At 39.7% G+C, this 133,548-nt stretch overlaps 2 protein-coding genes and 1 long non-coding RNA gene across 8 annotated transcripts; 1 reads left to right on the forward strand and 2 right to left on the reverse strand.

The window, feature by feature from the left end:
* The first annotated feature begins 7,155 nt into the window (after positions 1–7,155).
* RPRD1A (regulation of nuclear pre-mRNA domain containing 1A) lies at positions 7,156–85,094 on the forward strand. Of its 2 annotated transcripts, XM_033177953.1 has the most exons (8): positions 7,156–7,496; positions 41,541–41,670; positions 44,262–44,368; positions 44,453–44,550; positions 48,048–48,174; positions 48,282–48,457; positions 81,616–81,814; positions 84,321–85,094. In XM_033177953.1, exons 1-7 carry the CDS (start codon positions 7,346–7,348, stop codon positions 81,763–81,765), a joined length of 939 nt encoding a protein of 312 aa, XP_033033844.1. In that variant the 5' UTR covers positions 7,156–7,345; the 3' UTR covers positions 81,766–81,814; positions 84,321–85,094. The 2 variants fall into 2 exon arrangements, with proteins under 2 accessions (XP_033033844.1, XP_033033843.1); XM_033177952.1 differs by having other exon boundaries at positions 81,616–85,090.
* Positions 64,303–75,261, reverse strand: LOC117063976. The gene is made up of 3 exons (XR_004429199.1): positions 75,144–75,261; positions 73,785–73,847; positions 64,303–64,375 (listed from the first exon to the last, which is right to left on the reverse strand). It is a non-coding gene; the product is annotated as an uncharacterized LOC117063976 (long non-coding RNA).
* A 13,126-nt stretch (positions 85,095–98,220) lies between the features above and the next one.
* CUNH18orf21 (chromosome unknown C18orf21 homolog) lies at positions 98,221–105,221 on the reverse strand. 5 transcript variants are annotated; one of them, XM_033177955.1, is made up of 6 exons: positions 105,072–105,221; positions 104,651–104,759; positions 104,549–104,571; positions 102,242–102,441; positions 99,913–100,103; positions 98,221–98,656 (listed from the first exon to the last, which is right to left on the reverse strand). In XM_033177955.1, exons 2-6 carry the CDS (start codon positions 104,725–104,727, stop codon positions 98,491–98,493), a joined length of 657 nt encoding a protein of 218 aa, XP_033033846.1. In that variant the 5' UTR covers positions 104,728–104,759; positions 105,072–105,221; the 3' UTR covers positions 98,221–98,490. The 5 variants fall into 5 exon arrangements, with proteins under 5 accessions (XP_033033846.1, XP_033033848.1, XP_033033847.1 ...); XM_033177957.1 differs by lacking the exon at positions 105,072–105,221 and adding an exon at positions 104,958–104,976; XM_033177956.1 differs by lacking the exon at positions 105,072–105,221 and adding an exon at positions 104,955–104,973.
* Between the last annotated feature and the right edge of the window lie 28,327 nt (positions 105,222–133,548).

Here is a 133,548-nt window from a genome sequence, read left to right on the forward strand (position 1 = left end):
GCAACGCAGAGAGACTCTGTTTCTACAAAAAGTTTAAAAGTTAGCCTGATGCACTGGCATGTGCCTGTAGTCCCAGCTGCTCTGAAGGCTGAGGTGGCCGGATTGCTTGAGCCCAGGAGGTCGAGGCTGTAGTGAACTATGATCGTGCCACTGCATTCCAGCCAGGGTGACAGAGCAAGACCCTATCTTAAAAATACCAAACAAAAAACAAAAACCAAACCCACCAGCCAAAGATCATAAGAACCGTATAACTTTAAACAAAGTTTATTTAGTTTGCTGCAGCAAACAAGAATGAGAACACACCAGAAACAAGAATGAGAAACTATGGCATGTGTTATTAAGAAGGAATTGGGAAGGCTTATTTTAAGATTTGAGCTTGTGTGATTCTAAGGATACTTTAGAGGTGCAGAGTCAGTTCTGGATTAGGTGCTGTGAGGAGCAGGAGCAACTAGGTGATTGGGTAGATTTTTGATCATTTTTTATGTAGGAGGTCAGAGGGTTGAGATGGGGGTAGAGATGTCACTGGCTAAGAAGGTGCAATTATTCATGTTAGTTATCAGAAGGCGATACTAGCAATTTTCATGGCTGCAGGGTAGCCTTGGCTCTGTTTTGCTCTGCTACAGTCATAGAATGGACTTGCCTAATTATTGTTTATATCCTGTGAGAACAGTTTATGTTTCACTGCCAAGACTGCAGTCTAGCTGTCAGTAACCACAGTTATCTTCTTACTTTCTCCGTATCCCATTTTGATGTAGCTGAAGTTAACCTGCAGGAATGTTATTCTGTGAAATTCAGACTCATTGTCAAGATTCTATTGATCAGAAGATTGCAGAGAGAACATCATCTTTTGTTCAACTAAAGGCAGTACTTCATACTCCTGTTGTAGGAAGATGGGCTGTTGAGTTATCTGACGTGACAATGGCTCTAAAGCAGTATTTACACATATGGGAGTATCAGCTAGAGTCAGCTAGAATACCTAACCTCCTAATTTGTTTGTTTATTTCCTGGAACTTTTTAGGAATATTAAATATTCCAGAGAAGTCTGTAGAGATGTAAGTGTATGATTTTTTTTTTTAAGATAGCACATATTCCATCTCACGAGATCAATATTATATAAATACTCTGGAATTTATGTTGTTTAAATTGGTAACAGTGCTTGTTAAAGTCCTTTCCTTTAAGGTTATTATCTGATCTCCTCCAGAACCTAAAATCTCCTGGTCTAAGATCATGTGGAAGGCCAGGTGTGGTGGCTCACACCTGTAATCCCAGCACTTTGAGAGGCTAAAGTAGACAGATCACTTGAGGTCAGGAGTTCCAGACCAGCCTGACTAACATGGTTAAAAATACAAACATTAGCTGGACATGGCAGTGCACATCTGTAATCCCAGCTACTTGGGAGGCTGAGGCAGGAGAATTGCAGGAACCCAGGGGGTGGAGGTTGCAGTGAGCCAAGATTGCACCATTGCACTCCAGCCTGGCGACAGAGTCAGATGATGTTTCAAAAAAAAAAAAATGTACTTTTTTCTTAGATGGCTGGTGGGATAGTGGCAGCTCATATCTATTGGTGATGAGACTAAACAATTTCCCCTAATTATACTATGATTATATTTAACAGTCTTATTGGAATAGATATTGAGAGTATTAACATATTATAGATAGTAAGTATTTTTTAAACTCCAAAGCCTTTAATTTTTCGTTTTTTCTTTTTCTTTCTTTTTTTTTTTTTGAGACAGGGTCTCACTGTGTCACCTAGGCTGGAGAGCAGTGGTGCGATGACAGCTCACTGCAGCCTGGACCTCCTGGGCTCAAGAGATCCTCCCACCTCAGCCTCCCAAGTAGCTGGGACCACAGGTACGCACCACCATGCCCGGCTAACTTTTGTGCTTTTTGTACAGACAGGATTTTGCCATGCTGCCCAGGTTGGTCTTGAACACCTGGCCTCAAGCAATACACGTGCCTTGGCCTCCCAAAGTGCTGGAATTTCAGTCATGAACCACTGCGCCTAGACTTAAAGCCTTTAATTTAGTTCGTAAAATATATTATGCTGGGAGCAGTGACTCACACCTGTAATCCCAACACTTTGGGAGGCTGAGGTGGGAGGATTGCTTGAGTCCAGGAGTTCAAAGTACTAAGATTGCAGGTGTCAGCCACCATGCCTGGGCTTAAATTTTTTTTTTTTTTGTAGAGATGGAGTCTTACTATGTTGTCCAGGACAGTCTTGAACTCCTGACCTCAAGAGTTCATTCCTGCCTCAGCCTCCCACATTGTCGGGACTACAAGCATGAGCCACTGTGCCAGCTAGCATAATATTTTTGAGGTTCATCTGTCTTGTATCATGCATTATGATATCATATCTTTTTACGGCTAAATAATATATCACACTGGTTTTGTTTGTTTTTGTTTTTGTTTTTTTGAGATGGTGTCTCACTCTGTCACCCAGGCTGGAGTGCACTGGCGCATTCTCGGCTCACTGCAACCTCCGCTTCCCGGGTGCAAACAATTCTTCTGCCTCAATCTCCTGAGTAGCTGGCATTACAGGTGCCCACCACCACGCCCGGAGACTTTTTTTGTATTTTAAGTACAGACGGGATTTCACCATGTTGTCCAGGCTGGTTTCGAACTCCTGACTTCAAGTGATCCGCTTGCCTCAGCCTCCCAAAGTGCTAGGATTACAGGCATGAGCCACTGTGCCTAGACCACACTGTTTTGATGTATTTTTTTTTGAGACGAAGTCTCGCTCTGTTGCCCAGGCTGCAGTGCAGTGGCGTGATCTTGACTCACTGCAACATCTACCTCACGGGTTCAAGCGATTCTCCTGCCTCAGCCTCCCGAGCAGCTGGGACTACAGGTGCACGCCACCACGCCCAGCTAATTTTTGTATATTTAGTAAAGACAGGGTTTCACCATGTTGACCAGGCTAGTCTCGAACTCCTGACTTCGTGATCTGCCACCTCAGCCTCCCAAAGTGCTGGGATTACAGGTGTGAGCCACCATGCCCGGCCTGATATATGTTTTGATATAACTGTAGCTTTGAAGTAATTTTTGAAATAAGAAACTGTGAATCCTCCAACTTTGTTTTTCTTTTTCAAGATTGTTTTGATTATTCAGGGCTCCTTTCAATTCCATATGAATTTTAAGGTCAGGTTTTCCATGTATGCATAAAAGGCCATTGGTATTTTAACATGAATTACATTGACTCTGAAGATTGCTTGGGGTATTATTACCATCTTAGGAATATTAAATCCTCCAATCCATGAACACAGGATATCTTTCTATTTATTTAGATCTTTGATTTATTTCACCAATATTTTGTAGTTTTCAGTATACAAGTCTTACACTTCCTTGGTTAAATTTATTTCACAGTATTTCAGCCTTTTTTGATGTTATTGTAGATAAGATTTTTTTCTTAATGTCATTTTCAAATTATTTATTATCAGTGTATATAAATACAACTCATTTTTGTGTGTTGATCTTACATCCCACAACTTTGCTGAATTTGTTTATTATCTCTAATTTTTGTGGGTGGATTCTTTAAGATCTATATCTAAGATCATATCTTCTGTGAATGGAGACCATTTTACCTCCTGCTTTCCAATTTAGAGACAAGATATAAAAACAAGTCATAAGTATCTAAAGGTATAAATAGTCAATATTTTGAAAATATAACTATAAGTAACAACATCAATAAATGTAGATCTAACAGCCTAGTGCCAAAAGCCATAGTACATTCATACATAGAATGTTCTGGGAGCCTGGAGCAGGGACAGTCAAATCAGACTGTGGACCAAGGAAGACAGAAGAGTTGGTGCTATGACTGAATCATGGAGTGTAAAATCTAGCTGGAGAGAGAGAATACAGATATTAAATTGTAAATAACATAGACTAGTAGTGTAAGTGCTAAATAAGGCATTCAAGTAATTCAAAAACACAAGGAAGGAATCTAACATTGGACTGGGTGAAAACAAAAGAAAGCTGAAATTTAAGACAGAATTTAAGCTGAAATTTTAGGTAGAATTGAGACACAGAGGAAGACAGAGATAGAGAATGAGAATAGTGGAAATCTCAGATGAAGATACTGGGAGATGGGAAGTAGTCTTTGGTGGCTACAGGGCTCATGGAAAGGAATAGCATTGAAGACACTTTTGAGGTCTCAGAGGATAGATAGGTTTGGCCAGCCTCAATAGCTCATGTTCCCAGCACTTTGGGAGGCAGGGGCAGGAGGATGGCTTGAGCCTGAGAATTCAAGACCAGGATGGGCAACATGGCGAGACCCCATCTCTACAAACAAAATTTAAAAATAAGGTGGGCATGATGGTACGCCTGTAGTCCTAGCTACTTGGTAGGCTGAGGTGGGGGGATCACCTGAGCCTGGGAGGTTGAGGCTGCGGTGAGCTGTGATGATGCCACTGCACTCCAGCCTGGGCAACAGAGTGAGATCTTGTCTCCTTTGGAAAAAAAAAAAAAAAAAAGGTTAAACTTGAACTAAATTAAAATTAAAAACTAGGCTAAATAGATTGGATAAACAAAAAGATGTACAATGGAGAAAAAAATGTAAAGATAGGAATAGATATTGGAGTGAAAGGAGGTGAAGGAAGAGCGAACTTCACCTCTACAACAATATCTCTGAACCTCAGGCACAAATATACATATTCAGTTCCTACTTGTTGGAAGTTCTTTTTCTTTTCTTTCTTTCTTTTTTTTTTTTTTTTGAGATGTAGTCTCACACTGTTGCCCAGGCTGGAATGCAATGGTGCGATTTTGGCTCACTGCAACTTCTGCCTCCTGGATTCAAACGATTCTACTGCCTCAGCCTCCTGAGTAGCTGGGATTACAGGCGCCCACCACCACGCCCAGCTAATTTTTGTATTTTTTTTTTTTGTTTTTTTTTGAGACGGAGTCTTGCTCTGTCGCCCAGGCTGGAGTGCAGTGGCCGGATCTCAGCTCACTACAAGCTCCGCCTCCCGGGTTTACGCCATTCTCCTGCCTCAACCTCCCGAGTAGCTGGGACTACAGGCGCCCGCCACCTCGCCCGGCTAGTTTTTTGTATTTTTTAGTAGAGATGGGGTTTCACCGTGTTAGCCAGGATGGTCTCGATCTCCTGACCTCGTGATCCGCCCGTCTCGGCCTCCCAAAGTGCTGGGATTACAGGCTTGAGCCACCGCGCCCGGCCAAATTTTTGTATTTTTAGTAGAGACGGGGTTTCACCATGTTGGCCAGGCTGGTCTCGAACTCCTGACTTCGTGATCCACACCTCCCCCCACTGCCTTGGCCTCCCAAAGTGCTGGGATTACAGGTGTGAACCACTGCACCCTGCCCTTCTTTTTCTTTTTTTGAGACAGGGTCTTGCTCTGTTGCTCAGGCTGGAGTGGAGTGACACGATCATAACTCACTGCAACCTCTGCCTCTCAGGTTCAGGTGATCCTCCAACCTCAGCTTCCTGGGACCATAGGCGCATGCCACCATACCCAGCTAATTTTTAAATTTTTAGTAAATACAGGGTCTCACTCTGTTGCCCAGGTTGGTGTCTAACTCCTGGGCTCAAGCGATCCTCCTTGGCCTCCCAGAGTGCTGGGATTATAGACATGAACCATGCATCTGGCCACAAAGTTCTTGAATGGTGCTTCTCCAAAGATAGTTTAGGAATTCCTATTGTTTCTTATGTATCTTTCTGGAAGTTTCTTGTATTAATATTTAGGGCCAGACACAGAGGCTGACAACTGTATTCCCAGCACTTTGGGAGGCTGACACAGAGGAGGAGTGCTTGAGCCCAGGAGGTTGAGACTGCCATGAACGTGACTGAAACACATACTCCAGCCTGGGCAACAGAGTAAGACCCGGTCTCAAAAAAAAATTTAGGATGTGACAGTGTTTGCATTAGATTAATAATGAGATTTCTGTAATTAATTTTTAACTATGTAAGTAATATATTCACATATTCTTTTTGTAAAAATGAAAACAATATGGACACAATTTAAGGGCTCCAATTCTTATCCTCTCCCTGAGACCAATATTCATGTGGTGTGTATTCCTCTAAACCTTTGCCATGCGTTTACGTACTTGTGAACCCATATGAACTATATATCTTTAAACAAGAAGTGGTATACTATACTTTTGCTTCTGTAATTAAAAAAAAAATCCAGCTGGGCACGGTGGCTCACACTTGTAATCCTAGCATTTTGGGAGGCCAAGGTGGGAGGAATGGTTGAACCCAGGAATTCGAGGCTGCAGTAAGCTGTGATCGTGGCACTGAACTCCAGCCTGGGTGAGAGTGAGGCCCTCTCTCAAAAAAGATCCCACAAAAACCCACTCAAACCCCTCCAAATCCACCATATCTTGGATTAATCCTTATTTTAAACTGCTGCATGTATTATGGAATATACATGTACCTGTGTAGATTGCAACAGTGAATGTTTCAATTTTTCAGTTACTGTGTTGGACTGAACACCTAGAATAAGCCTCCTGGTGCAAACACGCTGGTGTTTTTTTCCAGCATTGACAGCAATTAGTGAAATTGCTAGGAAAGTGTATTTTTATAGTTTTTAAATTTTTATCCATTTTTCATTTTTGTGGGTGCATAGTAGGTGTACATACTTATGGAGTACATGAGATATTTTGGTACAGGCAATGCCTAATAATCATATTATGCAAAGTTGGGTATTCATCCCTTTAAGCATTTATCCTTTGTTACAAACAATCCAATTATACTTTTAGTTATTTTAAAATGTACAATTAAATTATTATTGACTCTAGTCCCCCTGTTATGCTATCAAATACTAGGTCCTATTTATATTTAGTCCTTCTATTAGTCCTTCTATCTAGCCCTCCCCCACTACCCTTACCAGCCTCTGGTAACCATCCTATACTCTATCTAGGAAGGTGTATTTTTAAATGTCATGCAAATAGTCTTTAAAGTGCCTGCCCTAATTTATCCCAATTTACACGCCTATATAGAGATCTGTAATCACTGCTTCTTTGACAGAGTTTCCCTTAGGGAGGGTTCAGGCCTGGCAAACTCCCACCATGCCTCTGAGACTAACCCAGGCGTCACGCCCCTGCCCACCTCCCCTGAACTTGTTTCGGCTCCGCCCCTTCCGCCTGGTGGTTCCGCTTTTAGGCCGCGCGTTTTCCCAGGGCTTGCAGCGGGAGGGGCGGGGCGTGGGTCCGTGTGACGTCACTGCCGGGCGGACGCCATCTTGCTGGTTTGCGGCCGGACTTGGATGAAGCGGCGGCCGTGGTGAGAGCGTGGGGAAGGGTGGGGTGAGGGGGCGAGGCCGCGGCTAGGGCGGCGAAACTCTCCTCCCCTCGGCCCCACCGCGTGGGACGGCGTGAACGTGGTGTCGGAGGGATGTCAGCCTTCTCTGAGGCGGCGCTGGAGAAGAAGCTGTCGGAGTTGAGCAACTCACAGCAGAGCGTGCAGACCTTGTCCCTGTGGCTCATTCACCACCGTAAACACTCGCGGCCCATCGTCACCGTGTGGGAGCGGGAGCTGCGGAAAGGTGAGTCCCCCGCACCTGTCGGCCGCCCCCCACCACCCGGCCGGCCTCCAGGCATTCCCGGTAACCCTGCTTCTCCAGCGCCCCCGGCTTCCTGGCGTCGGGATGCCAGCCCGAGGTGGTCTGCGGGCTTGGAGGAGCTGCGTGCACCACGCTTCTGCAAAGTCTGGGCTTAGATATTTATTGAATAAAGGAATGAATAATTTTAAAAACTCCAGTTAGCTTAACAAAGAAACAGTAGCAGGGGGTCGGGACTCCACAGCCAATTAGGGCCAGAAATTCAGGTGATCAGGTATTTTTTTTCATTCTGTGAATGATAATGGAGGATAAGGGAGGGAAAAGGTAGGGGAGTGGAAAGAAAAAGATTGATGTGGGTTTGGGAGTTACTTCTGTCATTTCTATAACGCAACAACTTATTCTCGTGAAATTAATAGAGAAATAGTTTTAGAAGTCTAATGTAAGAAGAGGGGTGATGCAGTAGAAAAGACTCTGAATTTGCAGATTTTAGAGGATCTCAATTGGGCAAGTTTCTTACAACTTCTGGGTTGCAGATGCCTTACCTGAAAAGGAGAGATTTGGAGTAAGTGACCTGAAGTCCTTTCCTGTTCAATGATTATATGCCCTAATGCAGTGTCTTTGTTTTCCGAAACATTTGATAGTGTTCCTGTAAATGAAGTAAACTTTTTTGAGATATTTGTCACTAAAGCATTCAGAATCAGTTCACGTATGCAGGGCAACTTGAGCAACTTTATCTGTAAAAAATTAATTATGCTAGTGCGACTGAAAATGAAAAATTTCATTTACTTAGTCTGAGCTTGTACTTTAATTCTTAATTCATGGGGTAGAGTGGACACTCTTCATTGTTGTTGCAAACATCCTGATGGATATGATGGTTGTTTATCAAGTGTTAAAGGTTTTAACAAACCGTTGTTAATCGAAATAGACGCTTGCTTACTGAACCTTGTGAAAGCTATATGATGTATTTACATAACAGACAAAATGTGAACCAAAATGTTGGCTGTATAGAATGGAGACAGTCTGTCTTTGTATATTGTTTGTGGTTATGAAAACGTCACCCATTCTTTAGAATAAATTGATTTACAGCCTTGTTTTTCAGTTTATGTGTAATAGGTATATGTGTATTGGCCCTGAATGAGGAATTCATCTTCTGTGAGTGGACAGAAAGGTTTGAGAAACACTGACATAAAGGTCTGGAATGTAGCTTTGAACTTTGAAAAGTCAGGAATTAGCTTTGCTTTTACATTTTACTAGAGTTCAGAATCAGTAACAGGTTTATCTTGTTTTTTCTTTTTGCAAAGAGCATTTAGAAACACATGTAATCAATATAGGGTTGGTACCTAGACTGTCTTAAGAACTATTACAAATCAGTAGAAAAATGGCAATACTGTTTATAGGCATTTCACATGAGGAACCTGAAAGGTCAATAAATGATACTTAATCTTACAAGTCAGAAAAAGTAAGCCAGTGAGGTACCACTTTATGGTCATCACTTTGGCAAAAAGTATGGCAGTATGGTTAATTGTTGCAGACGAAGAGAAACAGAAACTCTTACACCACTCGGCGGTAATGTAAAAACATGTAACTATTTTGTAGATCAGCTTAGTTGATGAAGTTGGAGGTATATATTAAATATATCCTTTGACCTAACAGTTTTCTTTCTAGGAATATATTCTAGAAATAAGTATTGTGCTCAAGGATTATGTTTACTGCAGCTTCATAACAAAATTGAAAGCAGGTGAGACCATGTCTTTACAAAAAAATAAGAAAACAAACAAAAAACCATTCCATTAGCTTGAGAATGGGCAAATAAACTGTGATATTGATAAAATGTAGTACTATCCAAAAGTTCTCACGAGTGAACTAGAGCTGCTTGAAACAACATGACTGAACTGAAAAACAACAAACAAAATCTTGAGCTAAGAAAACAAGGTACAGACGAATAATGCTATAGGGTAAAGTTTAAAAACATGCAAAACAGTACTCCTTTTGTTTATAGATACCTATATTAGAATATGCATAGTAGTGATTAACACCATTTTCCAAGATAGTGGTTGCCATAGAAGAAAGCTAGCTAATATTTAATGTATTTAAGAAAATGTTGGTGCAAGTGTGGGAAAATTGTAAGATACGCTTTTAGCAAGGTTTGTGATATTTCCGTATGTTTAAGTGTTTCATAAGTAGAAAAAGTTAAAGCATATAAAAAGCTGCTTTAGGAGGAGGGTGGTAGTGATGATAGTGGTGATAGTAATGGTGATGCTGATGAACATACCGCTGCTGCTGCAATCCTCATATTAGCCTGGCCTACTCTGCCAAGGGTTTCCTTTTCTTGACAGATGACTGCTTTTGTAGGGTGTAGCCTTTGTGTCCTTCCCCTTCCTTGCAGTTTTACTCATCAACTTCAGGATTCTCATCTCCGGTAGTTTAATGATAATGACAATCACTTACTGAGTACCAGACGTTCTTTTAGTTATTTTCCCATATCTTGAATCACATTATCTCTGCAGAATAATTATAGAAGAAATCAATCAATCTTGAAAATATATTAACAAACTAAGGAAAATTAGTTGAACATTTTGTGTTAAGCCAGGCATTCTTTAGTTTCTCAAAGTGTGTAAAGACAAAAATGTGAGAGTGGGAGAAGCTGCTGTTCAAAATATAACAATGAGCTGGATACCGTGGCTCACGCCTGTAATTGCAGCACTTTAGGAGGCTGAGGGAGGTGGATTGCCAGAGCTCAGGAGTTTGAGACCAGCCTGGCCAACACGGCAAAACCCTGTCTCTACAAAAAATACCAAAATTAGCTGGGCGGGCCTAAGCTACTCAGGAAGCTGAGGTTGGAGGATCACTTGAGCCCAAGAGGTTCAGGCTGCAGTGAGCCAAATGTGCCACTGCCCTCCAACCTGGGCGACAGAGCAAGGCCCTGTCTCAGAAAATAAACAAAAAAATTAAGAATGAATGGTTAAATTATATATGTTAGATATGGTAGCCATTCAGTTATGAAGGTTTCCCTTCTTTTTCTACCTTCCTTATCTTTGTCTCCTTTAATGAAAGAGTTTCTGTTTGGAGGGATAAACCTCAAGACCTTTATGAAGACCAAAATTACATATAATTTTCCTGATAAATGCAGTAAAGTGTAACCAAAAATGTAAGTGACCGTTTTGTTACTTCTTCATTAAGATGTAATTCACATACCACACCATTCATCCATTCAAGGTATACTATTCAGTGATTTTTAATGTTTATAGAGTTGTAAAGCTGTCACCAGTTTTAGAACATTTTTGTTACCCAGAAAGAAACTCCATGCCATTTAGCTGTTGTCCCCAGTTCCCCATCTCTCCCAACCCTAGGCAACTGCTAATTTACTTTACCTTTATAGATTGGACTATTTTTACCATTTCATATAAATAGAATTATATAGTATGTGGTCTTTTGCATGTTTTCCATCCAGGCTATAACATGGATGAGCCTGGAAAACATGCTAACTAAAAGAAGCCAGTTGCAAAAGACCGCATACTGTCCTTCAGTCCTTTTTATGGCAGAATAATATTCTGTTGTATGAATTTAGCCATTCATCAGTTGATAGACGTTTGAGTTATTTCCACTTTTTGGCTATTATAAATAATGCTGCTGTGAGCACTCCTGTACAAGGTTTTTTTTTGTTTTGGTTTGTTTTGTTTTTGTGGATATGTTTTCATCTTGGATATTTACTGAGGAGTGGAATTTCTGGGTCATATGGGAATCCTATGTTCAACCTTTTGAGGATCTACCAGGCTATTTTCCACAGTGGGTACATGTTTTTAAAATACATTCCTACCAGCAGTGTATGAGGGTCCAATTTCTCTACATCCTTGCTAATATTTGTTATCTGTCTTTTTGATTACAGCTGTCCTAATAGGTATGAAGTGGTATCTCATTATGATTTTGATATGCATTTCCCAGATGACTAATTATGCTGAGCCTATTTTCATGTACTTACTGGCCATTTGGATGTTGTCTGGAGAAATATTTATTCTGCCTATTTTAAAATTTGTCTTTTTATTACTGAGTTGTAAATGTTCCCAATGTTCCCAATGTATACTAGGTACAAGTATTGTATTATATTCATACCACAAATATTTTCTTCCATTCAGTGGGTTGTCTTTTTACTTTCATAATAGTGTCCTTTAAACTGTTTTAAACTGTAAATGTCTCAGTCAATACTAGGCTAAATTATAAAACTTAATATACATTATTTATATTCGTTTCTGTAGAAATATTGACCATGAACATACCTGAACTTAGAAACCAACACTAACATTTGGGCTCTTTTCTACACACACTCACTGAAAGATCTCTATAAGAGCTGTAGAAAACAAGATAGATCGATAGATAGATAGGGGGAAATTGTTTGTAGTTGAAGGTCACTGCCCTCCCTTGTCTGGTGATTGTATCCTTTGTACCAGCCTCTTTTATGTTATATTGGTGTCTTAACAAAACTATAAGTGCCTCAACCCCTTAAAGTATGTTAATTCACCCTGTATTTATTGATTGTGTATTACAGTGGTAAAGAAAAGAAAAGTTTATTTCTGCCCTCAGAATTTATAGTTTCGTGGTAAGGGCAACCAATAAACAAAACATTTTTGATATAAATTTTGTGTTTAGTTCTTTGAAGGAGGAAATCTTTAGTTAGAGGGAAATCATCTCTGCAAGGTGATGTTTAATAGAAGACCTGTTTGAAGAAGTTGGGGGAGTTTGGGCCTGCAGCCACTGGGAATATGTGAAAGTGCTGAGGTGATAAATAGCTTTGGATGCAAAGAGCCAAACCTGGAAATGGTCGGCCTTTGAATGCCTATTAACTGTGTTTCCTAATTTTTTTTTTTTTTTAAATGAGACAGTGTCTCACTATGTTGCCGAGGCTGCTCTTGAACTTGGGCTCAGGTGATCTTCATGCCTCAGCCTCCCAAGTAGCTGGGACTACAGATGCACACTACCATGCTGGGTTTATTTTTTTCTAGGGTTGGCAACAATTAAAATAATACATTATTTGAGGTTTAGATTTTCCTCCTGTTTGTAATCATTTGTTGAAATGAGCACGTTTTCATCAGTAAGCTATGTTAGATATCTTTCAGGGAACTAATTACCATTCATATTGTATTATAGGTTGGGGAGTTACATATTGGTTGTGAAGTAGATAGTAGGCTCCTTCACGTTGTTTTCCTATTTCAATTTTTAGCTTCCATAGCCCCAGCATACTGCGTTGGATGAAAGATCTTAAATATTTGTTGAATTAACATTCGTATTCACTAATACAGCTTTAAATTTGTAAGATGTGCTAAAATAAGTACTGTATATTCTTGCCTGTTCTTACTAATTTGGTTTTAGAAAAATGGAGAAGTTAAAGAACATTTTTCATTTGCTTTAAAAATATATAGCAATATAAATCCTAAAAATGAGGAGATTCTGTTTTAAATTGACAATTCAGTGACTTTTATATTGTCTGATACTGTTACTCGTTTCTCTTTCAGAGTTAGAATTGAAAAAGTAGACAATGCTTGCACCTTCTAAGTTCTTATATTTAAGAGGATTAATGTTGTCAAACTGACCTTGATGACTCCCATGTAGTGCATGTCTGGGCTCGGCAACAGAGTGAGACCCTGTCACAAAAAATACAAGAAATTTCCTCTGTTTTCTTTATTCAAGAAATACTTACTGATCTCCTTACTCTCTTAGTGAACGAGGATGATTGAGCACATAAAAAGACGTATAACTGTCTTCATGAAGCTTACATATCAGCCAGGCAAGTGGACTCTGCTAAACTAGTAACTGCACAGTAATACAAAGGAGAAATGTAATTGGGAACCTATCCTAGTTTATGGAATCAGGGAATGGTCCTTTGATTTAAGATTTGAAGTATATGTAGAATTTACTAGGAGCTGTACCAAGAATATAGACATAGGTTTTAGCTGTTGTAATCATTCAAATGTGGTCTTATGTAGAACAGCATTATTTGACTTTTCAAATAGAACATTTCCATTCATGAGTCCTTTCTGGAGGTAGACAGGATAACACACATTTAGATAAACTTTAATTTTTAAATTTTTTTTGAGACAGGGTCTTACTCTGTCACCCAGGTGTAGTGGCATGATCTCGACTCACAGCAACCTCTGCCTCCTGGGCTTCAGTGATCCTTCCACTTCAGCCCCCTGAGTACTGGGACTCTAGGTGCATACCACCATGCCTGGCTAATAATTGTTTTTGCATTTTTTGTAGAGACCATGTTTGCCGTATTGCCCAGGCTGATCTGAAACTCCTGGGCTCAAGTGATCCTCCTGTTTTGGCCTCCCAAAGTGCTGGGATTATAGGCATGAGCCATGGAGCCTGGGTTAGATAAACTTTTAGTGTTTTGTATCTGAAAATAAGTGTCTTAAGGTGTGTGTGTGTGTGTGTGCTATATGTTGTTGTTTTTGAGAGACAGGGTTTGGCTCTGTTGCCCAGGCTGGAGTGTGGTGGTAGATCAGGGCCCACTGCAGCCCCAACGTCCTAGGCTCAATCAATCCTCCTGAGTAGCTAGGCCCACAGGTGCATGCCACCATGGCTGGCTGATTTTTTCTTTTTTTCTTTTTTTTGGATAGAAACAGGGTCTTGCCGTGTTGCTGAGGCTGGTCTTGAACTCCTGGGCTCAGATGATCCTCCTGTCTTGGCCCCACAACATGCTGGGATTATAGGTGTCAGCATTGCGCCTCACCTTTCTTATTTTTTGTTTGTAAAAATATATAAAGAGGATTATACAGAAAAAAGAAAAATGAAAGGATTATAATGATGAATTATTTATTTAGTCACCTTGCTGTCATCTGAGCTTTGTGGTCATTTTGGTTCTCTTGCATAACTCATGGCTGTTCTAAGGTGCCTATTCATCTTGTTCTCCTTTTTATAGCTTTTCTTACTCCTTTTTATCTGTAATAACTGATAATTTTTTTTTTAACAAAATGGTTTACCATGCTTATGTTGAATGCTTGGATTTTCCAGGTGTGTTTTTAAAAATATTTAGTAGGTAATATGTACATAAAATGAAATTTAAAAGGCAAAAAAGTCTGGATGTGGTGGCTGACACCTGTAATCCCAGCACTTTGGGAGGCTGAGGTGGGCAGATCACTTGAGATCAGGAGTTCAAGACCAGCCTAGCCAATATGGTGAAACCCTGTCTCTACTAAAAATACCAAATTTAGCTGGGTGTGGTGGTGGGCACCTGTAATCCCAGCTACTTGGGAGGCTGAGGCAGGAGAATCACTTGAACCTGGGAGGGGGAGGTTGCAGTGAGCCGAGATTGTGCCACTGCATTCTAGCCTGGGAGACAAAGCTAGACTCCCACCTAAAAAAAAAACAAAAAAACGACCAAAAGCCTGTAAAGAATGATATATGGGTTCTTTCCATTCCTATTCCCTCCTTAACCATTTCTCTACCCAGAATCAGTCTGTTAATAGTTTAATGGCATTGCTTTGTTTTAAAAAATGATTGCATTGTATTTCATTTTATGGATATGTCAAAATTTACATAATTGTTACTCTGTTGATGAACGTTTAGGATGTCTGTTTTTTCTATTAAAATGTATATGTCGTTAGTAAATATACTAGTATTTTCTTAATGGTTTTAGGTGATGATTTAAGAGACCTTGATAGAAGGGCTCGGCATTAGTGTATCACACCATTTTGTGAAAAGTTCATTACCTTAAGTTTTTCTATGTATTGGTGTGTATTCTCACTCTCATTCTGTTGCATTGCTCTGTCTACTCGTGTAGCACTGTTATATACTCTTTATTATGTTTTCATGGCTGATAGGACATGTACCCTCTCAGACACGCTTTTTTCCCTTCAGCAATTACTCTTCCCTGTTGCAGAGTTTTCTTGTGTATTCTTGTTTTGTTTTTTTTATATAAACTCTAGAATCAACTTGTTATTTACAAGAACAAATTTTTTGGTATTTCTGGAATTATCACTTTAATTTGTTACGGTATCTAAAAGAGAATGTACATCTTTATGATGGCAAATGTCAGGCTGAGAACTGTGCAATCTTATTTTAAATGTGTATTTAATTGTTTAAGTGATTTTCAAACTCGTTCAGATGTCACTTCTTGATGCTTTGTAAAAAAAACTCTGTAAAGAGTATCATGAAATGCACATTTAAGTTTAAAATAATTGTCTAACTTTGTGCTAAATAAATGTATCTTACTTGATTCTTGTACAGGCTAATAGAAGGAAGTATTGAAGAATTAAGTCGCATTATGAAAAAAGACTTAAAACTGAAAACATCAATTAGTTTTTCTCTAAGTTGGGAAAATGGTTTGTATTGGTTGATTTTTGTGATGGCACACTTTGGTCCAGTTAAAGGAACATCATTTTGCTTCAGAATATGGTTTAAAAATACCTTAGACATTTAATCTAGCAAATCATTTTTGTCAAGGACCGTATTTTTGCCAAACTATCAAAAAATTCACTTTTCTTAGTTGAATATCATGAGGTATTATCTTGAACAGCATTTGTGATGGTTAATTTTCTTTGTCAACTTGACTGGGCAACAGGATGCCCAGACATTCAGCCAGCCATTTCTGGATATGTGTGTGTAGGTGTTTTCTGGATGAGATGAACATTTGAATCAGACAGAAAAGCAGATGCCCTCCCTAATGTAAGTAGGACTTACCCAGCCAGTTGAAGACATAAATAGAATGAAAAGGTTGATTTTTCCATGAATAAGAGAGAACTTCTGCTGACTGCCTTTGAGCCTGAACTTTTTTTTTTTTTTCCTTTTTTCTTTTTTTCTCCTGCCTTTGGACTCAAACTGAAGTATTGGCTGCTCTTCCAGGTCTCCAGTTTGCTAGCCTTCAGACTGGAATTACACCATTGGTAGTCCTGGTTCTTAGGCCTTTGGACTTGGACTGGAACTATTCCATTGGCTCCTCTGGATCTTCAGGCTGTCCTGCAGTCTGAACTGCAGATCTTGGGACTTGTCAACCTCCAGATTCCCATGGCTGATTCCTTATAATCAGTCAGTATTTCTCTCTCTGTCCTATTGATTCTATTTCTTTGGAGATCCCCAAGTAAAAGTAATTTGAGCACTTCATCTAGATTTACTAATATTTTATTTATTTACTTATTTATTTATTTTGAGGTGGAGTCTCGCTCTGTTGCCCAGGCTGGAGTGCAGTGGTGTGACCTTTGCTCACCGCAACCTCCGCCTCCTTGTTCAAGTGATTCTCCTGCCCCAGCTTCCCGCGTAGCTGGGATTACAGGCACCCACCACCACATCTGGTTAATTTTTTTCTATTTTTAGTAGAGACGGGGTTCATCATGTTGGCCAGGTTGGTCTTGAACTCCTGACCTCAAGTGATCTGCCTGTCTTGGCCTCCTAACGTGCTGGGGTTACAGGCATGAGCCACCATGCCCGGCCATAGATTCACTAGCATTTAATTGGTAAATCAATTAGTACGGGTTTATAATTTGATACTTTAGATGGTGTTTTTAGTTTCTGTCATAAATATGCTGATGATTCGATGATCTTTTTCTGTAGCCCCAGTCTCAGCATCACTGAATGGCATTTCCTACACATCCCAAACGCATTGTGCACATAAACCCTTTTTTGTCATCTTCCCCCATTCCCATTCCTCTTTCCTATTGCTCCGCCTTTCCTATTTCAGTGAAGGGCATTACTAATCTTCTAGTTGCCTATGCTCAGAACTTCAAGATTGTTTCAACCTCTTTCTTCATAGTTTTCTCGCCTTCAGCTTTTTAAATTATTTTTGGCAGTATCTCCCTTGCCTTTCCTTTTTCACCCCACTGCCTAGGTTCTCATATTTACTAGTATTCTTGCTGTAGCCTCCCAGCGGATCTCCTTGTATCTAATCTCATTCACCTACTAGCTGTCCTCCTTACTCATGTTAACATAGAATTACTATTATGACCCAGTAGTTTCACTCCTAGGTATATGTTTATGAGACTTGGAAACAGATATTCAAACAAATACTTTATAAGAATTCTCATAATAGGACTGTTCATAGTGACCAAACGATTGAAACAACCTGCATGTTCATTAGCAGGTGAATGGATAAACAAATATGGTATATCCACATGCTGGAATATTATATTCAGCTATAAAAAGGAATGAAATACTGATACATTCTACAGTGTTGAGCAACCTCAGAAACGTGCAAAGCAAAAGAAGTCAGACACAGAAAGTCACATATTGTGTAATTTCATAATATACGGAATATCTAGAATAGATAAGTCCATAATACTCCTGGAGGCTAGAGTGAACAGAGGAATGGCGAATAACTATTTAGTGGGTGTGGGCTTGTCTTTGGAGGTGCTGAAAGTATTTTGGAACTAGATGGAGGTAATGGTTGCACAATCTTACAAATGCAGTAAAAAAGCCTGAATTGTATGCTTTAATGTGGTTAAATTTATGGTATGTGAGATTCACTTCAGTTTTATAAATGATGTAAGTGTCTTGTACTTTAATGTGTCTGTGTGCTTTTATGTACTTTTTCTTTTTTCTATTTCTCCTCTATCCCCTAGTCTCCAGACTCTCATGACAACTCCTCTCTTCAGGTTTTTATAGTCTCTCCTGGGAAGAATTAATTGTTCACCCACCCATCATCCCTAGTTCTGTTTTTTGAGATGGGTTCTTTGAAACATTTTTTGAATTAAACTTTAAAACTTTAAATTTATAATTTATAATTCAAATTTATAATTTCAGTTAACATCTTAAATTTGAATTGAGGTTGGGCATTGGGCGTGGTGGCTCACACCTGTAATCCCAGGTGGCTCACACCTGTGATCTGCCCGCCTCATGATCTGCCAAGGTGGGCAGATCACGAGGTCAGGAACTTGAGACCAGCCTGGCCAACATGGTGAGACCCCATCTCTACTAAAGATACAAAAAATTAGCCAAGTGTGGTGGTGCATGCCTGTAATCCCAGCTACTCAGGAGGCTGAGGAAGGGGAATCACTTGAGCCCAGGAGGTGGAGGTTGCACTGAGCCGAGATCATGCCATTGCACTCCGGCCTGGGTGACAGGGCAAGATTCTGTCTCAAAAAAAAAAATTTTTTTTTAAATTGATACCAACTTATCTTCAATAGGATACAAAAACTCTGTTCCTCTATAGCCCTGTCCTCCTTTTATGTTATCACAAATTACATCTTTATATGTTGTATACCATTTGATAAACTTATGTTTTATGCATTTGATTTTTAAATCACATAGGAAACAAAAAGAGAAGTGACAGACTAAAAATACAATATTGGCTTTTATATTTACTTAGGGAGTTACCTTTACTGATGCTCATTATTTCTTATGGCTTCTAGTTACTATCTAGTATCCTTTAATTTCATCCTGAAGTACTCTCTTTAGGATTTCTTGTAGGTCAGGTTTAATAGTAGCAAACTCTGTCAGCTTTTGTTTAGCTTGAAATGCCTTAATTTATCCTTTAGTTTTGAAGGATTTTTTTGCTAAGTATAAAAATTTGGTTGACAGTTGTTTTTTTTTTTTTTTCCTGTTAGGATGTTAAATACATTGTCTTACTGTTTTCTGGTCTCGTGGTTTCTGATGAGAAATTGGCTTTTAATCTTGCTGCTTTCAAGATTCTCGTTGTCTTTGTTTTTGACAGTTTGATTATAATGTGTCTTAGTGTGGGTTTCTTTCAGTTTATCTTGCTTGAAGTTTGTTAAGCTTTTTGGATTTGTAGATTCATGTCTTTCTTCAAGTTTTGGAGTTTTCGGCCATTAGTTTATCATGTATCATTTCTTCATCCTTTTCTCTTGCTTTTCTTTTTGTAACTTCATAATGCATTTGTTAATTGGCAGATCCATTAGACTGTGTTCATTTCTCTTCATTCTTTTTCTTTCTGCTCCCCAGAATCAATAATTTTAATTGTCTTCAAATTCACTAATTTTTCCTACTCGTGACATTTTCCATGGTGTCATGTACTTTTAACTGTTGTTATTATAGCATTTATCTATAATAGTGTGTTGAGTTTATTACTGGAGGACTGAACTTATTTCTTTATTCCCTCAGAACCTAGCATACAATAGACACAATAACTGTGTGTTGAATGAGTTACTGAATGAATGTTGAAAAGTGTAGAATCTGAGGGTTTTAGAATTGGAAGAGGTATTAGAGAATATTTGGTTGTTTCTTTTAGAACTAGTGTATGATTTAGGAACTTCTGATATCTTGAGTCAAATAATGAACCCTGAGTTATATTTTCTTGGTTGAGAAAGACCTGAAAAATTTCCAGCCTTTTTAGTCTATTACATTGTTCCACCCTGTTCATACTTAACCCCTTTTAGAGCTGTGGTCCTTAAAATGTGGTCAACAGACCACTGTGAATCACCAAGACCCTTTTAGGGGGTTATATGGGTCCAAAAGGTCAAAATGATTTTCCTGATACTACTTAGGCTTGTTTGTCCTTACTTGCTATATTGACACGTCTTGATGATACCAAAGCAAAGGGGGTGAAAACCAGTAGCACCTAATCATTAGTTAAGGCAAACTGTACTAGTAATCATTGCACAGTTTTCCATTAAGCAGCGTAGGTCTGACCTTTGTGGGTCCATGTATACATGAATTTTCTTCCTGAGGCAGCAAGACACCAACTCCTTAAGTTTTGGGGGGGGTCTCAAAAATTATATGCAGGTTTTTGATTGTGTGATGGATTGGTGCCTGTAACACCTGTGTTATTTAAAAGTCAACTTTTTTTTTAATGCCACACACAGTTAAAAAAAAAAAAATCAGTTGTATCTAATGTGCACATTAAAGGCAGTAAAAAAAAAAAAAAAAAAAATTCTGGTGTGGTAGTTCACACCTGTAATCCCAACACTTTTGGAAGCTGAGGTGGGTGAATTGCTTGAGCCCAGGAGTTTGAGATCAACCTGGGCAACATGGTGAACCCCGTCTCTACAAAAAAAAAAAAAAAAACAAAAATTAGCTGGGTTTGGTAGTGTGTGCTACTGTAGTCTCAGCTATTCCCTAATGACTAATGATGGTGAGCATAGTTTCGTGTACTTACTGATTTTCTGTATATCTTTTTTGGATAAATGTCTGTTCAAGCAGTTTGCCTGTTTTGAATTGTTTTTTGTTGAATTGTAGGAGTTATATGTGTGTGTGTGTGTGTGTGTGTATATGTGTGTGTATATATATATTCTGGCTATTAATCTCTTAGAAGTTCAACGATTTGCAAGCCATATATGAGACGCATCTTCATGATACAAAAGCAAAGGTGGGTGAAAACCAGTAGCACCTAATCATTAATTAAGGCAAACTGTAGTAGTAATCTTTGCACAGTTTTCTATTGAACAGCATACTCTGAGGTTGGAGGATCCCCGACTCAGGAGGTTGAGGCTGTGGTGACCATGGCTGTGTCACACTGCACTCCAGCCTGGGTGACAGAGTGAGACCCTGTTTTTTTTTTTTTTTTTTATATGTATACACACATATATATGTATGTATCTATAACATATATAAATGTATATATAACGAAATTTACAATTTCAACCTTTTTTAGTTCGGTGGCATTAAGTACATTCAGTTGTTGTGTAGCACTCATCATTATCTCCAGATCTTTTTTCCATTTCCCCTAACTGAAACTTTGTATCCATTAAACATTAACTCCCCATTTTCTTCTTCCCCAGCAACCCTTTTATTTTCTGTCTCTGTGCACATCAAAAGCACAAGCAGATACCACTTCATATCCATTAGAATGGCTATTATCAAAAAGCAGAAAATAACAAATGTTAGTGAGGATGTCAAAACAAGTAAGAACCCTGGCACACTGCTGGCCAGAATATAAAATGGTGCAGCTGCTATAGAAAACTATATGACAGTTTCTAAAAAATTTAAATATACAATTACCATGATTCAGCAATTCTACCTGAGTATAAACTCCTAAAGAATAAAGGAGGGACTCAAACAGATATGTGCACACCCATAATTCCAGTGTTCCACAGCAGCATTATTAACAACAGCCGAAAGGTGAAAGCAACCCAAGTGTCCAACAACAGATAAATGAATAAACATAATGTAATATATACTTAAAAAGAAAGGGTATTCTGACACATGCTACAACATGGATGTACCTCAAAAACATTATGCTAAGTGAATTAAACCAGTCACAAAAGAACAAATTGTATGATTCCACTTATATGAGACAACTAGAGCAGTCAAATTCATAGGTCTGACCTTTGTGGGTCCATGTATACATTAATTTTCTTCCTGAGGCAGCAAGACTCCCTGAGTTTTGGGGGGGGTCAAAAATTATATGCAGGTTTTTGATTGTGTGATGGGTTGGTGCCTATAACACCTGTGCTATTCAAAAGTCAACTGTATTTTTAACGCCACACACTCACAGTTAAAAAAAAGTCAGTTTTACCTAATGTGCACATTAAAAGCAGTAAAAATGACCAATTTTGTTGAATCTTGATCCTTGAGTACATTTTTGTGTGTGTGCATTTTTTCATTGTGGTAAAAATAATACGCGGCAGGGTCTGGTGGCTCACGCCTGTAATCCCAGCACTTTGGGAGGCCAAGGTGGGTGGATCACCTGAGGTCAGGAGTTTGAGACCAGCCTAGCCAACATGGCAGAACCCCATCTCTACTAAAAATACAAAAGTTAGCCGGCAGCGGTGGTGCATGCCTCTAATCACAGCTACTCAGGAGGTTGAGGAGGAGAACCGCTTGAACCTGGGAGGCAGAGGTTGCAGTGAGCCGAGTTCATGCCACTGCACTCCAGCCTGCACAATTCAGCTCTTGCTGAACACATTTATTTGCTGTAAAAATTTTTTTTCCATAAATTCCTTGGCGTTTGCTTTGTAGATAATCATGTCATCTGCAAATAGGGACAGTTTTATTTCTTTTTTAATTTTTTGTCTTTTATTTCCTTTTCTTGCCCTATTGTACTTGCTATAATATCCAGCATCATGTGTAATAAGACTGATGAGAGTAAACAGTTATTGCCTTGTTCCTGATCAACATTCAGTCTTTATCCATTGTGATGGAATGTTAGCTGTAGGTTTTTTTTTCTCTTCTTTTTTTTTAGGTGCTTTTTATCAAATTGAGGAAATTCTCTATTCTTGATTTCTGAGGGATTTTATCATGAATAGTTGTTGAATTTTGTCAGAAGCCTCTTCTGCATTAATTGGTTTGACCATGCAGTTTTTCTTTTTAGCCTGTTAATATGGTGCATCACATTGATGTTCTTTTTTTTTTTTTTTTTTTGAGGCGGAGTCTCGCTCCGTCGCCCGGACTGGAGTGCAGTGGCCGGATCTCAGCTCACTGCAAGCTCCGCCTCCCGGGTTTACGCCATTCTCCTGCCTCAGCCTCCCCAGTAGCTGGGACTACAGGCGCCCGCCGCCTCGCCCGGCTAGTTTTTTTGTATTTCTAGTAGAGACGGGGTTTCACTGTGTTAGCCAGGATGGTCTCGATCTCCTGACCTCGTGATCCGCCCGTCTCGGCCTCCCAAAGTGCTGGGATTACAGGCTTGAGCCACCGCGCCCGGCCCACATTGATGTTCTAATCTTGAACTAGCTTTGCATTCCTGGAATAAATTACACTTATCTGTGTTGTATAATTCTTATTTATATGTTGCTGAATTTTATTTACTAATATTTTGTTAAGAATGTTTACATCTGGCTGGGTGCAGTGGCTCATGCCTGTAATCCCAGCACTTTGGGAGGCTGAGATGGGTGGATCACCTGAGGTCGGGAGTCCGAGACCAGCCTGACCAACATGGAGAAGCCCCGTCTCTACTAAAAATATAGAATTAGCCAGGTGTAGTGGTGCATGCCTGTAGTCCTAGCTACTTGGGAGGCTGAGGCAGGAGAATTGCTTGAACCTGGGTGGCTGAGGCAGTGGTGAGGCCAGATCACATCAATGTGCTCCAGCTTGGGCAACAAGAGTGAAACTCTGTTATTAAAAAATAAAAAAGGAATGGGTACATCTGTATTAACGAAGACTGTTGGTTTGTAGTTTTCATTTTTTTGGGTTCTGTGTCTGGTTTTGATGTCAGAGTGCCATAGCACTAACTTCATAAAATGAATTGAGATGTGTTCCCTCTTCTATTTTCTTTCTTTCTTTTTTTTTTTTTGAGGCGGAGTCTTGCCCTGTCGCCCGGACTGGAGTGCAGTGGCCAGATCTCAGCTCACTGCAAGCTCCGCCTCCCGGGTTTATGCCATTCTCCTGCCTCAGCCTCCCAAGTAGCTGGGACTACAGGCGCCCACCACCTCGCCCGGCTAGTGTTTGTATTTTTGGTAGAGACGGGGTTTCACCGTGTTAACCAGGATGGTCTCGATCTCCAGACCTCGTGATCTGCCTGTCTGGGCCTCCCAAAGTGCTAGGATTACAGGCTTGAGCCACCGCGCCTAGCCTCTTCTATTTTCTAGAAGAGATTGTGTAGAATTTTAAAGATTCTTTAAACATTTGGTATAATTTTCTGGTGGAAACCGTCTGGATCTGGAGATTTTTTGGGGGGGCGGATTTTAAGATTGAGAACTCAATTTCCTTAATTGTTATAAGGCTATTCAAATCTGTTTCATACTGAGTGAGTTGTGGTAGCTTGTATTATTTGAGGAAGTGGTCCATTTTATCTAAGTTGTCAAAGTTATATGCCTAGAGTTATTCATAGTATTTCCTTTTTATCCTTTGGATGCCTGTAGAGTCTGTAGTGATATCCTGTTTTATTCCTGATATTGATAATTCGTGTCTTCCCTCCTGTTTCTTTGTCATTCTGGCTGGAGACTTTTCAGTTGTATTGATCTTTTCAAATAACCAGTGCTTTGCTTCATTGATTTAATTTTTTTCTGCATTTTTATGTTTTTATTTTCATTGATCTCTGTTCTAGCCTTTATTATTTCATTCCTTTTACTTGCTTGGGTTAATTTTGTTCTTTTTCTAGGTTCTTGAAGTGGGAACTTATTACAGATTATTGATTTGAGACTATACCTTTAGTGTTCAGAATTTCTCTCAGCACTGCTTCAGCTATGCCCCACAGATTTTTGATATGTTGTATTTTCAACATATTTTATTTATTTATTTATTTTTTGAGACGGACTCTCGCTCTGTCGCCCAGGCTGGAGTGTAGTGGCCGGATCTCAGCTCACTGCCAGCTCCGCCTCCCGGGTTTACGCCATTCTCCTGCCTCAGCCTCCCGAGTAGCTGGGACTACAGGTGCCTGCCACCTCGCCTGGCTAGGTTTTTGTATTTTTTAGTAGAGACAGGGTTTCACCGTGTTCGCCAGGATGGTCTCGATCTCCTGACCTCGTGATCCGCCCGTCTCAGCCTCCCAAAGTGCTGGGATTTCAGGCTTGAGCCACCGCGCCCGGCCTCAACATATTTTATATGCTAGTTAATAAAGGATTTTTATGATGGCTGCTTGCTTTATTTATTTATTTCGAGACAGAGTCTTGCTCTCTTGCCCAGGCTGGAGTATGGTGGTGTGATTGTAGCTCACTGTAAACCTCCAACCTCTGGGCTCAAGCCTCCTAAGTAGCTGGGACTACAGGTATGAGCCACCATGCCAAATTTTTTAATTTTTATTTTTGTAGAGATGGGGGTCTCATTGTGTTGCCCAGCCTTGGTGGCTGCTTTAAAGTCTTTGTAAGATCATTTAAACCTCTCTACTTTGTGTTGGGATCTGTTGCTGTTTTTCCCCATTCTGTTTCAGATCTTCCTGATTCTTGATATGGGGTGATTTTTTTTTTAATGGATATAATGGATTTTGGGATGTTATGAGACTTTAGGTTGTTGTTGTTGGTTGTTGTTGTTGTTTTTGAGATGGGCTCTCACTCTGTCACCCAGGCTGAAGTGCGGTGGCACCTCACTTCATGACCTCCCAGGCTCAGCAATCCTCCCACCTTCTGAATCCTCCCACCTCAGCTTCCTGAATACCTGGGATTACAGGCATACGTCACCATGCCTGGCTGATTTTTCTGTGTTTCTTGTGAAGATGGGGTTTCGCCATGTTGCCCCGGCCTGGCCTTGAACTCCTGAACTCAAGCAGTCCACCCACCCCGGCCTCCTATAGTGTTGAGATTACAGTCATGTGCCACAGTGCTTAGCCAAGATGATAGATCTTATTTAATCTTAATTTAACTGGGTTTCACTGACACTGCCCCATCAGGAGGAGGAGGTACTGTGGTACTGTTGTGTGCGAGTAGAAGTTCTGGCTTTCCAGTAGGTCTCCACTGACACCGTGGGGAGGGGAGAAGGAGTATATGTTCCCATTACTGCCATACCATGGTGAAAGTCCTGTTGTTCCCCTAGGCCTCCTGTGATACAGCCCAGTGGGGAGTGTTTCCTTATTGCTGAGTGGGGTTGGAAGTCCAGGTTCCCTACTTTGCCTTCTCTGACACTACTCTGGTGGGAATGTTGGGATCCACATTACAGTACTGTGAGGGTGGAAGTCTAGGCTTACCATTTTCTTTGCTAGTATTATGGGTATGGCAGAAGTTTTTTTCTATGGTGTTTGGCTGGAGCAGAACTGTTTTTGTGCTGTTATTATAGGCATGAGGCACCATGCCTTGCCTGTTTTCTTTTTTTATCATTTTTAGCTCATGGATTTTTATATGTTTGTATTTCAGACTATTGTTATTATTTTTGATGCTCTTTTGTCAGTGGCAGCCTCTTGGAAGTTTGCTTGTGTCCTTTGGATACAATTGCAGTTTTTAAAATCACTTTTATCCTTTCTAGCATGACAAGATGTCCTTGGTACATTTTGTGCATTTCCTGCTTTTATTTGCCAGAGGACGTGAGACTTGACCTGCTTTTATTTAGTTATTTTATTTATTTATGTATTTTTTTTTTTTTTGAGATGGAGTCTTGCTCTGCCACCCAGGCTGGAGTGCAGTGGCCGGATCTCAGCTCACTGCAAGCTCCTCCTCCCGGGTTTACGCCATTCTCCTGCCTCAGCCTCCCGAGTAGCTGGGACTACAGGCGCCCGCCTCGTCGCCCGGCTAGTTTTTTGTATTTTTTAAGTAGAGACAGGGTTTCACCGTATTAGCCAGGATGGTCTCGATCTCCTGACCTCGTGATCCGCCCGTCTCGGCCTCCCAAAGTGCTGGGATTACAGGCTTGAGCCACCGTGCCCGGCCAGTTATTTTATTTTTTATATTTTTTGATGCTGCAGTCTTGCTTTGTGTCCAGGCTGGAGTGCAGTGGTGTGATCTTGGCTCACTGTAACTTCCACCTCCTGGGTTCAAGTGATTCTTGTGCCTCAGCCTCCTGAGTAACTGGGATTACAGGCGTGCACCACCATGCCTGGCTTAATTTTTGTATTTTTAGTAGAGATGGGGTTTCACCATGTTGGCCAGACTGGTCTTGAACTCCTGTCCTCTGGTGATCCACCCGCCTCAGCCTCCCAAAATGCTGGGATTACAGATGTGAGCTTTCGTGTCCGGCTTTGATCTGGTTTTATTAATGAAATGTTTTTTAGGGACACAGTATGGGGCTTGAGAATGCTGATTGATTTCATTGTAATTTACATTTAATTACAGTTTCCCTTTGAACAATATGGGTTTGAACTGCCCAGGTCTATTTCTATGTTAATTTTTTTCAGTAAAAGTTACATGAGTGTGTTTGCCTTCCCTTCCACCTCCTTCAGCGCCTTCTGCCTCCGATGCTCCTGAGACAGCAAAACCAACCGCTCCTCTTCTCCCTCTTCCTCCTTAGCCTATTCAACGTTAAAATGACGAAGAGAAAACCTTTTTGATGAAAACACCTCCACTTAATAATAAATGTTTTCTTTCTGTGATTTTCTTAACATTTTCTTTTCTCTGGCTTACTTTATTGTCAGAATACAGTATATAGTTTAACATACAAAATACGTGTCATTTATGTTATCAGTAAGGCTTCTGCTCAGTGATAGTCTATTTGTAGTTAAGTTTTTTGGGAGTCAGAAGTTATACATGGGTTTTTTACTGCACAGGGGGTTGACCCCCTTTACTCCCCATTGTTGAAGGGTAGCTGTACTTTAATAATTGTTTTGTGTCCAGAATTGGTGGGTTCTTGGTCTCACTGACTTCAAGAATGAAGCCACGGACCCTCGTGGTGAGTTACAGTTCTTAAAGACGATGTATCTGGAGTTTACTCCTTCAGACATTCAGATGTGTCTGGAGCTTCTTCCTTCTGGTGGGTTCATGGTCTGCTGCAGATCTTCGCAGTGAGTGTTACAGCTCATAAAGGCAGCGTGGACCCAGAGAGTGAGCAGCAGCAAGATTTATTGCAAAGAGCGAAAGAACAAAGCTTCCACAGTATGGAAGGGGACCTGAGCAGGTTGCCACTGCAGGCTTGGGCAGCCTGCTTTTATTCCCTTATCTGGCCCCACCCACATCCTGCTGATTGGTCAATTATTACAGAGAGCTGATTGGTCTGTTTTACAGAGCGCTGAATGGTCCATTTTGACAGCATGCTGATTGGTGCATTTACAATCCTTGAGCTAGACACAGAGTGCTAGATGGAAAAGTTCTCCAGGTCCCCACTAGGTTAGCTAGACACAGAGTTAGCTAGATACAGAGTACCAATTGGTGTATTTACAAACCTTGAGCTAGATGCAGAGTCCTGATTGGTGTATTTACAAACCCTGAGCTAGACACAGAGTGCTGATTGATGCGTTTACAATCCTTGAGCTAGACACAGAGTGCTAGACAGAAAAGTTCTCGAAGTCCCCACTAGGTTAGCTAGACACAGAGTTAGCTAGATGCAGAGTACCAATTGGTGTATTTAGGAACCTTGAGCTAGATACAGAGTACTGATTGGTGTATTTACAAATCTTGAGCTAGACACAGAGTGCTGATTGGTGTATTTACGATTCTCTAGATAGACATCAAAGTTCTCCAAGTTCCCATCCGACTCAGGAACCCAGCTGGCTTCACCTAGTGGATCCTGCACTGGGCTGCAGGCGGAGCTGCCCGCCAGTCCCAAGCCGCACCTGCACTCCTCAGCCCTTGGGCTGTCGATGGGACTGGGCGACATGGAGCAGGGGCCAGCGCCTGTTGGGGAGGCTCAGGCTGCGTGGCGGCGCACCACAGGGTGGGAGCTCAGACATGGCAGGCTGCAGGTCCCAAGCCCTGCCCTGCGGGGAAGCAGCTAAGGCCCTGTGAGAATTTGAGTGCAGCACTGGCGGGGCAGCACTGCTGGGGGACCCGGCGCAATCTCCGCAGCTGCTGGCCCGGGTGCTAAGCCCCTCACTGCCCTGGGCTGGCGGCGCCAGCCGACCAGGCCGCTCGTGTGCGGGACCCACCGAGCCTGCGCCCGTGGGAACTCGAACTGGCCCTCGAGCGCCAGAGCGCAGCCCCAGTTCCCGCCAGCGCCTCTCGCTCCACACTTCCCCGCAAGCAGAGGGAGGCAGCTCTGGCCTCAGCCAGCCCAGAGAGGGGCTCCCACGGTGCTGTGGCAGGCTGAAGGGCTCCTCAAGTGCTGCCAGAGTGGACGCTGAGGCTGAGGAGGTGCTGAGAGTGAGGGCTTCTAGCACATGTCACCTCTCATCGTTGGTAAAATGAGGATAACTTACCTTGTAGGGTTGTTTTGAAGATTAAATGAGATACATAAACTTTTAGAACAATGCTCAGGTCATAAAAATTGTAGTCAGTATTATTTCTTTCAATTTATTTGTAAAAAAGCAAAAAAGTTTTAGTCTCAATTTCATTCTATAAGTGTAATGTGAATAAATGGGTATGGTATGTATTCCAGAATTGTTCCACTTGACAGTGTATTTTATAGTGGTCTAATGGTCCAGGATGAAGTTTATTTGTCTCAGGATTTTTATAATTCATTTGTTGCATATACTGAAACCAAGGTTTTAAAAATTATTTTGTTTACGAAAATTTCTTAGCAATTTGAATTTCCTTTGGCCTTTTAGAATGGAAAAGATGTTCCTTTGCTTGGACCTAGGTATTTTGTTCTCCTTAACCAAGCATTGAAACAGGAGAAGCCATGGATAAACGCACCTACACAACAAAGTCGGTTGGTGGAGTACCAGGCAAGCACTATGCTGAAGCCTTTTTCAGCATGTAGGCTCAGAGTAATCATTTAATATATAATTTATATGTTTCTCTTTTATAACTTAATTCTTTGTTGGTAACTCCGCCTCTTCCCCCCCAGATTCTTCTTGGTCTTTCCCAAAGATATAGTTATTGTTTACTGTGTTTGTGTGTGTGTGTAACTTAATGCTATGTCTTTGATATTTTTCCATATCAGTACATCAACCTCTATTTCATTTTTGAACAGCTGCAGAATATTGTGTGGATTGTATGAATGTTTATTCAGTTCTTTCTTGATGCTGTCATGAATATCCGTAACGATTTCTTTGTGCATTTATGAGAAATATATCCATAGGATAAATTCTTAGAAGTACAATTTGCAAGGTCAAGAAGCTATGTGCAATTATGTTTTCTGAATTCTGATAGATATTACCAAGTTGTTTTTCTGAGAGGTTGTACTAATTTATGATTTAACCACCAGTGTCTGAAGGTATCTAAATTTGGTCATCTCACTCATACTTTTGTCAGTTTTAGTTCGTGTCAGATTTTAGTCTTGGTCACTTTAGTAGGTTGAAAATGGTAGTTGGTTTTAATTATTTAACATTTCTGTTTCTTTTTACTTTCTGTGCACGTCTTGACTGTTTTTCTATAAGTTATTTGTGAGAACTGTAGAGTGAAGGAAGGAAAATGAAAATAGTTGAACCCAATACGTTAAAAAAGTACAAATGAGAGTGCTAAGAAAGTTTGTCTTTCATAATCTGAATTAAAAATTGTTGCGGTTTCTGACAACAGTGTAATTTTACATGTGTTCCTGTCTCCTGTGCTGGCTGAGGTTAATGATCAGAAACTAAGTTACTGGGACAAGTAATTAAAGCCAAGGTCTAGGCCCAAATGTATTCAGTAAACATTGATCAAGTTAGGAGCTAGCTGTTGGGTTTGATTTTGGTAGATTTGACAGTCATTGTTCTCAGTGGAACTTAGTTTAGTTGGGAAGCACTACATGAAATAAAAATAATTATAGTTAGGGTAGATGTGCCATAGGAATAGTGTGGAGTGCTATGAAAGCATCTCAGGGCTACCTAACCTGTGTGGTCTTATTGGTCAGGGAAAACTGGAGGAACCCATTTAACTGAGGTCTGAAGTATGGTAGGAGTTGGGGAAGTTGGAGGATAGTGTTGGATGTGAAGAGTAGTGTAGATGGTAGAGACCTCTTTGTTTAAGGCCTTTGGTGCATATTAAGGATTTTTAAAAATTTATCTGGAGAACAGTAGAAAATCTTCAAAGGCTTGTAAGCAAGAATTGACAGGATCAGTCCCTACTGTGTAATTTGAAATGTGAACCTGAACTCTTCCAAGGAATAGGCTGCCAAATCTGAGACCTCCTGGCAGTAGTACAGGAGTACATCACCTCTACCCACTTTTCACCCACCTCTGCTGTGGAGAAGCAGCCAGCTGTGTCTGACTGAACTCTTTGTCCTGTCTGGGACAGATAGAATCCATTGAAGAATCATCTATTGATTATATGCTGTGACAAAGATGTTGACTGACTATAGCAGTTTTTGGCTTACAACCACCTATCCATCCATAGGAACATGACTTCCCCACAGTGCCACAGGCAGAAGGAAAAGTCTTGAAGTTGTTTTGGAAACAGGTTCAGAGAAACACTCTCAGGATACAAGTCTACACAGCACAGACCTTTCTTTTTTTGCCTCAGAAAATGCTGATTTCCACAAACGTGTGTTTTTAATTTGTTGCACTGTATTTTTTTTTTTTTATTATACTTTAAGTTCTAGGGTACATGTGCATAACGTGCAGGTTTGTTACATATGTATACTTATGCCATGTTGGTGTGCTGCACCCATCAACTCGTCAGCACCCATCAATTCATCATTTATATCATGTATAACTCCTGAATGCAATCCCTCCCTCCTCCCCCCTGCCCCCTCCCCCCTCCCCATGATAGGCCCCAGTGTGTGATGTTCCCCTTCCTGAGTCCAAGTGATCTCATTGTTCAGTTCCCACCTATGAGTGAGAACATGCGGTGTTTGGTTTTCTCTTCTTGTGATAGTTTGCTAAGAATGATGGTTTCCAGCTGCATCCATGTCCCTACAAAGGACGCAAACTCATCCTTTTTGATGGCTGCATAGTATTCCATGGTGTATATATGCCACATTTTCTTAATCCAGTCTGTCACAGATGGACATTTGGGTTGATTCCAAGTCTTTGCTATTGTGAATAGTGCCGCAATAAACATACGTGTGCATGTGTCTTTGTAGTAGAGTAATTTATAATCCTTTGGGTATATACCCAGTAGTGGGATGGCTGGGTCATATGGTACATCTAGTTCTAGATCCTTGAGGAATCGCCATACTGTTTTCCATAATGGTTGAACTAGTTTACAATCCCACCAACAGTGTAAAAGTGTTCCTGTTTCTCCACATCCTCTCCAACACCTGTTGTTTCCTGACTTCTTAATGATTGCCATTCTAACTGGTGTGAGATGGTATCTCATTGTGGTTTTGATTTGCATTTCTCTGATGGCGAGTGATGATGAGCATTTTTTCATGTGTCTGTTGGCTGTATGGATGTCTTCTTTTGAGAAATGTCTGTTCATATCCTTTGCCCACTTTTTGATGAGGTTGTTTGTTTTTTTCTTGTATATTTGTTTGAGTTCTTTGTAGATTCTGGATATTAGCCCTTTGTCAGATGAGTAGGTTGCAAAAATTTTCTCCCATTCTGTAGGTTGCCTGTTCACTCTGATGGTAGTTTCTTTTGCTGTGCAAAAGCTCTTTAGTTTAATTAGATCCCATTTGTCAATTTTGGCTTTTGCTGCCGTTGCTTTTGGTGTTTTAGACATGAAGTCCTTGCCCATGCCTATGTCCTGAATGGTACTACCTAGGTTTTCTTCTAGGGTTTTTATGGTATTAGGTCTAACATTTAAGTCTCTAATCCATCTTGAATTAATTTTCGTATAAGGGGTAAGGAAAGGATCCAGTTTCAGCTTTCTACTTCTGGCTAGCCAATTTTCCCAGCACCATTTATTAAATAGGGAATCCTTTCCCCATTTCTTGTTTCTCTCAGGTTTGTCAAAGATCAGATGGCTGTAGATGTGTGGTATTATTTCTGAGGACTCTGTTCTGTTCCATTGGTCTATATCTCTGTTGTGGTACCAGTACCATGCTGTTTTGGTTACTGTAGCCTTGTAGTATAGTTTGAAGTCAGGTAGCGTGACGCCTCCAGCTTTGTCCTTTTGACTTAGGATTGTCTTGGCAATGCGGGCTCTTTTTTGGTTCCATATGAACTTTAAAGCAGTTTTTTCCAATTCTGTGAAGAAAGTCATTGGTAGCTTGATGGGGATGGCATTGAATCTATAAATAACCTTGGGCAGTATGGCCATTTTCACGATATTGATTCTTCCAATCCATGAGCATGGTATGTTCTTCCATTTGTTTGTGTCCTCTTTGATTTCACTGAGCAGTGGTTTGTAGTTCTCCTTGAAGAGGTCCTTTACATCTCTTGTAAGCTGGATTCCTAGGTATTTTATTCTCTTTGAAGCAATTGTGAATGGAAGTTCATTCCTGATTTGGCTCTCTGCTTGTCTGTTACTGGTGTATAAGAATGCTTGTGATTTTTGCACATTAATTTTGTAACCTGAGACTTTGCTGAAGGTGCTTATCAGCTTAAGGAGATTTTGGGCTGAGACAATGGGGTTTTCTAAATATACAATCATGTCATCTGCAAACAGGGATACTTTGACTTCTTCTTTTCCTAACTGGATACCCTTGATTTCTTTCTCTTGCCTGATTGGCCTAGCCAGAACTTCCAACACTATGTTGAATAGGAGTGGTGAGAGAGGGCATCCCTGTCTTGTGCCAGTTTTCAAAGGGAATTTTTCCAGTTTTTGCCCATTCAGTATGATATTAGCTGTGGGTTTGTCATAAATGGCTCTTATTATTTTGAGGTACGTTCCATCAATACTGAATTTATTGAGCGTTTTTAGCATAAAGGGCTGTTGAATTTTGTCAAAAGCCTTTTCTGCATCTATTGAGATAATCATGTGGTTCTTGTCTTTGGTTCTGTTATATGCTGGATTACGTTTATTGATTTGCGAATGTTGAACCAGCCTTGCATCCCAGGGATGAAGCCCACTTGATCATGGTGGATAAGCTTTTTGATGTGTTGCACTGTATTTTTAAAATGAATATTTAGGTATAAAATTATCTCAGGGTTAAGGAACTGAATTAGATCCATCTCCATGCTTTTCTGAACTAAAAGAAACAGGATTTAGTTGGGAGAGAGTATAGTAAGTTGGAGATAGCCCTGCTGTGGGAAGAGTGATTACTGTAGTAGGACTTAAAAGAGCATGAGGATACCAAGGAATTCGGAGAAAAGGGTTCTATAAGATGGAAGAGAAGTGTAGGGCCTTTTAAAAGCCATACATAATAGCAAATGCTACATAATTAACTCCTTGGTGTCAGGAGAGGTACGTGGGGATTATTAATGAAAAAAATTATTATTTAAAAAAATTTTTATAAATGGAGCTGGTATAGGTGATAATTGAGAAAACTTGAAGATTATCCAGAAAGTTAGGAACAGGTTATTTTTGATTAATTGTTCTAGTAGTTTTGAGACTATGCAGAAAACCTTTCTTCAATTCGCATTTGAATTTCACTCAACTTCAAGAATACTTAATGTAGTAGTGTTCTGCATTAAACCCTTATGTGGAATTCTTTTTTTCCACCTGAAATTGAGCAGTGTTTCTGGTTCATTCTGAAAGACAGTTACTCTAAAGAACTATTTAACTCTAAAAGGTGTAGTATATATTATCTTGTTAATTGCTTCCTTTTAGAATGGAGGTGCAACAAATGAGAAATTCCTATTGGAGATTTTGTCAAACAGGAATTTACTGTAAGTTAATAAAAACACTTTTCTTCTGTGTAAGTGCCACTTCCCTAAAAAGCTTAGAAATTTTTAGGGGTCATTAGATGTGGGAAAGGAGGTACTACATAGAAAAATGAAAGACAAAATTCCTGTTATCACAACTCTAGTTTTGAATTCTTTCTTCTTTCCTTGCCTATTGCAGTATTCTTAGTGTTCGGTGTTACCTACTTCTAGTTTTCCTAATGTACCTCAGGGTCTCCTGTTCGCCCCTGCTCCCAAATTAAAATTTCAATACTTCTCTTTTTGTTTGCAAAATGAAGCTGAAACACTTGTTAGCTTGGTATTTAGTTTAAGTCTTCCCTTCTTTCCAGCTTTACACTTCATTATTCCCTCATATATAATGTACAGTGCATTCATTAGGTCATGAGCAGAGCTTCTTTCTGCCAAGGATGTTCTTTTCACTAATGCTTCATCACACATTTACACATAAGGCTTAAGTAGGCTTTTACCAACCTGACTGTTGAGTCGTCTTTTATTCCTAGTAGCTAATGCAGTGTCTGTGAATGGTAGATACCAAGTAATTATTTGTTGACTGTATGAGTGGCATGAGACCTTAATCATTTATAATTATCTTTTAGTTAAATGCATTTATAGTTCCACCCAACTCAAACTTAGAGAAGATAATTAAACTATAGTTAAAATTTGAGGATTTAATATGTATATACTATATAAGCAGGATATATAGAAACTTTTTCTAGTCTGTAGTCATTCATTTTACCAGGGATATAAATGAGGATGTTCAGTAATTGTTAATAAATCTTTAGTAGATTTTTTTTTTTCAAAATGACTTTTCTCCTGATTTCCTTGTACAAGACCTGCAGTAATGCTCCTTCCTCCCATTGATATGTATGTGTGTGTATATGTACATGTGCATATTTTTGTGTGTGTGTATATGTGCATGCGTGTGTATATGTGTGTGTGTGTTTCCTTATTCAATTTCCTGCTGCTGCTTTCCATATAGAAGGTTTCCCTCGGAACGATGGTTCTTATGTTTATAGATAACAGGATTTTAGCTGTTTATTGTATTTATCAGCATTGCCATCTACTGTAGTTTTAAATTCAGTCTTCATAAACCATGGATGATTAATTATATTATGATATCGTGCAGCATATAAAAATGAATATACATAAGGTATGTACAATGTAAGAAAATAGGTAACACTTCTCCTACCACTTTCTACCATTATGAACAACTAAAACTATAAACTGATTATGAATTAGTGGAACTAGAGATGATGTTTTAATCCTTTCACTAAGTCTGCTTCATATTGTTTAATAGTGCATACTCTGATTTCTTTTTGAAGCTTGGTAATTGATCTTTTAGTTGAATTGTTTGTGGTGTGTTTTATAACTGTCTCCTGGTTATGTGATTAACTGAACTTTTTTTTACCATGCCCCTTCTGGGGGATGTGCTCAACTTTTTAGGTAATTGTATTAGTCTCTTCACACATTGCTATATACAACTATCTGAGACTGGGTAATTTATGAAGAAAAGAAATTTAATTGACTCACAGTTTTGCATGACTGGGGAGGCCTCAGGAAACTTACAGTCATGGCACCCACGCTGCCTGTTACTCAGTTCCAAAGTGACTTCTGCATTTTCAGGTATCTTTACAGCAGTACCCCACTACCTGGTACCAGTTTACTGTGTTAGTCTGTTCTCATGCTGCTATGAAGAAATACCTGAGACAGGCTCCTCCCCTGACATGTGGGGATTACAGTTTGACATGAGATTTGAGTGGGGACACAGCCAAACCATATCATTCCACCCCGGCCCCTCCCAAGTCTCATGTCCTTCTCACATTTCAAAACCAATCCTGCTTTCCCACCAGTCCCCCAAAGTCTTAACTCATTCCAGCATTAACTCAAAAGTCCAAGTCTAAAGTCTCACCTGAGATAAGGCAAGTCCCTTATACCTATGAGCCTGTGAAATAAAAAACAAATTAGTTACTTCCAAGGTACAATGGGGGTATCATAGGTGTTGGGTAAATGCTCCTGTTCCAAAAGGGAGAAATTGTCCAAAACAAGGAGTGTATAGGCCCCGCGCAAGTCCGAAACCCAGCAGGGCAGCCATTAAACCTTAAAGCTCCAAAATCACCTTTGACTCCTTGTCTCACATCCAGGGCACGCTGATGCAAGTAGGGGTGGGCTCCCACTGCCTTGGGCAGCTCCTGCACGGGCTGATGTTGACTGCCTGTGGCTTTTCCAGGCACGAATGCAAGCTGTCGGTGGATCTACCATTCTGGGATCTGGAAGACAGTAGTCCTCTTCTTGAACTCTGCTAGGCAGTGCCCTATGGGGACCCCATGTGGGAACTCTAATCCCATATTTCCCCTACACACTGCCCTAGTAGAGGTTCTCCATGAGGGCTCCACCCCTGCGACAGACTTGCCTGGACATCCAAGTGTTTCCATATATCCTCTGAAATCTAGGTGGAGGTTCCCAAACCTCAGTTATTGCCTTTTGTGCATCCATAGGCCCAACACCATCTTGGAACCCACCAAGGCTTGGGGCTTGCACCCTCTGAAATAATGGCCCAAGCTGTACCCTGGCCCCTTTTAGCCACGGCTAGAACTCGCGCAGCTGGGATGCAAGACACCAAATCCTGAGATTGCCCAAAGCAACAAGTCCCTGGGCCTGGCTCAGGAAGCCATTTTTTCCTCCTTGGCCTCTGGGCCTGTGATTGGAGAGCTGCCATGAAGGTCTCTGACATGCCCTGGAGACATTTTCCCCAATGTCTTAGGGGTAAACATTTGGCCCCTTGTTGCTTGCAAATTTCTGCAGCCTGCCTGAATTTCTCTTCAGAGAATGGATTTTTTTTTCTATTGCATCCTCAGGCTGCCAATTTTCCCAACTTGTATGTTCCACTTGCCTTTTAAACATAAGTTCCATTTCCAAACCATATCTTTGTGAATGCCTAAAACTGAATGCTTTTAAGAGCGTCCAAGTCACTTGAATACTTTGCTGCCTAGAAATTTCTTCCACCAGATACCCTAAATCATCTCTTTCAACTTCAAAGTTCCACAGATCTCTAGGACAGGGGCAAAATGTCACCAGTCTTGTTGCTAAAGTGTAGTTAGAGTCACCTTTATTTCAGTTTCCAACAGGTTCCTCATCTCCATCTGAGACCACTTCAGCCTGGACTTCATTGTCTACTTCACTATCAGCGTTTTGGTCAAAGCCATTCAGCACGTCTGTAGGAAGTTCCAAACTCTCCCACATCTTCCTGTAGTCTTCAGAGCCCTCCAGACTGTTCCAATCTCTGCCTGTTACGCAGTTCCAAAGTGACTTCCACATTTTCAGGTATCTTTACAGCAGTACCCCACTACCTGGTACCAGTTTACTGTATTAGTCTGTTCTCATGCTGCTATGAAGAAATACCTGAGACTGGATAATTTATAAAGGAAGTAGATTTAATTGACTCACAGTTCTTCAGGGCTGGGGAGGCCTCAGGAAACTTATAATCATGGCAGAAGAGGAAGCAAACATGTCCTTCTTCACATGGCGGCAGCAGGAAGTACAGAGTGAAGTGGGGGAAAGCCCTTTATAAAACCATCAGATCTCATGAGAACTCACTAACATGAGAAAAACATGGAGGTTGCTGCCCCCATTATTCAATTATCTCCTACCTGGTTCCTCCTATGACACATGGGATTATGGGAACCATAATTCAAGATGAGATTTGGGTGAGGACACAGCCAAACCATATCACAAGTATATATTATTTATGATTGTTTCTGTATTGCTGTGATATATTCATGGGGAGAAGAAATAAAGGAAGAAAAAGAACTAACATTTTAGCGATGTGACCTATCATCTGCCAATTTGTATGAAACTTGCAAACTCCTGATTGAACAGGAAAGGTTAATTTTAGTCTGTACTTAGAGTGGTACCTGGTACATGGCAAACATTAAAATAATAAATGCTATTTAAATTGAATGGAAGGTTTGGAAAACAGGTGTTTTTGGAAGGAACCCCATGAGCAACGGAAATATAGGAATTAACTAGGTCAGACCTGTCATTTAGTCTTATATTCTTTGTTGCCAACAGTGACATTTCTTTGCGGAATTATGAAATGATTTGTTTTCCCTTTCTGTTAGCTTTCTGTTTTTCTTTTAATAACAATTTATGGCTCTGTTATTTTTAAAAATACCAAATTCATTTGAAATTTTTTTTGTGTGATTTTTCTTGCATTGCTTGTTGTGATTACCACCATTAACTATTTGTTGTATGTATAGGGACACATAATTTTAAATGGAAGTAAATTTCATTCCCTGAAAATTTAGGAAAGGGCATAAGTTGTGATGATTGCTGGGTATTTTTCATATTTTTGCTTGGTTCTACAAGGATAAAAGCAAAAATAGTATCTTAGTATTTGGACCCCATGCTCAATCACCTAATATAGAATTTGTCCTTTGGAAAACAATGGTAAATATATTTTTAAATCTTGTAAATTTTTATTTTAGTGTATATTGTGAAAGCAATTCTGAATTCTTTGAGAAATTAACCATGAATTTAAAAAACATTCCAGGGCCAGGCACAGTGGCTCACACCAGTAATCCCAGCACTTTGGGAGGCTTAGATAGGAGGGTCACTTGAGCCCAGGAGTTCAAGACCAGCCTGGGCAACAAAATGAGACCTTATCTCTACAAAAAGTTAAAAAAAATTAGCCAGGCATGGTGGCGTGCCCCTGTGGTTCCAGCTACTTGGTAAGCTGAGGCAGGAGAATTGCTTGAGCCCAGGAGGTCGGGGCTGCAGTGAGCCTTTAGTCTGGGAGACAGCGAGACCTTGTCTCAAAAAAAAAAAAAAAAAAAAAAATGAAATTTTTTGTTTTTGTAGTAATAAATATTATTTACCATCTTCATTTTTTCAGTGTACAGTCCAGTAGTATTAAGTACATTGTTGTGTAGCCAGTTTCCAGAACTGTTCATTTTGCAAAGCTGAAACTCTGTACCCATTAATAATTTCCCATTCTCCTCCCATTCCCACAGCCTTTGGCAACTACCCTTCTACTCTCTTTTTCTATGAATTTGACTACCTCCAATAAGTAGAATCATACAGTCGTTTGTCTTTTTTCGTGACTCGATTATTTCACCTGACATGGTGTCCTCAAGATTCATCCATGTTGTAACAGCTGTCAACATTTCCTTCTTTCATAAGGCTGAATAATACTTTATTGAATATATAATTCACGTTTTGTTTGTTCATTGTTCAGTGCTCTTACCTATTGGCTATTGTGAATAATGCTGCTAACGTTGTAAACTATTTTTGAGTTGCTACTTTTTGTTTCGCATTGTTTTATCTTTTTCTTCTTTTGAGTTGCTACTTTTGAGTCTCAAAAGGTTAACATGTCCATTTAATTATGACAGGAAGCATGGTCTAGTTGTTAAGAGGGATTTGCTTGGCTGTTGGACTTTTTGGATTCCAATCCTGGCTGATCTCTTCCTCATTATTTCCCTGGGGGCAAATAACGTTTTTGACTTTGTTCTACTGCCAAATAGAGACGTATTGTTAGGATTAAGTGAGATAATATATATAAAGTGCTTGGAATAGTGTGTAGCACATAGTAAAAGCGCAGTGAAAGGATTCCATCTGTTCAGGTACCCATTCGAAAGTATTGCAGGCAACCTCCCAATTAGATAATACAAATTTGAGTTTCTAAACTCATTTGACACTGGGAAGGCAAAAACCTGGATTGAATAATACCAACCTATTTTGTGGGTGAGATTGAGAGGGCAGGGATGGGTAAAAAAGAGACAGGACTAAATGTTAGGAAAGGGTCCTGATATCTTAACCAGTTGCACACTGTGGTTTATCTAACCAGACAAGGAACCTGAAAACCAGAAGTTGGTCTCTGTTATTGCCATCTCTTCTTATCTTTATTCCATGCCAGCAACTTTCAAAAGCAGGAAGAGTGGTAGATAGCAGTTTAAACAGACAAACCAGGTTATACAGTGGCATGGGACAAGTTTGTAAAGTTTGATCAGTTGTGACTTAGTATGTGAGAAGGTTGGGCTTCTGGTTGTCCCTCAAGAATGATGTGAACTCAGAGGTGACTTTTTAATATGTCGAATGCTTAAATTTGTAAATTGAATTCTTAACATCTAGAAGACCACATGTAGCCTGATCAGAATTTTTGTCTTAAATCCAGTAAGATCGCCCACAGTAGGATACTGCATAATTGGTCCTGACTGTAAGTTTCCTGCAGCATTGTATTATGGATGCCACAAGGTATAATGCTTCTGAATATGACTGTACTACATTGAGTGATTCAAGTTTAATTCTAGTAAAATATAATAATAGTATAAAAGATTATGTTCAACACTGTTTTCCTTATGTATAGTCTTGTTTGAGTCATATTCAGTACTACTATGCTATTTAACATTGTAACCAGTAAAAATGTACTCTGGCCCACAACTGTTGAAATGTTGTCTACTTCCTTAGAGAAATGATGACACCCACAGAGCATAGTGAGTAGGGGAATATTTTTGTCACAGTGAATTCAGTTTAAAATTTATGGCCATGTATTCTAAAGACAGAAACATCTAAACTTTTCCCATTTATTCTCCCTAGCAGTTAATCTGTTACCTTCGCAAATATTTATTGCATGAACAAAAAATATATAATTGATTGAAGGGATGTCTCTTTCAACCTGTTTTACATTTCATGCTCTTCTGTTGTTTTACAATAGCTTAACGATTTTGAATTAACATGTCTATTAAAACAATCCTAAATTCAATGTAGGATTTAGGGTGCCATCTTAATAACATGACCAATCACCATCTTGTTTTAAATGACTGTATTTCATATAGTTTGTAATGGTTTTACTAAAATTTAGTAACAGGATAGATAAAATTTAGGTGACAGGATAGAGTCACCGAGATGCATTTTTACATAGACATTAGTCGTTCTGGTGAGTTTAGCAGCAGTGACTCTGGTTAGTTTGGTAGTAAAATGAGAGACTAGGGTTGAAATGATACATAAGGTTAGTAGGGTTATTTTAGTTCTCAAAGTGCTTAATTCAGATATTGAGAAAGTTTGTCCAAGTAAAGATGTTTTAAGTAGATTTTTAACTTTTTCTTATTTTTCAGCCAAACCAAACAGGAAGCTTACTTTTCTCTACCTAGCCAATGATGTCATACAGAACAGCAAGAGGAAGGGACCAGAGTTTACAAAAGATTTTGCACCAGTTATAGTGGAGGCTTTTAAGCATGTTTCAAGGTATGATCATTGTTTTGGGTATTAGATAATCTGTTTTAAATGTACCATATATCCTTTCGCTAAAATTTGCCTTAAGCTATTAAAATAAAAAATGGGGAATATAGTTCTTTGATGCTTTTATTTGAAAAGACTTCCCTCTACATGGCATTTATAAATGTATTACATGCCTTCTGTGAAGGAAAAATATTTTTTGAACTGTTGCTAAGGTGGGCCTTTGCAGTACTTGAATTACAGCTTTCCTTTAAGAGACCAGAACCAACTCCTATATTGGAATGAACTTCATTAAAATGAACTTCATTAAAAATGAATGAAGGTATATAATTAAAAATTAAAAAGCTATCGGTCTTGTAACGAATATTTCCATATACACTTGGTACTGTTTCTATTTTTTGTTGTTGTTTTTTTTGAGACAGAGTCTCACTCTGTCACCCAGGCTGGAGTACAGTGGTGTGATTTCGGCTCACTGTAGCCTCTGCTGCCTGGATTTAAGTGATTTTCTTACCTCAGCCTCCCGAGTAGCTGGAATTACAGGTGGCCTGCCACTGTGCCCAGCTAATTTTTGTGTTTTTAGTAGAGACAAGGTTTCACCATCTTGGCCAGGCTGGTCTTGAACTCCTGACCTCGTGATCCACCTGCCTCAGCCTCCCAAAGTGCTGGGATTACAGGCGTGAGCCACCATGCCCGGCCTGTTTCTATTATTTACTTGCCTTCTGGGTAATTTTGTACATTGCATGTATTTGGTTATTCTCCACACTTTAATGATTTATAGTTTTATGCTCCAGTCCAGGTTGTTTTTGTTCCAAACCTGTGTGCCCAATTACCTTTTGACATTTTTAGTTGTATGCGTCTTCAGACATCTCAGACTCGCTGTGTCTGATACAGAACTCATTATGTCCTTGCTTCCCACCATACGTGCCCCTCCCGTAGGTTTTATACTCTGTGAATGGCAACTCGATTTATCCAGATGCCTGTGCAAGAAATTGTGTTATCTTTAAACTCTTCTTTCTCCTTCACTTCCCATATCTCATATAGTACACCTTGACTCAGTTCTTTGGATTTCTTTCCCTTTTAGTTAGCATAATGTCATTTTGGTATAATTGCAATAGTCTTTAGTATTGTTTAATTTCTTTAGAAAACTAAACAGAGTTGCAGAGCCGGTCATAATACTTCCTTGCTTTTGAGTGGTTCCCATTTGTTTTAGAGATGAAGTCTAAAGTCCTGAGCAAGACTTAAGATGTTCCTTCGTGGCACTGCCTATGTCCCCAGACTCCTGTCTCACATTTATTCCACACAATCTGTAGTCTACAGTTTAAGCTAAATTAACCTTAATTTTTAGTTCTTTCTGCCTTAAGGCTTATATATATGTTGCCCCTCCCTAGAATTCAATAAAATATTTATTGGCTGCCTACTATATGCAAAACCCTGAGTAGTAGTGACCAAGCCAAAGTTTGGTCTACTGGAACCTGCATTTCAGTGGATGACAAAGGTAATAAGTAGATAGATGAGTGAATGCATAATGTCAGATGACAAATGCTAGCAAGAGATACAAAGCAGGGAAGGAACTAGATGGTATGAGGGTGCTCAGTTATGTGATGAGATAAAGAACAACAATTTGGAGAAGGTGGCATTTGAACAAAGACCAAAGGAAGGGATGAAATGAGCCATTTGACTAGGCAGAAAGGATTCTAGGCAGAGAGAATATGTGGCCAAAAAAAATGAGATAGATGTGTGCTGGACATGTTTGTGGACCTTAGCAAGGAAATTTGTATGGTATTAGGGAGTGTGTACTGAGGGATTGCCAGAAAGCAGAACATATGTGGGCCTTGTGGCCCAGAGTAAGGATTTTGGTTTTATTTTTGTTATGATTGGTAGCTCTTGGAGGATTGAGAGCTGTATAACCCGATTTACATTAGGATGCTTTGTACAGAATAGAGTAAAAGAGTAGAGGCTGGGAGATGTGAGAAGACTACAGAATTCTAAGCAAGACATAATAGTGTTTCAGTCTACAGTGATAGCAGTGAAGGAGGTAGGAAACAGTTGGGAGTAGTTTGTTTTTCATTTCCCCATATGTCTAGTCTTAAGATCTCAAATTCAGTATCATTTCCTTAAATACTCTTCCGGATATCTCTTAAACTGGGCCAGGTCGGTCTTAAGCACTTTGTTCTTTTTTATGATACTTATAAAGTAACAGCTGCCGTAAGCTGCATTTGTATCTCCATGTCAAAGATAGTAACTGGATCAATAAATATTTGTTGAGTAAATTAAAAAATTATCTATTAAAAATCTTCCTTGGCCCCATGTCTAGCCCCCATTAGGATAGGAAAATCCCTAGTAGCCAGTACTAAAACTTTTACAGTTTAAACTTTTTTTGGTTGTTTAATAATATGTTTATAAAATGTTTACTAGAACTAGCAAGCAGTGTGTCTTGATCACTTCAGTTTTGAACTGCTGGCCACATAGTGATGCTAAGTAGATATTTGGACAGTTTTTTCCAGGGAATGAATGTCTGATTAAAGTTACCATTATCTTTTTAATAGCACTATATATTTTTACTGTTAACATTTTTCTTTTTTTTTTTTGTTTTTTTTTAGTGAAACTGATGAAAGTTGTAAGAAGCACCTTGGAAGAGTGTTATCTATTTGGGAAGAAAGGTCTGTTTATGAAAATGATGTGTTGGAACAACTTAAACAAGCTCTGTGTAAGTGTAGAATCCTGATCTCTTATCTCGATCTCTTCATTAAAATGTATTCTTCATTAAAGCTTAAATGTTCTTTCATTTCAGATGGCGATAAGAAGCCTAGGAAGCGAACTTACGAACAGATAAAGGTGGATGAAAATGAAAACTGTTCCTCTCTGGGATCTCCAAGTGAACCACCACAGGTAGAAGTTTTACCCTGTTAAAAGAGTTACAAACTTCTACTTCGTGTTGCCACCAAGCTTTATTAATTTTGTTTCACTTCTGTAAATAGATTTCTATTATACTTTTGGGTATAAGAAAGAAGCCACATGAATATCTCTTATTTCCTCATTAACAAATTAATGTAGTATGTAGTATGTTGTATATTGTATAGAAATCATATTTTGCATAGAAAGAGGATTTTTAATTGCCAAGCATGGTTAGATATGGTGAGATTTCAGCTGTTTAAACAGATTCTTTTAAAAATAAAACATGCCTATTTTGTTATATGATTTTTTTTTTTTTTTTTTTTTGAGATGGAGTTTCACTGTGTCCCCCAGGCTGGAGTGCAGTGGCACTATCTTGGCTCACTGCAACCTTTGCCTGCCGGGTTCAAGTGATTCTCCTGCCTCAGCCTTCCAAATAGCTGGGATTACAGGCATGGGCCACCAAGCCCAGCAGATTTTTGTATTTTTAATAGAGTTAGGGTTTCACCATGTTGGCCAGGCTGGTCTTGAACTCCTGGCCTCAAGTGATCCTCCTGCCTTGGCCTCCCAAAGTGCTGGGATTATAGGCATGAGCCACTGTGCCTGGCCCATATATGATTTATATACACTAAAATTTTCATTATTGGACATAAACACTGCCCCTTTAAGTATTTTTGTTTTTAAATGTAAAAAGTAGTGTTAGAGTGGCCGAGTGCGGTGGCTCACACCTGTAATCCCAGCACTTTGGGAGGCCGAGGCGGGTGGATCACAAGGTCAGGAGATCGAGACCATCCTGGCTAATGCCATGAAACCCAGTCTCTACTAAAAAATACAAAAAATTAGCGGGAGGTGGTGGCGGGTGCCTGTAATCCCAGCTACTCGGGAGACTGAGGCAGGAGAATGGCGTTAACCCAGGAGGCAGAGCTTGCAGTGAGCCAAGATTGCGCCTCTGCACTCCAGCCTGGGTGACAGAGTGAGACTCTGTCTCAAAAAAAAAAAAAAAAAAAAAAAAGGTAGTGTTGGAGTGATACATATGTGTTCATACATTTCTGTATAACTATATAGAACTATGTAGTTCTGTGGAAAAATAAGATAAGTTAGAATCATTATCTTAGTACTCTGTGTCCTCCCACATTGGTACAGTATGGTATTCCTTAATCATCAGATTAATTCCAGAAAGACTTTTTTTTTAAAGTGGGCATTGAGTCTTTAAGCTTCCTCCTATGTTTCAAACATGTAGGGGAGACAAAGTGTAAAATGAGAAAATGAAGACATAACCATACTCTTAAAACAAGGTGAATATATTTTCATGGTCTAGAAATTGTATACCTAACTTCATAAGTGAGACAAAATCTGGCTCCTGCTGAGCCCTGGTCCAGAAGCAGACATGGGGTTGCCAGAAATTAGTATCCTCTAGGGTCACAGGAACTCACAGTGCTCTGTGGGAGTGAGAGGACTGAACCTAAATTCACTGAATAAAATCAGAGGCTTGGAGGAGCTCTTTCCCCCATAAAGGGAGCTTGAAAGAAAATACAATCAGTTACTACCTGTAACTGTGGATTTATATTAGTCTCAGTACTGGAGAAGCAGAAGGAATGAGACCAAGGCCAGGACCTGAGTCAGCCTACCTGTTTGTTCAGTGATAGGAATACTGAAGCCCACTGGCTACTATGGACAAGAGCTTGAATAGAAAAGTGATAAAAACGTAACATTTGGAACAACCAAACGCTAAGATTTATGTCTTCCTATTTGGTAATAACTCATGACAGAAAATCATTTTTGGCTAAGAGCCTCGTGATTCCATGAACAGTGTTTTACCTGAGTTCTAGATAAAGGATCTGGCCTCCTTCCATTCTCCCTGATGAAAGAGTAACCACAGTTGCGTGTCTTAGGAATGTTTTTAAGTAATCATTTGCCTCTTCTCTAATACTTGAATAAAATGCTATTGCTCTTTGTTTTATAATGACCGTTTTTTAGATTAGTTGTGCTGCTTAATTATCAGTGGTTCAGCTTTGTGGTCTTCATTTTTTGTGTGTGTTATTCTTTATAAGAATGGCTAAAATCTCTTTGTAGGATCCGGTTAAACTCATTTCATTCTCCTCTAGTAGAAAGTACTAGGCTTAGTGTTGTTTCATACAACTTTGCTTTCTTATCGGATCCTTGATCAGGCATTGGGAACTTAGAATGTACTTATGTAGGACTGTGAAGGCGTGGTGACATCAGATTGTAATTAAAGCTTCAATGCATTGCCAAGACAGTAAAGCCAGATTTCTTCTTAGAACTCTAGGCAATTAGAATTTTCTAAGAATGATTTAAAAAATAGTAGTTAGTTGGGACAACATGAGAAACATGCTTTCTGGTAATTGTTGTTACTCTTAAGCACACCTGAATTGTAGAGGGGATATATCTTACAATGAAATTATTTTTTAAAATACTGAAATTTTAAACGCTTCGAATGAGTGAGCACACGTAGGATAGTATATTTCTTATTAGTTTCATTCATTCCTGCCACATTTGATCATTTGTCATGTGCTACCATTTTTTTCAAGGGAATAGTTTAAAAATCTTTATATATACACAGAATTACTAATATCATATCTTTTTTAAAGCATATGTGTAATTTCCTAGTGTTTCTGAATCTAGTCTTAGAAATTAAAAGAAGAAAGAAAGATGAAAAAGATGGGCTGGAGAGTGGAGACTAGTAAAATAAAATTCAATTGTTATTCTTTGGAGTAACTTTATAGACATTATGAATTGTGAAATCACCAGCAAAGAGTTGCTCTTCCCTCCTAATTATAGCTTGTATGAAAACAGTGGAATTAAAATATTTTAATGATAAAATAATTGCAGTACTGGTTAAGCAGTATGTAAATACTAGTCATCAGATTATGGAATTTTGAAATATTTTAATGATCTTATTAACAAGCCATTGGATAGTTGAAGATACCATATTTGAACATATTCCAGAGCTTCATTTCTCTTGGGCTTTAATTACAGCATTTAGAAATGAAATGTGGGAGACTCTTCTGTGTTGTAGTAGATGATTTGTAACCCTCTTTCCCTAATATCCAATTTAATACTAAAAAAAAGCTCGTGTACAATGATAATGTAATGAATATATCATACATAAAACTTGTATTCTCTAGGTTGAAGTTAAAGTCTACCTTCTCTTTTACCACTGATGTATTTGCCATATAAATCAGTTGCTTACCTCATTTTAGTACTCAGATAATTATTTTTACACTCTGTCTCTACCACTGGAGTAAGCTGTCTTCAAGGTCTAGGGCCTTGTCTTGTTTATATTTTCAACACCTAACATAGTATAGCTTCCTTTTTTCTTAATATATAAAAGAAATTGATTGTCTTCAAAAGCAGTTTATATTAGAAGCTTTGTGCTAGTAAATAGCCCATAGGGATGAAAGAATATGAAATTGAAGTCTTTTGCACTTGTTTAAGCTTAATTTGTTTTGGTTCTGAAGTTGTGTACTTTTTAGACTCTAGATCTCGTTAGAGCATTACAAGATCTAGAAAATGCAGCCTCAGGTGATGCAGCAGTTCATCAGAGGATAGCTTCTTTACCTGTTGAAGTTCAAGAAGTATCTCTATTAGATAAAATAACAGGTAAGAAAATAAAATGTGATGCAGAACTTTTTTGGGAGTTGGATGAGAGAACAGCATATGTCATTGTTTTTGTTGTATAATATTTTATTATCCTGTGCTTTTCTTAGATAAAGAATCTGGAGAAAGGCTTTCCAAAATGGTAGAGGATGCGTGTATGTTGCTGGCAGATTACAATGGCAGATTGGCAGCAGAAATAGATGATAGGAAGCAACTCACTCGAATGTTAGCAGATTTTCTTCGTTGTCAAAAGGAAGCCCTTGCAGAGAAAGAGCATAAATTGGAAGTGCGTAACCTTTTTCTTCTTTAGTGCTTATTTATTTAATTTACTTTTTGTTAGGAATTTTAAAATATTTTAATCTATATGCACATTTTGCATTTTTTAACATAGACCTTTTTAGGCAGTAGCCTAGGTAAGCTTCTCCTTGTATTAATGGTTTTTCTTCTACTTGAACCAAATTAACCTTGCAAGTAAACTTAGAAATTTTTAATTAGCAAAATTGGTTGCATTTAAAAATTATTCTTGTGAAATTCCATGCAACTGTAATTTGTCTTATCAATTTAACCCTTATCTATCACAGAAATAATAGGAAAATAGCAGGTGGCAGTAACTTGTAGTAGGATTTATTTAGTTTTTGTTTTGAGAAGATGTAGTCTTTTAGGTACACCATTAAGTCTTTAAATTACTCCCTTAATTCCACCCACCGATTCTAATGCTTACGTGTTCCCAGCCCCACTCCCGGCTCACACCTTTAGGTAGAAATTCATTGCGCCTGTAAATTGAGTAATAATTAGTACTGCTGATGAGAAATCTGGGAGTGCAGGAGATAATAAAAAAAAATACTCATATTTCCTTTGATTAGAGTAGCAATTGTTAGGGATACATGAGCCAGATTTGGTTTTATGTAAAAAAATCTTTCAGTTGCTGAGTTATTGTTTAACTTGTATTGTTGTGGCAATTTCTTACTGTAATAATATGTAGGAGAATTTCTTATTTGAATCCCTTTATTTACAGAAAGCTCACTGTAAATCTGTAGGAATGTTATGGTACTACCCCATTAAATTATTTTTATTCGTGTTTAGTTATTGATTCAGCAGTCTCTAATTGTGCCAAAAATGGTGCTTAGATTAGATTGCCATTGCTACCTATGAGAGCTGCTACTTAATTATTCCCACCTCAAATTCCCGGCTCTCAAGTTAGCACTACTCCTTTTCAGTTTACTCCTTCTCTGCTCATGTAAATACCCTCAGATGATAATTGTTGGCGGGCACTATGCTCTACCTTTGAAGATGTTGCCCACTTCTATGTGGAAAGGAAAAGATGGTTTTGATAATTAACTTGCCAGTATTTCACCTTGTGATGAAACCTCAATCTTAAACATAGTGTTACTTGTTTTATTGTCCACAGAATTAAGGGTAAGTAATGTCATACAATTTTTGTCTTTAGTGTTTTAGTACGGTTTCTTTAACTTCTATTGAGCTTCTGTTGCAGATATTGGACATGGGCGTATCTTCTAACGATGTCATCACCATTAGTGTATTCTTCCTGCTAAAAATAAATATCAAACCCCAAAGCCTGTATTGTCTCATGTTTTTGAAAATTGAAGAGAAGACTGTAACTTTATTCTTCTTTATACTTTCTCACTTATGATGATGGTCTTTTGTCACTGTTTACAAAAATAGAACTTACATTTGAAGTGTAACTGTAGAAAATAGATGAGATGTCACTCCCCGTAATCCCCTCTTTTCCCAGTGCCTTGCAGCCACATTTCATAGTTCGTAGTCATAGATTATGAGGCTGATAATAACAGTCATAGATAATGAGGCTGATGATAATAATAATGTTAACATTCATGTGTCAGGTACTTTTCTCGGCACTTCACATAATCCACTCATTTAATCTTATACAGCAGGATGTATTATCCACATTTGATAGATACAGAACTGAGGCACAGGGAGATTAACTTGCCTAAGGTCACAAAGAGCTAGTGAGTTGTTTGGAACCCAGAGAATCTGCCTCCAGAGCCAGTGCACTTCATCAAAAAGACACATTTGCTTCCTGTTTTTACTTAAATTTAAGATTACAGCAAATGCTAAAGCCCTATTTTTCCAACTTTTTCTGCTCCCTCTCTCCTCAGAGGTAATTACTGTCTTGAAATAAAGCCTTCTAGGAACTTTTGTTGTTGTTGTTCTGCATAACTGGATTTTATATTATAAAGAAGAAATCAATTATGTTCAGCTGTTTTTTTTTAACAAGTAAAGAAATACTCTTTACAAGTAGAGAAATAAACTTGAAAGTTATTCCACAGAACTCTTTGTAAATTATCACTTAGAACTGTGTTATTCCTTTGTAGAAGATGTGGAAATGATTTGAGATATTTAGACTTTTTTGTACCAAGTAGGTGGCATCACTTTGAAGTTGAGACTGAGAGGCGAAGATTTATATTTTCTGAATCAGCTGTGATACCATCAAATAATTTTCATCCACTATGTAACTTTGAACATTAACTGTGATTGACCAGATACTGATGTATCATTAGTTGCAGCTTTTTTGAAAATGGAATATAAATTTAAAGTATCAATTCAGGAATTGGCCATTTCATATTTCTTAAGGAAGCCATTATTAAAGCATGTGTAATGAATGAAAACCTGAAGTGGTCTAAAATTTATGTTTTAAGAAATCATTAATCATTATTTTTAAAACTTCTGACTATAGTTGGTTACAAACAGAAGCAGATAACTGTTGGGCCAGGTGTGGTGGTTCACACCTGTAATCTCATCACTTTGGGAAGCTGAGCTGGGTGAATCACTTGAGGTCAGGAGTTCAAGACCAGCATGGCCAACATGAGGTGGAGGTTGCAGTGTGAGCTGAGATCACATCACTGCCTTCCAGACTGGGCGACAGAGCGAGACTCCGTCACACACACACGCACACATACAGCAGATAACTGTTAAAATAGACTATTAATAAATTTAGTTTACATTTATTTATTTTAGGGATTGCTATAGGAATCATGTTGCCATTCTGAAGTTGAAAGTATTGTATAAACTTGTTCGGTTAGCTTATTGTCTTGGAAGGCATACATGAATAGGAGAATTAAAATGACATTTTGATTTTGACATTGTTTCCTAGTACATACAAAAGTTATGTTTACACTTTACTGTTGTCTAAGTGTGCATTAGCATTACGCATAAAAATGTGTATTTCTTAGTTAAAAATATTTCATTGCTAAAAATTAATCATCTGAGCCTTCTGTTAGTCATCCTCTTTGCTAGTGGAGGGTCTTGCCTCGATATTGATGGCTGTTGACTGATTAGGGTGGTGATTGCTGAAGGATGGGGTGGCTGTGGCAATTTATTAACACAGTGATAAAGTTTGCTGTATCAATTGACTTCTTTCTTGGAAGATTTCTCTGTAGGATGCAGTAAATTTGATAGCATTTTGCCTACAGTGGAACTTCTTTCAAAATTAGAATCAATTTTCTCAAGACCTGCTACTGCTTTATCTAGTAAATCCTTGTTGTCATTTCACCTCCACTAGGAGTAGATTCTGTCTCAGGAAACCACTTTTTTTGCTCATCCATAAGGAGCAACTCCTCATCAACAAGTTTTATGAGATTGGAGCAATTCAGTCACATCTTCAGGCTCCACTTCTGTTTCTCATTCTCTTGCTATTTGCAGGAGATCCACAGTTATTTCTACCACTGAAGTCTTGAACCCCACAAAGTCAGTCATGAGAATTGGAATAAACTTCTTCCAAACTCCTGTTAATGTTGGTATTTTATCTCCTCCCATGAATCATGAATATTCTTAATGCCATCTAGAATCATGAATCATTTTCTGAAAGTTTTCAGTTTACTTTGCCCATATTCATCACAGAAGTCACTATGGCAGCTATATGGCCTTATGAAATATATTTCTTAAATAGTGAGACTTGAATGTCGAAATTACTCTTTGATCTATAAGTGGCAGAACACGTGTTAGCAGGATGAACACTAGTCACATTGTGCGTCTTCATCAGAGCTCTTGGGTGACCAGGTACGTTGTCAATGAATAGTAATTCATTACTGTTGTTATTTTGGAGACAGGCTCTTGTTCTGTTGCCCAGGCTGGAGTGGTCATGCAATCACAGCTCACCATAACCTTGAACTCATGAGTACAAGTTACCTTCCTGCTTCAGTCTCCCAAGTAGCTAGGACTGCAGGTGTGTGCCACCATGCCTGGCTAATTTGTAAATGTTTTGTAAAGAAGGGTTCCCGCTGTGTTGCCCAGGCTAGTCTTGAACTCTTGGGTCAAGCAGCCCTCCCACCTTGGCCTCCCAAAGTGCTGTGACTACAGGTGGGAATCACTACATCTGGCCAATAGTAATATTTTACAGGTCTCAACAGTGGGCTTAAAATATTCAGTAAACTATACTGTAAATAGATATATTGTCATCCATACTTGTTTCATTTATAGAGCATAGGCAGAGTAAATTTAGCATAATTAATTCTTAAGGACCTTAGAATTTTCAGAATGGTAAATGAACATTGGCCTCTACTTAAAAGTCATCAGCTACTTTAGCTCCTAATGGGGGTCAGCTTGTTTGTTGAAGCTTTGAAGCCAGGCATTTATTTTTCTCTAGCTGTGAAAGTCCCAGATGGCATCTTCTTCTAGTACCAGGCTCTTTTTCTACAGGAAAATCTGTTGTTTAGTGTAGCCACCGTCATCAACGACCTTAGCTAGAGCCTCTAGGTAACTTGATGCAGTTTTTATATCCACTTGCTGCTTCACTTTGTACTTTGAAGTTATGGAGACAGCTTCTTTCCATAAACCCCATAAACCCTCTGCTAATTTCAAGCTTGGCTTCTGTAGTTTCTTTACCTCTCTCAGGCCTCATAGAATTGAGAGTTCGGGCCTTGCTCTGGATTAGGCTTTGGTTTAAGGGAATGTGGCTGGTTTGATCTTCTATCCAGACTACTAAAACTTTCTACCAGTAAGGCTGTTTCGCTTTCTTATTTGTGTGTACACTAGAGTAGCCCCCCACTTTTTTTTGAGATATTGTGTCACTCTTGTCCAGGCTTGAGCGCAGTGGCTTGATCACGGCTCACTGCAACTTCAACCTCCTGGGCTCTAGCAATCGTACTTCAGCCTCCTGAGTAGCTGGAAATAGAGGCATGTGACACCATGCCTGGCTAATTTTTAATTTTTTTGTAGAGACAGGGTCTCACTATGTTGCCCAGGCTGGTCTTGACCTTCTGGACTTAAACAGTCCTCCTGCCTTGGCCTCCCAAAGTGTTAAGATTACAGACATGAGCCAGCACACCTGGCCTGGAGTGGCGATTTTAGTTTCCTTCGAGAACTTTGCCTTTGCATTTACAACTTGGCTAATTGGTGCAAGTGGCCTAACTTTTGGCCTGTTTTGGCTTTTGACATGCCTTCCTCACTAAGCTTAATCACTTCTAGCTTTTGGTTTAAAGTGAGATACCTGTAGGATTCTTAATTGACCCAATTCCAATATTGTGTCTCAGCAAATAGGGAGGGAGAGAGACAGGGACAGCCAGTCACTGGAGCAGTGAGAACACAGACAATGTGTGTGGATTAAGTTTGCTGTCTTAAATCACTCATCACAGATTACCATAATGCATAAGAAGAGTGAAGCAGTTTGAAATAGCACAAGAAATACCAAAATTTGACAGACACTTAAGTGAGCACATGCTGTTGGGAAAATGGTACCTGTAGACTTGTTTGGTGCCGGGTTGCCACAAACTCAGCTTATAAGAAAACACAATATCTTGAAAGTGCATTAAAATGAAGCATGATAAAACAAGGTATGCCTGTATTTGATTTAAATTTAGAATTTGGTAAGATGCAGCTCTGTGGATGTTTCAAAGAAGCATGTGACTAGTTTCTTGATTTATATTTTTGAGGTCTAAATATTGTCTAAAATATTTTAGGTTCAACTCAGTTTTTTCAGGAATCGAGTCTTTTAGTTGTTAATGATACAAGTAATCTATTTCCATCATAGGGAAAAAGTTTCTTAAGCAAAAGACTTAGCCCTGTTTAGGGACTCTGTATTTTCTGTCCTTTTGTTTTCATGTAATACATTATATACATCTTACATGTCATTGTTTTTCTTTTAATATATGGATGTATCACAATTTATTTAACTGTTCTCGTTACTTTTTTTTTTTTTTAATAGACAAGATCTCACTTTGTCATCCACACTGGAGTACAGTGGCAAGATCGGTTCACTGTAACCTCACACTCCTCCTGCCTCAGCCTCCCAAGTAGCTAGGACTACAAGTGTACATCACCACGCCTGGCCAATTTTTTATTTTATTTTTTGCAGAGAGAAGGTTTTGCTATGTTGCTCAGACTGTCTATTTTTATTGCTTTTATATTCTTAACAATTTCAGGGAACATCTCTTTAGTTAACTTTTCACTCATATATGTCGATACCATTAATTCTTCTGATAAATTTCTAAAGATGAAATGGCTGATTCATGTTAAAGACTTGATCCTTGTTACCAGTCTTATTGCCGTCTTTTATGATTTCTGAGTATTATCTGTATGTCTTCTGCCCAAGGCCATTCATTTTCTCCAGAGGGAAACACCTCAGATTTACTGGTTAGATAACATAGGACATCTGTCTTTAGAACAGTGCTTTACCTCTTAGCACTGTGATTTGGGTCCCTAAATGCACACACTGTTTTGCTGAGTTTCTTATCTTCCATCTTTTAGTCTATGGGATAGGATTTTACCAGATTTGTGTAAAGAGTTTTAGTTGATCCTCGTTGTCAACCTTAAGACTCATCGTTACATATTAAGAAGCCTGGTACTTCAAAGTCCGGAACCTATCCACAATCCTCGGGATGAATTGCATTACTTTTGGTCATTATTTCCTGTTGCAGTTGTCCTCATCTTCCAACATGTTCGTTCTTCCTTTCCCTTTCCCTTTCCTTCTTTCAAATGGAGTCTCACTCTGTCACCTAGGCTGGAGTGTAGTGGCATGATCTCAGCCCACTGCAACCTCTGCCTCCTGGGTTCAAGCGATTCTCCTGATTCAGCCTCCTGAGTAGCTGGGATTACGGGTGCGTGCCATCACGGCTGTCTAATTTTTGTGTTTTTAGCAGAGACAGGGTTTCACCATGTTGGCCAGGCTTGTCTCAAACTCCTGACCTCAGTTGATCTGCCCACCTCAGCCTCCCAGAGTGCTGAGATTACAGGCGTGAGCCACCACACCTGGCCTTCCAGCAGGTTCTTGACATCTGTGTGCTGTGGTCCACTTTCCTCTGCTTATGGATTTCTGCCTGTGTAAATTGCTTTATTATTTTAGTGACTTATTGGGAGGGAGCAGATAAACATGAGTTTGCTCTGTCATATAAATGGAACTTTTTATGTCTTAAGTAATTATTAAGAATTAACTGTAATGTATGTATTTCATAACTGCTGCCAAACGACCCCCGTCTAAGTGGTTGTCATGTATTACCTAGCTTAAAAGATGATCTTCCTGCTCCCTCTCACAACTTCCTACATCATTGCAACCATATGGATCTTCTAAGAAATAAGATCCCATCACACCCCTCTTTAAAAACTCATCAGTGGTTCCCCAATACACTTTTGGATCTTATTTTGAACTCATATCAGACACCGTTTAACCTCATCTTGTATCATCTCCTTGGCGTGCATTTTGTTTTTCAGGCGTATCAAGCGTGTTCTAAAACCGGAGTTCTTGCTTTGCTGATTGTTAACAGAGAGAGACTGGAATGCTCTTGCCTTCTGCTATTTCCTTAGCTGGCTCCTTTTCCACTCAGGTTTACATTCCTATGTCAGGTCTTCAGAGAGTCCTACATCCTTTTCTTTTGGTCCCACCTACTACCCATTCCTCTGGCCTCCTCTTCCCAACTGTATTACATTGTCATTTTGGTTTTTGTTTTTTTTTCCATATTATTTATTTCTATTAATACTTTATATACTTAGTTCATGTGCACCTGCCACTAGGATGTTAGTTTCATGAGATAACCTTGTTTTGTTTTTCATGTTTGTTGCCATACCCTCAATGCCTAGAGTAGTTTCTGTCGCTTGGTAGGCACTCAGGTGTTTGTGTTAAGTAAATGAATGCCATTAGAAATGTAACTTGCAGGAGATATATATTTTAAATTGGTAACTTATTTGTAACTAAATCAGGAAAGAATGATACTTTAATAAATAAAAATGATTGAAAGACCCTTGAGGATTTTGACTAAAATTATATCCAGCATAATTGATTACATCATTTTAGCAGAGTTTTTAATACTTAAAAAGTCTTAAGTGGGCTGTGTGTTCAAGGCATGCAGTCTGTAGAGCTGCAGTTGAGCATTTTGAACAAAGGAGTAAATGATCATTTTGAAATTGTAGAATTATTTTACCAGCTTGTGTTTTTTTCCCTTCTGTAGGAGAATAACGCTAACAATATGTGAGAATAACATGAATAAGAAATGAATGGTAGTAATCCATAGCATTGTATAAGTACTGAATTTGTAAAGAGTAAAAGTGCCATCTAGTGGAAGAGGTGGAGCTACAGATGAAACCAGAGTCCTTAAGCCAGTGTTCATTCTTTTACATGAAAGTCTGTAACAGAGAGGAATTTACACTCTATTGCCCTTTGTGCCTGTTCACTCTTTCATGGAATGGAAATGTAATACTAATACTAATAACTGTCAAGAGAGGCGTTCATGGAACTCTGATGGTTAAAACAATGATGCATATTGGCAGTTACGCTTTCGTGAGACAAAGGAAGTCCTGAATAAACTGGTAACAAAGACTACATTTTGTTGTTACTGTATCAGTTCTTAGAAGTTAGATGAGACTGAAAAGTAGTTTGGAGCCACATTGTGGAGTGCGCTTGAATGTCAGGCCCAGTAGAGGTTGATAACAGGCCAAAGGGAAGAAAGGAGTGGTGGTGTTGGCAGTGTCTGAAAATGGTTGTAGTTGCTGAGTGGATTAGATTGGAGAGAGATTTGCAGTAGGCAGACCAGATGAAACTTAATTAGAAAAATCTATGTTCTGAGCAGTAAAAGCCTGAACTATAGTGGGTGGTAGCTGTGAAGTGTGTGTGTGTTTTGAGACAAGGTCTCACTCTGTTACCTAGGTTGGAGCACAGTGGCACAATCATGATTCACTGCACCCTTGACCTCACAGGCCTCGGGATCAGCCTCCCGCGAGTAGCTGGGACTACAGGCGAATGCCACAACGCTCGACTAATTTGTGTGCTTTTTGTAGAGACAGTGTTTCACCATGTTACGCAGGCTGGTCTCATACTGCTGGGCTCAGGTGATCCACCTGCCTTCACCTCCCAAAGTGCTGGGATTACAGGTGTGAGCCACCACATCTAACTTTTTTTTTTTTTTTAACTGCAAAAGTAGTACATGCTTATCATAGTTGAAAAACCATTGATAAGCACGTGCAGATACCATCTGAAATTTTTATCACCCATTAAATAACCTTTGACGAGATTTAGAAGGATAGAATCAGACTGTACATGCCATTTTATATGGTGTCTTTTTGCACATTTACTATAAACATTTTCTGATTATAAATTTCATTTAATGGCTAAGTTATATTGTTCTATAGAAGTAGTATTTGTTTAGCCAGCTAACTGTTTAGTGTTTATATTTCTTCCAGTTCCTTGCTCTTGAAGAACGTTGCTTTAAATCACCTTTTGGCATTTATGTTACTTCCAGTTTGATACTGGAAACATTTCTCTGAATCACCCTTCAGCTAAGTTTTGGCTTATCTGTGATAGTCTTCTCATAAATTCCTAGAAGTGAAAGAAAAGAAAAAGAAAAAGCAATAAGGAGATATGGTTTTCATGCTTGAGTTAGTGACAGTTTAAGAAAACAGCCTGGTCATGATGGCTCATGCCTGTAATCCCAGCACTTTGGGAAGCCGAGGCGGGCAGATCACCTGAGGTCAGGAATTCAAGACCAGCCTGACCAACATGGAGAAACTCCATCTCTACTAAAAATAAAAAATTAGCTGGGCGTGGTGGCGCATGCCTGTAATCCCAGCTTCTCGGGAGGCTGAGGCCGGAGAATCGCTTGAACTCAGGAGGCGGAGGTTGCAGTGAGCCAAGATTGCGCCATTGCACTCCAGCCTGGGCAATGAGCGGAACTCCGTTTCAAAACAAAAAAGAAAAAAAGTGATATTCTTTGTAATGACATGAGGTTGTGGAAATGGGAACTCTTAACACATTGTTGATGTAAATTCATTTGGTCCACTCTGTGGAGGACAGTTTGGTAATAAGTATCAGAAGCATTTATTTTACATAGTTTTTTTTCTCTTTGCCTTTTATCAGATTACTTAAATATATGTAGTGATTTAAAGTAACTAGTAGACCAAAATCGGGGTTCAGTCAAAGGGATGGTATAGTTTTGTTTTACTGTTTTAAAAAACTTCAGGTAAAATACACATAAAATCTGCCATATTAAGCTTTTTAAAGTATATATAGGTCACTCGTGTTAATTATATTCACATGATTTTGCACCTTATTTCTAGAACTCTTCATATTGCAGAACTGAAACTCTGTATCTACCCATTCAACAACAATTTCTCATTTCCCCCTTCACCCAGCCACCAATTTTTCTTTCAGTCTCTATGAATTTGACTACTCTAGATACCTTATATAAGGGAAAGCATACAGTATTCTTTTTGTGACAGGCTTATTTCCTTAGCATAATGCCCTCTAGGTTCATCCGATTTGTAGTACACGTCAGAATCCTTCCTTTTTAATAATAATAATCCGTTGAATGTATGCGCTGCATGTTTTCATTTGACCATGGATGTATACTTGGGTTGCTTCCACCTCTTGGCTATTGTGAATAATGCTACTATGAATGTTGGTGTGCAAATAATATCTTTGAGGCTGGGCATCGTGGCTCATGCCTGTAATCCCAATACTTTGTGGGTGGATTATTTTATGTCAGGAGTTTGAGACCAGCCTGGCCAACATAGTGAAACCCTGCTTCTACTAAAAACACAAAAATTAGCCGGGCATGGTGGCTGGCGCCTGTAGTCCCAGCTATTTGAGAGGCTGAGGCAGGAGAATCACTTGAACCCGGGAGGTGGAGGTTGCAGTGAGCCGAGATCACGCCACTGCACTCTAGCCTGGGCGACAGAGTGAGACTCTGTCTCAAAATATATATATATATATATATATAATATATATGTCTTTGAGACCCTGCATTCAACTTGGGGGCATAGACTGAGAAGTTGAATTTGTTAGATTATACATTAATTCTATTTTCAGATTTTCTTGAGAACTGACATACTGGTTTCCATAGTGCTACAACATTTTGCATTCCCACCAACAGTGCACAAGGGTTCCCCAACATATGCTGTTTTCTGTTTTTGTTGATAGTAGCTCTCCTAATGTGTATTAGGTAGTATCTCATTGTGGTTTTGATTTGCATTTCCCTAATAATTGATGATGTTGAACATCTTTTTCATATGCTCATGGCCTGTTTAGCTTTGGGGAAATGTCTGTTCAAGTCCTTTTCCTAGTTTAAAATCAGGTTTTCGGCCGGGCGCGGTGGCTCAAGCCTGTAATCCCAGCACTTTGGGAGGCCGAGACGGGTGGATCACGAGGTCAGGAGATTGAGACTATCCTGGCTAACACGGTGAAACCCCGTCTCTACTAAAAAATACAAAAAACTAGCTGGGCAAGGTGCCGGGCGCCTGTAGTCCCAGCTACTTGGGAGGCTGAGGCAGGAGAAGGGCGTAAACCCGGGAGGCAGAGCATGCAGTGAGCTGAGATCTGGCCACTGCACTCCAGCCTGGGTGACAGAGCAAGACTCCGTCTCAAAAAAAAAAAAAATAAAATAAAATAAAATAAAATCAGGTTTTCTGTTGTAAGTGATGGTATCATTTTAGGTTGATGATATTTGTTATAGTCAGGAACTAGAAAGAATTTGGAGACCATCTAACTGACTTTGTATTGGATATGATTCTAGAATCTTTCCTGAAAGATGAGGACTTTGTATTGGATATGATTCTAGAATCTTTCCTGAAAGATGAGATAGTTTAGCCAGCTTCTGCCTGGAAGTTTCTGGTGTAAAGGGAACATACTGTTTTGAGAGTAGTCTGTTCTATCTTCTGGACAGTTGCTAGAAATTTATAAGCTTTTTTATTTTAAATATTTATGATACATGCTGGCAGTAATAGAAATTTATAAGCTTTTTAAAGAAATTAGCAAAAAAAATTTGTCCAAATACATATATTCTTTTATATATGTACGTGTATGTAGGTGTGTGTGTATTTATATACTCACACTTTGGAGAAAATGTGGAGTACCAGAAATCACAGGAAGATAATGAAAACCACAAATACTGAAAATGTATGACTTGAAACAATAGCCCTTTATCATTTTCTCTCAGACTCCTTCCTTATGGTTTTTTATGGACTTACTTTGTTTATAGGATTCTAGATAGATCATTTTGTTGTTGTTTAAGAAATTTTATTTTTGAAACGTTTTCCTCTTTCAAATTTTATTTTGAAACGTTTCACATTTTATTTTGAAACGTTTTCATTATCATTATTCATGCATTATTTCTCACTTAAAATTTTACTTGATTCATGTGTCAGAAATGTAAAAAAACTTTCTTTTTTTTACTTGAAAAGATATTCCAGAAAAAAGAAAAGAGAAATTACATTTTAAAATTTTAAAATAAGGGATAAAAATAAAGACATCATGACGAGCAACAAAAATGGCCCAGGTCTTTGCATGTCTGAGAGTGCTGTCCTTCCTGTTCACCCGTGGACAATAGCTTGACTGAATATCTTTTTGTCTTTTGGCCTAGATATTGTATTTTTTTCCTTTATCCTACACTGACTAGCACATATCTTGGATATTGGTCTTTCATTAATTTTGCATGATAGCTGATGTGCCCTTATATTAGGAAGACCCAAGTTGTCTTTTATTTTTGCTTCTCAGTTTATAGTTTTTTTCTTAAATCTTATAGGTATATTGAATGTTCTGACTCTTCATGCTGCTCATCTTTTGTTTTGCCTCACTTTTCTCATTTTCCTTCAGTATTTCCTATGGTTTTGTTGTTGCTATTTTTTGTTATACTAATGCTTCCTTACTGCATGAGAACTCTGCTTGTCTAATGTTGAGAGTGTAGATTGTTTTGTCAGATTTTTGTGGTCTCTGTTGAAGAAAGGGATTTATCATTGTGTTTACTTGGCTAGTTCACAGATCTACAACTCAAGTTCAGAACGAATCAGGAGTCGTAGATGTTAGTGCCAGAGTTTGCTGAGTTAGCCCAGATCTGACTGGGACCTTGCCTCTATTTTTGCCAGCACACCAGCCCTGCCATCCAATTATTCCAGTATTGTACTCCCTGAATCCTCCCTGTATCTCTGGAAACTACAGCAGTTACCAGCTGTCCTTGTTAAAATGATTTGGAGTAATGACTAAAATATTCACACCTCCAGAGCTTGGCAGAGACTGTAGGAATGTTCGGACCTATTTAATGTAAATGCAAAATACTGTTTAATTAGCCTACTAATAAACATTAATGAATTTTTACATTTTTAATTATTATTTGAATAGAGACTATTTAAACAAACTTCAGCAAATGCAGTAGTTCCCTGCTTATCTGTAGGTCCTGTGTTCCAAGACCCATAGTGAATGCCTGAAACTTGTGATGATACTGAACCTTATACACTGTATATAGTCATGTGTCACTTAACGATGGGATACATTCTGAGAAATGTATAGTTAGGCGTTTTGTCATTGTGTGAACATTGTAGCATGCACTTAACCCAAACCTAGACGGTGTACCTACTACGCACTGAGGCTTTATGGTATAGCCTATTGCTTCTCGGCTACAAACCTATATAGCATGTTACTGTAGTGAATACTGTAGGCAGTTGTAATACACTGGTAAGTATTTGTGTATCTGATAATACCTTCTGGTATACCTCTTGAAGGACCCGAGGCCATTTTACAGTTAACTTTTTTTTAATAGAATATAATCTAACAATAAAAAGTGTAGTAAATACATAAACCAGTAACAAAGTCATTTATTTTTATTATCAAATATTATATACTGTACATAATTTTACTGTACTTTTATACAACTGGTAGCATGGCTGTCACCACAAACACATGAGCAATGCATTGTGCTATGATGCTAGGATGGCTACACTAGGCAATAGGAATGGTCACTAGGTGATAGGAATTTTGCAGCTCCATTATAGTCTTATGGGACCACTGTTGTATATGCAGTCCATTGTTGGCCAAAATGTAATGCAGTGTATGACTGTACAGTTGTTTCTATGCAGTCACATTGTATGGGGACAGTAACGTACACAGCACGCTGGATTAAGGGATGATTTTTGTCCTGGGTGGAATGGACAAAAAGATGTAATTATGTAAAATGTAATTATGCTACTCAGAACAGCATGCAATTTAAAACTTAGGAACTGTTTATTTCTAGAACTTTTCATATAATATTTTTGGACCAAGACTGACCGTAGGTAACTGAAATGATGGAAGGTGAAATTGTAGACAAAGGTGGACTCTTACAAAATCTTTACTGTGGCATAAATAGTTTATGACATTTATTTTTGCTACATATAAGCTATTATTTTACTTACAGACTCTGAGCTTTTTTGTTTGTGGAAGGTACACATTTTTGGCAGTGTGGCATTGGCATTTTTTGCTTATGTTAATTTTGGGACTATCTCAAAACTCTCTTTTTTAACATCTGCCATTGTTAATCTTGGAGATATTCATCAGATTCTTATGTAGTTTTAAAAATATATGTGTGTTTTTTATCTTGCTGAACCAGTGTTTTAGCTTGTTGAGTTTTTTAAAAACTTGACTTTTGTGATTTCTTATTTTGGCTCTATTGGCTTGGTTTCTTCTGCTGATTTCTTAAGGATGTATTTTAATTACAGAAAAAAATAAAAATATTTTTACATGTTGAAGATACAAGGCCAGAAAAGAGGCCAGTGGTTATTAACTTTTCCTGGCTGACTTTGGTCTTAAATTAGTTAACATTTGGAGGGGCAGATTAGCTTTGTAGTAAAGAGTGGGGACTTGAGCAGGATTGCCTAAGTTTCAGTTCTGCTTCACCACTTACTATCTCAGTGACATTCGACAACACATTTGGCCTCTGTTTCCTTGTCTGTAAAATAGGGGCAATAATTGTACCGACTTTATCTGGTTATTATGGGATTTAAGTGAGTTAGGTGCTTAAAACCACCACACAAAATACCTCAGAGGTTTTAGCCCCCAACAACAACAACAACAACAACAACAACAAAACCTGGAGATTTTCTACCTAGCATATCTCTAGCATTTAACCAATGAAATTAGGTAGTTTTATGGGGATACTCTTGAGTTTTCAGATGTCTGTAGTATTTTTATATCTGTAGCTCAGTGGTCCTCCCAAAGAGGAAGTGTTTGTTTTGCTAGTTAAGTCTTAGTATCTCAGTGATTGCAACTGGGTTCCCAAGTTCTTTTAAACAATATGTTCAATCATTTTTTTGAGATTTTGGCTTATCTGAGTCAAGCCTACTTGTCTGCTGTTTATGAAGTCTATCGCCTTTCAACTGGAGGTAATAAAGTATTTGCTGTTTACCCTTTTGGCAGTTTTTCATGATTTCTTGGAAGTAGTTGTTTCAGAAATCAAGTTGGTGCAAAGTGTTTTCTTCTCCCCACATTCCCCAACCTGCCAGTATTCTCAAATATGATTGATGAAATTAGGACACTTGGATTCAATTAAAGAGGTGTTTTGCCCCATTTCCTTGCCTGATTTAGATTTTCACTCTCTTTTGTAGAGAAAAACAAAAGACATTTACGTCCTACCGTTAACTTCTATTTTAAGGTATTAGACTGAGTTTCAACTTTTGTTTTTTTGAGATAGGGTCTCATTCTGTTTGTTGCCCAGGCTAGAGTGCAATGGCATGATCATAGCTCACTGAAATCTTCAACTCCTGGGCTCAAGCAGTCCTCCCACCTCAGCTTCCCAAGAAGCTAGAACTACAGGCACACACTACCACACCTGACTGATCTTCTATTTTTTAGTTTTTATTTTTTTGTAGAGACAAGGTCTTGCTGTGTTGCCCAGGCTTGTCTTGAACTCCTGGGCTCAAGCGATCCACCCGCATTGACCTCACAAAAGTGCTGGGATTACAGACGTGTGCCACCAGGTCTGTCTGTAGCTTTTCTTTCCTAGAATTCATGGAAAAGAGAATATATGTTAGAATATGATAAAGAATTACATAAAACAGTATATTCCGTCCTTATATTAAAATAACTATAAAATGTATATATCATACCATATTATATAGTATACAAAATTCATATATTACAAAGATGTATGTAAGTATATACTAAGTTACATGTCTGTTGACTGTGAAGATAGATATAATGAAGGGAGAGAAATGGAGATGAGAATGAAATGGGAGAGGGACAGATGAAATGCAGGGGTTGAGAGGGTACACTGTGGCGTTACAGAGCTGCACTGTTCCTAGGCAGCCACCAGCCACATGTGCTGTTTAATCAAAATTACATAAGAATTAAAATCCAGTTTCTCAGTCGCAGTAGGCACATTTCAAGTGCTCACTAGCCACATATGGCTATTAGCTACCATGTTGGGTAATGCAGATAAAGAACATTTCCATTGTCACAGTTCTATTCATAATGGTTGATAAAGATTGCCAAAAATACAAGTATTGATGAAGTAAATAGATACATAGGAAATGAAGAAATTATAATATATATGTAATATCTCTGTTCTAATAAGAGAAATGCTGTGGGTGCCCCAGAAGAGACAGTATTCATAGAAGATAGAACAGTGACAGGATTGAATTAAAGATTTCACATCCTAGCATGTACTGTTGTAAAGGTGGAAGCATTTACACAGATGTTCCATGCCAGAAGTGAGACACCTGGAAGCAGGAATTTGGAACATCACACAGTGACTCCATTGCAATGGAAACGATCAGGCAGGTAAACCCCTCAATATCCTTTCTTGGGCCAGGTAGCAATGGTGAGGAGTCTGCCTGTGTTGGAGCTTGGAACAGAGGAAAAGGGCAGTGTCTTCTCCAGGCTGATGAGGGCCAGGAGTGATTGAGATAATCGATATGGAAAACCAGTTGCTGGGATAATCCATGTTGAATCTTTTCCACCCTTCTGACAGCCCAAGTAGGTTATTCATACAGTCTGTACTTTAAAGATGGTTGAACCACTAAGCATTTTTGGAAAGACAATACGTAAGAGAAAAAGCACAAAGGGAAGAACTGGAAATAGTTAATACAAAAAAAAAAAAAAAAATTACGTGAAATAACTGCTGAAAATGCCTGAACATCTGGAGTTTCCTCTCCCTACTCCCATACCCAGTTAGTGTCCATCAGAAAACAGGGTGTCCTTACAGCCGTGTGATGAGAGTATCTTCACTTCTGATCAGCAAAGGAATGTTTGGGAATTCTAGGCAGGTAAGCAAGGAAACAACATAAGTAACAGAGTCAAAGCCATAATGACTGTGAAATGAGAGGAGATGAATGAGAGTGGAACAAGTGAGAGATTTTGTGAGATTTTGGAAAAAGTTGTGCTGATGTGGTTTAAACTTGATGTAGTAAGTGGTGCTCTACCATCGCACATAATGCATTCCTAAAAATATATATGAAAATAAGTCATACAAAATTCCAGCATCAAATGTGTATAAAAATATACAGAATTTCAGTATATCAAAATTGATATACCATGAGGGGCAGTTATTTTTTTCCTAGAGAGATTTTTAAAGTTATATATATATATATATTTTTGAGACAGGGTCTTCCTGTGTCGCCCAGGCTATAGTGTGATGGCACAATCATGGCTCACTGCAGCCTTGACATCCTAGGTTCAAGTGATCCTCATTACTCAGCCTCCTGAGTAACTGGGGCTACAGATGCATGCTACCATGCCTGGCTAATTTTTGTATTTTCTGTAGAGAGGAGATCTCGTTGTATTTCCCAGGCTGGTCTTGAACTCCTGGGCACAAGTGATCCTCTCACCTCGGCATCCCAAAGTGCTAGGGTTACAGGTAGGAGCCATGCACCCAGTCTAATTATAATTTTTTAAATTACAGTTACTGATGTTTTTTAAGCACCCAAGGAATAGTTTAAAATTAGTAAAATCATAGGAAAAATTATTAAATGCAGACAATGCCTTTTAAAAATGGAGCCTCTCCCAGCTAAACAGAAATAAGTAACTTTAGTAGTTAAGTGGAACTGGTCCTCAAGTTGGGAAGTTTAGGTTACTTTTTGTTTTGGTTTACTTTTTTCTGGAGACAGTCTTTCTATGTTTCCCAGGCTGGTCTCAAACTCTTGGACAAAAAGCAGTTGTGTCTATTTATTTACTTAGAGTTGGAGTCTCTCTCTGTCACCCAGGCTGGAGTGCAGTGGCGCCATCTCGGCTCACTGCAACCTCCGCCTCCCGGGTTCAAGCGATTCTCTACAGGCACACGCTGCCACACCCAGCTCATACTTTATTTTTGGTAGAGACGGGGTTTTGCCATGTTGTCCAGGCTGTTTTTGATCTCTTGACCTCGTGATCCGCCCACCTTAGCTTCCCAAAATGCTGGGATTTCAGGCATGAGCCACTGTGCCCTGCCAGAATTTAGTTTTTAGTAGATCAATCTGGAAATTATGTTGATTTTGATGGTGATCTCATTTTTATTAACTTACCTTAAATCTGTCAAGCAAAAATGTGTAACAGTTACATTCTTTTGCTTTTTCATGAGATGTAAAGAAGCAGTGTCCTCTGAATCCCTGCATTTCCTTTGCATTTGGATCTCTAGAATCTTTTGATGCTAAATTCCAATTCAGAATCAGAACATTATCTTCTTTTCCTTTAGTATTGAACATAATGTGAGCTACCTGAATATTTGCCACTCAGCATGTCCGATATCCTTGTTTCTTGTCACAAGTATCACCCACATTGCAGACCCCGTTGTACAAAACTGAAATGCTGACTAACATTATCATGGGATAGTTCTGACCTGCTTATTAGTTGATATGTGAAAGCCTGAATTTTGCTTCAAAAAAGCCATTCAGGATTAACAGTGTATTGTGTAATAAAGTGGACTTTGTGTGAAAGTTGGAGATCTCTTGTAGATAATTCAGAACTACTGGAAGTTTCACAGTACACTTGTAAATGATGAAAGTGTTAAGAGTTTCCTTTGACAGTAAAACACAGGATGGCAAGGGGACAAAATCTGAAAGTAGAGAAAAAAGGACAGAAGGAAAACTGGGAAGAGGAAAGAAGACAGGAACACATAATACAGCTTTATTCATGCCTGCCAGAATGTTGTGTCCCCATGCAGAAGCAGGTGTCATATAGGCCAGATGACCCTTTTCCCTCAACTCTCTGTCTTAGAATGTATCATCTGTGGGAAGGAGGGGAGCATCTAGGTGTCTACTGCTAGGGAGCTAGGAGTTCTAAGATTGTCAGGTTCTAGGATTGTTAGGTTGGGCTTAGCCTGCTAGATTTTATTCTGTCTGTATTCCGGCATTTTTACCCCTTTCTGGCTAATCATCCAGCACCATTTCCCTCCATTTGAGGATTTATAGGAATAATTGGGCTGGGATGAGGGGGCTCCCTTTTTATCAGGTGATGCTGCCCTTGAAGCCTCCAATAGCTTATTAGTTTCAAGATTCTCAGAATTCTTAAGCCTCTCAAATCTCCAATACTACATAAAACATTTCTGTACACTGCGGGGGTGAAAAATTGCCACTGTCTATACTTAACTGAAACCTTGCTATGGCCAGGCATGGTGACTCACGCCTGTAATGCCAACACTTTGGGAGGCCAAAGTGGGAGGATAGCTTGAGCCCAGGAGTTTGAGACCAGCCCTGGCAACATAGCGAGACCCTGTCGCTACATAACATTTTTTAAAAATTAGCCAGGCGTGGCGGCACATGCCTGTAATCCCAGCTACTTGGGAGGCTGAGGTGGGAGGATTTCTTGAGCCTGGGAAGTCAGGGGTGCAGTGAGCCATGGTGATGCCACTGCACTCCAGATTGTCTGACCTGTGTCCAAAAAATAAAACCCTGCCATGACACTTAAACTCCCTTGTATGTGAGATAATACTCTAAAATTTAATCATAACGTAATACTTACTTAGCATTAGCTCTGTGCCAAGACACTGTTCTAAGTACTTTTTCTATTTTCATTAATACTGTGATTGTCATAGGTAGATTCTAATCTTATCTATTTTATAAATGAAAACAGTGAGGCACAGAGGTATTAACATACTGTCTTTAAGGAAAATTTGAAAAAATACATTGAAACCATTTAAACATCTCTGGTCACATTTTGATATATTTTCTTTAGTCTTTTTTTAACAAAAGAAATCATGATTAAAAATGTCATTGTAAACCTAGTTGTAAAAACAACAACAGCAGCAACAACAAAAACACAGTTGTAGCCATGCTGTGTGTACAAAATTAATTCCTGCTTGGCTGTCTATCTTGGTTAGTCTCCAGTGAGTGACGATACATGAAGTAAAATCATGAACTAGGAATTGAGAGTTATGGGTTCTAGAAGTGACTCTATGAACTTGAATAAATTGTATACTATCAAGGCATTCTTCATTTTCATGCTATGGATTTCAAACTTAATGATTTATAAGACCTAGCTCTAAAATTCAGTGCCTTTAACTTTTTCCGTATTTCTGTCTCATAGTTGAATACTTCTGAGTACTTTAATTCAACTTATGAAAGAGACATACAGAGTTTAAAATTTTCTTTCCTTGCCTCTTTTTCCTAAGAATTTTCCCTTCATGAAAGCAATACATAATCATTAGAGAAAATTTGGAAAATACTGAAAAATAGAAAAACCGCCCACAAATTTACAGCAGTCACTGAAAACCATTATTAAAATTTTCATGTATTTTGTTTCACTGTTTTCTTTTTTTTGTTTTAAATAGTTGCAAATGTGTGGTTGTATTTTTTTAAAAGTCTTTGTGAAAGTGAGTTTCTTCAACAACGTAGGTAGCCAGATTTATATTGTCTTTTATTTTTTAAATTTATTTTATTTATTTTCTTTTTTTGAGTTGAGTTAGCGTCTCCATCTGTTGCCCAGGCTGAAGTGTAGTGGCAGGGTTTTGGCTCACTGCAACCTCTGCCTCCCAGGTTCAAGTGATTTTCCTGCCTCAGCCTCCTCAGTAGCTGGGATTATAGGTGCACACCACCACACCCAGCTAATTTCTGTATTTTTAGTAGAGACAGGGTTTCCCCATATTAGCCAGACTGGTATCTCTTGTTTCTTTCATTTCAAATAAGAGTGGAACTTTTTTAAGGTCTGTTTATCCACATGGGGATAAATAAGTTATTCTTGTTGGATTTATTGAAAGAACTAGGCCTACATAACAAATCAGGCAGTGGGTTACTGAAAAGAATATTGAGTCTGGGCGCCAGCTCATACCTGTAATCCCAGCACTTTGGGAAGCCGAGGTGGGAGGATTGCTTGAAACCGGGAGTTCAAAACCAGCCTGGGCAACATAGCAAGACCTTGTCTCTACAAGAAATAAAAAAATTAGTTGGGTATGGTGGTGCGCACCTGTAGTCCTAGCTACTCAGGAGGCAGAGGCAGGAGGATCATTTGAGCGCAGGAGGCAGAGGTTGTTGGAAGCTGATACTGTACCACTGCATTTCAGCCAGGGTGACAGAGTGAGACCCCATCTTGGAAAAAAGAAAGTAAGATTGGAAGTCTGTTAGTGTGGCATTGTAATTTATTGTTGGAATGCTATCATTGGTGACAATACCTTCTAAATGTATTTAAGCCCTCCTAGCTTTTGAAGTAAGATTCATGTTAGAGCTAGAATTTGTCTGAGTATGGTGGCTCATGCCTGTAATCCCAGCACTTTGGGTGGCTCACTTGAGCCCAGGAGTTCAAGACCAGCCTACGCAACATGGTGAAACCCAGTCTCTACCAAAAAAAAAAAAAAAATCTGTGTCTGTCTGTCTCCCTCTCCCCCCTCCAAGTTTGGTGGTGTGCACCTGTAGTCATAGCTACTTGAGAGGCCAAGGTGGGAGGATCACTGGAGCTCACGAGGTCGAGACTGTAGTGAGCTGTGATTGTGCTGCTGCACTCCAGCCTGGGCAACAGAGTGAGATCTTTTCTAAAAAAACCAAACAAAAACAAAAAACAAAAAAAAACTTTAGACTTTGATATTTTGATATCATTGCACTGAAGAAGTTTAAAAGACAAACCTCTTAAAGCAGTTATATCAAAGAGCAGAATATGGAAGTTTTAACTTTTTAAGTTGCCAACAGCTTTGAAAAATGCACATATGCACACGAATTTACTTAGAACTTCTGCTTCTGAAACTCATCCATCAGTAGCTAACTCATTTAAACCGTGGTTAAGGTACATTTCTGTCGAGTAATGTTCTTGACAGGTTAGACCATTCGTCTATAACCAGTGCAAATTGAATGGAGATCACTGTGAAACACTGCATTTCTTTCTTTATACCTTTCTTTGCCTAAACATTTCTAGTATAAATTCCCTTATTTTGATTTTCCAAAGTTAATTGCATCAGTATTGTCTGGACCTGGCTTGGCATCACTTAATGGGAGAAAGCACTGAACAAGTATAGCTATTAGCATGGTGATGCAGTTTATTTAGTGTTAAGCTACACTAATAAACTAAGTGATCAGAATGTGGAAGATAGGTTCTGTTTCATCAGATGCTGGTTAAACCACAGCGGGGTTTCTGTCTTCAACTCTGGATTCCATATTACCAAAATGAATTGACTTGCTACAGTGTATCCAGAGGCAGAGACAAGAACAAAGGGAAATGGAACTAACGTTCCTTGGAAAATGGTTGAGGGAACTGGGGAGATCAGAGCTGGGGAGGGGTATAAATTATGTGAATACCTATCTTCAGAACCTTTGAAAGCTATCAGAAAAGAGGATTTGGTTTACTTCTGAGAGCAGAACTAGGACAAGTGGATGTATTACAGGTGACAAGCAAGACCACTCTGCCATTTAAAACTTCCTAATGTATAAGGGCTATTTAATAAAGTAGTCAGTTTTAGTCTCTGGCATCTACCTCTATAGCAGATCTTATGCACAGTCTAACTCCTAGCTAGATTAATAACACTATTGACCTATTTACCTCACTGTTACCTGATGTTCAGGTTTCAATAAAAAATTACAAGGCCTGCTGAAAGTCAAGAAACAGTCTGAAGAGAGAAAACAAGTATCAGAACCAGACTTACATATGGCACAAATTTTGAAATGATCAGACCAACAATTTAAAATAATTGAAATGTAAAGGGGTGTAACAGAAAAAGTAGATACAATGCAAGAACAGATGGGTAATATAAGCATAGAGGTGAAAATGCCTAGAAAAAATCCAAAGCAAATGCTAGGGGGAAAAAATTACCAACACTTTGGGAAGGTTAGGTGGGAGGACCACTTGAGCCCAAGAGGTGAAGGCTGCAATGTGCTGTGATTGTGCCTCTGCACTTCAGCCTGGGTGACAGAGTGAGACTGTGGAAAAAAAAAAAATAAAGTGTCTTTGATGGGCAGTTCAGCAGACTGGACACTGCCAAGGAAGGAAGTGGTGAACTTGAAGACTAGGTCTATAGAAACTTCCCAGACTGAAATGCAAAGTGAAAACAGAATGGAAAAGAAGTCCCCACAAATAAACAGAATAGCCAAGAATTGTGGGACCATTTGGAAAGGTATAGTGTACATGGGCTTGGAATACTAGAAAGCAAGAGAATGAAGCTGAATAAATATTTGAAGTAAAAATAGCCAAGAATTTTAAAAATTAGTGACAGACACCCAATCACTGATCCAGGAAACTCAGAGCTCTAACACCAAGCAGGATACCAAAATGCCTACAATCTCTACTTAGGCATGCCATATTCAAAGTGCAGCAAACCACAGTAAAACCTTGACAGAAGTAAAGTAAAAACCTTGAAAGAAGCCAGAGGGGGAATCACCTTACCTTACCTGTAGCATAGCAAAGATACATTATGGCCTTCTCAGCAGAACCATGCAAGCAAGAAGATAGATGGTAAGTGTTGAAAGAAAAAACTCACCAACTTAGAATTATATACCCAATGAAATATATTCTTCAAAAGTGAAAGACAAACTAGTGAGTTTGCTGTTGCTGGAGGTGGTCAAAAAGAGGTTGAATAACAAGGACGAGAAATGCTGGGTTCAGTGTTTGCCTAACTGTATTCGATACATAAGCTGTTAGCTCTCTAAGATGGTAGTAAGTGTTCAGCAGAAATGTATTTCAGTGATTTTGAGGAATGTTGCAAACCGGATTATACTCTTGGAACTTCACTCTGCTCAGATACTGAGGATCTGAGCAGGCCTGTAGCAAAGAACCCTATTTTTGCTTACAAACATAAGCCCAGAATCTCTGACTTTTGGCCTACTTGTTAAAACCTTATGGAATGATGTTTCATGGAACACCCAATTTGGGAAACACCAGATTAGATGACATTTATGACCCTGAGAAATGGGATTCTTTATTAACTGGATAATATATGTACTAAGTGAGTGAGGCTAAAACGTTACTTAGAAAACAAAGCTAACAGTATTAACTTCCTCATTTGAATATGAGTACATGTAGAAAGACTGATTATGGAGGGTCATTTCTTTAAATTCTTTCTGCTTGATTTGAAATTTCTTAACAGAAATAACCAAAGTTAAATGCTGCTTATCAGCTCCTGGCTTACTCTTTCCGCTCCATCTTTCCACCCTCAAGGTCAAAACATTATTAGGAGGTTCAGCTTTCCTGATACTGGGCACCTTTTCTGGTTGAACTAGCCCCTTGCTGCCTTTTCTCTAGTGTCTTTATGTTGCTGCTATTACTCTTGTTTAAGAAAATTTATCGTGGGGCCCATATGCTGTTATTCATGGGAAAATGACAACTCTGCTTCACTGCTAGGAATGTCAGAGATGTTTTAAGGACAGAAGTAGACTACCTGATACGAGTCACAGTGTTTCCTTGTTGGATTTTGAGTTTTAGGAACATAACTAGTTCTCCTGTCACTGTGCTGATCCCTTAGTTGAGCTTTCGTTTGGATAACATCTTCAGAATACCCACCCCCAAAATAATTCCAGGATACGAGAGAGAGGTTAGCATAATGGTTAAGCATGAGGACTCTGAAGACAGATTATCTTAAGTTGGAGCCCCCTTTGGCCCCTGTCTGTTGACTTTGGGTGAAGTTTCTTAATCAGTGGTTAAATGTGATTTAGTTTCATCATCTGTAATACATGGTTAGTAATAATCTCTATCTGTGAAGGTTAAATGGAGCACTTTGAACAATGTTTGGCATGTAGTAAGATGAAAAGTGTAGTAGCTATTTGGTTAGGGTCACAGTGTGGTATATGAAATCTTGGAATATATAAAGTTTGTTTGTAACATCTACCCTAATAATTTAACATTACCGGTTTTTCAAAACCCAGCTGGCAGTCAGGCATTGGATTCCTTGCCGAAAACCTGATAAATATCTTTTTCCACATGCTTGTTAACAATCTGGAAGATTAATGAAACTTTGCAGTAGTAGATTTCTTAAGAGAATGAAATGAACTAAAGGAAGTGAGACAGTTCGTTACGTGATACTTACACTAAAGTAAAACTTCTGCAGTCAAGGGGAAAAAAATGCTCCATCTGAGATGTATAGGATAACCTGTGAAAAGAAATGAGAAAGGATTTGATACATTGGATTTTACAATTTTAAAATTGTCAATTCCAGGATTAGAGACCAAGCTAAATTTGAGCATTTGTTTCCCAGAAGGTAAGGGCAAGCCACTGAGATCTTTATCTCCTTTGGACTCTGTCCCCTGGGGATGGTAACAGACTTGACTCGTCTGCAGTTTCAGAAACTCCCTGGCCTCATGGAATTTCTTGGCCTTATTAAAAAAGAAAATGGATGTGTGCGTGTTATATCTTGATTAATACTTCAGTTAGTTTTTCCCTCTAATCTGGAAAAGAGGCCCAATTCCAGGACATGCTAAACGAAGTAAAAGTAAATGGTGATGGCTCCTAAAAATGAGAACTGAAGCTTCTTAATAGTTCTATTGAAGGCAGTGGCTTAAGAAAGACTTGTATGTTAACTTCTTTTTTTTTTTTTTTTTTTTTGAGACGGAGTCTCGCTCTGTCGCCCGGGCTGGAGTGCAGTGGCCAGATCTCAGCTCACTGCAAGCTCCGCCTCCCGGGTTTACGCCATTCTCCTGCCTCAGCCTCCTGAGTAGCTGGGACTACAGGCGCCCGCCACCTCGCCCGGCTAGTTTTTTGTATTTTTTAGTAGAGATGGGGTTTCACAGTGTTAGCCAGGATGGTCTCGATCTCCTGACCTCGTGATCCGCCCATCTTGGCCTCCCAAAGTGCTGAGATTACAGGCTTGAGCCACCGCGCCCAGCCATGTTAACTTCTTAAAAGAGGCAAAGGACATTATACTACAGATAAATGAGGTCACCAGAGAAAACAAACTTTGTACCTTTTTTCTCTACAAATTCTGCTGTTTTTATCAAGAAATGGGTAGGAAGCCATAGGTCTGCAATACAGTAAGTATGGTGCTTAGAATTGACCAAAGCGTTTAATTGACCACTAAAAATACCCGTATGGATGTAGTTGAAATTCTCTCTTTTTTTTTTTTGGTTACAATTATGTAGGAAAGATAAAAGCAGAATTATTAGCAGCATCTGCAAGAAAAAGGCAGCAATGTAAATATTTTAATTTCAGAAATAATATATATTTAAAGCAACTAGAAGTTTAGAACAGCTATCTGGGTCAGTCCTAAAATGAACAAGAATTACAAATTTCAGGAAATGTATTCGCTTAGATGTTCTTAACTGCAAGGTGATTCTGATATCTCAGAATGATAACCACAATTATATAGAATTTCTTTGAAAATTTCCACATCAGTTTGGCCACACAGCACTGTAAAATAGTACCCTTATATTATAAAGGAGACATCTGAGACTTAGATAATCTTCGGGAGTCCTTACCCAGGGTTACATAGATAGTAGATTGAGGAAACAGTACTCCATCCAGATCTTCTGACTTTATGGAGTGTTGACTGGGGCATACTGTTAATACTCAGTCCCCTGCTGGATACTGCAAGTAATGTCGATACATAGAAAGTGTGTTTTCTCCTAATTATGGATATGAAATTAGAAAACAATCCAGTAGTAATTCAGAAATAACTCATGTAGTAGCATATCTTAGGAAGTTAGCTTGAGGCCAGAGTCAGAAGAGATTCTGTGGCAGTGTTTAGTTTTAATGTAGGTCTTGAAAAATACATAAAATTTGGATCCTAAATATATACTTAGTATTAACTGTAAAGAAATCTGTAATGGTGGTTCAGATTTCAAGAAGCTGTAGCCCACTTGCAGTGCACACAAGGCAAATCACACCTCCTAGTTCACTAGTGTTGAAGTATAGCAGTGTAAAGAAGGCTTCTGCCCTTGGAAAGACAAGACAGAGGCTTACATGTATTAACAACCAAACAGTGCAGAGATAGTTTCAGCTAGGAGCCTAGAGTAAGGATGGTAAGAACAGTGGAAAAGTTTTAGGCAAAGTGAAAATTTGCCTGGCTTATGACAGGTGGACAAAATTTTGAAGAGTGGAGGGGCTTGGATATGATCAGTGGAATTGAGCCTTGGTATGAAGCTGGAACTGCAGAAACTGACATGAGGGTTGCTCATGACTGAGGTGATAACAAACTTTAGGGTGGTAGTGATGACACTGGTGGCAAGTAAAGGGTAAATTAAGGACAGAAAGGTGGGCCTTGTTGAATGAGGAAAACAGGGAAAGTAAAGTCGCTTAGGTCAACAGAGTAAGAAGAGTGAGGTAAAGCATTGGTTCCCAAATGCACCCATGCCATGGTGCCACCTGAGAACATTTATTTTAATAGTTACTTTTTTTTTTATTTTTTGAAACAGTTTCGCTCTTGTCGCCCATGCTTGATTGCAATGGTGTAATCTCAGCTCACTGCAACCTCCATCTCCCAGGTTCAAGTGATTCTTCTGCCTCAGCCTCCCAAGTAGCTGGGATTACAGGTGCCCACCACCACACCCAGCTAATTTTTGTATTTTTAGTAGAGACGGGGTTTCACCATGTTGGCCAGGCTGGTCTTGAACTTGTGACCTCAGGCGATCCGCCTGCTTCAGCCTCCCAAAGTGCTGGGGTTACAGGCGTGAGCCACCGCGCCTGGCCCTAGTTACATTTATTTTGATGTGTGAGTCAAAACCAAAATGAGCACAACAAACCTGTGATTGCATGGATATTATTTCTTAGAATGAAGATGTTAAAAAATGAGTTGATTTAAATATTATGTAAATAGTGTAAGTGAGTCGTGGTAAAGAACATTATGAAGGATGGTAATTAATTGAAGTTTGGAAAATAGTGATTAAAAGTTGGGAGAGGTGGTATGAGGAAAATTTCTGGGGTTCTGAAAAAGCCTGTATCTTGATCTAGGTGTTGGTTACACGGATGGATACACATATATACTAACTGAAGTATCTTCTTAATAGTTACGAGTTTTATGTTGTGCCCCAATTTAAAAACTTTAAGTAGCTTTTGACTAAAGATGGGTAAGATGGAAAGAAGAGCAAAATTTGTAGTAGAGGAAAAACATGCAAAGTTGCTTTTCTTTGCTGATCTTATTTGTAGTAGAATAGATACTCAGTTACATTCCTTTTATTTACATTCTCTGCTTTCCAAAAATAATTTTTAAAGGCATGTAGCTAAGTCAATATAAAGAAATTGCTGGCCGGGCGCGGTGGCTCAAGCCTGTAATCCCAGCACTTTGGGAGGCCGAGACGGGCGGATCACAAGGTCAGGAGATCGAGACCATCCTGGCTAACCCGGTGAAACCCCGTCTCTACTAAAAAATATAAAAAACTAGCCGGGCGAGGTGGCGGGCGCTTGTAGTCCCAGCTACTCGGGAGGCTGAGGCAGGAGAATGGCGTAAACCCGGGAGGCGGAGCTTGTAGTGAGCTGAGATCCGGCCACTGCACTCCAGCCTGGGCGACAGAGCGAGACTCCGTCTCAAAAAAAAAAAAAAAAAAAAAAAGAAATTGCTTATGAATGTTGGATATTGAATGTTTTGCTTATGAATGTTGCATTTCTTAAGAGATACATATGTATATACACGTGTGTGAAAGAGGTTTAACCATTCAAATGATAGAATTTTTTCCCTCTTTTTTGACATTTCATTCATCAGTTTTTTAAAAAAGTGTTTTCTATATATGTGATATGTGAATGGTCAATAGGATGTTAAAGCAATACATTGTTACATGGTCAGAAAATAGTGAAAGTTTAGATATGAGAAAAGTCACTGGGGAAGGTTCAAGGTAGAGTTTGGGATTTCAGCTGGCACTTGGAAGTATGGAAAGAAATTGGAATCCTGGACAGGTAAAGGAGGAAAAACTTGAACAAAAGATTCTAAATAGGAATTTTTACTGTATTTGACTTTAAGGGAATTTTGTTCATATTGGGCTTAATATCATAAAAATTCTATATAGTTTAAAATAACTTTAATATATTTGCTGTAGTGGCCATACATTATTTGTAATCTTAAATACAGGTATTTCTTTCTATTTTATTTTATTTTTAATTTAATTTTATTGTTTGAGACAGGGTCTTACTGTGTTGCCTAGGCTGGAGTGCAGTGGCACAGTCATGGCTTATTGCAGCCTCGACCTCCTGGGCTCAGGTGACTCCCACTTTAGCCTCCTGTGTAGCTGGGACTACAGGTGCATACCACCCATGTCTGGATAAGTTTTGTACTTTTTGTAGAGACAAGAAGTTTCACCTTATTGCCCAGGCTGGTCACAAACTCCTGAGCTCAAGCATTCCACCCACCTCGACCTCCCAAAATGCTGGGATTACAGGTGTGATCCACTGTGCCTGGCCAGTATTTTTAACCAAGTTGCATCACAGTGTAGATAATACTACACTGTAAAATAGTACCCTTATATTATAAGGGTATATAATATATATATAAGGGAGCAGTCCTGCTTCAAACACCACAGACTCTTGCCATTCTTACTGAGTTTTCATAGATGTTCTTGCCAAATTTTAGTATATTCAAATATACTATTTGCTACTCTGCAAAACATCTCAAAATGTTTTTGGTTGTATCTTTTTGAATAGCAAATGTATCATTTGACCAGAAATAACTAAGATCTATTAATTTATTCATCAATTTTGATGTATCAAAATCAATTATGTTACATGGTGCCTGGTGTTAATGAACCTTGAGCAGTTTATGTTCAGTTTTTAGTAAAAGTTGGAAGATTTGTTTTACCTAAAGGGAAACCAGTGTGTTATCTTCAGTTTTTAAAGCCTGTTTTCTTATCTATGGAACAGGAATAATGATGCCTGTGTTTTATCATTTTCGTGAAGATTAAGAATTATGCAAAACAGCTTTGATAATCTGGGAAAATGTTTAATTTGTCCATCAGACTTTTTTTTTAAGTTTTGATTTTAGAATAATTTTAGGTTTACCAAAAAACTATGAAGAGAGTATAGAAAATTCTCATACACTTCACATCCAGTTTCCCGTATTGTAACATCTTGCATTAGTATGATACATTTGTCATAAGTAGTGAACCAATATTGATACATTATTGACTAAAGGCCATACTTTATTCAGATTTTCTTAATTTTTACCTAATGTCCTTTTTTCTGTTCCAGGATCCCATCCAGAATATCACATTAGATTTGGTTGTTTTGCTTCTCTTGGGTGTGACAGTTCCTCTGACTTTCCTTGTCTTTGATGACCTTGATAGTTTTCAGCACTACTGGTCATGTCCCTCAGCTGGGATTTTCTGATGTTTTTCTCACAGCTAAAGTGGAGTCATATGTTTCAGGGAGGAAGACCGTAGAAAGAGAATGCCATTTTCGTCTCATGTCTAAGGAAATACTGTCAACCTGAGTGATAGTGTTGATAGGGCCTTTATCACATGGCTTAAGTATTGTTTGTCATTTTTCTCCTCTGTAAAGTTGATCTTTTTTCCCTCCTTTTCATACTGTACTCTTTGGAAGTCAGTCATCACGTACAGCCTACACTTAAGAAGTGGGAAACTTCAAATATGAAATGCTGTAGGTGAACCTTTTTCAAATATCAAATTACAATGAATTTGTTATTGTAGTCTTTTATAAGGTCTTAGAGAGCAGGCCGGGCGCAGTGGCTCACGCCTGTAATCCCAGCACTTTGGGAGACCAAGGCAGGTGGATCTCCTGAGGTTGGGAATTCGAGACTAGCCTGACCAATATGGAGAAACCCCGTCTCTACTAAAAATACAAAAAACTTAGCTGGGCGTGGTGACACATGCCTGTAATCCCAGCTACTCGGGAGGCCGAAGCAGGAGAATCACTTGAACCCAGGAGGTGAAGATTGCGGTGAGCTAAGATGGCACCATTGCACTCCAACCTTTGCAACAAAAGCAAAACTCCGTCTCAAAAACCAAAAACCAAAAAAACAAAAAACAGGTATTCTTAGTTAAGGATAATTACTGAGTTATTCAGATAATGGATGTGAGTGGTATTGTTCTTGAAGGGTTGGATTATAGTTACCACATCCAAAGCATCTGTTCAGCAAGCCAGTATTTTCATAAGAAAAAAGTGGGAAACTTTCCAAATACATGCTCACTTCTCTATCCTGGTATCTGCTACTCTTTTACTGCTCTTTCCTTTTCAACATTGGTGACATTTCTGCATTTTGCTATTAGCTCACTTCTCTTCCTTCCTGTGTGTACTGTGATTCTTAACCAGGAGAGGGAGGGGGGTCATGCCATCTTTTGGGTGGACACATTAGAATCATGGGAGGTAGTGTGGTATGATGGAAAAGATAGAAAATCAGATACATTCATTGTATGTATGTTTTTACTAAAACCACAAAAAATAAAGTTTGACAAAATCTTGGCTCATGGTAGATGTGCAGAAGAGTAGAGAAGGGAGGGGCAAAATGATTGAGAAATGTTGTAGATTATTTATATAAACCTAAGTGGCTCATACTCTTCTCTTGGTTTTAGCTAGAATTTGTCAGTTATAAAGCCTAAATTGTTATTTGTAGCTCAGAATACTGTAATCACATTTCCAAGTGTCTACTAGAAATCCCATGGACAACGCACACTTAACATGCTTAAAAATGAACTCTGTATCCTTCTCCAAAGGAGTTTGTGCCCCTCTCTTTGCTATCTCAGGTGACAGCCCCGATATCCACCTGCTTTTGAAGCCTGAACCCTCATTATTCCTTACAGCAGAACCACAACTAATTCCTGCTGATTTTTCTTTCTAAACATTGTTTTAGTCTTTGAAATTAAGGTATTATGTACATATAATGTAGTTTATAAAGGACATTGCTCTATCCTTACTACTGTTGGTTTGGTTCAGGCCCTAGTCCTTTCTTTCCTGGAGAGTAGCCGTAAACTCCTAGCTGGGTTTCTTCCTTAGGTGTTTCCTCATCTATACACTTGCTAGGATGGTCCTCTCAGGACTTACCTGTGACATTTGGAAAGAGCCTGAATCTCCATGCACTGTGGTAGTAGTGAATTGCCATGGACATATCTATTTTACTGCCTGCTACTTCCTTCAGACGAAATCTCTGAGTCAGGACCATGGAACTGAGATGGGTATAGTGGGAAACTTTTCTCTGAGTGATACCCTGCTGTGGGTGCTGAGCTTTTGGAGGAGGAGAGGGGTGCAGCAGCCTGAGGCTATCTTGGCTTGCCTCTTCTTCTGTGGAGCCACCTCCTCATGAGTTGGAGGTGAGGCTTATCAGGTCCCAAGTATTTTCAGTCCTCCATGCATAAGAAAGAACTTCTTTTCCAAGAGTGGGGCTGGGCAGGAGGGATTCCCCAGGCTCTTACCTGCTCTATCTCAGGACTTAGCTTCAGCACCAGGTAGCTGGGGTGGGATGAAAGGCACTCTTTCTGGGAATAAAGCCCTCCTGCTGGGAGTTGTAGGGAGAGTGATCCTGTATTCTTGGCTGCAGCAGTCTGGAGTGGACCCTCCTTGCTTAGATGGGAGGGCACAGGAAGGGAGCAGTCCTGCTTCAAACACCACAGACTCTTGCCATTCTTACGGAGTTTTCATAGATGTTCTTGCCAAATTTTAGTTAAGGTTTGTGAAAATAAATATGTACTTTTTCTTGCCCAAACTCAAGAATAACTGAACATCTTACATGTCGAGGTTAAGCATATTAATGTTAGTCTTCTTTCTACTGGTGTGAAGCAACAGCTAAAGATTGTGGTTTTTCTTAATAATAATAGTTACTAGTTATGTATTTCCAAAGCTCATCTTTTGATGCGAAAACTCACACTGGAATAACGTTTTTAAATATGGCATTAACTGAGTATATACAGTACCTGACTTGATGTAGGTCATTATTAGCTAGGAAGTTCTTTCAATCCCTGAATGCTAATGAAAGTGGTTTGATGTTACAGGAGTACAAGCGCAAGCTAGCCAGAGTTTCCCTGGTGCGCAAAGAACTCAGGTCCCGGATCCAGAACCTGCCAGACTTATCTCGATTGCCCAACGTCACTGGCAGCCACATGCACCTGCCCTTTGCGGGAGACATCTACAGTGAAGATTGATGGACCAGCCTCTTCCCAGGTCCCAGGACTTTGCAAGAGATGGAGACAGGTTAGGTGGATAGTCCTGTAGTGTTATTTTTGTATATTGTTGAGAAAGAAACACTAACAAAAGGAACAATGAGTAATTTATAAAATTGTTTAAAATGTTGGTTTGTTTACTATTTTATTGGTAAATTAACATAATTTGAACAAAGTGATGAATTGTGTGTATTAATAAGCTCACAAATAGTGATTATTTTCAAAAGATCTTTTTGTAAATTTTTTTTTTTTTTTTTGATCCGGGGCCTTGTGAGAAATCCCTTGTTTCTATTTCTTCAGGTATTTTCAATTGTTTTTCTTTATTTTCTTCAGCATCTAATCACTGTATACTATGTAATTCCTAAAGGGGAAGAACTAATTAGGAGTTGATTGAGACTTTATTATGGTATAGTTAGGACTTGATTGTAGAAGGGACTAAATGTTCCAACATAATCTTTACCCTTCTCCCCAAACAAAATATCTATTCTGTGTCTCTACATGCCTTTGATTCCTTAGAGGTCGGTAATTTAACATTCAACATAGAAGTCACTTTGAGGGGCAGATGAAAGTCTAGAAAACTGTTCCTTAATAGCATTGTAAAAGTTCCATTCCAACTGCCAGTGTAGATTTTTAAAATGTTAAATAGTGACTCCCTTGATTAAGCTGTGTGTAATTATTTGAGTAGATTAATAATGAAAATACTTTGGAAATAACATAAATTTTGACATTCTACCAAGAGGACAACTTTGGTTCTGGAACTGGTTTCAGTTTGTCAAATCAGTTTCCTTTTAACATAATCGATCCCTTTAACAAAAAGCCATCTATGGGATTAAAAGACACATGAAATAATGATACTTTTATTATTCCCTTACTCATATAAATTTAAAAAATAGTATTTTTAGCTCTAATAGCTCAAGAACACAATATTCGTTAATGTTCAGTAAAGTAGCCTGAGACATTTTAAATGTTTCCTTAAGGTTTTGAATGACTGTATATTTGGCAGTTAAGCAGTGCCACACTACAGGGTAGATATGGTAAATTTTATATTTGTATATTTACAGTTACCAAAACAAATGTACTTTTACCTTTTATTTCTAACCCTGTGTGTTAGAGCAGTTGCATGCTCTCCTGCTTTTAAAAACACGTTGTTAAGCTGTGGATTTGTACTTAATAATGACTTAGGATAAACGTTTATTTTCATTCATTGCTTTACATAGTAGACATTTTTCTTCTCCTTGTAAGTAGATTCAAATTAGGTAGTCAATAAAACATCTTGAAAATCCCACAAGCCAATTATGTCTCTCTAGTCTGAATGGCTTCATTGTTTCTTTCTCAGTATTAGAAATTATAGTTAAAATGAATTACATATGAAGAAGGCAGACATTTATTTTTAATAGCCTAGTAGTTCTGCAAATAGTTCTTCTAACAATTTGACCTCTTTCCAAAACAGAGACACATATAAGTAGTGCCCCTCTATGCACTACTAATAATACATGGCTTATTCCAAAGTTTTTTAGTCAACTTTTGGGACTTGGGGTGCATTTTCTCACAGAAAGAATAGTAGATTCCCTAACACTACCGCTGATAGCTCACCTGGGAACTGAATCCACTTAACCATGAATGTCCTTTACTTGTAACGCGGTTCACAGGTTACTAATCATAGATCCTGACCAACATTTGTAACACCGCTCTAAGTAGAACACAGCATGCAGCAGCCACACTCACACCCTGGGATGTCTGCCTGTGCTGTGTACCTCTGTCCCTAGGTGTAGGAAATTGAAGAAAAAGATTCAGCCAAGTGGGAAGGTGACAACTGCACAATTATGAAACCTGGTTGTACATGTTATGAAAGTATACTAAGTTTTTACTAATGTGAAAACAAAAACTTGTATGTTAACTTATTTTCAATCTCTTGACCTTATTTATGATCTGCTAATGTGGTGATTTATCCATTCAAAATATATATATTTTTTCCATTTAAAACTAATTTATAAACTGTACTCCTGGGAAGATTTGAAATCTTTTAGAAGTTTGTTGAAATATTTTCACCATTTCAGACAGACTTCTGACTTAGATACTGATTTTAATGCCAGTATCTGCTCTAAATATTTATGATAAAAATGCATTATTTTTTTAAAAAGCTTGATGAGATTTGTGATAAGTGATAGTACTCAAAAACCTGAATCCCACCCCTCGACCAATCCTCCACAAACTTCAGTTGTTGGTTAACTTATTAACTGAACACAGACAATACAGTCTGATTTAGAAGTCATCTTTTCAGCCGTGTGATAATTTACATGGTAAGCCTTAGCAGCAAACGTTCTTCCTAAAAGGAAGACTTCATTTTCTCAAGAAATGGGATTAGTTGGGGGTATTATAATACCAAATTGTAAATCATGAGCATTTTCTCCACTGTGTACCTGAGGCAAATCATGCATCTTTGAGTGCAGTTTGGTCTGGCCCCTCAAGAGAAAAGCATGGTGCCGTAGGGCTACTATGGTTTGAATGGATACCATCACTCTTTTCTCCACATACAGTGCAGAGAGCTGTCTGGAGTGGCAATCTGAACAGATTCCCGGGTGCTCCTTCTCTCCTTCCATCACTACAGTAAGTAAAAGGACCAAAGAGGGGAACCAGGAATCAGAGAATCAGCTGTGCTCAATAGGCAACCTCCCTGTCCAGATGCAGCTATTTTGGTATCTCCTCTCACATGCACTCTGAATCAGGGTTTTTCTATAAGAAATCTTTCAGAATCAGCAAAAGTGGGGATGACCCAGACATCTTGATTTGCAAAATCACAAAACTAAGTTGTCAATTATCACTGTAGATGAGCAGCTCATCTTTTTAAAGTATAGTTACTGAACTGATTCTGAGAAATCTTTAGAGAGAAAAAACTCAAGAGTACAAATATAACTGATTGGGAAAGTTAGAATGTCCTTTTTGAACTTTTCATTAAAAAAAGTTACATTATCTGAAATAACATAAAGCTACTAAACTGCTTTGTATTCTATTAAGACATAGCTCCTAAAGATGTAGTCTTGTTTCATAGTTGTTGCACTATATCAAAGCTTAAAATGTAAGCCCAATTCTTCTCTGTATAGAAAGGAAACATTGTGTTACTTAATGAATTATTTATACAGAGCATTTGTTGCCAACTGTTGTTCCAGCCATCCACACAGGAGTCTGTTTTGAGGTGGCAATAGCACATGGGAAGATGAACTTTCCCTGTTTGTTTACCCGTTTTTCTTTGGCTGTATCTGATGACAGTATAAGATATTCTTAATAAAGTTTTATGTTCTTTTTGAAATGTGTAGGTTGTTTTGTGAATCTCATTCATTGGATATAGGGTGGGGAGGGGAAAGATGAATGGACTGGGAGGGAGGCAAAGCACTGGAAATAATTCTGATGTTATGGTAGAGAGACTGCTGAAGGAGGAGATTACTTGGCCAGTAGTTCCCAAACTTGAGCGAGCATCAGAATTACCTAGAGCCAGTTTGTCCAACCTGTGGGCTGCACGTGACCCAAGACATCTTTGAGTGTGGTGCAACAAATTTGTAAACTAAAACATTAAGAGATTTTTTTTTTAAGCTCATTTAGCTATCATTAGTATATTTCATGTGCGGCCCAAGACAATTCTTCTTCCAGTGTGGCCCAGGGAAGTCAAAAGATTGGACACCCTTGACCTAGAGGATTTATAAACTACAGAGAGTTGGGCTCCACTCCCAGAGCTTCTGATTCAGTAGGTCTGGGGTAAGGCCTGATGGTTTACAGTTCAAACAACTTGATGCTGATGCCACTGGGGTTACGGACCACATTCTGACAACCACTGCTCTAAACAAATTCCAGGTAACGAGATAATAAAGTATGGTTTTTACAATTCATTATATAGCAAGTTCCTTATGGGAAAAGAACAAGACCACATATTCTTTTCTGGTCCACTGCTTAGTAGTGCTTTATTAAGTGCTTTTGAGTGAACAGATTCAATTGGTACTTTGAACCTTCTGGAGCCTTTGCCGTTTCACCACTCCTTGAATTTAAAGCAAAATTGAAAATACTAGAAATCTGTGAGAATCTCCAGGGCAGTGTTTGCCATAATTTTTGATAAACTCAGTTGGAGCATTTACAAAAAGGATACATACCTAGTGAGAAAATTTTCTGTGATTCTTACCATCTAAAAAGTTGGGGAGATGCAGTCCTCTGGCCAGTACCCCTAGTTCTCTATTCCTGGGTGGCATCTGGTCACTTTATCTGAATTCAGATACTTCCCATTCCCATCCACTTTTTTGTCTCTGCAGTAGCAGGTTTTATACAGTGGAACCCATACCCACAGATTCTGTTTCAGAAGATTTGGGATGGATGCAGAAATCTGCATTTTAAACAAGCTACCCAGATGATTCTAATGCAGGTAATTCATAGACTGCACTTTGAGAAACATGCCCTACAAAGCAATGTATGGTCTATAACAGATAATAATGGTAGCTCACATATATGGTACTTAACTGTGCACCAGGAACTGTTCTAAGCACCTCACTTATCCTTTGTGGTAAATACTCTGATTATTCCACTTTTATATCTGGGCAACGAAAATAATTTAAGTTGTGTGTGACTCTGCACGAGTAGATGGTGAAGATGAGATTCAAACCTGGCTCGAAGTTTGACTCCAAGCTGGTGCTCCTTAACCACTACATGATGCTGCCTCTTACACTGATATGTTGTGTTGCAGTTGTACCATCACCGAGTCTACATTTTGCATAACATTTCATGTGATAGTGAAATTAACGTTATCCAAGTATTCAAACTGAAAAGCAAGACGTCAGCTAAACGCACTGTTGAAGGATGGGGGCTTGTGGGAGGATACTTTTTTTTTTTTTTTAGTTGAAGTGTACATAGCAGGGCTGGGTGTGGTGGCTCACGCCTGTAATCCCAGCACTTTCGGAGGCTGAGGGTGGGTAGATTACCTGAGACTGGGAGTTTGGGACCAGCCTGACCAACATGGAGAAACCCCGTCTCTACTAAAACTACAGAATTAGCCAGGCGTGGTCCACATACCTGTAATTCCAACTACTTGGGAGGCTGAGGCAGGAGAATTGCTTGAACCTGGGAGGCAGAAGTTGTGGTGAGCCAAGATCGCGCCATTGCACTCCAGCCTGAGCAACAAGAGTGAAACTCGGTCTCAAAAAAAAAAAAAAAAAAAGTATATAGCCATATATACATATGGTAAATTTTAACCAGTTTTTTTTTTTTTTTTTTTTTTTGAGACGGAGTCTTGCTCTGTTGCCCAGGCTGGAGTGCAGTGGCCGGATCTCAGCTCACTGCAAGCTCTGCCTCCCGGATTCCCGCCATTCTCCTGTCTCAGCCTCCCAAGTAGCTGGGACTACAGGCCGCCCGCCACCTCGCCCGGCTAGTTTTTTGTATTTTTTATTAGAGACAGGGTTTCACCGTGTTAGCCAGGATGGTCTCGATCTCCTGACCTCGTGATCCGCCCGTCTCGGCCTCCCAAAGTGCTGGGATTACAGGCTTGAGCCACCGCACCCAGCCAATTTTAACCAGTTTTAAAGGTACTCTGGAATTAAGTACATTGACATTGTTGTGCAACCATCACCACCATCCATGTCTCGAACTTTTTCATCTTCCCCAACTGAAACTCTGGACCCTGTAAACAATAACTCCTCACACCACCCTCCTCCCCAACCAACCCCTGGCAACAACTGCTCTCCTCCTATGAATTTGACTTCTAGAAGTACCTCACATAAATGGAGTTATAAAATATTTGTTCTTTTTAGGACTGACTTATTACACTTAATGTCTTCGTGGTTCTTCCATTTTGTACCAAATGTCAGAATTTCCTTCCTTTTTAATGCTAATATTCCATTGTGTGTATGTGTACACCATGTTTTGTTCACTCATCCATTGATGGACCCTTGGGTTTGCTTCCATCTTATGGCTGTTTATGAATAAAGCTACAATGAATGTCAGTGTACAAATACCTGTTTGAATCCCTACTTTCATTTCCAATTGTTTTTTTCAAAGCAATTATTTGTATTCACATCAACAAAGCAGAGTCAGAGTGAACTATTACTAGGGATATTCTAGACAAAATATTTCTTCCAAGCCAGCAGGTCTGTTAGGCCAGTAGTATTAGCTTCAGCTGGGAACTTGTTAGACGTGCAAATTCTTGGGTCCCCAGACTTACGGAATCAGAAAATCTGAGGCTGGGGATCAGCAATATATCTTTTTAACTAGCCCTCTAGGTAATTACGATGACCACTTAAGTTCCAGGTCTGTTTTGGGAACCACTGTTCTGGGCATCCGACATGTTACCTCAAATAGACTTCTTCTCACATATGGCAAACCTTTAGAGGTTTTAAAAGGACTTTTTTTTCCAACAAAAGCAATTGTAATAGCAGGCCTTCCTGACAAGCCAAAAAAATGCTTTTCATCTGCCTTATTGTTAAGTTGACACGTGCGGGATGTGCAAGTTTGTTATTGTTACGTGGGTAAACACGTGCCATGGTGGTTTGGTGCACCTATCAACCCGTCAGCCCGCATGCATTAGCTATTCTTGCTGATGCTCTCCCTCCTCATCTTCCTTATTTTAAACTTAAGAACCCCGTTCTCCACCTGGGCAAATTCCTCTAATTTTCTTATTTCATTTCTCTGTCTAGCACAGTTCTTATGATTCTTCTGAGGATGGGAGAGTGAAAGAGAAACAGAAATGCATTTTGGGGTCTGACCATCATCTGCCTTACCATAAAAGACTCAGTAGCCCTTGGTATGATTATACCACCACAGGTTTTTTGGATGACATAAAAAAATGGAAACTATTTTAATGGCTCTTCGATAAATGGATCATGGACTAAAGTAGAATTTGCAATGAACCATAGAATTATACATATATCTGAGTTCTGTGCTTCATGGAAAAAGTATAAAACTGAAATTTTGAATTAATGTAAATTATATTGTGGTCCAGAGCCATTAAGTTTATTCAGATATGTCTTTAAAAATTCAGTTGTACAGGTATTGTTTGGTTAGTTTTATCATCTTTTTTTTTTTTTAATAGAGTTGGGGTCTTGCTATTTTGACCAGGCTGGTCCTGAACTCTGGCCTCAAGTGATCCTCCTGCCTTGGCCACCCAAAGTGCTAGGATTATAGGTGTGAGACACCACACCAAGCCAGTTTTATAATCTTTTTAAAGTCATATTTCTTTGTTCAGTGAAGGAAATCTCATGTTACTTAATGGAAAAACAAGATAAGTGAGAAATTTTAAGAAGTTTAAATCATACATTAAAACATGGCTTTTTCAAAATACTGTGTTAATATTTATTGTCTTTTCTAGCTCTTGATATTTAAGTTATAAAACCTTGTATTTTTATAGGAAAAGTACAAGATTAGCAGAGTGCTCACAATGCTATTTGATTCTTTTAGAGGTATTTTTGTATAATTTCATTATACTGCCATAAGGTGGGAAGTGGTGCCTGGGCTGTGGTTTTGTGATTTGAGTTGCTAGGCTGCAGCAGAAATGTGGTAAACTGCGGGAGGTTAAAGTCTGTTTGCATTCTGCATTCTGAGCTGGTGTTTGAGTGCTGCAGGACCTCTGGTGAGCTTCATGTCCAATTCCTTGTATCCCTGTAGAGCTAATATCTGTGGATGCCCAAGTATAGGCAGATGTCATCGGTGCTTAGCATTTTCCCTGTTTGAGTTTCTAGTATCTTTATGTGTTGGCTAGCATGATGAAGAAAGATTGCAACTTCTCTCTAGTTTCTGTCTCTTTGCTTTCTTGCTTTTATATCCATTGATGAAACAGAACAGTTATAGTTGTGGTAAAATTTTATACTGGTAGCATAAAGCACCATCTTTTTCCACTTGAGCATAATTTTCCCTCCAGGAACCAACAGGAAGCTAACTGCTAGTGATGAACTTATTGATTGGTTAAAATATAATTTTAACCAGTTTTTGCAGTATGGCATAAAGTTTTGGGTTAGAAAAATCTTTTTTTTTTTAAGGGCATCTCTTTTGAAGAATACCACTTAGAAACAGAAAGCTTAATTTTTTAAAATATAGGGAAAGTGTTTTCAGAATATGAATGTTTTAAAAAACTGTATATTTTTAATATTTAAATTAGTTTATAAGTTCTTATAAAGTGAAACAACTGCTTTTTTAGATAACCCAGGGGAATAGTTAAGCAATTTTATTTTCAGCTGTTATCTTAATTGTAGTCATATAGGAAATAAAATATTCATTACATATATTTTTGGCAGTTAATAACCTTTGAATACTGTAATGAGGTTAGATACAATGAACATATTTTCAAGTGTTTGTTATCTATCATTTTACAAATTCTAAATACTTTTATTACGGAAAGTTATTGCCATCATTATACATCATTTGGTTAAAATATTCTTCAGTTTCATTTTGGTTTGGACTCTGATTTGGCTTCCATCTTTGTTATAATATATATTACTTAGAACATTCATAGTGAACAGTAAGAGGATCATGCTCTTTGAGTTTGTAGTTTCCTAAGAATACCCACTGCAGAATTCTTCCTCAGCTTTGCAGCATTTTATGGACCTAAGTTACTTAGTATATTGCGTGGATTTAGATAGCTTCTGTAAGCACTTTAGAATTCCTTCATTCTGTACTAGAAATCTCATTTGTTTTTTAAATACGTTAAAGATGCACAGACTTCTTTATATGCTACTTAATGAAATTAAAATAGTATTTTATATCTTCTAAAAATCCTCCACACAGTGTACTTTTGTTTTCCGAAGGATAAAATTGAAACATGACTTCAATAATTGTTTGCAGATGTGTTCTGATTTAAAAAATAATCTTAGTCTTTAGACATACATACCATCTGAACTTATCAATAAAAGCCAACAAAATTTAGTTATAAACTCAAAATTGTAGCATCTTCAGTTCTCTTTACTTTGGACAATAGTGTATCAAAGAACGCTACAGATTTGCATTGTGTCTGAACCCATGCCGTCATCCCTTCAGAGAAAGGTGACAGGTGTCTGCCATATATGCCCTTCTCATCTTACATTCCTCTGTCTCTTGCTTATGGCCCACATCACTAATTCTATGAAGCCTGACTACAATCAGCACTCCAGGTAGCCATTACCAAGTTGACTGGAGTTGGAACAGGAGTTAAAATACATTTCTTTGCCATCTGTCTAGGTGAAAAGTTTGATGGGTTGCTTTCAGCTTCAAAAGTGGTGCCAACTGAACTATAGTGAACAGTACGAGGAACATGGTCTCGGCTTTTGTGGTTTCCTAAGGGTACCCATTGAAAAATTCTTCTCAGCTTTTCTGCGTTTTATGGACCTGAATTGTCAGAAGTCCAGTTAATAAGTCAGAGTATCTAAATAAACACCTCTTATCCATTCAATATAGCAAGAATAGTTTCTAAGGTTGTTGAATGGATATGCTGAGCCTTTACTATGTGGCAGACATTATAGAAGCATAAAGGATTTAAAGATGAGTGAGATACAGCTTGCCCTCATAGAACTCAGAATTTAATGTAGGAGACAGATGCTTAAATAATGTGATAAGTTCTACACAAGTGGTGTGAAAAAGTTACACAACACTGAGGAAAGAATGGTTGGTATCACAACACTGAGGAAAGAATGGTTGATATCTGTGAGAAATAGATGGATAGTGCTTTATAGCTCTAGGAATGACTATGTACTCATTTCTGAAGGTTGATCAACTGACCATGGGTCAAATAAACAATGAAAAAGACTTTTAAAAGTTCTTTTTTGAAAACCTGTCTCAACATACTGAATTAAATGAAAATTAAACAGGATGAGACACTATATGTAAACATACTTTTTGTAAACTATAAAGCACTACCAAAAGTTAGTGCTGTGGCCAGGTGCGGTGGCTCATGCCAGTAATCCCAGCACTTTGGGAGACTGAGGCAGGTGGATCACAAGGTCAGGAGATCAAGACTATCTTGGCTAACATGGTGAAACCCCATACCAAAAGAAAAAAAAATAGCCAGGCGTGGTGGCACATGCCTGTAGTCCCAGCTACTCGGGAGGCTGAGGCAGGAGAATTGCTTGAACCTGGGAGGCAGAGGGTATAGTGAGCCGAGATCGCGCCACTGCACACCAGCCTGGATGACAGAGTGAGACTCCACCTCAAAAAAAAAAAAAAAAAAAAAAGGTTCGTGCTGTTAATGGTCTTTGCCCAGTGTAAATCTGAAAGCATCAAATGAATCTGAATGCATGTTAAGTTTACATGGTCAAGCTTAGGGTAGGTCTGTTGGAAAGGGTAAGGCTTTAGAGAGAAAAAAAATTTTTTTTTTTTTTTTTTTTTGAGGCAAGGTCTTGCTCTGTCACCTAGGCTGGAGTACACCTAGGGCTAGTCTTTTTATACGAATCACATACGATTCTATTTCAATACCAAGTATCAAGTATCATCCCCTGGTGTTTCCCTGAGGGTATATGAAGAACAGTAGCTAGTACTATGATACACTAAGACTGACAGGGAGAATTATTTAGATCTATATGCTATAAATGTAATTCCAAGATATCAAAACAAAAATCCAAAACACGGATACTTAATACCACTACCCAATTGTCCCACAAGCTTTGTGTGATCTTTTCCTAAGTCCAGAATGAAATAATGCAATAACTAATTTGAAATACATATGATCTATTGATACGTTATTTTATTATATCTTTAAAAGTTAAGGATTTTAAAACATGCTTTAAATGTTGTAAATTTAAACATAATTTGGTATACTGGGGTGTGATTTCATATTAAAGTTGGTAAGAAAATATTCTCTAAAAAGCTGATAGCTCTGAATAGATAAATTTAAAAGCTTTCATATTAAGACCGGGCTAAAAAGGGCTTAAAGTTGAACTGAATATATTGAAAACTGTGTACTTTAAACACCTATACTATTGCATTTTCTTTTGTCTGTTAATATTGACAACTGAGGACTATACCCAAGGTTTGTAAACCATCATTTTGGGATGCCCAATTTATAAAAGAATATGTCAGTTCTAAAAGTTTTGCTGTAATTTCCATCCTTGAGAAAAATAAAAGATTTGGAATTATTTCAGAGAAAATGATTGATTGATTGATTTTTCCTGAGACAGAGCCTCACTCTGTCGCCAAGGCTGAAGTGCAGTGGCCCAGTCTCGGCTTACTGCAACCTCTGCCTCCTGGGTTCAAGCGATTCTTATGCCTCAGCCTTCAGAGTAGCTGGGATTACAGGCACGCACCACCATGTCCAACTAATTTTTGTAATTTTAGTAGAGATGGGGTTTCACCGTGTTGGCCAGGCTGGTGTCAAACTCCTGACCTCAGGTGATCCACCCTCTTCAGCCTTCCAAAGTACTGGGATTACAGGTATGAGACACCACGCCTCGCCTGGTTGTTGTTTCTTGAGCCTCTTTTTTTTTTTTTTCAGATGGAGTTTCACTGTGTCACCCAGGTTGGAGGTGCAGTGGTGCAATCACTGTTCACTGCAGCCTCGATTTCCTGGGCTCAAGCAACTCTTTCACTTCAACCTCCTGAGTAGCTGGAACTACAGGCACGTGCCACTAATTTTAGATGTGGCATCTAAAACCCCTACTCAGATTTTAGAATATCTAAAATTAGAAGTCACCATTGTGTCACAACATTGTGTCACAATTGTGACTTCTAATTTGTCACAACGTTGTGACACGTTGTGACAAATTAGAAGTCACCAAAGTCACCATTGTGTAAAAGCCCCAAAGGGCTGTGTTGAGGGGGAGAATAGTGTCCGCTTTAGAACTAGGGTATGTCAAAGATGATTTTGGCCTCCAGATTGTCATCAACTCTGTCATCCCAGAGTTCTTTGTATCACCAACAAGGCACACCAGTTTTTGTCCCCTCTTGCCGTTTTCCCAATCATTCCTGTTGGCTTTTCTCTCTAATAGGGTTCTGCTTACCCCATCCATCCCTTTCTGGCTGGTGAGGGTCTCCTTTTCATCCTCATGATGGCTACCTTTAACTTACGCTTGCTGGTCCACAGGGTCAGTGGTACTCTGGTCACATGTCCCAGGCTCCACAGCCCATGACTAGAAAAGTAGCCCACGGCTATTTTGAGCTGTCTTCAGGATGCACTGCTGTAGCCAGTAGGATGCATAAGCATGTGACAGGCCCTATGGCAATATGGTGGAGGCCCAGGAAAGCCGTGAAATTAGAGCTGCTCAAAATCTGAGCCTATGTTGTATCTCTGCTGCTTCTCTTTACAGGATTTAAAGCTTAATGTCTACATTAAATTTTAGGTAATGTTTATTTTTTTAAGGATAGATAATTCACATAAAATTTACCTCTTCAATGTGTAAAATTGTGTTTTTAGTATAGTCAGAGTTGTACAACCATGGTCCATCTAACTCCAGAATATTTTCATCACCCGAAAAAGAAACCCCATACTCATTAGGAGTTGCTCCCCATTTTCCCTATCTCTCTGGCAACCACTTGTCTCTTTTTTTTTTTTTTTTTGAGACGGAGTCTCGCTCTGCCGCCCAGGCTGGAGTACAGTGGCCATCTCAGCTCACTGCAAACTCCGCCTCCTGGGTTTACGCCATTCTCCTGCCTCAGCCTCCAGAGTAGCTGGGACTACAGGCGCCTGCCACCTCGCCCGGCTAGTTTTTTTTTTTTTTTGTATTTTTAGTAGAGACAGGGTTTCACCGTGTTACCCAGGATGGTTTCGATCTCCTGACCTCGTGATCCGCCTGTCTCGGCCTCCCAAAGTGCTGGAATCACAGGCTTGAGCCACTGTGCCCGGCCCCACTTGTCTATTTCTGTGTATTTTCCTATTCTGAACATTCCATATAAATGGAATCATGCAATATGTGGTCTTTGGTGTCTAGCTTCTTGCAATTAATACAATGTTTTCAAGGGTCATTCATGTTCTAGCATATATCAGTAATTTTTTATGAGTGAACATTACTATTCCACTGTATGGAAAAACCTCATTTTGTTTGTTCAACAGTTACTGGACATTCAAAAAACACTTAGCTATTTTGAATTTTCCATTTTATGCATATTATAAACACTACTGTCTCAACATTCATATATAGGTTTTTGTGTGGACATGTTTTCAGTTCTCTTGGGTATATGCCTGAGTGGAATTGTTGGGTCATATGGTAACTCTGTTTAAATTTTTGAGGAACTGCCAAACTTCTAAAGTGACTTCACCATCTTACAATCCTAGGAGCAATGTGTGATGGTTCCAATTTCTTTACATCTTTACCACTTGTACTGTGTCTGTGAGTCAGCCTAGGTATGAAGTATCTTTTCATGTATTCATTAGCCATGTTGGAGAACTGTGTTCAGATTCTGACCATCTTTTGTCTGTTTATTATTGAATTTTGAGAGTTCTTTATAATTCTGGATATAGGTCCCTTATCAGATACAAATGCTTCTCAATTTAGGGTGGGTTATGTCCTGGTAAACCCATCGTAATGTTAAAAAATCTCAAGTTGAGGCTGGGCACAGTGGCTCACGCCTGTAATCCCAGGACTTTGGGAGGCTGAGTTGGGCAGATCACGAGGTCAAGAGATGGAGACCATCCTGGCCAACATGGTGAAACACTGTTTCTACTAAAAATACAAAAATTAGCTGGGCGTGGTGGCGTGTGCCTTTAGTCCCAGCTATTCAGGAGGCAGAGGCAGGAGAATCACTTGAACCCAGTGATTCAAGTGAGGTTGCAGTGAGCTGAGATTGCGCCACTGCACTCCAGCCTGGCGACAGAGCAAGACTCTGTCTCAAAAAAAAAAAAAAAAAAAAATCTCAAGTTGAACCATCATAAGTTGGAGGTCATTTGTATATGATTTGCAAATATTTTCTCCCATTCGGGGGCTGACTTTTCACTTTCTTGATGGTGTCCTTTGAACAAAGCACATAAGTCTTTAATTTTTATGAAGTCCAGTTTATCTGTTTTTCTTGTTACTTGTGCTTTTGATGTCATATCTAAGAAACCACTGCATAATCCAGGGTTATGAAGATTTACTCCTGTATCCTCCTTCTAAAGGTTTTATAGTTTTATATCCACACTTGAGTTTTCAAATATTCTTTAGAAATGCCCAAAGACCTTTCTGCCAAATAGAAAAGTCAAGAATCCATGGTGTCCCTCACTTGCAAATGAAGTAATGCGAACAACTTCCCACCTAAGAGTCCTTGTCTTTACTACTTTTTATCTACTTTCCAATCATGTGCTCAGAAAGGACCTTAGTTCTTAGTGTGGAACAAGTAGAACTCATTAAATGTAGTAGTCTAGGAATCTGCAGAGCTTGTGCTGTGTGCTGAACAACAAATTAAGTACTGGGGGTACACATGAGACCACTCAGGTCTGCAAAGAGCTCACAGGTAGTTGGTAATGATCAGAAACAAGAAACTACAGGGTCACCAGAACTGTGAAAAAAAAGTGGCCCCTCATAATGCAGTGGGGTTGAGGCGGAGGGCAGTCTCCAAAGTAGTCCTAAAGGAAAAAGCACACGCAGAGGCCCGAAGCTGACAAGTACATCATATGTATTGAGAACTGCAAAGAGCTCGCTGTGACCGGGTGATCAGGAGCAAGAAGAGTTCAAGAGAAACAGATGTTCTAGAGAGAAGTTAGCCAGAAAGGTAAAGCAGCTACCATAACCATTGTGTTGTGCCAGATGCTGTGGACACAAAGTGAATACCTGGTCTTTTGGTGCTGGCACCAGTTAGCACAATTTCGTTTCATGCAACTATAAGACCAAGTGGTTAACCTTGGCCTTTGAGTATTTTTAATTGACAAATAATAATTGCAGGCCAGGCACGGTGGCTCATACCTGTAATCCCAGCACTTTGGGAGGCTGAGGTGGGTGAATCACTAGGTCAGGAGTTCACGACCAGCCTGGCCAACATGGTGAAACCCCATCTCTACTAAAAATACAAAAGATTAGTTGGGCGTAGTGGCGGGTGCCTGTAATCCCAGCTACTCGGGAGGCTGAGGCAGGAGAATTGCTTGAACCCAGGAGACGGAGGCTGCAGTGAGCCAAGATCACACCACTGCACTCCGGCCCAGGCGACAAAGTGAGACTACATCTCAAAAAAAAAAAGACAAATAATTGTATATATTTATGTGACACAATGTGTTTCATTACATGGATACACTGGTGTAATCCAATCAAGCTAATTAATAGATCCATCACCTCAAACGTTTATCATTTCTTTGTGGCGAGAACATTAAAAAATCCTCTTTTGGCCGGGCACTGTGGCTCACACCTGTAATCGTAGCACTTTGGGAGAGTGAGTTGGGAGGATTGCTGGAAGCCAGGAATTCAAGATGAGCCTGGGCAACATAGTAAGATCCTGCCTCTACAAAAAATAAAAAATTATGCCTTCTTGTAGTGGGAAATGAAAAAAATTAAAATGAAATATTAGCCAGGTGCAGTGGTGTGTGTCTGTAGTCCCAGCTATTCTGGAGGCTGAGGCAACAGGATCACTTGAGCCCAGGAGTTCAAGGCTACAGTGATCTATAATCATGCTATAGCACTCTAGCCCAGATGACAGAGCAAGACTCTATCTCTAAAGGAAAAAAAAAAGCCAAAAACCCTTTCAGCTATTTTGAAATATACATTAACTATAGTCATCATGCTGTATGATAGATCACTGGAACTTATTCCTCTTAATTGAAATTTCCCTTTCCCTTTCTACTCCCCCCACCCCCAACCACAGCCTCCAGTAATCACCATTATATCCTCTACTTCTATGAGCTCTACTTTTTTAGATCCCATGTAAATAATATAGTATTTGTCTCTCTGTGTCTGGCTTATTTCACTTAGCATAATGTCTGCTAGGCTCATCCATGTTATCACAACTGACAGAATTTCTTGCTTTTTAAAGGCTGAATAGTATTCCATTGTGTATATACACATTTACAAAAATCCATCCTTTGACAAGCATTTCTGTTGTTTCCATATCTTGGTTATTATGAATAATGCTACAATGAAATACTATAGGGCAGACATCTCTTTGACATACTGATTTCAATTCCTTTGGATATATATGCAGATGTGGGATCATATGGTAATTTTACCTTTAGTTTTTTGAGGAACCTCCATACTGTTTTCCAAAGTTGCTGTACTAATTTATAGTATCACCAACAGTATGTTCCCTTTTCTAAACAGAAAGAAAATTTTAGTCTCCTATTGAGTGATCTATAATCAGGGATGTTCCAGAGATTTACTTTTGCAATCAAAATAGGAATAAGGTTCAGGTTTTACTAAAACAGTTATGCAGATAATTGTGAGAAAATAGGACCCACTTGATCCTTTTCCTGAATTATCAGTAATGCTATAGACACATGGAAGAAACCCTTCTGAGTGAATAGACCCTCTCATAAAGATCTCAATTCCTTTTTGAAAGAAAATAACATAAATAAAAACTGCTGACTAAAGGAAGAAAAAGTAGTAATGCCACTACTCAATGTACATATGTATCTTTATATACATACACATACATATCTATAGATATATATCTACAAGGAACTTTCATATATTTTTTGATCCTCACAGCCGTCCTATGAGGTAGGCAGGTTTCGGGTATTCATACTAATGACGTACATTCCCCATAAGCAATGAAGGATACCAAGAAAAGTTTGCATTCAGATCTAGTTTCCACGTATTCAAAAACTAAAAGTTTAAAAAGTTGTTTTACTTTAGTTTCAGAATTGACATCAGGCACTTCTTATTTTCAAAGTCCACCCTTCAGAGAAGATAAGAAATTTCTGAAGTCCACCTTTGGATTCTTTTGGGACTCATTCTGACTAAGTAACATTTTCAGTTGAGAGAACTGTTTCTTTGTTTTGCTTGTATTCTTTGAGGAGCAAGTAGATACTGACTGTCCAGATGTAGGTGTTCTGAAAAAAAAAACCCACACTTAGTTATACCAACAAATGACAATCATTTTCTACTCTTTTTTTTATGGCCATATACAGGCAATGGCTATCCTTGGTGTATTATCACTTGACAAATGCCTGTTCAGTTAGATTTCCTCAGGAATTTCTGACAGAGAAAAGGGCAAAAACAAATGTTTAGGGCAAGAAAGTATACTATGAATGGTTCAGTATTTTTTTTTTTTTTTTTTTTTTTTTTGGAGAACGAGTCTCGCTGTGTCGCCCAGGCTGGAGTGCAGTGGCGCCATCTCAACTCACTGCAACCTCTGTCTCCCAGGTTCAAGCAATTCTCCTGTCTGAGCTTCCCAAGTAGCTGGGACTATAGTTGCACGCTGCCATGCCTGGCTAATTTTTGTATTTTAGGAGACATGAGACACGGGATTTCACGGTGTTGCACAGGCTGGTCTCGAACTCCTGAGCTCAGGCAATCCACCTGCCTTGGCCTCCCAAAGTGCTGGGATTACAAGTGTGAGCCACCATGCCTGGCTGTGAATGGTTCAGTTTTGTTGGCACATAGGATGATTTAAGGCAGAGAAAGACAGGCAGACAGATTGGTGCCAGATAGGGCTGGAAAGCATTGATCCATATGCTACACAGTGATGCCTCTAATCAGAGCTATGCTCCAGAAAGATGATCACACTAAAAAAGTTTGATCCTAGAAGCAGGGAGACCCATTAGGAAAATCACTGCAGTAGTCCTGACAAATGCTGCATAAGGACCTGAACCAAAATATAGCAGCACTAGAGAGAAAAAGGAATAAAAAGATGAAAACATGGAAGTAGAATATATATAAATCAGTGACAAGGATGAAGGGAATAGGGATTTTTGAATGTATCTGTCATTTTAGGTCAAAATGTCCAGAAAGGTGTGTTCATTCACAGAATAAGGAACTAAGGAGGATGGACAGGTTTGAGTGGTTAGCTGTGGGGAAATGATGAACTAAGTTTTGAACATGTAGGGGACTGAAGTGGATATATTTAGCAGGTAGTTGGAAATAGGCGCAGGAGATGTTGGAAGTAGAGTAACATACGTAGAAGTCAAATGCATTGAAATAAGCATTGAAGATATGGGAGTATGTGACATTAGAAAAGCATATGGAGGAAAAATGGCCAAGTTCTGAAATGCATGGCATATTTAGGGAGTATATATTAAACACAGGAAATTAGAAGAAAACACTTGAGTTAACACTGGCAATTCAAAAACTTCATGGATAAAGATACCTGAAAATCGATGCTGGACTCCTGCCTTTGGAACCAGACATGTCAGGATTTGGGTTTGCAGTCCTTCTCTCTGGTGTCTTCAGGCTGAGTTTACTTGTAGGAGTGGCAGGATTGCTCTTCAATGCTGATAGAAAGCTTCTACTTTTACCATGATGTTTCACTGTTCTGTTGCATGTTTTACAAGTGATCAACTACCATAAAAAGAAGAAATATCAGTCCCGTCATTTATCTTATAATTTAACCCCATAAACCACATGTTAGTTGAATTCTTAAATGTCAGGGACTACACCAGATACCATAGGGGTAAGTAAAATAGAGGCTGTCCTTAGGGAACTTGCAAATCTAGTAGCAAGAATCAAATAAGACAAATTTTTTTTTGGGGGGGGGGATGGATTCTTGCTCTGTCCCCAGGCTGGAGTGCAATGGCATCATCTTGGCTCACTGCAACCTCTGCATCCCGGGTCAAGCAATCCTCCTGCCTCAGCCTCCCATGCAGCTGGGACTATAGGCGCCTTCCACTGCGCCCGGCTAATTTTGTATTTTTAGTAGAGACAGGGTTTCGCCATGTTGGCCAGCCTGGTCTTGAACTCCTGACCTCAGGCAATCCACCCACCTCGGCCTCCCAAAGTGCTAGGATTACAGGTTTGAGTCACTGTGCCCAGCCGACAAATTTAAAGTGAGAAAATGTTCAATAAAAACGAATGGCTAAACATTTTTATTTAATTTAAAATAGATTTTCAAAGATAATGAACTCTCTACTTTTTAAATATAAAACCATGTTTGGGGGAAATTAGGGAAGAGATGGGAGACGATACTCTTTAACATCTGGAGGAATGTTCTTTGTAACAGCAGTAAGCATTTAATATTTTTTTACAGATGAACTTCAAGCCTCTTCCCAAAAAAAACATGGCAGAGTATCACTGGAAATTTAGCCCCTTCAAATCCTTAGCAATTTTGTAAATATAGGTCTAAAGTAACTTATACAACCAAACGAGTTGTTATATTCTCACACCTCTTCACTCCTATCATTAGATCTAGAAGTTGACTTTCTTTTCAAGATTCATTTCTCAAGAAATGGTCCATTTTCTAGCTAATTTCCTTTCTTCTACATATCTAACTGACTATGCACAGGACTCAGCCCGTGCCTCAGCAAATTAATACAAACTAATTTAAGTGAGAAGTAGTTTGATGTTGATGAGCAGATGAAAATGCCAATGGAAGATCTGCATCTATCAAAGGTCTATGTTGCTTTACACTTTTTGGAAGGAGGCTGTATACAGATCAAAATAAATCAGAAAAACACCTCTAGCACCTTTCTAGCTGACTTCTGATTAAAGTACATTAGAATGTAAGCTTCGTGAGGGCAAAACACTGCAAGACAGTGAGGCAGCATTTACTGTCTTCCCATTTAAGAACATTTTCCAAATATGTGGCAGTAATGATTTTTGAAAAATACAATTCTCCAAGAACTAAGAAACTGAATTCTATACTCACTTAAATATTCTATCTCTTCTTTCTTTCCCTTTAACCATTCAATTTTATGACAAAGCAAAATGTACCTACGTGACCAACACTAGTAAACTCTTAAATATGGCAATTTTCAATCCAAGTAATTACTAATTATAGTCTTAGGCCAGACATAAGCTGTCATAATGTCCAGTGCCCGGCACAGTGCTGGACAATAAGCATGTACTTGAACAGTTGATAAATGTTAACATAGAATATGCAGGATATAAAGTGTATTTGCTACTGGCCTCCGTATGGTAAACCATATGTAATCTGATTTTGGTTGTTTTATTTCATCTTATATCCCCAATATTAAATGTTGCTTGGCATATAATAGACCCTCAATAAAATGTTTAAAGAACAAAAGACGCATTCATCTTTGTTGGGCATACCTGTAAGTACACACTCTGACATGGAGTGGGAGGACAGCCGAAGAAGTGGCATGATACCTACATACATAACATACTACTATTTGAAGCAAAGGACCATTAACTGAAAAAATAATGTAGTGGTAACTGCAATTTAGGTGGAGTCATAATGGTCAGTTCAAGAAATCTGCACATTTGTGAAAAATAATGTTCAACAATGGGATCTCAAAACAATTGAGAGCTCACCATGTTTGGTTTAGGTAATCATGAAAAATAAAAATAAGCTGTCCTTATAATGAAACACTAATCATTAGAGAAATGTTTATGTATATATTTTGATAATCCAAATATACTACTACAAATCTGAGTTATATCGAGGTTGATTCTTAAACTGATTTTAAGTGAAAGAAAAGAAAATTCTAGTTTACTCATACATACTGGAACTGAAATCTTACCAACACACTTTTGGAGTCTTTGAACTTTTTCACAATTTTCGCTTCTTTAAAACTGAGTGTATAGTTTCTCGCTTCTCGATTAAGAAGTTTCTGTATTTTGGGTGTCAACTTGGCTTTGGGTTTGAGACGCACTCGAGAGTTATCCAGAACCAACAACTGGAAACAGTATGGACACGTTTCTTCAAAAGTGCTCTTATCATCTAAAATTATACAAATGAAACTCACAATTCAGCAAATTAGAATGTTTTGTTACCTCAAACTGCCAACAGTATAAAAAGTATATTGATATTTAATATAAGCAGATATACATTTTTAAGTAAACTCAAAATATGAACATTTACAAAAAGATAAATTGGCAGTAATTTACTTTGCAAAATACTATAATTCCATCCATTCACTCCTTTCAGCAACAGACAGGCTAATCTCCAACCTATGTTAGCAAATCCTGTAGGCTTTAAAATATATCCAAAATCTAGCCACTTCTCATTACTTGCTACTAAGTTTTAAAAGGCTGTTATGTTTCACCAATTTTACCAGTGCATTTACCACAAAATAACAAATTGCACTGCGGATTTTGTTTCTTTTTTTAAATAATTAGCACAATGAATAGTATCTACCATTGAGCACTGTGCTAAGTGCCAGGGATATAGCAGCACTTATGAAGCTAAAGACCACACTTAAATTTAGCTCCGCCAAATGTGAAATTCATTCATATTTACTAAGTGACAATTAAGAATGCCAGGCACTGTTCTGAGTGCTGGAGACACAGCAGTGAACAAAGGACAATTCACTGAGGCATACAATAAATATAGCAACATCAAATGTTAAGTGCTGGGAATAAAAAAGCAGATAGGAAAGGGGAATAGAAGTGTTGATGGAGTTACTGTAATTTTAAATAGGTGGCTAGGGAAAGCTTCACTGAGTGATATCATAGAGACCAGATGGAAACGGAGGATTAGCATGATAGCAGATATGTGAGGCAAGAATCCCAGGCAGAGTGAAGAGTAGCTGCAAACGCCCTGAAACAGAAAAGCAAGGATGCCTAGTGTGACTGGAGTTGTGTGAAGGAAAGAGAGAGTAGGTCAGAGAGGTATGCGGGCCTTATGATGCAAGGCCTTACAATCCTTTTAAAGGACTTTCACTTTTACTGGGAGATGGGAAGCCATTTGAGTTTGTGGCAGAGAAGTGACATGATCTAGCTTTGGTTTTTATCAGAATCATTCATGCTGCTGGCTTGAGAACACACTAGAAACGCATGGGAGCTGTTAGCAATAATCCAGGAGAGAGCTGGTGATGGCCTGGAGCAGGGTAGTAGCAATGGATGTGGTGAGGAATGGAGTGCACTGGCGCCACCTCCGCTCACTGCAACCTCCACCTCCCAGGTTCAAGAGATTCTCATGCCTCACCCTCTGGAGTAGCTGGGATTACAGGCGTGCACCACCACGCCGGGTAATTTTTTTGTATTTTTAGTAGAGACGGGGTTTCGCCATGTTGGTCTCGAACTCCTGGCCTCAAATCCACCCGCCTCGGCCTCCCAGAGTGCTGGGATTACAGGTGTGAGCCACCGCTCCTGGCTGATTCTGGATACATTTTAAAGCCAACAGGATTTGCTCGCATACTGGCTTGGGGGTAGAGAGAGAGTTTGGGAGTCAAGAATGGCTCCAAGGTTTTGGGGCTCAATAACTGTAAGGGAAGGATGTAATTATTTACTGAAATGAGAAAAACTGGAGGATCTTGTTGGGGGGTAAAGCTCAGGTTTTGAACATATTAGCTAAGTTTGAATTACTAGACACTGAAAAGAATTTGTCAAGACATTTGGATATATGAGTCTAGAATTCAGAGGAGAGGTCTGCACTGAGTATATACATTTGTAAGTCCTCAGTATATGGTATTTAAAAGCCATGAGATTGGATGAAAAACTGTCACCAAAGAAGTGAGTGTACCTAGAAAGGAGGTCCAAGGGCTGAGTACTGGGACACGACAATACTTAAAGCTTGGGGAGATTAGGAGGAACCAGCAAAGCAAATCGAGAAGTAATAAATAAAGAGGAGGTGAACTACGTAATGACCTAGAAGCCAAGGGAGGAAACTATTCCAAGACTGATCAGTGTGTCAAATGCCGCTAACAAAGCAAGACAAGGCACATTAAGGAATCTGGACTTTTCATGAAACGCAGAAACATGCGGGTTTTGTTTTGTTGTAGTTTTTAAGGAGTAGAGAGAGTCCATCGTCCTTAGTTGAGCGTTGTGCAGAATGGAGGAAAGCGGGGCAGGAGCCCAACGCACTAAGAGACAGGCGTTCTTCCTACCGTGCGACGAAGTGTAGGCCCAGCTGTAAAAGAGAAACAGACTCGTGAGGAGCAAAGGAACATCTCCCCGCTCGCCTCCCGCTTCCTCTCCAGTCCTCTTACAGGAGATAGCGGGCTTGGCCTGGGCAGCTGTCGTGCAGTTCCCGCGCTGCAGCCTCAAGGTAGTGCTTCTGTCTCATCGCCGCCGCCGCCGCTAGCTTGCCGCAGGTACCTGGTGAAAAAATAGGGCGCCGGAAGTCTGCTTCCCAGCGTCGCCGACGTTGGCGTCCAGAGTCAAGCTGCTCCCGGAAACTGGCACCCGCCCGGGCAGAGAGGTTCCGGTTTCCTTCGCGTTAAGTCTGGCGTGGAGGCGTGCCCAGCCGGGAGGCTGCCCCACCCGCCCGCCGCGTCCCCGCCCCCTCAGTACCACCCCTCGGCCTGCCGGGTCGTCCCAGGCACCCAGCGGAGTTAGGAGTCCGACTTGAGCCTGGGGAGAGCGGCTTGACCGGGCTGCAGCGGTGGAGTCCAGAGATGAGGCTCTCACCCGCCTTTCCATCTTCCTGCCGGCTCGCCTCCTCTCTGACAGTCCTGTTGTGATTGCTCCACTGCAGCTTCGCCCTCCAGATTCGCCGGGCGCCGTACTGACTGGGGCGCCGGCGGGCGGAAGCGCTGCCAGCAACGAGGCCGCCGGGAGGAGCGTCCCCAGCCTGCCCTCTGCCTGCGTAAACGCTAGCGTTTCTCTTTCTTTTTGTAATTAAAGTGAAATTCACATAATGTATTATGGACCATTTTACGGTGAACAATTCAGTGGCGTTTAGTAAATTTACAATGTTGTGCAAGCACCATTCTGCTATTTCCAAAATATTTCGATCACGCCGAAGGACAGCCAACTCCATGAAGTACTTATGGCCCATTTCCCCCTCCCTCCCAGGTCTTGGCAACCACCAGTCTGCTTTCTGTCTGTATGGATTTACCTATTCTAGACATTTCATATAAATGGAATCATACACGCGACCTTTTGTGTCTGGCTTCCTTCACTTAGCATGTTTCTGAGGTTCATCCACCTTGGAGCAAGTATCAGTACTTCATTGGTTTTTTTTGTTTTGTTTTGTTTTTTGTTTTTTTTTTTTTTGAGACGAAGTCTCGCTCTGTCGCCCAGGCTGGAGTGCAGTGGCCTAATCTCGGCTCACTGCAAGCTCCGCCTCCCGGGTTCACACCATTCTCCTGCCTCAGCCTCCCGGGTAGTTGGGACTACAGGCCCCCGCCACCGCACACGGCTAATTTTTTGTATTTTTAGTAGAGACAGGGTTTCACCGTGTTATGCATTCGTTTTTATGGTTAAATAATACTCCATTGTGTGGCTGTATCACAATGGTTTATCCATTCATCAGTTGATGAACGTTTGAATTGTTTCTACCTTTTGGCTGTTATGAATGAATGCCGCTGTGAACATGTGTGTACATGCATTTGTTTGAGTGCCTGTTTTCTGTTCTTTGGGTATAATACCTACGGAGTAGATCTGCTGGGTTATGTGGTAATTCTGTGCTTAATGAGGGTTCCATTTTCCCCGTATCCTCACCAACATTTGTTTTTCCTTTTTTTTCTTTTCTCTTTCTTTTTTTTTTTTTTTTTAATGTAGCCTTCCTAGTGAGTATGATGTAGCATCTCATTGTGGTTTTGATTAACATTTCCCTGACGACTGATGCTTTTGAGCAGCTTTTCATGTGCTTGTTGGCAATTTATTTATCTTTGGCTGTTTAAGTTCTTTGCTCATTTTTTAATTGGGGTTGTCTTTTTGTTGATGAGTTGTAAGTTTTTTTAATGTGTATATTCTGGATAGTGGACTCATATTTAGACTGCTTTATTTATTTATTTATTTGAGATGGTATCTCACTCTGTTGCTAAGGCTGGAGTGCAGTCGTGTGATCACAGTTCACTGCATTCTTGAATTCCTGGGCTGGGCTAAAGGGTTCTCTTGCCTCAGCCTCCCTAGTAGCTGGGAACCAGGCACACTGCCATACCTACCTTTTGTTTTTGTTTTTGTTTTTGGTAGAGATGGGGGATCTCACTATGTTGCCCAGGCTGGTCCCGAACTCCTGGGCTCAAGGGATCCTCCCACCTCAGTCTCCCACAGTGTTAGGATCACAGGTGTGAGCCACTATGCCCAGCCCATTTTTAATTTTAAAAGGGAGCTAAATTGGCTAGGCGCAGTGGCTCACGCCTGTAATTCCAGCACTTTGGGAGGCCAAGGCGGGTGGATTGCCTGATCTCAGGAGTTCACAACCAGCCGTGGCAACACGGTGAAACCCTGTCTCTACTAAAATACAAAAATTCAGCCAGGTGTGGCAGCATGCGCCTGTAGTCCCATCTACTTGGGAGGCTGAGGCAGGAGAATCGCTTGAATCACAACCAAAGAGGTTGCAGTGAACCGGGATCGTGCCACTGCACTCCAGCCTGGGCGACAGGGCTAAAGTCCATCTAAAAAAAAAAAAAAAAGGGGGGGGGGGTCTAAATTATATAAAGATTTGTAAAGAGAAAGTATGTATTTACATCTCTATAGGCATTTTAACTTTTTCCAAAGACAGTTCTTTTCCCTGCTCTTCCCACCTTTTCATCCCACTTCTCTGAGGCGATCAACATGAATAATTGGGTGTCTCCTCTACCTATGTCCTTATACACTTAAGTACATGTATAAATATGCAACGCCCCTCCCACTTACCATGACCACAACAAAAAGAAACAAACCAAACACACACACAAAACCAAAACCAAAAGTAAAATGTTAGTTCTTTACTATATAACTTGCCTTTTTTCCTTAACAGCAGGCCACGGACATTTTTTCAAGTTAGTATATGCTTTTAAATAGCTGAACATATTACAAAATGTAATGAAACTTAATTTATTTAATACATAAATAACCATAATTTATTTTCCTATTGATGATCATTCAGAAAAAATTTAGTGCTTTGCTGGTTCATACAGTACTGGTGCTTTTTATTTCTTTTGTCTGAATTCCTAAAAGAGAAATTACTGGGTAGAATAATATGCATGTTTTATATTCCAGATCATCCAGAAAAGGTTGTAGCAATTCATATTCCCCACCAGCATCAATGACTAACAAGGCTGGGTCAAATTAAATGGGTGTAAAGCAAATCCCCTTTTCATTTATCCCTTGATGGTTTGCATTTTCTCTTATGAAGAGAAATCTCCTGTTGGATTATTTATCAGTGGTTTTTTGTTTTTGTTTTTTTTTTGAGATGGAGTCTTGCTCTGTCGCCCGGGCTGGAGTGCAGTGGTGCCATCTCGGCTCACTGCAAGCTCCGCCACCCGGGTTCATGTCATTCTCCTGCCTCAGCCTCCCGAGTAGCTGGGACTACAGGTGCCCGCCACCACGCCCGGCTAATTTTTTTGTATTTTCAGTAGAGACAGGGTTTCACCGTGTTAGCCAGGATGGTCTCCATCTCCTGACCTCGTGATCCACCCGCCTTAGCCTCCCAAAGTGCTGGGATTATAGGTGTGAGCCACCGCGGCTGGCCTTATTTATCAGTTTCTAGAAGATCTTTTATTTTGGTGAAATTCACTTTCTGTTTGTCATATATGATGCAATATTTTCTTCTTCCTTATCTTTGGCATGATTTATAACTTTTTTTTAACCTTACAGAATTTTGTATGTGATCAAACAAGCCACTCTTTTCATTATTGCATCTGGGTCTTCTGTGTGGTCTAAAAAGTCCTGCTTTGTCAAGGTTAGGCAACTAACTATTCAATCAGATTTTTGTTTTGTTTTGTTTTGTTTTTTGAGACGGTGTCTCACTCTGTTGCCAGGCTGGAGTGCGGTGGTGCGATCTTGGTTCACTGCAACCTCTGACTCCCTGGTTCAAGCGATTCTCCTGCTTCAGCCTCCCAAGTAGGTGGGATAACAGGCATGTGCCACCATGCCCAGCTAATTTTTGTATTTTTAGTAGAGACAGGGTTTCACCATGTTGGCCAGGATGGTCTCGATCTCCTGAACACGTGATCCACCTGCCTCAGCCTCCCAGAGTGCTGGGATCACAGGCGTGAGCCACTGTGCCAGGCCAATCAGATGTTTTTCTCATACTTTTCTAGTATGATTTCTTCCATGCACATATTTAATTGATATTAAATTTATTTTCAATTAAAGGTAGGAGCATATGACATTTTTTCAAAATGGATAGTAAGTTATGCAAAAGCCCCTTGCTAGATAAACTAGTCTTTTTCCATTTGAATTGAAATAAAAATAATATGCAATGAGCACTGTATATGTGCCAGGCACTTTTCTAAGCATCTTAACATGTATTAATTTATTTAATCTTCACAACAACACCATGGCATAGGAGAAATGCCACTACACCATATAGAAGTTTTGTTTTGTTTCGTTTTTTACATAGTTGTATATGTTTCTAGGTCACTCACTAATAAAGCAGAAAGAGGGAAAATGTGAAAATGAAATCCAATATGTGTGCAAGTGTGCTCACTCACCCACCTGCCCACCCTCACACATTCCCCCTCCTCCCAGTACATTTCCCTTCAGCTGCTTCTCTTCTCTCTCCTCTGAGCGCTACACTCCTCCATCCGTGATGCCTCCTCAGCATTCTGCCCTTGCATTGCAACTTGTCTTCTTAGATGCAGTGTGGCCAAAAGCCCTCTTGCTTTCCCCACCAACTTGCCTGGCTGCCCAGTCTTCCTCCATCTTAAACCCAGCAAGTGTCATTACTGCTTCTTCCTTCCCACCGCTTGCAGCTGGTCTGCCTACAGGTCCTGCTGGCTGTACATCAGAAGCAAATCATGACTGCCCGCTTCTCTGCACCACCACAGCCACCCTCTTCTCTTGCCTGCACCCCTACTATGGCCCTCTGCATTCATTTCCTGCCTTCCTCTTTTATCTCTCCCAGTCCAATTGAAACTGCTTTTGCAAAAATTAACAGTGAAAATGATTAGCGTGAAAGAGATCTGACCTAACCAACTCCATCTTGCTTCTAACCTCTAAGCTGTCCTTGTTCATTCCCAGGAATTGGCTGAACTAATTTTGGGAGGAACTTAGTTTGTAGTTTAACTTTGTAACAGCCCTTTAACTTTGAAAAAAAGATGATAACAGCTCTTTCCCAAAACAAAACCCCTTCTTGCCTGGGGACCAGTCTGCATTTGTAGGACTAACAAATTAGCTACAAGATTAGAAATTATGGTTTAGGAGCCATGCAGCTGGAGGCTGCAAGATTCTGATCCTCCCCAAATTGCTCCTGGGGATAATAACATCACTGTTGTAAAATCTAAGATCAGTGCTTGGTAATCTGGCTCAACCAGTTCTGTTGTGATGCCCTACCTTGTTTTAACCCGACTGACTCTTAGCTGAGAGAGCCGGACAGACTCCATTTTGGTTCCTTCACTTGCAGCCCCCCATCCCCCTCCCTTAAGGACATAACTAGTGCCGGCTGACTCCAAGCACATCCAGGAATGCACTTGCTGATAAGATACTGAGGCAAGCTGTACCAGCAGCTCCTAGGAATGTGCTTGGTTGATGGCACCCAAAGCCCCTGCGTTTATCACTTTGTGACAGTTTAAGCCCCTGCACCTGGAACTGTTTATTTTCCTGTAACTGTTTCTGTAACCATTTATCTTTTAACTTTTTGCCTGTTCTGCTTCTGTAAAAATTGCTTCAGCTAGACTCCCCCTCCCCTATTTAGACCAAGGTATAAAAAGAAATCTAGCCCCTTCTTCAGGGCTGAGAGAATTTTGAGCTCTAGCCATCTCTCAGTCGCCAGCAATAAAAGACTCCTGAATTAGTCTCAGTGTGTGGTGTTTTCCACAACTCGCTGGGTTACAACACTGTGATCCTACACTGGAACAGAAGACAACAAGAAAAACCCACTTTAACCCCCTATGGTTTCTCTCTCTTTTTTTTTTTTTTTAAGGCAGAATCTCACTCTGTCATCCAGGCTGGAGTGCAGTGGCACAATCTCGGCTCACTGCAACCCTGCAACCTCTGCCTCCTGAGTTCAATCGATTCTCCGCCTCAGCCTCCCGAGTAGCTGGGACTACAGGCATGCACCACCATGCCTGGATAATTTTTTTGAAGTTTCGGTAGAGATGGGCTTTTGCCATGTTGGTCAGGCTGGTCTCGAACTCCTGATCTCAAATGATCTGCCCCCCCCTCGGTCTCCCAAAGTGCTGGGATTACAGTTGTGAGCTACTGTGCCTGGCCATTAGGCCCCTATGATTTCACTGTTGACCCAACCAAACAGCATTCCCCACTTCCTAACTCCATACCCACCAAATTATCCTTAAAAACCCCAATTCTTGTATTTTTGGGGAGACTGACTTTAATAATAATAAAACTCCAGCCAGCTCTGTGTGAATTAAATACTTTCTCTGTTACAACTCCCCCGTCTTGATAAATTGGCTGTGTTTAGGCACAGGCAAGGAGAACTCATTGAGCAGTTACACATTTTCCACATGGCAGACAGAGTGGCCTTCGTAAAATGTCAATCATTGGCCAGGCGTGATCACTCACAACTGTAAGCCCAGCACTTTGGGAGGGCAAGGACTTGAGCCCAGGAGTTTGACACCAGCCTGAGCAACATAGGGAGACCCCATCTCTACAAAAATTACAAACATTTGCTGGTCATGCTGGCCCACACCTGTAAGTCCCAGCTATTCAAGAGGCTGACTTGGGGGGAATCACTTGAGCCCGGAAGGCAGACATTGCAGTGAGCCGAGATTGCTCCACTGCACTCCAGCCTGGGTGACAGAGTGAGACCCTGTCTCTATAAAAAATAATAAAATGTTAATTACTTTTTGGACATGGAATGTTCCTGCTCAGAGCCTCTCAGGGCTCCTTATTGCCCTTGGAACACCAGTGCCTCGCCATGCTCTCCAGAGCCCTGTCTGGGCAGGTTGCTGTCCCCACCTCAGACTCACTTTGTCTCACCTGGCCACCTTATCACTGCTCTTGCCACTCTGGTCTTGTCTCCATCCCAGTGCTTTTGCTGCCCTTTGCTTTGAATGAGGGTCCCTCCTATAGCTGCGTTTCCTCATCATTCTAAGGGGAGGCCTTTGTTGACTACTCCAATAAATAATTCCTCCCTGCCCCCACCCAGCAAGTCATTCTTTGTCCTTACTGGCTTGTATTGTTGTCACAGTAACCTTATATCTGAGATTACCTTATTTATTCATTGTTTACCTTCCCCTCCAGAATGAACCCCTGGCAGCTGGACTGGGTCTGTCCTGTTTGCTGTTCCGTATGTGATTCCTAGCCCAGGGCCTGGACTCTATAAGGATTTGCTGAATGCATGAGTTCTCACAATGGCCCTGGGAGGCAGGCACTGTTGTCATCCCCACTTCACAGGTGCAGAGACTGAGGCTTAGAGAGATGGAGTCACTAGGCCAAGGCCATGCAGATGGTGTGGGATTTGATCCAGCTGCCTCTGCCTCAGAACCCCATGCTCTTCCTATTGGTCCTCTCCTTGCCTGGTTTACCTGCTATAGATCTTCCAGCACGTCACAAGCCCTGAAGGGAAGGATGTGTTTCTGAGCCCCAGTTTCCCTGACACATTAATTTTCTCTGCATCATTTCCCTGTTCTAAAACTGGCACTAGGAGTCCATATAAATTCCTCTGTCTAAAATATCAAGCTTTCCTGTAATTTCTCATTAGTACCACTTCTCCTTTCTCTAGAAACGCTGTGCTTTATCTATTCCCTACCCAGGAATTATTATTTTTTTGGTTCAACAGGAAGGCAGGATGACTTCAAAGATCTGCTGCTGCACCTGGATTCTGGTTTTCTTACTATTCAACTTCATGACCTTGAGCAAACTTTACTCAGTTTGGCTGTGCCTCAGTTTAGTCATCTGGAAAGGAAGGGGATAGGACTATAACTAAATATAATTCTAGATCATTTTAAGTATCATCTGTGCACCCATGCAATACGTGCCTGAAACTTGGAGGCGAGAGTACAAAAGGCATGGTGCTTGCCTGTCGACATGAGGCTCCTACAACCCAGGGAAGGCCTGGTGGTCCAGGATCCAATGCTGCTTCCTATCGGGGGAAACCAGCCCCCGATAATTCAACATAGGTTCTTTTCTATTTTCCCTAAGTGTCAGTGGCCTGAGAAATAAAGGGAAAGAGTACAAAAAGAGAGAAATTTTAAAGCTGGGTGTCCAGGGGAGACATCACATGTTGGCAGGTTCCATCATGCCCCCTGAGCCACAAAACCAGCACGTTTTTATTAGTGATTTTCAAAGGGGAGGGAGTATAAGAATAGGGTGTGGATCACAGAGATCACATGCTTCACAAGATAACAAAATATCACAAGGCAAATGGGCAGGGCAAGGTCACAAGGCGAAGGTGAAATTAGCATTACTGATGAGGTTCCCCGTCTTGCTGTGCAGGCATTGTCATTGATAAACATTTTAACAGGGTTCAAGAGCAGAGAACCGGTCTGACTAGAATTCGCTAGGCTGGAACTTCCTAATCCTTGCAAGCCTGGGGGCACTGCAGGAGGCCAGGGCGCATTTCATCCCTTATCTGCAACTGCATAAGGCAGGCATTTCTAGGGCAGCCATTTTAGAGGCCTCCTCTGGGAATGCATTCTTTTCCCAGGGCTGTTAATTATTAATATTCCTTACTGGGCAAAGAAGTCAGTGGTATTTCTCTTACTCGTTTTCAGTAATAAGACAAATATGGCTCTGTCCTGCCTGGCCCACAGGCAGCCAGACTTTAAGGTTATCTCCCTTGTTCCCTGAAAATCACTGTTATCCTGTTCTTAAGGTGCCCAGATTTCATACTGTTCAAACACACATGTTTTACAAACAATTTGTGCAGTAAATGCAATCATCACAGAATCCTGAGGTGACATACATCCTCAGTTTACGAAGATGACAGGATTAAGAGATTAAAGACAGGCATAGGAAATCACAAGAATATTGATTGGGGAGGTGATAAATGTCCACGAAATCTTCACAATTTATGTTCAGAGATTGCAGTAGAGACAAGCGTAAGAAATTACAAAAGTATTAATTTGGGGAAATAATAAATGTCCATGAAATCTTCACAATTTATGTTCTTCTGCCATGGCTTCATCTGGTCCCTCTGTTCGGGGTCCCTGACTTCCCACAACAGTTCCCCATGTGCCCATCTCACCCACTGCTTGGCACCAGCAGCAATCACCACTCCACTTCTCTCAAGAGGTAAGAAGAAATTCTTAGAATCATTAAGACAAATTGATGTATTTCTGACAAATTAATTTTGATTCAAAAACAACTTATACCAGAGGGTATTTTTATTTTCATTTATTTCCTTTAGAGACAAAGCCTCACTATGTTGCCCAGGCTGGTCTCAAACTGCTAGACTCAGGTGATACTCCCTAGTAGTTGGGACTACAGGAGAGTGCACCATGCCTGGCTCCCAGTAGAGGGTCTCTTTAGAGGAATGCAGTGTTGACTGGGCACAGTGGCTCATGCCTGTAATCCCAGCACTTTGGGAGGCCGAGGCAGGTGGATCACTTGAAGCCAGGAGTTTGAGACCAGCCTGGCCAACATGGAGAAAGCCTGTCTCTACAAAAAATACAAAAATTAGCTGGACATGGTGGGGTGCACCTGTAGTCCCAGGTAGTTAGGAGGCTGAGGCAGAGAATTGCTTGAACCTGGGAGGTGGAGGTTGCAGTGAGCCGACATTAGGCCACTGCACTCCAGTCTGGGCAACAGAGCAAGACTCCATGAAGAAGAAGGAGAAGGAGAAGGAGAAGGAGAAGGAGGGAGAGGGAGAGGGAGAGGGAGGAGGGGGAGTAGGGGGAGGAGGGGGGGAGAAGAGGAAGAAGAAAAAACACATAAGCATGAGCATGTCAGTAATTCTGAAACCGTTGGGAATTACTGTCACAAATATTGATGATGAAGGGGAAGAAAGAAAAGCCTGGGGAGATGTAGAAATGAACTATTCATCAATGATTTTATGATCTGGAGAAATGTCGATACTCTTCAGTGTCTGCTCCAGCATCCGAAAGTCATCACAGCTCTTGCTCTATGTGGATGAATTATTTTGTCATCACACTGACTTAAATTCATCTTTGTCTGGTGTGCATGTTAGGAACTCTTTCAGTTCCACGTAACTTTCACCAACTTGAGTTGGAAAAATCAGTCAAAAGACAACACTGCAGCTTGGTGGGTCGGGCCTGAATCCAGGCCCCAGAGCAGGCCTTGTCCAGCTGAGTATAATGGACTTTGGGTGAGAGGCGGAGGAAGCACTTGGAGTCCTGAGCAGAACCAGGGATGAGGAAGGCCACCCCTGTGCCAATACAGACTCAGAAGTGGGGATCAGTGCCCAGAGAGGGGCTGTGTAAGTAACCCAGCCTTGTAGACTTGCTCTACTGTTGGCTGCCTGTTTTGGCTTCTGAAAGGTTTTTCTTTGTGAGATGTACACTTATGAATCATGCAGTGCTTGTAGTAGTTAGGAGTTTTGTTTCCAATTTCATTCATTTTACTCCTTAAAAATATCTTTTTATCATGGAAAATTTCAAAGGTACAAAAGTAGTAAAAACAATGGAATGAATCTATCACCTTCCATAAGTGATAATAAATGGCCAGTCTTGTTTTGTCTGTACTTCCATCTACTCCTCCAACCACCTTCTGCCCCACTGTCTGTCTGGTTTTTTTGTTTGTTTGTTTGATTTTTTGAAGCAAATATGTGTGTAGTTTTTTTTTTTTTTTTTTTTTTTTTGAGATGGAGTCTTGCTGTGTCATCCAGGCTGGAGTGCAGTGGCATGATCTTGGCTCAATGCAAGCTCCGCCTCCCGGGTTCACGCCATTCTCCTGTTTCAGCCTCCCAAGTAGCTGGGACTACAGGCGCCTGCCACTATGCCCAGCTAATTTTTTTGTATTTTTAGTAGAGATGGGGTTTCACCATGTTAGCCAGGATGGTCTCGATCTCCTGACCTCATGATCCACCCGCCTCGGCCTCCCGAAGGGCTGGGATTACAGGTGTGAGCACCACGCCTGACCCATGTATAGAGTTTTTAGGGTAAACAAACTGAATGATTTGTAGAAACAAACCAGAATGCTGCTGGAAAAAGGCACAGCCAAATAAAGAGTTGCCAATTTCAAATGTCCTTGGTCATCTCACCCATTCCCCTAAAGCCATTTTGTTTCTTACCCATGCCCTTATCATCCTATGCCTCACCTGCTGCTTCACAGAAAAACTAGAGTCCGTCACAGGTATGTCATTTAGGAAGGGTCAGCAAACTACCAGGGGGTGCTCCAATCAGATATCCGAGAAGTGGCTGGGCGTGGTGGCTCACACCTGTAATCCCAGCACTTTGGGAGGCTGAGGCAGGTGGATCATCTGAGGTACAGCCTCCACTTCCCTGGCTCAAGCAATCTTCCCACCTCAGCCTCCAAGTAGCTGGGACTACAGGTGCATGCCACCACACCTGGCTAATTTTTTTTTTTTTTAACTCCACTACCCCATCTCTCTTTATCTCTCAACATATATTAATCTTTCTAGAATTTCAAAAAATGGAGTAATATAGTATATACTCTTTCACATAGATTAGTTACGACTTTCTAGAACTACACTAATGGAAAAAAATAGTATGTACATCTTTTACTGTGAGTTTCATCCATCTTGTGTGCATCAGTAGTTTGTTCCTTTTTATTGCTGAGTAGTATTTCATTTTGTAAATATACCACATGCTGTTTATTCATTAACCTGTTGATGGACATTGGACTGTTTCCAGTTTTTGGCTATTATAAATAAAGCTGTGATAAACATTCTTATACAAGTCTTTTTGTAACCTATTTTTCTTAGTTAAGTAACTAGGAATGGAATTTCTTAGTCAGAGGGTAGTAGCATGTTTTTCTTTATTAGAAATGGCTAAATGGTTTTTCAAAGAATTTGAACCATTTTGCATTGCCATCAAGAATGTATAAGAGTTCCAGTTGCTCCAAATCCTTACCAACATTTGGTGTTGTTTGTCTTAACTTTTTTTGTTTGTTTGTTTTTTGTTTTTTGAGACAGGGTCTCACTCAGTCATGCGGGCTAGAGTGCAGTGGGGTGATCTTGGCTCACTGCAACCTCTGCCTCCCAGGCTCAAGCTATCCTCCCACCTCAGCCTCCTGAGTAGCTGGGACTATAGGAATGCACCACCATGCCCAGCTAAATTGTCATTCTTAAATTTTAACCATTTTAGTAAGTATGGAGTAGTATGTCATTGTGATTTCAATACTCAATTCACCTGATAACCAATAATACTGGGCAATTTTCGTGTGTTTATTGGCCATTTGTCTGACTTCCTCTGTGAAGTCTTATTCTTTTGCACATTTTTAAAAAATTGTGTTGCTTTCATGATCTAATTGTAGGTGTTCATTATATATTCTTCATAAAAGTCTGTAGTTTGACTACAGAGGAGAAGTTTTTGTTTTGCTGAAATCTAATTTATTACTTTTTTCTCTTATGGTTATTACTTGTCTATCCCCAGATCATAAAATATTCTCCTAGATTTTCTTCTAAAAGCCTGAGTGTTTAAGTGTTTATATTTAGATTTATGAGCCATCTCAAATTAATTTTTATATGGTATGAGTTATGGGAGCCCAGGACGATTATTAAAAAGACCTACCTTTCCCTGTTGAATTTCTCTAGCACCTTTGTCAATAATCAACTGATCATTTAACTGCAAATTTATTTCTGGATATCCCATTCTGTCATCTTGATCTATTTGTCTATCCTTACGTATACACCACAATGTCTTCATTACTATAACTTCGTGGTAAACCTTGAAGTCAGGTAATATAAGTTCCCAGCTGACTTTGTTCCACTTTTTCAAGATTGTTTTAGGTATTCTAGATCTTTTGCATGTCCGTATGTATTTTAGAATCATTTTGTCAATTTCTAAGAAAAACCTATCGACATTGAGTTGAAACTGTAGATCAATTTGGGGAGGCATCTTAATAATATTGAATCTTTCAATCTGTGAATACGATATGTATTTCCATTTATTTAGGTCTTCTTTAACTTATCTCAATGGTATTTTGTTATTTTCAATGTACAGGGCTTGCATATCTTTTATTGAATGTATTCAAACTTTTTCTTATATTATGATAAATGAGATTATTTTTAAAATTCCACTTTCCCAGTTTTTTCTTTCTTTTTTTGTAGATATGCCTTAAAAGTCAACACTTTTTTTTTTTTTTGAGACAGAGTCTGGCTCTGTCGCCCAAGCTGGAGTGCAGTGGCCGGATCTCACTTCACCGCAAGCTCCGCCTCCCGGGTTTACGCCATTCTCCTGCCTCAGCCTCCCGAGTAGCTGGGACTACAGGCGCCCGCCACCTCGCCCGGCTAGTTTTTTGTATTTTTTAGTAGAGACGGGGTTTCACTGGGTTAGCCAGGATGGTCTCGATCTCCTGATGTTGTGATCCGCCCGTCTCGGCCTCCCAAAGTGCTGGAATTACAGGCTTGAGCCACTGCGCCCGGCCAAAAGTCAACACTTTTGCAGTGTTTTCTACTATTATATAGACATACTATTGATTTTTGTACATTGAGTTAGTTAAACTGATATATTAGTTGATAGGAGGACCCTAGTTTAACTGCTGTATTTGATCTAGAAGGTTTTTGTTGTTGATTCTTTAGGATTTTCTATGCCAATGATCATAACATTTTCAAATAGGGATGTATTTATTGCGTCCTTTTCAACTCCCTTCCTTCCTTCCTTTCTTCCTTCCTTCCTTCCTTCCTTCCTTCCTTCCTTCCTTCCTTCCTTCTTTCTTTCTCTCTCTCTTTCTTTCTTTCTTTTCTCTCTTTCTTTCTCTTTTGATTTTTTCTTCCTCCCTCCCTCCCTCTTTCTTCCTTTTCTTTCTTTTTTTCTTTTCTTTTCTTTTCTTTCTTTCTTTCTTTCTTTCTTTTCTCCATTTCTTTCTTCTTTCTTTCTCTTTATTTTTATTGTTTTCCTCCCTCTCTCCCTTCCCCTTCCTTCCTTCCTCTTTTCTTTTTTTTTCTTTCTTTCCTTCCTTCCTTTCTTCCTTCCTTCTTTTTCTTTTTCCCTCCCTCCCTTCCTTTCTTTGTTATTTTCCTTCCTGCCTTCTTGCCTTCCTTCCTTCCTCTTTCTTTTTCTTTGTCGTTCTCTTTCTTTCAACCTTTCTTTCTTTTCTTTCTTTCTTTCTTTTTCTTTTTCCTATTGAACTATCCAGGATGTCCAGTACAGTAGAAGCAGTAAGAATAGAGAACATTGCCTTCTTTCCAATATTAGGGGAAAATGTTTAGCAATCAGTAGGAATTATCAGTGGTAGTTTATTTATTTGTAGGTGCCTGCAATTAAATTAAACAAGTTCTCTTTTGTTCCTAGTTTGCTGAGAGTGAAAAACATTTTTTTCATCATTAATGGGTATTGAATATTGTCAAATGCTTATTCTGTATCAATTGATATATTATTTTTTCCCTTTATTACCTTAATATAGTGGGTTACAGATGTTGGAATTATCTGACAAAGACTTAAAGCAGGTACTACACAAATGCTTCAAGAAGCTCATGCACATTCTTGACATGAGTGGAAAGATAGAAAGCATCAGCAAAGAAAGAGAAGATGTAAGAGAGAAATAAAAGGACATTTCAGACCAGAAAAATGAAATAACTGAAGTAAAAAACTTGTTGGATGGACTTAAGAGTGGAATAGAGATGATTGAGGAGTTGGCAAATTTGAGACAGGATCAATAGAAATCATCCAGTCTGAATGACAGAGAGAATAAAGTAAAAAACAATGAACATACCTTTAGGTACCTGTAGGAAAATATCAAAAGGTGAATATTCATGCCATCAGAGTAACAGAAATGGAGGAGAAAGATTGTTTGTTCTCAGAAAATATTTGGAGAGGCTGGGTGCAGTGGCTCACGCCTGTAATCCCAGCATTTTAGGAAGCCGAGGTGAGTGGATCACCTGAGGTCAGGAGTTCAAGACCAGCCTGGCCAAAATGGTGAAATCCCATCTCTACTAAAAATACGAAATTATCTTGGCATGGTGGTGCATGCCTGTAGTCCCAGCTATTTGGGAGGGTGAGGCAGAATTGCTTGAACCTGGGAGATGAAGGTTGTAGTGAGCCGAGATTGCACCAGTGCACTCCAGCCTGGGCAACAGAGTAAGACTCCATCTCAAAGTAGTAATATAATAATAATAATTTCCAGAGTTTGGTGAAAGACAAAATCTACAGATTCAAGAATGTTAGCGAGCCCCAAAAGGATAAATGAAAGAAATTTGTGCCCAGAAACATCATAATCAAATTACTAGAAACTACAGAAAAAGAACAATTTTGAAGGCAGCCCAAGGAAACCTATGCATTACCTGTAAGGGGGATGAAGATATAAATGAATGCACATTTCTTATCGGAAACCATGGAGGCAAGAAATAAGTGATATGACATTTTTAAAGTGCTAAAAGAAAAGAACTGTCAATGCAGAATTCTGTATCCAGTGAAAATATATTTTGTGAATCAAGATGACACAGAGACAATCTCAGATAAAAGAAAATTATTTTTGATGAATGTATCATGTGCAGTTAGTTGCCAGTAAACCTGTTCAATTACTAAAGGAAGTTTTTCAGATAGAAAGGAATGATACCAGAAAGAAACTTAGAATATCAGGAATGAAGGAAGAGTAACAAATGACAAAATTCTGGTAATATAATAACTATTCTTCTCCTGAGATGTTTAAAGTATATTTGACAGTTGAAAGCAAAAATTATAGCATTATCTTATGAGATTTTAATGCACATAGATGTAATATGTAGGTACCATAACATAAAAGGGGAGGGTGAATGAGTTAACATAGTGGTAAGATTTCTACCTTCCAGTTGGAGTGGTAAAATATTGATTCCAGATAGATTGTGATACTGTTCTGTATACTGTAATCCCTAGAGAAGGCATTTAAAAACCTATACAAAGAGATATAGTCAAAATCACAGTAGAAAATTAAAATGAAATACTAAAAAATGTTCATTCACATAACTAAAAATACGTTGGAAAGGGAAATTTGAAGGATAAAAAGCAAAAGGAACAAACAGGAAACAAATAACATGATAGACCTAATTCCTGTTATTGGTAAATTCTGTTTTGTATCTTTTCTTCTTGATTAATCTTGTGTGAAACTTCAAGTTTATTAATCTTTTAAAAGACTTGCTTTTTGCTTTGTTAATTTTCTATACTTTTACTATTTTCAATTTTATCAATTTCTACATGGATCTTTATTATTTCTTTCCTTCTACTTACTTTGTGTTTAGTTTGCTCTACTTTTCCTAGGTTTTTAAAGTGGAATTTGGCTCATTGATTTTAAGACTGTCTTCCTTTCTAATATAATATTTAAAGCTGAAAATTGACCTTTAAACACTGCTACAGCTGCAGCACCTAAACTTTAGTCTGCTACTTTTTATTATCATTCAGTTTGAAATATTTTCTAACCCAGATATCTTATTTGACCCATATATTACTTAGAAGTGTGTAGTTTAATTTCTAAATATCTGTGGCTTTTCTAGATATATTTATTGATTTCTATTTTAATTCCATTATGGTTAGAAAACATACACTGTAAGATTTCAGTCTTTTGAAGTCTACTGAGAGATATTTTATGGCCAATTTTGGTTTCTTTTAGTGAATGTACCATGTGCAGTTGGAAAGAATGTATATTCTGCTATCATCGGGGATAGTGTTCTATAAATGTCAATTAGGTTTAGATGGCCTATAGTAGAGTTTAGCAAACTCTTCCCATGAAGGGCCAGATGATAGACATTTCAAGCTTTGTGAGCCATATGATCTCTTTTGCATCTCAATTCTGCAAAAGCTGCTATAAACAACCATAGACAATACATAAATGAATAGGTGTGGCTGTTTTCTAATTTTTTTTTTTTTTTTGAGACGGAGTCTTGCCTAGGCTGGAGTGCAGTGGTGCAATCTCGGCTCACTGCAACCTCGGCCTCCTGGGTTCAAGCGATTCTCCTGCCTCAGCCTCCTGAGTAGTTGGGATTACAGATGCATGCCACCACACCCAGCTAATTTTTGTATTTTTAGTAGAGACAGCATTCTACCATGTTGTGCAGGCTGGTCTGGAACTCCTGACCTCGTGGTCCACCTGCCTCGGCCTCCCAAAGTGCTGGGATTACAGGTGTGAGCCACCGCGCCCAGCCTAAAATTTTATTTTTCAGATTTGTCTCATGGACCATAATTCAACAATCCCTGATCTATAGTGTTTTTTAAAAGATACTGTATATATTTACTGTTTTTTTTTTTTTTGTCTAGTTATTCTATCACTTTTCAAGAGCAGGGTATCAAAATCTTTCATTATGAGTATGCATTTGTTTATTTCTTTCTTTAGTTCTGCTTGTTATTTTTAAACTCTGATTTTAGATGCATAAACATATATAATTGTTATGTTTCCCTGATGTATCGACTCATTCATCATTTGACATTTCCCTCTTTGTCTCTAATTATATTTTGTCTTAAAGTCTATTTTGTCAAATATTAATATAATCACTTCAGATTTTTTATTATTAAAAACATGTAACACTATTCACAAAGATTAAGAATAAAAACTTGTATTTTAAAAATACATAACATTAAATTTATCATATTCACCATTTTTAGCTTTATAGTCCAGTAGTGTTAGGTTTTATTCACATCGTTGTCCAATAGTTCTCTAATACTTTTTCATCTTGCAAAAGTGAAACTCAACACCGGTTAAACACTAATTCCTCCTCTCCTCCCCCTAGCCCTTGGCAACCACCTTTCTACTTTCTGTTTCTATGATTTTTGACCACTTTAGATACTTCAAATGAGTGAAATCATACAGTATTTGTCCTTTAGTGATTGGCTTATTTCACTTAGCATAATGTTCTCAAGTTTCATCCATAGTGTAGTGACAACAGGGTTTTCTTTTTCTTTTTTCTTTTTTGAGATGGAGTCTCACTCTGTCACCCATACTGGAGAGCAGTTGCGATTCTCCTGCCTCAGCTTCCCAAGTAGCTGGGACTACAGGTGCACACCACCATGCCCAGCTAATTTTTTTTTTTTTGTATTTTTTGTGGAGATGAGTTTCACCATGTTGACCAGGCTGCTCTCGAGCACCTGACCTCAGATCATCCACCTGCCTTGGCCTCCCAAAGTGCTGGGATTACAGGCGTGAGTCACCGTGCCTGGCTGGATTTTTTACTTTTTAAAGGCTACATAACATTCCACCATGTGTGTACCACATTTTCTTTAGCCATTCATCTGCTGATGGACATTTGGGTTGCTTCCACCTCTTGCATATTTTGAATAATGCTGCAATGGACAAATGGATGTGTAAAGATCTCTTTGAGATCCTGCTTTGACCTTTCTTGGATACATACCCAGAAGTGGGGTTTGCTGGGTCATGTGGTAATTCTATTTTCAAGTTTTGGAGAAAAACCTCTATACTGTTTCCCATAATGGCTGCAGCATTTTACATTCCCACCAGCAGTGCACAAGGGTTCCAATTTTTCCACACCCTTGCCAACACTTGTTATTGTCTGTTCTTTTGATGATGGCCCTTCTTGTGGGTATGCAATGATATCTCATTGTGATTTCAACTTGCATTTCTTTTATGATTAGTGATGTTGATTATCTTTTTGTATGCTTGTTGACCACCTTGGATTTCTTATTCTTTCTTTTTACACAGTGTATCCTTTTCTATTCTTTTACTTTCAACCTATTTATGTTTTTGCAGTTAAGAGTCACCCTTTGTGGATAGTATACAACCAGGTCTTGTTTTTGGTTTGTTTTAAATCCAGTCTGACAATCTCTGTCTTTTTATTAGCATGTTTAGTGCATTTATATTTAATATAGTCTTTTTATTTATTTATTCATTTATTTTGGAGACAGAGTCTTGCTCTATCCCCCAGGCGGGAGTACAGTGACATGATCTCAGCTCACCGCAACCTCCCCCTCCTGGGTCAAGTGGTTCTCCTGCCTCAGCCTCTCAAGTATCTGGGATTACAGGTGTGTGCCACCACACCCAGCTAATTTTTGTATTTTTAGTGGAGATGAGGTTTCACCATGTTGGCCAGGCTGGTCTCAAACTCCTGGCCTCAAGTGATCCACTTGTCTTGGCCCCCCAAAGTGTTAGGATTACCGGCATGAGCCACTGTGCCTGGCCTAATTTTTTGTATTTTTGGTAGAGACGGGGTTTCATCATATTGGCCAGGCTGGTCTTGAACTCCTGAGCTCAATCGATCCACCCACCCTGGCCTCCCAAAGTGCTGGGATTACAGGTCACCACACCTGGCTATATTTAATATAGTTATTGATGTTAGGCTGTGACATCTTTGAGGGATCAGAGAGTAGATTCTGGTAGGCAGCTTAATGGCTACCTGAGGATGTTCATGTCCTACTCCCTGGCACCTATGAATATGTTACCTTCCATGGCAAAAGAGGTTTTGCAGATGTGATTAAGGTTACTGACCTTAAAATGGGGAAGATTAGCCTATCCTGGATAATCTAGGTGGGCCCAATCTAATTATACAAATCCTTAAGAGGGGAGAACTTTTCCAGGCTGGGTCAGAGAGATGACATGGGAGGAAGAGGACAGATTTGAAGTGTGAGAGGAACTTGACTGATAGCTCCTGGCTTTGGCTTTGAAGATGGAGGAAGGAGGTCCCAAGCCAAGGAATGCAGCATGGGTCTCTAGAAGCTGGAATGACCCTCACCTTACAGCCAGCAAGAAATCAGGGAACTCAGTCCTATCCGAGTGAAAAGGAAATCAATTCTCCTCTGCAGCCTCTAGAAAGAACACAGCCTGTCAACACCCTGATTTTGGCCCAACGAGCCCTGTACCTCAAGAACTGTAACATAATAAATTTGTGTTGTTTTAAGCTATTAAGCTGTGGTTAATTTGTTATGGTACCAAGAGAAAGCTAACATGACACATACTTCTCTATATATTCTTCCCTTCTAGAATTACCTCTTCCCAATTTTCTTTTTTTTTTTTAGACAAGTTCTCCCTCTGTCACTCAGACTGGAGTGCAGTGGCACTATCTTGGCTCACTGCAGCCTCCACCTCCTTGGTTCCAGCAATTCTTATGCCTCAGCCTCCTGAGTAGCTGGGATTACAGGCGTCTGCCACCATGCCCAGCTAATTTTCTGTGTTTTTAGTAGAGACAGGGTTTCGCCTTGTTGGCCAGGCTGGTCTCAAACTCCTGGCCTCAGGTGATCTGCCCACCTCGGCCTCCCAAAGTGCTGGGATTACAAGTGTGAGCCACCACTCCTGGCCCCAATTTTCCAATTCTATTAGTCTCAAACTCTGTTTTCTGTCCACCTGAAGTCAATCAAGTGATGACTCACTCTCTGCAGCTGTAGCTGCTCACTGGCGGTTGCCCTCAGGTAAAAAGCCACAAACTCACAAATCCCAACAATTTTCATTTCTTTTTCAAGGGTGGTTTTCCTACAGTTTCTGCCTTCCTTGGTCAATCTCTAATACCTTCACATATTATTTTTAAAATGCTTTGCTCAGATTGTATAATTTTTATTTTATTTTGTTTATTTTTTTTTTTTTTGAGACAGAGTCTTACTCTGTCGCCCTGGCTGGTGCACCACCACGCCCACCTAATTGTTTTTTCTTTTTTGGTATTTCTAGTAGAGACGGGGTTTCACCATGTTGGGCAGACTGGTCTCAAACTCCTGACATCAAGTGATTCGCCTGTCTTGGCCTCCCTAAGTGCTGGAATTACAGGAGTAAGCCACGGAGCCCGGCCAGATTGTATAATTTTTATCTGCAAGATTAGTCCGCCGTTACCAAAAGCTGGAACTTCATTATACTCTTCTGCCTACTTTTACGTTTGCAATTTCCCATAATTTAAAAAGAGAAAGAAAAAAAAATTTAAACACTCTAGTGGGATGTTTTCATTTTACTTATCCCATTAATCTGAAGCCTAAACATGAGTTGCTATCTCTTAATGTGACAGTTGAAATAAAAGAAAAGGAATAAAAAGGGGAGTTTTCGAAGCCTTTGATGGGGGAGCAGAGACCCCAACCTTCCCTCAGAGGGAAGGAATCCTTGCTTACAGGTTAGTTCCACCACGTGCAGTTCCTCACAGTCACCAGCAGAGGGAAAAAGTAGTTTTGCGTTTCTGATGGATCCCTGCGCCCCGCTGCCAATTCCCCATGCAAAGGGAAGCCAGGGGAGAGCGCGGAGTCCCCTATCAGCCTTCGGAGGAACTGGCATAGAGGGGCCACGGAGCGCAAAGGCCCCGCGAAATAGAATATCCATGCGCCCAGCAACCCTCTCTTTCGAGGCGCACGGGATAACTTGGCTGGAACTCTCCGCTGACCGCTCCGCCTGGGACTGAGGGATGCAGCCACACAGAGCTTCCTCCTGGGCTCCCGGGGCGGCGCGAGCAGGAGGGGGACCTGGTGTGGCCGTGCCCAGGACCTCGGGGGACCAGGTGAGCCCGCGACCGGGTCCCAGTGGGATCCAGATGAGCGTACGCCCAAGTCCGCGGGGGAGCAGGTGAGCCCGCGACCGGGTCTGAGTGGGATCCAGGTGAGCCAGCGTCCAGCGTCTCCAGGGTCTGGGGCAGGATCGTCGGGCTTACGACTCAAGCAGTCAGTGGGCAGAATGGGTTGACACGGAGAGCCAGGCGCGCTCAGGTCCAGGCGATGGGCCTGGGCATAGCCGTGTCTGCAAGGACTGTGGTCAGGGGATCCTTGAGAGGACTTGCTTCTACCTAGCGGATTTACGGTACTGGCCATAAAAATAAACCCTGCTAATGAGACGGTGTGTGGGGAGGGGGTGAGAGCGTGGTCATTTTATTAGAGCTGTGCATTAATAATTTCCTTGAGGACCTTGACCAAACTCTTTGTTGTGAAGCCAGTGGAGGGCCTGGGTCCGTGTCCCTGAGTTCTGAGTTAACTACGTGGACAAATGATGAGAAACAGCCATCACTTTAGGGATGTTTTAAGAGAAAGTCGGTGGGTGCTGAAACAGTGAGTTAGAGAGACTGGGAACAGAAAGCAAAGACCAGAAAGACAAGAAGCAAAGATATGAGAAGTCTAAAAAGGAAACTGCCTGGTAATAAAGCCAGATGGGTCAGGCAGGAGTGCTGTCTTGGTTGACATCTGTTGGGGGACATGACCCTGGACAGATCACTGGAGTCAGAGGAGGTCCTTAATTAAGAATCCGCTGGTTATCCTTGGTGTTTTAAGGTTACCACGGTAGGAATAGAAACGTGTGCAGCACATAGGCAACAAGTTTTGGCAAATGACCAAATAAGATACAAACATTTACTTGGATTAGGAGATCAGTTGGAAAGTGCTGTGTTTCTATGCCATGATGACCATTCAGAGTGGAATCTCTAGAAAAACACTATGTGTAAATGATTAGCTTGTAGGACTAAGGTGCTGCAAAACAGTACAGTAAATTATTTACTCTTTTTAAAATTTTATTTATGTATGTATGTATTTATTTATTTTTTGAAACGGAGTCTCACTCTGTCGCCCAGGCTGGAGGGCAGTGGCTTGATCTCAGCTCACTGCAACCACTGCCTCCTGGGTTCAAGCAGTAAATTATTTACTCTTAGTTTCAATAATACTGTGTGTATCAGTAATATTCTAATTACATTTATTTCAAGAAGGTTTCCATTTGTTTTAGACAGGTAATTACTAGTTTAAAATAGATGGGAATATAAAACATTCTGATAATTTGAAATATAGGCTAAAGTCAAGTAAAACATTTGCAAAACCATACATGAAAACGAGTAAAATAATAGCATAGCCAAATTCAGCTAGTTTTCAAAAGAAATATAGGATGCTACTCTTTCCCCTGTCCTTGTACTTGAGGGTTGAGGGGCTGTTTGTTGTTGCAGGCTCACATCTATGTGTCTGAGTCAGGCCTGCAAAACCTGACTGTGTGTCCCACTTCTCAATTTACCCAGTTCTAGAGTCTTCCTATGCACACCTGTGAAAAGGCAACTTATTCTTGTGGTTTAGAACTTGCCGGCCAGGTGCGGTGGCTCACACCTGTAATCCCAGCACTTTGGGAGCCTGAGGCAGGCGGATCATGAGGTCAAGAGATTGAGACCGTCCTAGCCATTTGAGACCATCCTAGCCAACATGGTGAAACCCCGTCTCTACTAAAAATACAAAAATTAGCTGGGCATGGTGACGCGTGCCTGTAATCCCATCTACTTGGGAGGCTGAGGTAGGAGAATCACTTGAACCAGGGAGGCGGAGGTTGCAGTGAGTCGAGATTGGGCCATTGCACTCCAGCCTGGGTGACAAGAGCGAAACTCTGTCTCAAAAAAAACCAACCAACCAACCAAACAAAAACTTGCCTATACTGCTTGGTGTTTTAAAAAATTGGGAAGGGGAGGAAAAGACAAGTTACTCTTCCATGAATCAGACACAGCAACTGAGCCTCGATTGTTGGGGAGGGATTGTTGGCTGAATGAAGAAACTAGGTGGGAGGCAGGAGGGGTGGATATGATGACCTCATTTGAACTTTGCATACCATTTCTTCTTAAACGGTGAGGAGTTTAGAAAAAGTACTCAAGCTTAGTTTTGGTGAAAAGGCATTAGTAGTATTTTCTCAAGCAGTGTTTGTACAGACGTATTAAGGAGCCCCCTAACACTTTCTCATAAGCCCCCAGGAATGGATTCCTTGTACCTCAGAGGCAAGGTACTTGCCAAAAAAAACCTGTAGCTTGAGGCTTGCTTTAACATATTTTATATGACTGTAATGGAACTTAGCAATTAATCAGAGTATGTGCTTCTCATTATATTCTTAAAAAATACAATGCATCAGCAAATGTTGCATTATGGGCTATGAAATTCCTTCTGTTAGTTGTTCACATTTGAGCCTGTGCCCGCTGTGTTTTGTATGATGGACAAACCGAATAATCATTGTGTAAGTAAGGTAGAGCTTTATATTTTTTCCAATGTGTAAACACTCTCCAAATAGGCAGTCCTTGGTGGGTGTGGCAGCTCCTCTATCTCATCAGGAACCTGGACTCCTCTTTCTTCTCTGCTATCCTCAATGTGTAGTTCTCATCGTCCAGGCTGCCTCGTGGTTGCAAGATGACTGCTGAAGTTCTAGTCATGACACTCATGTTCTAGGCAGGAAGAAGGAGGAAAGGGAGAAGGTAGCTGAATACAATTTAACAACTTCCATTTAAATTTTGTGGTAGGATGTCTGCAAAGATGGCTGCCAATAATTTTTGTAGGCTTAAGTCATTTTTCCTATCAAGGAGTATAGTCTGTTTCTCTTCTCCTTTAGTCAGGGCTGGCTCTGTGACTTGCTTTGACCAACAGAATGTATTGGAAGGCCTTACTAGGCTTTGCTGCTTCTGTTTTTTACCCTCTTGGGATCCAGCTGCCATGTAAAGAAGCTTAGACTAGAGTATATATATATATATATATGAAACTGGAGTACAGTGGTGTGAACACAGCTCACTGCAGCCTCAACCTCCTGGGCTCAGGTGATCCTCCCACCTCAGCTTTGATAGTAGCTGGGACTACAGGTGCACTTTACCATGCCCAGCTAATTTTTTTGTAGAGACAGGGTTTCTCCATTTTGCCCAGGTTGGTCTTGAACTCCTGGGCTCAAGTGATCCACCCGCCTTGGCCTCCCAAAGTGCTAGGATTACAGGTGTGAGCCACCACAGCTGGCCCGGACTGAGCTATTGAATAATGAACAACCATGTGAAGAGAGGCCTAGCCAATCTCCAGCTATTCCAAGTACCCCAGTTGAGGCATAAGTCATGTGTATGAAGCCATCTTTGGTGTACCAGTCCCAGTCAAACTCCACTTGATACCATGTGGAAGGCAAGAACCACCCAGTTGAGCCCTGTCAATTATAGAAATGATCAGAAATAGTAAATCATTGCCGAATTGTGCCAAAACACAATTAATTGGCTCTCTGCCTCCAAATACCAGATGGTCAAGAAGTAAAGTTCATTAATTGGCTCTTTGCCATAGTAGACATGTTATGAGTCTGTTACTATAGAGGAAGGGGATGGCTGTCTGGGATGGGGAGGAGGGGTAACAGTTGGCCACAGTCACCAATCACAAGATGGCAGCTTGGGACAGAAAAGGCATCTCTGGGACCCCAGAAGCAGGTCCTATGGGATTGTTACTCTCATGCTTTGGCATTAATGGGACTGGGCCACCCACAGAGGCTGTGCTTTTGTGTCCTGCCTCAGCCCTTCCTCTGCTCTGAAGCTTGCTGCCTCACAGTTTCTGTGCCTGCGTGACCTCGGGGCCCACTTTGTGCACATGGTGAGCTCCCAGCTCCTGGCTGCTGCCAGGTAGCCTAACTCCTGTTCTCAGAGAGGAAGTTGAATCGTATCAGCTCCATTGTCCAGTGAGGTCACTGCAAAGGTCAGCTCTGGTTTCTGGATTGGCTGCACAGCCCTTATCCAGTCAGCTTTGGCAGGAGAGGGACATGGCTTCATGAGAGTTTTGTCAATAACTAGTGTTGTAGGAAGCACAGGCTCTCTTGGGGGCACCATGCATGTGTCAACCAATGTTCTCTTCCAGTTTTTTGAGCAGGAATGAGGCAGGGAAGGAAAACTGTGTGACATGGTGGATTTGCCTTGAGCTCTAGAAGAACTGGATCAAGTTCTGGCTACCTCACTTACTGGCTGTGTGACTTTGAGCAGCTTTTATAGAACTTTGCCTCAGTTTTCTTATCTGTAAAATGTGGTGATTGGTATCCACTTCAGAAGGTTATTGTGAAGATTAAATGAGAGAGTGTGTGTAAAACACATAATGTGTGCTTACTAAATGTAGCCATTATGTTACTATTTTGTTTTAACGTGCATAAGCAACTGTGTGTCTCTTTTGTGGAATCAATGTTCCTTTAAAAATTAGCCATCAATCAAGTGATATTTTCCCATAGCTGTCCATTATACAATTGATAATTCTTTCATAGTAAAACGTTTATTTCCAATGATATTACGTCATTTAAAAACTTCTTTTAAAATACTGCAAAACTTTTTTCAAGATCATGACTTGAGAGGGAAATTTACTGGTAATATATTAAAGGTAACCAAAAGTCTCTCTATATTATATATACCTGTTTTTTCTCTGTCTGGAGTGAGCCGGGGCAGTTTGGGAGTCTAGCCTCATGGGATGCTCCTCTACTTACTGGTTCACATGATCGCACGATCGCCCAACATAGGGTGGGACTTAGACTGCCTCCGTGGGCAAGGGCAGCTCGGGAGAAAAAGCAGCGAGGGCTTTAGAAGACAGGCTTTCAATTCCTTCAAGGCTGCAACTTAACTCAAGGTATGTATGATCTTCCTATGGTAAGGCTTTTAAAATTTTTGTAAAGTAGATTCTCTCAATTGCTTATGTAATAGCAATGGACAGGGATGTTACAAGTTATTGATGCATTTATTTGATATTTTTTCTAGTGTTTATAGTGAGCACAGGTTTGCCATTCTGTTTATGGTGTATCTTTAGAATGACCGTTTCCATAATGTGTTACTTTCATAAAGACAAATTCCTTGCAGAGTATTTTTTACCCTTCTTAGATTATCATGCTCTGTAAAAATGTAGGTATCAGTTTTTTTGTTTGTTTGTTTGTTTTTAAGAAATTGGATCATGCTCTGTTGCTCAGGCTGAAGTACAGTGATATGTTGATTGCTCACTGTAGCCTTAAACTCGGGCTCGAGTGATCTTCCTGCCTCAGCCCCACAAGTAGTTGGGACTACACGTGTGAGCTACAACATTCTTTAAGTTGGACACACCCTTAGTTGGTTGTGACATTTCTTTTCATAACTCCTGAGGGGCAGGTGGTACCACATATAGAAATTGATTTTGATTTTGTGAACTTGAGGCTGATGTGGATTTATAAGTGCTGGTTGGAGACTACACTCACATCTTAGTGCAGTCTGTCAATATGAGGCAAAAAAACAATAGCTTATCCTAAAACAACTAGTTTTTACTTATTTATAAGTAATCTACCCTTAGAAAGTTCAGACAGGACAGGAGGCTGTGAGGCCTGCCTCCTATCCCACTTGCCAGAGGTAGGTGGCTGCTGCTAAGAGTCTCTGATCCTCTCTCTCTCTCTCTCTCTCTCTCTCTCTGTGTGTGTGTGTGTGTGTGTGTGTGTATGCATTAACAAACATACATATGCATGTCTTGTTTCTACATAATGCAAATAGTGTCTCACTGTGTGTTTAGTTATTGCATCTTTTTGTACATATCTAAATGTGTTCCCATTGCAACATACACAACTCTATTTCATTCTTTAAACTGCGCCATTGTATCCTCTTGCGTGGCTGGACCACAATCGACCAATGCCATATGAAGATAATTTCCAAAAAGACTATGTTTAAAGCTAGACACTTCTCTAGATTTTTTAAAAATTATACAAAAAAAGCATGCTGACCATAGTGTGTGTAACAAAGCAGAATCGTATACAGAAAAATTCAATAATATGCTCTTTGCCTCTGATTGTACCCTTTGAGCTACAATCTGAACAGTTTGATTTGGAACTTTCTGCATCTTCTCTTTGCTCAAATGTGTATGTGTTGTGTGTAGAAATGTGAATGGACTTTTTTCCTATTATATATTTGTTCAAAAATAAGCTTATTCTCTGGCCGGGCATGGTGGCTCACACCTGTATTCCCAGCACTTTGGGAGGCTGAGGCAAGTGGACCACTTGAGGTCAGGAGTTTGAGACTAGCCTGGACAACATGGCAAAACCCTGTCTCTACTAAAAATACAAAAATTAGCAGCGTGTGGTGGCACACGCCTGTAATCCCAGCTACTCGGGAGGCTGAGACAGGAGAATCGCTTGAACCCAGGAGGCAGAGGTTGCAGTGAGCTGAGGTCATGCCACTGCACTCCAGCCTGGGTGACAGAGCTAGACTCTGTCTCAAAAAAAAAAAAAAAAAAAAAGCGTATTCTCTCTATATCTGTCTATAATTTTCTTTTATTTTCCTCCCTCTAAACAATATACCACTGGCCTATTTCTAGGTAAGTAAGTGTAAGAGTAACTTATTCTTTTTCATGGCTGTGTAATATTCATTGGTACAGATATCATAATGTAGCCAGCCATTCCTCTATTTGAGGTATTTAGAATATTTCCAGTTTTTTCCATTATAAACAATGCTGGTACTTTTATTCCTGTAGGAGAAATTCCTCCAAGTGTGACTCCTGGGCCAAAGGTCATGTATATTTCTAATTTTAATGGATGTTGTCAGATTATTTTCCAAAAGATTATAAAGATTTATATCCCCACCAGCGATATATGATATATGCATTCCCTCATATCTTCATCAATGCTAGGTGCTATTAGTCTTTACAGTGTTTACCCATCTGTTCTTGTTGTTTTAATTTGAATTGGTCTTACAGTTAGTGGTGTTGGACATCTTTCTGGAGGCATGCAGGTTGGTTATTCATATCCTTTGCCCATGTGTCAAATGGGTTTAAATGTGGTGACCTTTAAAAGATCACCTTCCAAGGCTAGAGTAGGACACAGCAGCACGGAGCAGGCATCATATTTATGATGGGTGGGGTGTATGTCAGTTCGTGTCCCCTGGATGGCTACCATCACCACAATAGGATGGTGATGCCCACCATTAGCACCTCTTCCACCCACCTGTGCTCCTGGGTCATGTCCAGGGCTTCTGGGCTGCACAGCTCCAGAGGCCATGCTTATATGGTAAGTGGACAAGGAGTGACAATTCCCACAGACTCCCACAGATTGCGCCCTCTAGAGTTGTGCATTGCCAGGACCTTGGTCCTGCTTTGTGATAGCACTCACAAGGTTGTAAGTTAACCTCTATGTGTGTGTGTGTTTGCCATCTTTTCAGTCATTGAGCTTGCTAAACTTTGATTCCCCAGTGTTTAATCTAGTGCCTGGCACATCATCAGGCCTCCAAGATGTTTGCCGATTTAGTGAATAAAAGTGTCTGCAAGAGCTGGCAGGTTGTTTGGGCACAGTGGCTCATGCCTGTAGTCCCAGCACTTTGGGAGGCCAAGGTGGGAGGAAACTCCTCAGCCCAGGAGTTTGAGACCCGCCT

This window comes from Trachypithecus francoisi, unplaced genomic scaffold (assembly GCF_009764315.1).
Source record: "Trachypithecus francoisi isolate TF-2019V2 unplaced genomic scaffold, Tfra_2.0 Lachesis_group19, whole genome shotgun sequence".
Taxonomy (NCBI): Eukaryota; Metazoa; Chordata; class Mammalia; order Primates; family Cercopithecidae; genus Trachypithecus; species Trachypithecus francoisi.

What these genes read in the sequence shown, in the direction of transcription:
- RPRD1A (XM_033177953.1), top strand. Translation starts at nt 7,346, where the DNA reads ATGTCAGCCTTCTCTGAGGCGGCGCTGGAGAAGAAGCTGTCGGAGTTG. An exon ending in CTCCAAGTGAACCACCACAG is followed by an intron (nt 44,551 to 48,047) that starts GTAGAAGTTTTA and finishes TGTACTTTTTAG; the next exon opens with ACTCTAGATCTCGTTAGAGC. An exon ending in TCTATTAGATAAAATAACAG is followed by an intron (nt 48,175 to 48,281) that starts GTAAGAAAATAA and finishes TGCTTTTCTTAG; the next exon opens with ATAAAGAATCTGGAGAAAGG.
- CUNH18orf21 (XM_033177955.1), bottom strand. Translation starts at nt 104,727, where the DNA reads ATGAGACAGAAGCACTACCTTGAGGCTGCAGCGCGGGAACTGCACGAC. An exon ending in GGCCAAGCCCGCTATCTCCT is followed by an intron (nt 104,572 to 104,650) that starts GTAAGAGGACTG and finishes TCTCTTTTACAG; the next exon opens with CTGGGCCTACACTTCGTCGC. An exon ending in GGCCTACACTTCGTCGCACG is followed by an intron (nt 102,442 to 104,548) that starts GTAGGAAGAACG and finishes GTATAATTTTAG; the next exon opens with ATGATAAGAGCACTTTTGAA.